The sequence below is a fragment of the Ornithorhynchus anatinus genome, chromosome 6, assembly GCF_004115215.2.
Source record: "Ornithorhynchus anatinus isolate Pmale09 chromosome 6, mOrnAna1.pri.v4, whole genome shotgun sequence".
Classification (NCBI taxonomy): Eukaryota; Metazoa; Chordata; class Mammalia; order Monotremata; family Ornithorhynchidae; genus Ornithorhynchus; species Ornithorhynchus anatinus.
This window is the reverse complement of record NC_041733.1, coordinates 86,927-226,254: the sequence shown is the minus strand read 5'-3', so window position 1 is coordinate 226,254 and position 139,328 is coordinate 86,927. Positions and strand designations below refer to the sequence as shown.

Here is a 139,328-nt window from a genome sequence, read left to right as displayed (position 1 = left end):
GAGAATGAAGGAAAGGCAACCGTTCAAGCACTTTAACATTTAAGGCACTCGGTTACCTTGCCTTACCTTACCTCGCTGTTCTCCTATTACAACCCAGCCCACGCACTTGCTCCTCTAATGCCAACCTACTCACTGTACCTCGATCTCATTTATCTACCTCCAACCTCTCTCCCACATCCTGCTTCTGCCTGGAACATCCTCCCTCTTCACATTGAACATTACCCTCTCCACTTTCAAAGCCTTACTGAAGGCATTGTTTCTCCAAGAGGCCTTCCCTGACTAAGCCCTTATTTCCTCTTTTCCCATTCCCCTCTGTGTCACTCTGATTTGCTCCCTCTATTCAGCCCTCCCTCAGCCCTCGAGCCCTTATGTACATACCCCTAATTTATTTACATCAATGTCGGTCTCCCCCTCTAGACCGAGATCTCTGCCGGTCTCACCTTCACAATATGGCCAAGATGCATCCTTTCCTCTCCATCCAAACTGCTACCGTGCTGGTACAGTATCCCGGCTGGATTATTGTGTCCGCCTCCTCTCTGATCTCCCTTCCTCCTGTCTCTTCCCCACTCCAGTCTATTCTTCACTCCGCTGCCCGGATCATCTTCCCGCAGAAACGTTCTGGGCATGTCACTCCCCTCCTCAAAAACCTCCAGTGGTTGCCTATCCACCTTTGCCCGGAACAAAAACTCCTCACTCTTGGCTTCAAAGCTCTCCATCACCTTGGCTCCTCCCACCTCACCTCCTTTCTACTTCTACTGCCCACTCCATACACTCTGCTCCTCTGCCGCTCACCTCCTCACGGTCTCCTGTTCGCGCCTGTCCCACCGTCGACCCCTGGCCCATGTCCTACAGTGCTCTGCACATAGTAACCACTCAATAAATACTGTTGAATGAATGAATGAATATTGACCCCCCATTTTACAGATGAAGGACTGAAACATAGAAAAGTTAAGTGGCTTGCCCTAGGTCACCCAGAAGGCCAGCAGTGGAGCTGGGGCTAGAACCCAGGTCTCTTTACTCTCAGTCCTGTGTTTTTGGGGGGTTTTTTATGGTATTCGTTAAGCTCTTACTATGTGTCAAGCACTTTTTTAAGTGCTGGTGTAGATACAGTTAATCAGTTGGGACACAGTCTGTATCCCATGTGGGGCTCACAGTCCAAGTGGGAGGGAGTATGATTTATCCCCCACTTTCCTGAGTCACAGAGAAGTTGAGTGACTTGCCCAACGTCACACAGCAAGCAATGGCGGAGCTGGGATGAGAACCCAGGTCCTCTGACTAACAGGCCCGTGGTCTTTCCACTAGGCCCCGCTGCTTCTGTTTAGTGGGCTGAGGTCTATCCAGTCGTCCAGTGTGAGCCTTGAAAGAAATTCCAGAAGCAAGCGGAGAGCCGGCGGCCACATCTCCCACACGAGGCAACCGACGGCCCATAGAGTGGGCTGAGGCCACAAGGACCCCTCTGTGCCCAGCACGGCTTCTAAAGAAAAGGTTTTTCATCCTGTTCTTTCTGCTTCTTTCCTCTCCACCCCCGCGGTTTCTGTCGGTTCTGCAGGCTTTTTTTTATGGTATTTGTTAAGCACTTATTATGTGCCCGGCATTGTTCTAAGGGCTGCGGTAGATACAAGCTAATCGGGTTGGACAAGGTCCTTGTCCCACATGGGGCTCACGGTTTTAAACCCCATTTTACAGATGCGGTAACTGATTCACAGAGAAGTAAAGTCACTTACCCAAGGTCACACAGCAGACAAGCGGCAGTCCTTCTGACTCCCAGACCCATGCTCTATCTACTAGGCCATACTGCTTTCCATGGCTTTTGGGGCATTAATAGTCTGCTTGTACCGAGAAAGCTGGCAGACCCTGCGTATTCTATCTGACCCGTTGGCGGATGGGAAGTTTATTTCTCCGGAAAATCTTTCTCAGCTTTCTTCCAGGAGGGTCGAGAAGGAGTGTTTTCTAAGCAGGACCCTTCTATTCTCTCCCTCTCTCCCTCTTTCCCTTCATTGCTTTCTTCACCAGGCTTTAGTGAGACCTGACAAATAATAAGTATGGTATTTGTAAGTGCTTAATCTGTGCCAAGCACTGTTCCAAGCACTGGTGCGGATACAAGATAATAAGGTTGGATACAGTCCCTGTCTCATATATGGGGCTCACAGTCTTAATAGAAGAGAGAACAGGTATTTCATCTCCATGTTACAGATGAGGAATTTACGCACAGAGAAGTTGTTACTTGCCCAAGGTCACCCAGCAGGCAAGTGTCAAAGACAGGATTAGAACCCATGACCCACCTGATTAGCTTGAATCTACCCCAGCCCTTAGTATAGTGCCTGGCACATGGGAAGCATGGAAAGCATAGCGTTTTAAAAAATATCAGGGAAGGCCTCCTGGAGGAGGGGGCAGGTTGGTGAGGAGCAGAAAGGTAGGAGGATTTATCAGGGAAGCTCTCATGAGTGGTGAGGCAGTGTTTTGGGAAGGTTTGGAAGTGGGGAGGGATACAGCAGACAAGTGGTGGAGTTAGGATTGGAGCCCTTCTAGACTGTGAGCCCGTTGTTGGGTAGGGATTGTCTCTTTCTGTTGCTCAATTATTGTAGTTTCTAAGTGCTTAGTCCAGTGCTCTGCACAAAGTAAGCACTCAATAAATATGATTGAATGAATGAAGTTCTGTGAGGCTGGGAGGGGAAAAGAACAAAGGGAGCAAGTCAGGGCGATGCAGAAGGGAGCGGGAGAAGAGGAAAGGGGGACTTTGTCTGGGAAGGCCGGGAGGAGTTGTGCCTTCAATAAGGCTTTGAAGCAGCGTGGCTCAGTGGAAAGAGCCCGGGTTTGGGAGTCAGAGATCATGGGTTCTAATTCCGCTCCACCAGATGTCAGCTGTGACTTTGGGAAAGTCACTTCACTTCTCTGTGCCTCGGTTCCCTCATCCGTAAAATGGGGATTAAGACTGTGAGCCTCACTTGGGACAACCTGGTTACCTCGTATCCCTCCCAGCGCTTAGAACAGTACTTGGCACATAGTAAGCGCTTAATAAATACCATTATTATTATATTATTATTATTAAAGGAGGGAAGAGTTGTTGTCTGTCGGATTTGAGGAGGGAGGGCGTTCCAGGACAGAGGCAGGATGTGGGTTAGGCGTTGACGGCGAGATAGGCGAGATTGAGGCACGGTGAGGTTCATTCATTCATTCTTTCATTCAATAGTATTTATTGAGCGCTTTCTATGTGCAGAGCACTATATTAAGCGCTTGGAATGTACAATGAGGTTAGCATTAGAGGAGTGAAGTGTGTGAGCTGCATTGTAGGAGACTAACGAGATGAGGTAGAAAGCGGGAAGGTGGTGGAGTGCTCATCTGTAAAATGGGGATTAACTGTGAGCCTCACATGGGACAACCTCATTCCCCTCTATCTACCCCAGCGCTAAGAACAGTGCTCTGCACATAGTAAGTGCTTAACAAATACCAACATTATCATTATTATTATTATTATTTAAAGCCAAGGGTGAGGAATTGCGGAGGTGGATGGGCAACCATTGGAGCTTTTTGAGGAGCGGGGTGACTTGTCCTGAATGTTTTTGTAGATACGTGATCTGAGCGGCTGAGTGAAGTATGGACCGGAGTGGGGAGAGACAGGAGGCCGGGAGGTCCACAAGGAGGTTGATGCAGTAGTCCAGGCAGGATAGGATGAGTCATTGGATCAACACTGTAGGCGCTTGGATGGAGAGGAAAGGGTGGATTTTACCAATGCTGTGATGGTGGGACCGACATCCAGCCCGATTTGCTTGTCTCTACCCCAGCAATTAATACCGTTTCTGGCACATAATTAGCACTTCACAAATACCCGTTATTCTTAGGGCCGAGTTTGTGGGGGACCTTAGCAGGCTCACCCTGTCCGGGTGTGATTCGGGCACCCCCAGAGCTGGTTTGGGGATAATAATCGTGATTAGAAGTCGTGTGGCTCAGTGGCAAGAGCCCGGGCTTAGGAGTCAGAGGTCATGGGCTCTAATCCCAACTCCGTCGCCTGTCAGCTGACTTTGGGCAAGTCACTTCGCTTCTCTGGGCCTCAGTTACCTCATCTGCAAAATGGGGATTAAGACTGTGAGCCCCACGTGGGACATCGTGATCACCTTGTATCCCCCAGAACAGTGCTTGGCATATAGTAAGCGCTTAACAAATGCCATCCTTATTATTATATTATTATTATTATTATTACCAATATAATAATGATAGTATTTGTTAAGCGCTTACTATGTGCAAAGCACTGTTCAAGATACAAAGTGCTCAGGTTGTCTCACGTGGGGCTCACAGACCTCATCCCCATTTTACAGATGAGGTAACTGAGGCACAGAGAAGTAAAGTGACTTGCCCAAAGTCACACAGCTGACAAGCGGCTAAAGGGGGATTTGAACCCATGACCTCTGACTCCCAAGCCCGTGCTCTTTCCACTGAGTCACACTGCTTCCCTATTATTATTATTACCTCAGCGATTAGAACAGTGCTCGACACATAGTAAGCGCTTAATAAATACCAACATTATCATTATTATCAATTGTGGCATTCGTTAAGCGCTTACTATGTGCCAAGCACTGTTCTAAGCACTGGGGGGGATACAAGGTGATCACGTTGTCCCAAGTAGGACAACGTGATCTTAATTCCCATTTTACAGATGAGGCCACCAAGGCACAGAGAAGCGAAGTGACTTGCTCAGCGTCACACAGTAGAAGAGACTGGGGCGTTTATGGGCGGTACTTCATCCCCAGTCCACCCCGGTAGCCCTACTGAGGGCTCACCTCCTCCGAGAGGCCTTCCCCGACTGAGCTTCTCCTTTTCCCTCTGCTCCCTCCCCCTTCCCTTCACCTCCCCTCAGCACTCTGCTCCTTTGGATAGATGTTTATTACCCTATTAATTTTGTTAATGAGGTGTCCGTCCCCTTGATTCTTCTCACCCTTCCCCATTCAGCAAGAGCCCGGGCTTGGGAGTCAGAGGTCGTGGGTTCTAATCCCTGCTCCGTTTGCCAGCTGGGTGACTTTGGGCGAGTCACTTCACTGGGCCTCAGTAACCTCATCTGTAAAATGGGGATGAAGACTGTGAGCCCCCCGTGGGACATCCTGATCACCCTGTATCCCCCCCCAGCGCTTAGAACAGTGCTTTGCACGGAGTAAGCGCTTAACAAACACCAATATTATTTTTCACACCTATCCCGTCGACCCCTGGCCCACGTCCTCCGGCTGTCCTGGACTCCCCTCCCTCCTCACCTCCGCCCAACTGACTCTCTTCCCCTCTTCAAAGCCCTACTGAGAGCTCACCTCCTCCAGGAGGCCTTCCCAGACCGAGCTTCCCCTTTTCCCTCTGCTCCCTCTCTAGCCCCCCTTCCCCTCCCCTCAGCTAAGCCCCCTCTCCCTCTGCCCCTCCCCCCTCCCTCCCCTCAGCACTGTGCTCATTTGCATATATTTTTATTCCCCTCTTTATTTTGTTAATGAGGTGTACATCCCCTTGATTCCATTTACTGCTATCGTTTTTGTCCGTCTGTCTCCCCCGAATTAGACTGTAAACCCGTCAATGGCTAGGGATTGTCTCTGCTGTATCTGTTGCCGAATTGTCCATTTCCAGCGCTTAGTACAGTGCTCTGCATATAGTAAGCGCTCAATAGGTACTACTGAATGAATATTTATCGCGATGATGTTGTCTTGTTTTTTGTCCGTCTGTCTCCCCCGATTAGACTGTGAGCCCGTCAAGGGGCAGGGATTGTCTGTGTTGCCGAATTGTCCATTCCAAGCGCTTGGTCCAGTGCTCTGCACCTAGGAAGCGCTCAATAAATACTATCGAGTCAAGCGGACGCGATAGCAGTGCGCCGCCAGGTCAGGTCACGGCCCACTGGCTCCCAGCTACCGCGCAGGCGCCGTTGGGGTTCCCTAGTCTTAGCGGGGCTCGTTCCGCGCAGGCGCCGTTGGAGTTCCCTAGTCTCAGCGGGGCTCGTCCCGCGCAGGCGCCGTTGGAGTTCCCTCGCCCCAGTGGGGCTCGTCCCGCGCAGGCGCCGCTGCAGTTCCCTAGTCTCAGTGGCGCTCGTCCCGCGCAGGCGCCGGAGGGGTGGGGGTCCCCTTGCTCCAGTGGGGCTCGTCCCGCGCAGGCGCCGCTGGGGTCCCCTAGTCTCCGTAGGGCTCGTCCCGCGCAGGCGCCGGAGGGGTGGGGGACCCCTTGCTCCAGTGGGGCTCGTCCCGCGCAGGCGCCGCTGCCTCCCCCTCGTTCCAGGGGGCTCGTCCCGCGCAGGCGCCGCTGCCTCCCCCCTCGTTCCAGGGGGCTCGTCCCGCGCAGGCGCCGCTGCAGTTCCCTAGTCTCAGTGGCGCTCGTCCCGCGCAGGCGCCGAGGGTGTTTCCCCGCCTCAGCGGGGCGGGGCGGGCCGGGCCTCGTGTGGGGCGGAGCCGCCGCCGCCATCGCCATCGCCATCATGCTGGCCCCGCCCCCGGCCCGGCCCCCGGACCCGCCCCCGGACCCGTCCCTCCCCCCGCCGAGCTGAGGCGGCGGTGGCGGCGCCACAACAGCGTCCGCTCGGGGCGCGGGGCCTGTCCGGGCCTCAGGGCGGCCGCACCGACCGGCGGCTTCCGGGACGGCGGCGGCGGTGGCGGCAACGGGCGGCCAGTCCGGCCCCGGCCCCGGCCCCGGCCCCGGCCCGACCCCCGGCGGCGGCGGCGGCTCCCCTTGGGCCCCGGGAGCGCGGGCGGGAAGAAGCGGCGGCGGCGGCGGCGGCCCGGGCGCCAGAGGTGAGCGAAACCGGCTCTTCCTTCCTCCTCCTCCTCCTTCTCCTCGCCGCCCGGCAGCTGTTTCTGGGCCTGCGGTCCATGTGCCCGCCCCCCTCGCCCCCCCGACCCCCCGATCCCCGCCCCTCGGTCCGGCGGGGAGGGTCGCGGGCCCCCCGTCTCGGGCCCCCCGTCTCGGGCCCCCCGTCTCGGGCCCCCCGTCTCGGGCCCCCCGTCTCGGGCCCCCCGCCTCGGGCCCCCCCGCCTCGGGCCGGTGCCCAACTCACCGGCCCCGCTCCTTTGTCCGGCGGGGAGGAGGACCGGCTCCCCCAGCCCTGTCCGGCGGGGAGGTGACCTGTCCTCCCGCCCCTGTCCGGTGCACAAGTGACCGGGCCCCTCTCCTTTGTCCGGCGGGGAGGTGACCGGGCCCCCTGCTCTGTCCGGTGCACAAGTGACCGGGCCCCCAGTTCTGTCCGGGAGGGAAGTGAGCGAGTCCCCCGCCTCGGTCCGGCGGGGAGGTCGCCGGGTCCGGCGGGGAGGTGACCGGGCCCCCCATCTCTGTCCGGCGCACAAGTGCAGCGTGGCTCAGCGGGAAGAGCCCGGGCTTTGGAGTCAGAGGTCATGAGTTCGAATCCCAGCTCGGCCACTTGTCAGCTGGGTGACCGTGGGCCAGTCACTTCACTTCCTCTGGGCCGCAGTTCCCTCATCTGTCAAATGGGGATGAAGACTCTGAGCCCCACGTGGGACAACCTGATTCCCCTGTGTCTACCCCAGCGCTTAGAACAGTGCTCTGCACATAGGAAGCGCTTAACAAATACCAACATTATCAAGTGACCGGCCCCCCCGCCTCCGTCCAGCCGGGAGGTGACCGGGCCCCGCACTCCAAATCTCCGTCCGGCGGGGAGGGGACCGGGACCCCAGCTCTGTCCAGCGCAGAAGTGACCGGCCGCCCCCCCCCGCCCCGCCTCTGTCCAGCCGGGAGGTGACCGGGCCCCGCACTCCAAATCTCCGTCCGGCGCAGAAGCGACCGGGTCCCCCAGCTCTGTCCGGCGGGGAGGTCACCGGGCCTCGGCCACCGCAGGAGGAGAGGAAGGAGGGCCGGTGCCGAAGGCGGAGGGCGTCGGAGGGAGGACGTCGGAGGACCCACGCTTTCCTCCTCGCTGCCCCGAGCTGGGCGGCCGGGCCCTCCGGGGTCCTGGGGCTCGGGGGGACCACCCCCACCACCGCGGCTCTTCCCCGGGCCGGCCTGTCCCCGACCGTGAGCCCCGCATCCCGCCCCCCGCACCCGCCAGGAGCTTCTCTGGCCCGGCCGCCCCCCGTGCCCGCCGCCCTGCCCGCTGCCCTGCCTGCCAGCCCCCTTGCCTTCAGAAGCGGCGTGCCTCGGTGGCCAGGGCCCGGGCTTAGGAGTCAGAGGTCATGGGTTCTAATCCTCACCCCGCCACCTGTCAGCTGGGTGACTTGGGACAGGTCACTGCCACTTAGCTGTGTGACTGGGGGCAAGTCACTTCACTTCTCTCTGCCTCAATTACCACATCTGTCAAATGGGGATGAAGACTGTGAGCCTCACAGTGGACAGTCTGATGACCCTGTATCTACTCCAGCGCTTCGAACAGTGCTCGGCACATTGTAAAGCGCCTAACAAATACCAACATTATTATTGCTCTAGCGCTTAGAACAGTGCTCGGCACATAATAAGCGCTTAACAAATACCAACATTATCACTATTATTATTATTCTCTGGGCCTCAGCGACCTCATCTGTAAAATGGGGATGAAAACTGTGATCCTCACGGGGGACAGTCTGATGACCCTGTATGTCCCCCAGCACTTAGAACAGTGCTCGGCACATAGCGCTTAACAAATACCAATATTCTTATTATTATTCTCTGGGCCTCAGCGATCTCATCTGTAAAATGGGGATGAACACCGTGAGCCTCACGGGGGACAGTCTGATGACCCTGTATCTCCCCCAGTGCTTAGAACAGTGCTCGGCACATAGTAAGCGCTTAACAAATATCAACATTATTATTATTCTCTGGGCCTCAGCGACCTCATCTGTAAAATGGGGCTCCGGCCTGGCACTTCGCAACGGGTCGTTTCGGCCAGCACCGGGAGAGAGAAGGGCCCGAGGATTTCCAGAGCCCCGTCCGACCTGCCCCCTTTCCCCTACGGTCTGGCTGGAGGAAGTTTGTGGCCAAGTGTGCCTGGTGCCAGAGGGAGAACCGTGTAAAATTCCTAATTGTGGAGCTGAATGTGTTATTAAAGGCAACCTTGAAGCTTTTTTTATGCATGCGGGGTGTGAAGAGGTATTCCGCTGCTGCACTGTGGCCTGTTTTCTTTTCTGAACTTGTAACACTTTTAATTACAATTTTATTTTGCCTTTGAGGGGCTGTAATTTTAACTCTTTATAGAATCCAAGGTGAAATAATGGAAACCAAGAGGAACGGGAGTTCCTAGCACACCTCAGTGTTTCTTCCTTTTGTTGGTTCTCCAACCCCTGCCCAAATCCCCTCCAGTCACTTCCTTAGAACCCTGTCGGTTAGACTTTTACGTTCATTCATTCATTCATTCATTCAATTGTATTTATTGAGCGCTTACTCTGTGCAGAGCCCTGTTCTAAGCGCTGAGAAAGTGCAGTTCAGCAACAGATAGAGACAATCCCTACCCAACAACAGGCTCACGTTCTCAGGTATGGTGATTTTTTTCCACCACAATGGCAATCTCTCGAAGCCGTCCTGATGTCCGTACCTCTCCCTGAAGTTTATTTTAATTGTCTGGCTTCCCTGCTAGATTGCAGGCTCCTTGAGGGCCAGGATCATGTCAACCAATTCTATTGTACTGTTCCAAGTGCTTAGTACGGTGGTCTGCGCACAACTGCACAGTTAGTAACTTCGATCGACTGATGGATTGATGCCGGAGCCTGAGCTCGGGCACGGAGGAATGCGGAAAGAGCCTTAGACCAACTCTTCCCTCGGGAGTTGAGAGCTGGTATGCCTCAGTCTGGCTGTGAGCCAGCCAACAGTGGGTTCACCGGATGCCCGATGAACCGTTACCGCCTCTCGTGAGCCGTTTCCTGCCCCGCTGAATCCATCTGCCCCGTCGGTGAGGCACAGGGCAGCCGCCCAGAGCCTGCAGGTGCCCAGGCGTGATTGGGGCCGACCGCTCCTGCGTCTCTCGCCACTGGCCTCCTGCTCACGCTCTCCCCGTTGACAACCGACAGGCCACAGCTCTCCCCAAGTTCAGAGCCCTTCTGAAATCCCAACTCTTCCAGGAGACCTTCCCGGATGTCACCACTCCTCTCCCCTCCCTATATTCTTCCTCCCACCCCCGCCATTCCAATCCTTCCATTTCACCTGACCACTCGAATGCTCCCATGCCCGCTCCCTTTCCAGTAGCAAATGGCTCAGGTGAAGAAGGGGGAAGGGTGGAAGTCGTGGCCGGCTGGTGGTTCAGGTGATAGAGCAGAGGTGACTGGCGGGTGGCTCGGGTGATGGAGAGGAAGATGGCAAGGGTTGTTTCTGGCAGCTGGTTCAGGTGATGGAGAGGAAGATGGCAAGGGTTGTTTCTGGCAGCTGGTTCAGGTGATGGAAAGAAGGATTGGCAGAAGTTATTTCTGGCAGGTGCCTCAGGTTATGGAGAGGAGGAATGGCAGAAGTTCTTTCTGGCAGGTGGCTCAGGTGATGGAGAAGAGGATTGATGGAGATTGTGACTGACATGTGGCTCGTGACGGAGAGGGGAAGGGGCGGAAGTTCAATCAGTCATCTTTATTGAGCGCTTACGGTGTGCAGAGCACTGTACTAAGCGCTCGAGCGAGTAGAGTATAATAATAAACAAACACATTCCCTGCCCACAACAACCTTACAGTCTGGATGGGGAGACAGACGTTATAATGATAATGGTACTTGTTAAGGGCTTACTATGTGCCGAGCATTGTTCTAAGCACTGGGATAGATTCATTCGATCCTATTTAATAAGTGCTTAATGTGTGCCGAGCACTGAACTAAGTGCTTGGGAAAGTACAATACAACTATGAACAGTGACATTCCCTGTCCACAACAAACTCACAGTCTAGAGCGGGAGACGGACATTAATATAAATAAATAAAATGACAGTTTTGTACATATGGACAGAAAGAAGTACATAAGTCACAGGGAAGATACAAGTTAATCAGGTTGGACGCAATCCCTGTCCCACATAGGGCTCACATTCTTAATCCCCATTTTACAGATGAGGTGACCGAGGCTCCGAGAAGTTGTGACTTGTTCACACAGCAGACGTGGGTGGAGGCGGGATTAGAACCCAGGACCTTCTGACTCCCGAACCCGTGCTCTGTCCACTAAGCCATGCCGCTTCGCCATGTTAATATAAATGAATATTTTATAGGTATGTACATAAGTGCTATGAGGCCGGGAGGGAGAATGAATAAAGGGAGCGAGTCGGTCGTGCCTCGCTGGTGGCTCAGGTGACAGAGCGGAGAAGTGTCAGAGGTTGTGACTGGCAGGTGGTTCAAGTGACGAGGAAAGGGCAGCTGGTTCAGGTGATGGAAAGGGCGGGATGGTACCCACCTGGTCGGAGGGAGCCGCTGGGCTTGGCCTGGTGAGCGAGTGGCTGTTGGCAGCGTACCCGAAAAGGTGACTTGGGCTCTGCTACGGAATCGCCAACCTAGTTAACGATTGCGCTGCCCCTTCGGTCAGTCAGTCAGTTCTATTTATCGAGTGCTTACTGTGTGCAAAGCACTGTCCTAAACTCTTGACAGGGGACAGTATAACAGTATACCAGATATATTCCCCGCCCACAGTGAGCTTACGGTCTGGAGAGGGAGAAGGATATTAATATAAACAAAATTACAGATATGTACATAAGTACGTGCTGAGGGGCTGGGAGGTAGCATGAATCAAGGGTGCAAGTCAAGGTGATGCAGAAAGGAGTGGGAGAAGAGGGAAGGAAGGCTTGGATTGAAGGAGATATGCCTTCATTAAGGCTTTGAAGGATGGGAGAGTAATTGCCTGTCAGATATGAGGAGGGAGGATGTTCCAGGCCAGAGAGAGGACGTGGGCGAGGGGTTGGTGATGAGATCGACAAGATTGAGATGCAGTGAGAAGGTTGGCATTAGAGGAGCAGAGGGTGTGGGCTGGGTTGTAGTAGGAGAGTAGCAAGGTGAGATAGAGGGAGCAAGGTGATTGAGTACTTTGAAGGTGATGGTGAGGAGTTTCTCTTTGCAGAGGTGGGTGGACAATCGCTAGAGTTTCTTGATGAGTGGGGGAACGTGGCCTGAACATTTTTGTAGAAAAATGATCCGGGCAGCAGAGTGAAGTGTGAAATGGAGTGGGCAGTGACGGGAGGCTGGGAGGTCAGTGCGCAGGCTGGTAGTCAAGGCAGGATAGGATAAATGCCTGGATTAACGTAGTAGTAGTTGGGACAGAGAGGAGAGGGCAGAGTTTAGTGATGTTGTGAAGGTCGAGCTGACGGTATTTAGTGACGAATCGAGTATGTGGCTTGAATGAGAGAGAGAGGAGGTAAGGATAATGCCAAGGTTATGGGCTTGGGAGACAGGGAGGATGGTGGTGCCGTCTACAGTGATGGGGAAGTCAGGGGGCGGACAGGGTTTGGGCGGGAATATAAGGAGCTCTGTTTTAGTCATTCATTCATTCAATAGTATTTATTGAGCGCTTACTATGTGCAGAGCACTGTACTAAGCGCTTGGAATGTACAATTGGGCAACAGAGACAATCCCTGCTCATTGACGGGCTTACAGTCTAATCGGGGGAGACAGACAGACAAAAACAATAGCAATAAATAGAATCAAGCGGATGTCCATCTCATTAACAAAATAAATAGGGTAATAAAAATATATACAAATGAGCAGATGAGCCCAGTGCTGAGGGGAGGGGAAGGGAGAGGGGGAGGAGCAGAGGGAAAGGTGGGGGAAAGGGGGCTTAGCTGAGGGGAAGTGAAGGTGGGGGCAGAGAGGCAGCAGAGGGAAAAGGGGAAGCTCAGTCTGGGAAGTCACATTAAGGGACATGCGCTGCCCCATGTAAGCTAGTCTGCCCTCCACCGGCCCCCAACTCCTGGAAATGCCCAGTGAGGTGATTCTAATCCTGGCTCCTCCACTTGTCCGCTTTGTGGCCTTGGGCAAGTCACTTCATTTGTCTGTGTCTCAGTTCCCTCATCTGTAAACTGGGGATTATCATCATGAGCCCCATGGAGGACAGGGACTGCGTCCAACCCAATTTGCTTGTATCCAGCCCAGCGTTTACTTCAGTGCCTGGCACATTATAAGCGCTTTACAAATGCCACAAGTATTATTATTATTATTGTAATTTAAAGAGAATCAGGGGACCTGGGTTCCTACCCCGTCTCCACGACTTGCCTGCAGTTTGATCCTGGGCAAGCCACTCAAATTTTCTGTGCCTCACTTTCCTCATCTGCAAAATGGGGTTTAATTACTTATTCTTCCTCCCCTTTAGATCACGAGCCCCATGTGGGACAGGGACGGTGTCCACTCCGATTATCTCGTATGTACCCAAGTGCTCAGTACAGTGCAGAGTACATAGTAAGCACTTACCGTATATCACAGGATCCGCCCTGACGCGTGTCAGATCCGGTGGCCGCCGAGTGGCCCCTGGCCGGCTGGCTCACCATCTCAGAGCTGCGATAGCCTCGAGGACGGCCCGCCGTAGGACAGGCACAACCGGGAGACACATTTTAGATTTTGGACTTTGGAGGTGAGCCTCGGGGGCTGCAGTGAGGGCGGTCCGCTCATGGGGTTTGCTCCGGAGCAGAAAGGGTTTCCCTACGGGAGATGCGCCTTCCCGTGTCCAGCAAATGTCTGCCCCTCCTCTGGCCTCCGTGCTCCGTCCCTCTCCCCAGTTTCCCTTGGTCTGTCTGGATCGGTGTGAACCGGATCGGCACCTCCTGGACCATTGCGCTGGGGTGGACCGGTGTGGCCTGGACCATTGTGCCCCCCAGTGTGTGGCAGAGAGAAGAGGGACTGATCGATCAGCCAGTCGGTGGTGTTTTTTGAACACTTACTATGCGCGGAGCCCTGTACTAAGCACTTGGAAGGCAAAGTGACGCCTTGGCTACTGGGGTGGCACTGGAGGTGAGCGGCTGGAGCGTGGGTTTTTCCCGACATCCCTCTTGTCCCTTTCCTGGGGGAGGGGAGGCGGGCGGGCAGGTGAGCTGGGGACTTTGTCCAAGCGAATTCCATTGACCTTTCTTGGCCCAAAGGATGAGCTAAATGTGTTTCCAGTTTATCGTGACAGTGGTGGGGGGTGACCGTGCGGCAAGGTCTTGCGGGCAGACGATTGCCGGCCCATTCCGAAGCCTGCAGTGGTTTCTTCGGCTCCCTGCCACGGTCCAGAGGACCACGGAGGGCCTGCCATGGCTTATTTTGAAAAAGAACCAGCTTGTGGTTTCTCCACCAGCCTTCTCCGCCCCCGGAACCCCCCAAGCCTCATGCTTTTGTTTCCTGCCAGGACCGGCTGGGTGGCGTTGTTCTCAGAGTCGCCGAGCTTAGAGGGGCCAGTTCTGGATCCCTTCCCCCATGTCTGGTTTCTCCTCTCCCCACCGTTGGAACGGTGCATCCCTCGTGTCGCACCACTGTGGTTCTGAGAGGCAGGGGCAGAGAGGGGTTCGTCAGAAAGGCCCCTTCCTCAGCCCAGCCATTTCCTCCAGCCTCTAGGACAGCCCCCATCTGGGTTTCCTGCCAGCACCGCAACCTCAACGTATCCAAAACTGAAGTCTTCATCTTCTTTACCAGATCCTCTCCTCCCCCTGACTTTCCCATCACCGTTGACAACCCCACCACCACCCTCCCCATGTCACAATCTGACGACTTTGGCATTATCCTCAACTCATCCCTCTCCCCTTCAACCGGTTCACAAATTCTGTCGGTTTTGTCTTCACAATATATCTGGAATCTGCCCCTGCCTTTCCAGCGAAACAGCCAGTTGTCCAAGCACCCGTCATAACCTGGCTCAACTCCCGCGGCAGCCTCCTCACTAACCTGCCCGCCTCCAGCCTCTCCCCCTCCATACTTTATTCCGCCGCCCGAATCATTTTTCTAAACCATCGTTCTGCGCGTATCTCTTCCCGCCAGCACCTCTTTCCGGTCAAGCGATGGATGATATTTATCGAGCGCTTACTGTATGCAGAGCACTGTATTAAACACTTGGGGGAGTACAATATAACAGGGTTGATCCCTCCATTTCCTGCCCACAGTGGATTTACAGTCCGGAGGAGAAGACAGACATTAATAGAAATAGCCTCAAACCACCCAAGAAATCTCAAACTCAGAAGTTTCCCGCAAAAGGAAGGAAGACTGATCAGGAGCCGGGAGCGGAACTGTTGGGTGGAAGGGCTCTCGCCGTGCCCTGATGACAGAAACCTCCCAGAGGCCCCCCAGGCTGGATCCCGTGCTGGGACTTGCTACTTCCATGTGGAGGCAGAGCGGAAGATGGGAAGGAAGTCAGGGGATGTGGGGAGTGGGGAAGCCGGAGAGAGCAGGCAAAGCCCCGCCTTCTCTTGGCTTTGGAAACCGCCCAACCGGCTGGCTGGCTGGTCTTGTCATCCTCCCAGAGGCTCGAATCTGCCGAGGGATTCTGGGAGAAGTAGTCATCCCGGATTTAGGGGCTGTCGCTCTCAAGAGGGGAGGGCAGCAGTGTCAGCGAACGTCCTGGCCGGCCCACCATCCCTTTCACTTCCGTTTCTCCTCTGCAGCCAGGCCCCACTGCCGGGAATCCGTCTTCTTCTCTAGGGGCCCTCTCCTCCCTCCTCTCGGCCACCCCCCCTTCAGAAAGCTCTCTGCCAAGAAGGGCAGGAGTAGAGAAGCCGGGCACGAGCCCCCGGACCTCCTTCGGGTGGCAGGAGGAGAAGCGGCACCCCAGTGACCGGGCCCCCCTCCCCTTGGGAAGGCCGACCTCCGCCCACTCCCTCCGGTTTAAACTCCGCGGTGTCGGCCCCGCGAGGTCCATTACAGCGACCTGACAGAGAAGGGAAGTCTGCCGGCTTCGTTAGTCGCCCCAGCGGACGGGACCTGAGTATGAAGGGATTGTTTGCCAGGGTCCTCTGCCTCTGAGAGTGCGGTCGAAGTTCTCCATGCCCGGGCTGTGGCTGCTCCCCACAAGACGATGCAGGGCGGGGTGAGGATCTCCAGGAGCGCACCCCTTCTCCCCTCCCCGCTATCCGTAACCTCCAGTGTTGCAACTTGCGGGTCAAGAGGTTTCACAAACCTCTTGTGGTGTGGGGCTGCTGCTGTGTGCCCCCTCTCCGTGCCCCAGTGCCCCCCAGAGAGAGGGCAGAAGAGGAAGAAACGGAGCTGATGTAAACAGAAGGCCTGGCAAGAGCTCTGCGGGGGCTGAGCCACTGGGGGGTGGGGGGAGAGAGGGTACCCCCAGCCTGGGAAGATGAGACCTCGCTCGGAGGGTGAGGTGGTCATGTGGCGTGGGCACGCCGGCCTCCTCGGGAATGGCTGCCGCCCCTTGGCTCCGTCGCTCCTCGTGCCGTCTCCACCTTTGTGCCCGCTGAGATCTCTCTGCTGTTCCCTTCTCCGGGCTTGCAACTCAGGCCCAGGGGGCAAAGTCAGGGCCTCTGGTAGGGTTCCCGGGGAAGGTTCTGTGGCAGGCATGCTCTGAGCTCTGGCCTCAGCGCTCAACTGGTCTGCAGTTGGGTTCACCGGGGAAGGCTTTGTAGCGGGCGTGCTCTGGGCTCAGTATTCCCCCGGCCTGGGGGGGGGTTCCCAGGGAAGGCTTTGTGACAGGTGGGCTCTGGGCTCTGGGCTGGGCCGTGCCCACCGCCCCCCAGCCCCATGGCTCTGATCTGGACAGGGAAGCTGCGGCCTGGCACCTCGGGAGGAGAGGAGGAAGCACAGGAGGCGAAGGCAGACCCGCTTCTGCTGCTGCTGCTGCTGTTCCTCCCAGCTCCTCCCCTGCCTCCTGGCAGTGGCTGGCCACGGCAGGGAACCTGGGGAGCTCCTTAATAATAATGATAACTGTGGTATTTAAACGCTTACTATGTGCTAGCAATTGTAGTAAGTGCTGGGGTAGATAGTAGGTAATTGGGTTGGATACAGTCTCTGTCCCACATGGGGCTCACAGTCTTAATCCCCGTTTTACAGATGAGGTATCCGAGGCACAGAGAAGTGACGGGATGGGTCAAGGTCATAAAAGAGACAAGTGGCAGAACTGGGATTAGAACCCAGATCCTTCTGATTCCCCGGCCCTGAGGTGTAGCCCTGTGGATAGAGCAAGGGCCTGGGAGTCAGAAAGACCTGGTTTCTAATCCCAACTCCGTCACTTGTCTGCTGCGTGACCTTGGGCAAGCCACTTTACTTTTGGGCCTCAGATGCCTCATCTGAAAAATAGGGATTAAGATGGTGAGCCCCATGTAGGACAGGGATGGCGTCCTACCTGATTAGTTTGTATTGACCCCACGGTTTAATTCAGTGCTGTCACATAGTGAGCACTTAGCAAGTAGAGCAGCAATGTGGCTTAGTGGAAAGAGCACGGGTTTGGGAGTCAGAGGTCATAGGTTCTAATCCTGGTTCTGCCACTTGTCAGCTGTGTGATTTTGGGCAAGTCACTTCACTTCTCTGTGCCTCACTTACCTCATTTATAAAATGGGGATTAAGACTGTGAGCCCCACGTGGGATAATCTGATATCCTTATATCTTCCTCAGTATTAGAACAGTGCTTGGCACATAGTAAGCGCCTAACAAATACCATCATTATTATTCTTCTTATTATTATTCTTATATACCATCGGGAAAAAAAATGACAGACCACATCCAGGTGTCTGGGCTGCAGTTTTTAACGGGCAGACACATGGGCGCAGCCACAGCCACGGACGCTGACAGATCGGGCCACTTGGCTGGGACGGATGGATGGATGGACGGACTGGCTCGGTGACATTTGGCCCTTTTCCCCTCCGGCAGGGGCCGACCAACCCCGAGGGGATGGATCACCCGGTGCACAGAGGGGAGCTGATGTCTGCGGTTCTCCACGACCGGGACCGGTAAGTTCCCGCCGCGCTTCATCATTGCGGTCCGTGCCACCTCCCCCGGCCCCGGGGGCAGCCCTTCGCAGGGCAAGAGGGGTCGGCGGCCGCCCGGGACAGGGGCCGACCCTGTTGTCCCAAGACTGAATGGGGTCACTCCGGGGACGGGAGTGCCCCGAGAGCCTGCTGTGAGAGCACATTCATTCATTCAGTGGTATTAAAGGCTTACTGTGTGCAGAGCACTGTCCTCGGCCCAGCGGCCACACCCACTCCCGGTGGCTCTAGGCGGGTGGGTTGGGGACGGGAGGGACGATCACGGGGCGGGGCAGGCCGAGCCCCCGGCCTTACGGCCCCCCGAGGAAGCCGAGGAAGAGTGTCACTAAGCGATCCTCGGTGGCTCCGACGGCCCCGCGCCGTGGGTCTCCGCCGGCTGTGCCCTTGCTACCGGGCAGGGCTCGGGGAGCGGCGAACTCTTGAGGCCATCTAGTCCCGCCCGTTTGGACAGGGCCGGGGGAGGCCGTCTCGGCCGCCGCCGCCTCTGCTCCCGGGGAACCGGAGATGCAAGCCGAATGGAAGATGGGAAGCCCCATCCTTTGGCCGCCGGAATCAAGTGGGCCTGCTGGGCGCTCCCGAGGGAGAGGGAGTGGAGGAACCTGGCTGCAGCGAGCGGTACACTGAGGGTTTCTGGTGTTACACACCCCAACCCTAGTCCCTAGCTTCACTTCTCTATCCTGTGCACCTGCTACTCCCCAACCTGCCATCTCTGCTCCTCCCAAGCCGGCCTTCTAGCCTCCCCCACCCTCCGCTTCTGACTCTTCCGCCCCCGTCCCCTCGCTCACACCGTTCTCCCGGCCCATCCGGGGCCAGACCCCAGCTCTCCCCACACTCGGCTGCCTCCAGCCGGCCTCCCACTCTTCTTCTCCAGCCAGCCTTCCCAGATGAGTCTCTCCTCCCCGCCAGGTTAGACCCCTAGCTGTCCCTCGGCACTCGGGAGGTTTGCTGAATGCTGGGGGACTTGAGGCCTATCCTCCTTTTCTCCTTCTGCCTTGTCTTTAATCAATTTCAATGTCTGTCTCCATTGCTAGAGTGGAAGGTCCTTGAGGGCAGGGATTATGCTCCACGGGCTCTCCCACACCCACTGGAGACTGTCGATGGGTTGATAAATAAATGTTGGTATTTGTTAAGCGCTTACTATGTGCAGAGCCCTGTTCTAAGCGCTGGGGTAAACACAGGGGAATCAGGTTGTCCCACGTGGGGCTCACGGCCTTAATCATTAATCTGTTTCTGTTACCTTGTCTGTAAGGTGGGGATTGAGACTGTGAGCCCTGATGGGGACATGGACTGTGTCCGACCTGATTACCTTGTAGCTACCTCAGCACTTAGAATAGTGCCGGGCACATAATAAGTTCTTAACAAATACCATTTTTTTTAAAAAAAGACTAGGGGTGAGGACAGAGTAGCCATCAGAGCAGGTGGGGAAGGAGCCAGCAGGGATGTGGGAAGGGTGGATGGGTCTGTCAACAGTCCACCCATCTGCCCAGCTACCCAGAGTTATTTGGTGGGGCTTTCTGAACTTCATTCGTTCAGTGGTATTTATTGAGCGCTTAGTGTATGTGGAGCAGCATACTAAACTCTTGGGAGAGTAGAGTACAACAATAAACAGACACATTCCCTGCCCACAGCAGCCTATAGTGTATAAGCTGGGGCTGTTTCTATTTCATTCATTCATTCATTCAGTTCATTCATTCATTCAGTAGTATTTATTGAGCGCTTACTATGTGCAGAGCACTGTACTAAGCGCTTGGAATGTACAATTCGGCAACAGATAGAGACAATCCCTGCCCATTGACGGGCTTACAGTCTAATCGGGGGAGACAGACGGACAAAAACAAGACAATTTAATAGCAATAAATAGAATCAAGGGGATGTACTCCTCATTAACAAAATTAATAAGGTAATAAAAATATATCCAAATGAGCACAGTGCTGAGGGGAGGGGAAGGGAGAGGGGGAAATCAGGTTGTCCCACATGAGGCTTACAGTCTTCATCCCCATTTTACAGATGAGGGAACTGAGTGAGGCACAGAGAAGTGAAGTGACTGGCCCAAAGACACACAGCTGACAAGTGGCGAAGCCGGGATTAGAACCCATGACCTCTGACTCCTAAGCCCGTGCTCTTTCCACTGAGCCATGTTGCTTCAGTGCTGCTTCAGTAGTATTTATTGAGCGCTTACATTGTGCAGAGCACTGTACTAAGCGCTTGAAATGTACAATTGGGCAACAGATAGAGACAGTCCCTGCCCAATGACGGGCTCACCGTCTAATCGGGGGAGAGAGACAGCAGAGCCAAACAGAATGAAAGAAAAACAAGACAACATTATCACGATAAATAGAATCAAGGGGATGTATTTTATTACCAAATAAATAGGGTAATAAATAATATATGCAAATGAGCACAGTGCTGAGGGGAAGGGGGAGGAGCAAGGGTGGGGAGGGGGAGCAGAGGGAAAGGGAGTCAGGCCACACAGCTTGCCACCTTTTAGCAGATTCTTTTCTGACTGGCCACCGTTTCCACGCAGGAAACTCTGAAGCCCCCAGTCCACCCAGGCTCACGTTTAGACATGTCAGAGGATCCGGGTGGCGGGGGTCATTTTGGTCTGAGAGGCCGGGTAGGGCAGGGCAGGGCTTCCGGCGGCATCGACTGACCAGAATAACAATAATAATAATAATAATAACGTTGGCATTTGTTAAGCGCTTACTATGTGCAGAGCACTGTTCTAAGCGCTGGAGTAGATACAGGGTAATCAGGTTGTCCCACATGAGGCTCACAGTTAATCACCATTTTACAGATGAGGTAACTGAGGCACCGAGAAGTGAAGTGACTTGCCCACAGTCACACGGCTGACAAGTGGCAGAGCCGGGATTTGAACCCATGACCTCGGACTTCAAAGCCCGGGCTCTTTCCACTAAGCCACGCTGCTTCAACCGGGGTAGGTGGGGGGAAGTGGCTCTGGGTAGATTTCTGAGCTCACCGCGTGCTGATGGGTTTGCTCCGAGGAGTGGCTAGCATATAAAGCCCTGAGAGTCTGTCTTGCAGGTTGAGTTGGATTTGGGGGAGCCCAGGGTCTGGACATTCCCTCTCGGAGGTGTGGCAGTGATTGTGCCCCTGAAGGACGGCCTGCCTGGGGTGGTGGTAGGGTCCCTATGCTGGGTGAGGGCCCTCTCGCTCACCCACGCCCTCGTGGACAAGCACACGTCCCCAACTCTCTCCTCTCTGGGTGTTTTACTGTGTCCACGGGGCGGTCGTGACCGTCCCCGGCATACACAGGAAGCTTCAGGACCGCAGACCTCCTCGCGGATGGCCTTTGAGTGGCCCCGTAGCTGGTGATTCATTTGAAGTTCAGGTCGACATGGTTCTTGGGGTTAAGCGTGAGTCACATGGAGGTCATTCGGTGTTAAACGACTGTTTCCTGCCCCCGGCCCGGCTCGGTGTCCGGGGTCATCCAGGCCGTGTGAGACCCGGGGTGTTCAAGACATATCGAACTTGACGTATTGAACACATTGGGGGCCCCCAATGGGCATTCTGTGTAAACAGAAGTATCATCTCCGTCGTCCCAAGGATTCATATGCAGGGTGTGTGCAGGGCCCTGGGCGAACGTAAATGTGGATGTGGATCGGTATTTGTCGGAATTTTTTTGTAGCGGGGAAGCGTGCAGAGCCCGGGCTGTACATTTTAACGTTTGTAGCTAGGTATTTGTCATTTGTGCCCATGTTTCTCTGGCTCCCCCATTCCATCTTCTCCCACTTGACTGCACCGTGTGTTCCCTCCCAGCTGTGCCTGTTGTTTTCAGTGACTTCCCGCTCTCCCCCTTCTACTGTTTTTTTTCTCCCACCTGCCCCAGCAGGAGGCGAGGGAGTAAAGTGGGTGGTTGGGGAGCGGGGAGGCGCGAGACGGCAATCGGCTGACCCTTGAGGACCCCCTCACCTCAGGAACCGTGGGATCCAAGATGGTCCCCCCCGACCCAAAGGCCAGAGGCTGGTTGGTTGATGAGCTGCGATAGGAGCCTTTGTGAGCACTTCTTCTCAGATCCAATTTTCAATCAGTGAGATTCATTGAGCACCTACTGAGTGTAGAGCATTGTACTGAGCATTTGGGAAAGTACAATAGAGTGAGTTGGTAGGCACGATCCCTGCCTGCGAAAAGCTCACAGAATACAGGGGCCTCAGTCTATGTTCCCTGCTGTAGCCTAGCGTGCTCACTTTTTCACTCCTCTAACACCGGATTGCTTCCTGTGGCCCAATCTCGTCTATCGTGCCACTGACCCTTGTGCCACCTGGAACTCCCTGCCCCTCTGTATTATTATTTATCATTATTGTATTTGTTGAGCGCTTACTATATGCCTGGCATCGTACTAAACGCTAGGCGGATAGAAGCAAATCGGGTTGGACGCAGTCCCCGTCTCGCAGTCTTGGGGCCCATTTCACCGATGAGGTAACAGAGGCAACGAGAAGTGAAGTGACTTGCCCAAGGTCACAAAGCAGACAAGTGGCAGAACTGGGATTAGAACCCATGACCTTCTGACTGCTAGGCCCATGCTCTCTCCGCTACGCCAAGGCATTTGTTTAGCGCTCATATATGCCAGACCAACACTTTTCCCACCTTCAAAGCCTTGGTGAGGTCACGTCTCCTCCTCGCCTGTTCCCTGACTCCCCTCCCCCTTCTGCTTTATCAATGGACTAAGCAACATTTCTGAGTGACCAGTCTATGCGTCCTTGACCTTTGGACATTTGTTAGTGACCCCACCCTCAGCCCCACACTCATGCACATATATGTAAATTATATGTCCATCTGTCTCCCTCTCTAGACTGTAAGCTCGTTTTGGGCAGGGGAACGTGTATACTAACTCTGTTGTAATCTCCCAAGCGCTGAGTACAGTGCTCTGTGCGCAGTAAGTGCTCAGTTAATTTGATTGATTAATGTATTTGTTAGGAACAGGTCTATATATATGGGGAAGACATTACCCACCCCTGTGTTTGCATATTGAATCCTGGAGGTAGGTGTGCAGTGTCTGAAATTGCAGTGTCTGAAACACAAATTTCTTATTTAACCAGGTGATACTGGTTTTGGGGTGGAGGTGTCCCTCCCGTAAAGCTTTGCCAGGATGTTTGTGTGTCTCTTTGTAGGAGCAAGGCCTGATTTAACTGTATTGTATCTATCCGAGGGCTTAACACATAGATGTTTAACAAACAATACAATTATTATTACTAGTATCACTAAGAAAACAATAAGGTGTTAAGCCTGATTTACGGGCTTTTGGCAATAATGGTTGCTAGCCAAAGAAGTGTTCTGTTGAGTTTGTTTAGGATAGGCTGTATCTGACCCCGCCGCCAGCCTTCAATATCATCTGGGCTCCTCCATTCCCCTCCTTGAACTTCAGTGAATAGTGGAGGTCAGTGCTGGGACCCTACCTGGGAGGCCGGAGGGTGGTAGCGGGTCCGCCCGCAGTGGACAGAACGTTGTTGTTGATGATGATGGAGGCCATATGGGGCAGAGGGTGTAGGCCGGGGGGCCCTGGGGTGGAGAGGACACTGGTGTGGGGAGGGGGGCAGGAGGTGGAGGTGCCCTGGGGTGGACAGGTCGTCGTTCATTTCTTCAATAGTATTTATTGAATGCTTACTCTGTGCAGAGCACTGTGATGGTGGTGGCCATAGGGGGCAGAGGGTGTAGGGCAGGGTGCCCTGGGGTGGACAGGACACTGGTGTGGGGGATCGGGGCAGGAGGTGGGGTGCCCTGGGGTAGACAGGACAATGGTGGGAGGGATTGGGGCAGGAGGTGGGGGTGCCCTGGGGTGGACAGGTCGTCGTCGATGATGATGGAGGTCAGAGGGTGTGGGGCAGGGTGCCCGGGGCTGGACAGGACACTGGTGTGGGGGATTGGGGCAGGAGGTGGGGTACCCTGGGGTGGACAGGTCATTGTGGATGATGATGGAGGCCATAGGGGCCAGAGGGTGTAGGGCGGGGAGCCCTGGGGTGGACAGGACACTGGTGTGGGGAATTGGGGCAGGAGATGGGGTGCCCTGGGGTGGACAGGTCATTGTTGATGATGATGGAGGCCATAGGGGCAAAGGGTGTAGGGCGGGGTGCACTGGGGTGGACAGGACACTGGTGTGGAGGATTGGGGCAGGAAGTGGGGAACTCGGGGGTGGACAGGTCATTGTTGATGATGATGGAGGCCACAGGGGGCTGGGGCTGGAAGCCGAGGAGCCCTGGGATGGACAGGACACTGGTGTGAGGGACTGGGGCAGGGGTGGGGTACCCTGGGGTGGACAGGTGGTCGTTGATGATGATGGGGGCCATAAGGGGCAGAGGGTATAGGGTAGGGTCCCCTGGGGTGGACAGGACACTGGTGTGGGGGGATAGGGGCAGGAGGTGGGGTCCCCTGGGGTGGACAGGACACTGGTGTGGGGAGTTGGGGCAGGAGGTGGGGTGCCCTGGGGTGGACAGGACACTGGTGTGGGGAGTTGGGGCAGGAGGTGGGGTGCCCTGGGGTGGACAGGACACTGGTGTGGGGAGTTGGGGCAGGAGGTGGGGTGCCCTGGGGTGGACAGGTGGTCATTGATGATGATGGAGACCATAAGGGCTGAGGGTGGAAGGCGGGGTGCCCCGGGGTGGACAGGACAGGGTATAATGATGGGGGTGGGGGTTCGTGTGGTCCCCGGACGGGACTTGGTGTGATGTGGGTGGGGGGGAGGGGGAGCCGAATAAAGGCCAGCCTCGTCGGGGCCAGCGCCGGCCGCCCAGCGTTTCGCACGCATGCCTCCGGCCACCCTGGGAAGCCGGCTCGGACCAGCCCCCCGCGCCGCCCCCCGCACCACCCCACCGCACCGCACCGCGCAGCCCCCGCGCAGCGCGCCCAGCCCCGCCGCTGTCCGCTGCAGCGCGGCTTCCCAGAGCGTGGCCGGCAGGGTCCCGCAGCGCCGCCACACCGGGCCCGTCCGGGGGGTCCGGCCCCCGCCCCCGGCCCCCGCCCCCCGCCCCTCCGGACGGCCATGGGCCTGTGCGGTCCTGGGCGGGGGGGCCCGGCCAGCCCTCCGAGCATGCGGGAGGCTGCGGGGCTCCGCTGACGAGGCTCCGCGGGTCCGGGGGTCCCGGGGGGGCTATGCTCAGCTTCCTGGCCCGCCTGCAGTGCTGCGGCCCCCGGGAGGAGGACGGCTCCGACGACGGCAAGGCCATTCTCTGCAGGTACCGAGCGCCGGGGCGGGGGGCGGGGGGTCCCCCTCCCCCGCACCCCTGCATTGTGCGCGCCCGCCCGCCCGCAGAACTGCATCGTCTGTGTGTGCTCACCCGCCTCCCTCCCCGCTAAACGGCCGTGCAGGCCCCCACGCTCCCCGCAACCCTCCCCTCTATTGTCTTGCTTCCCGTCCCTTCTGCAGAGCTGCATTGTGTGCACCTGCCCCCGCCCACCGCCCGCAAAGCTGCATTGTGTGCACCGCATTCAGTGTGTGCGGACCCAGCTGACCCACCGCTGCTCCAGTCCCCCGTCCCCCCCCCCCAGGGACCCGCCCGGGACCGGCCGGGGACCGGGAGTTGGGGTTGGGGTTGGGAGCCGCCCCGCTCCCTCCCCCCGGGCGCGGGGGTCGGGGTCCGGGCTATGGACTGGCCGCCGGCCGTGGCCGCGGCGTGGACGAGGACCAGGACGAGGACATGCCACTGAAGTGGAAAGCGGGGGCTGCCGCCGCCTGGAAGCTACCCGCCCCGCCGGGGCTTAAAGCCTCCAGGTCGCCGCTCTGCCCCGTCTACATGTGAGTGCCGCCGGGGAGGGGGGACCCGGGGTGGCCGAGACCCCCGCCCCAAGAAAGCAGGGCGATAGTCCCGGCCGGGACGGGGGAGGGATGCGGCGGCCCGTGGAGGCCCTTGGAGCCCACCCGGGCGTATTCCTGTCAAGTCTCGCAGGTGAGAGGGTGGGGGGCGATGGAGGGGAGGGGCCGTGTTGTGGGCTTAAGCCCCAAAGCACCCCCTCTTCGGCCGACCCCCTAGGGGAGCGTTTGTTGTTCAGGGGCCGCGGGCCCCCCCGCCCCCGGGTTGCTCCCGAAGGGGTTTGTTTCCTCACCCTGCTTGCTGGTGGACCCACTTGCTGGGCCTGCGTGCCTGGGTGGGGAAAGGCGATTTTTTTCCAGCTGTAGGAAGAATTGTGTCTGAACTCTGATCTTTCGAAAACTTAAAATTTAAAAATGAAGATCCCCCGTCTTGAAATTTTGCCTTAATGAAGCTCCCGGATGCGGGACAGGGTGTCCCCAACCACACTGTAGGGGTGCCCAGGAACGCTGAGTGCCGGATGCCACCCATTGCCCCACAGCACTACAGAGCTTCCTTTTCACTCTATTATTTTTTGTGTATTTGTAGAGCATTCTCTCTATTTCTTTCTCTCTCTCTCTCACCTTCTCCCCCCTCCCGTGTGTGAGAGAGAGAGAGAATAAGACAGGTGAATAGGTATTGGCTCTGTTTACTTTGTGACCTGAAATGGAATTGGGTAAATCTTGCCGGACTTGGTTTTTCACTTTCTGCAGAAAGAATGCAGGCCGCCAGATGGGTCTGGGGGCTCCGGGAAGACTCCCGGACCCTGATCCTAGGCCCTGTCATCATCCCGGCCGATCCTGGAGGGGCTGGGATAGGCAGACGGCCTTCGTGCCTTGTTTTACTGTTGAACTCGTCAGTGGTATTTACCGAGTGCTTACTATGTACTAAGTGATTGGGGGAGTATAGTATAAGGGAGTTGGTGGACCTGCTCCCTGTGCATGGTAAACTTAAAGCCTAGAGAGAGGCAGATACTCATCATCGGTGGTATTTGTTGAGCACTTACTATGTGCAGAGCACTGTATTGAATGCTTGGGAAAGCACCAACAGCCTTAGGAGACGTGTCACCTGTTCACACAGAGCTTACAATCTAATGATGAGCTTACAGTCTAGTGATATTAATATCAATAAATTTTGGATATGGACGGATACGCTGTGGGGCCGAGGGCAGGGTGAATAAAGGTTGCAAGTCCACGTACGAGATTGACAGAAAAAAGTTACCCGGCCCATCCCAGGGCTGTGTAACCCTGACTAACCAGGCCCATCCCAGGGCTGGGTAACCCTGACTAACCAGGCCCATCCCAGGGCCGGGTAACCCTCACTACCTGTCCCAGGAGCAGAGTAACGGGGTAACCCTGAATAAACCATGCCACCATACTTAGTGCAGTGTGCTCAGCGCACACTGGGCACTCAATAAATAAACCGTTGGTGGAGCTCCCCTCTGGACTGTAAGCTCGTTATAGGCAGGGAGTGTGTGTCTGCTAATTTTGTTGCATTGTACTCTCCCATGCACTTAGTATCGTGATCACCGCAGAGTAAAGCGCTCGATAAATACCATTGATTGATTAGCGTTTCTTCAGAAAGGTGAGCCTTTTCCTTATCCACCTGTGAAAGGCCCAGTCAGGGTTACCGTGGCCATGGGAAGGGCATGGTTAATGAGGGTTATCCTGTTACTCTGACCCTGGGAGGGCTACGGGAAGTGAGGGTTACCCGGCCCTGGGTCGGGCACGGTTAGTTGCGGTTTCCCTGGCCCTGGGCTGGACATGGCTAGTCAGGAAGGAGTCCCCCCTGCGGATGCTGGGCTGAGCCGGGGACCGTTGCCCGGCTCGAAACCGGGTCCCAGTTTTGACCAAAAATGAGGCGGAGCCGTGAGGCCCTCGGATGTGGGCCCTATCGAGTCAGGTTCCCCTGCTCTGGGGTCGTCCGCTGGGGCTGCGGATGCCCGCCGCCACCCTCCTTCCACCATCAGGGATTTGAAACCGTTTCCCTGCACCACCCAGGCCCCTCAACCATGCCCCTGGAGTCAGCCCCACAAAGGGGGTGAGGGTGGCAGAGTCAGAACCAGTGGTAAAGGCCGAGTTGACCAGGAGAGGTTAGGACCACGTGCCTAGGGCCTGTGGGGCGAGGGGCACCTGCACCCCGAGGACCCTGGGCCCCTCCTGGCTCTCGGGAGCCGAGAAAGTCCAAGCCCGGCTCCCGTGCTCGTGGCTCCCCTGGCTTGCCATCCTTGGACAGCGGGGTCCGGGGGACCCGGGGCCCTGCCACGGTAGAGGTCAGTGGGCAGCATTGGGAGGGAGTGCCAAGCGCCAGAAACAGGTGGTCTTGACAGCCCTGGCTGTCCTTTGGCTCTGATCCTCGTCCCCCCGGGCCCTGTTATCTCATCCCTGTCAACTGCTTCCCATCTTCCCTAAGGCATTCAGTCAGGCCTCCCACTCCTATCTCACCTCACTGCTCTCCTACTACAGCCCAGCTCATACGCGTCACCCCTCCAATGCCAGCCTACTCACTGTACCTCAGTCTCTCCTCTCTCGCCCACATCCTCCCTCTGGGCCGGAATTCCCCATAATTCGGAACCAACAGACCACCGCTATCCTCACCTTCAAAGCCTCATTAAATTCCCTTCTCCTCCCAGAGCCTTCCCTGACGTAGCCTTCATTTTCTCTACTCCCTGTCCCTTCTGTGTTGCCTATGCACTCGGATCTATACCCTTTAAGCACTTGATAGTCACCCCACCCTCTGCCCCAGAGCACTTAGGTACCGATCCATAATCTCAGGAGTTTGTTTGGTACGGAGGTGGATGGGCAGTCGTTAGAGGTTATTGAGGACCCGGGAGACATGCACGAAACATTTCTGTAGAAAAAACAATCCGGGCAACAGAGTGAAGTACGGACTGAAGTCGGAAGAGACAGAAAGGGGAATTCAGTGAGGAGGCCGATGCGGTGATCAAGGCGGGATAGGATAAGGGCTTGGATCGGTCTGGTAAGCAATTGGGATGCTTGGATGGGTGGGCTTGCTGTAAAGGGAGAAGCGACGGGATTTTGTGACAGTCAGTCGATCAGTGGTGTTTATTGAGTGCTTACTGTGTCCAGAGCAGAGAGGAAAGGTAGGAGGGGACGAGGTGATCGAGTGCTTTCAAGTCAAGGGTAAGGATTTTCTGGTGGATGTAGAGGTGGATGGGCAACCAGTGGAAGTCCTTGAGGAGTGGAGAAACACAGACTGAATGTTTTTGTAGAAAAATGATCCGGGCATCTGGTTGAAGTATAGACTGCTTGATTAGACTGATCGATTCCCCCTAGGCACTTGGATATTCACCCCTCCCCAAGTCCCCAGCGCTTATATGCATATCAGTCCGGAATTGGCCACCTGTCTCTTTTGTCAGTAAGCTCCTTGTGGTCAGAAATGGTGTCTACGTACGCATATGTATTGTACTCTCCCAAGTGCTTTGCAAAGTGTTCTGCGCACAGTAAGTGCTCAATAAATGCCATTGATTGAAATGATCCCACCGAGGGACTCCGGTGCTGTTGTTGGTGTTATTCACTCATAAAAAAATGTGGTCCCTGAGGTGAGAATGCGGTCCCCCAAGGTGTGAGTGTGGTCCCTGAGGTGCAAGTGAGTGTGGTCTTGGGTAAGGTGGAGGCGAGGTCTGCTTCTGGGGTCTTCAGTCACAGCCATGGCCGGGAGCTGTGGCTGTCAACCCGTCAAACTCTGAGGCTTTGTTCACGTATCTGTGGGCGAGGATGTGCATGCGTGTGCATGCAGACATTGGGGGGGGGGGAAGCCGGGGGGAGGAGAGGGAGTGCCCATGCATGCGTGTGTGTGTGTGTGTGTGTGTGTGTGTGAGAGAACAAAGCCTTTTGCTTTAGAATCTGAGGTTTCGCATTGCATTTCTCATTTCTTCATTCATTCAACAGTATTTATTGAACACTTACTATGTGCAGAGCACTGTGCCAAGCGCTTGGAATGTACAGTTCGGCAACAGAAACAATCCCTGCCCAATAACGGGCTCACAGTCTTAAAGTGGGGGAGACAGACAGCAAAGCAAAACAGATCAAAACAAAGCTAGACAACATCATCAGGATAAATAGGATCATGGAGATATACGTCTCATTTACAAAATAAATAGGGGAATAAATAATACATACAAATAAGCACAGTGCTGAGGGGAGGGGATGGAGGAAGAGCAGAGGGCGGGCGGGGGGAGGGGAGGAGGAGCAGAGGGAAAGGGGAGCTCAGTCTGGGAAGGCCTCCTGGAGGAGGTGAGCTCTCAGTAGGACTTTGAAGCGGGGAAGAGAGTTTGTTCGGTGGACGTGAGGAGGGAGGGCGTTCCAGGAGAGCAGTAGGACGTGGGCCAGAGGTCGGCGGCGGGACAGGCGCGAACGGGGGACCCTGAGGAGTTGAGCTGCAGAGGAGTGGAGTGTACGGGATGGGCAGTAGAAAGAGAGAAGGGAGGTGAGGTAGGAGGGGGCAAGGGGATGGAGAGCTTTGAAGCCAAGAGTGAGGAGTTTTTGTTTCATGCGAAGGTTGATGGACAACCGCTGGAGGTTTTTGAGGAGGGGAGTGACATGCCCGGAGCGTTTCTTAACTACTTGACATAGGGACCTCGTTGCTAGGAGCCTTATCAGAAAGCTGGCCCCTTCCTTCTCTGACCGCCATCTTCAACCATCACTCCCCAGTGGCTTTTTCCCCACTGCTTTCAAACACTCCCCGTTCTAAAAATACCCTCCCTTGACCCTTTGGCTCCCTCCAGTTATCGCCCTATCTCCCACCTACCAGTCCTCTCCAGACTACTTGAACCAGTTTTCTACATCTGCTGCCTCTACTTCCTCTCCAGTTTTTTGTCTTTGTCAAGTTTTTTCCTTGAACCACTCCAATCTGGCTTCTGCCCCCTTCACTCCACAGAAAATGCCCTCTCAAAAGTCACCATTAATCTCCTTATTGCCAAATCCAACGGGTTCTACACCGTACTCTCCCAAGTGCTTAGTACGGTGCTCTTCGCACAGTAAGCACTCGATAAGTACGATCGAATGAATCCTAATCCTCCTCGACCTCTCAGCTGCCTTTGACACTGTGGAAACATTATCCAGCTTTGGCTTCGCTGACCCTGTCCTCTCCCAGTTCCCCTGTCTGTCTTGTCTGCTCATTCTCAGTCTCTTTTGTGGGCTCTCCCTCTGCCTTCCTCTCCCTCACTACGGGAGTCCCTCAAAACTCGATTCAGGGCCCCCTTCTATTCTCCATCTCCACCCACTCCCTTGAAGAACTCATTTGCTCCCATGGCTGCAACTACCATCCCTAAGTGGATGATTCCCAAACCTCCCCCACGTCTCTCCTGCTCTGCAATCTCACATTTCCTCCTGCCTTCAGGACATCTCTACTTGGCTGTCCCGGCTACACCTCAAACTTAACCCATCCAAAACAGAACTTCTCATAGTCACAGTTAACCCTGTCCCATTCCCCCCCCTCCGCCCCCGACTTTCCCATCACTGTGGACAGCACCACCATCCTCCCCGTAACCTTGCCATTCTCCTCGACTTATCTCTCCCTTTCGACCCATATCTGTCGCCAAATCTTGTCAGTTCAACCTTCACAACACTGCTAAAACCCATCCTTTCCTTTCCATCCAGCTGTTACCACATTAATCCAAGCACTTATCCTATTCTGCTGTGATTACTGCGTCAGCCTCTTCGCTGACCTCCCTGCCTCCTGTCTCTCCCCACTCCACTGCAGATTTCACTCTGCTGCCCAGATCATTTTTTACGAAACTGTTCAGTTCCACGTTTCCCCACTCCTCAAGAACTTCCAATTAGTTGCCCATCAACCTCTGCATCAAACAGAAACTCCTTAACATCGGCTTTAAGACACGCAATCATCTTGTCCACTCTTGCCTCACCAATCTACTCTCCTACTACAACCCAGCCCTCATACTTTGCTCCTCTAATGCCAATCTACTCATTGTACTTAAAACTCGTCTGCCTTGATGATAATAATAATAGTGATTTTGCTAAGTGCTATGTGCCAGGCACTGTACTAAGCACTGGGGTAGACACAAGGTAATTGAGTTAGACATAATCTCTGTCCCACATTGTGCTCACAGTCTTAATCCCCATTTTATAGATGAGGTAACTGAGGCACAGAGAAGTAAAGTGACATGCCCAAGGTCACATAGCAGACGTGTGACGGAGCCAAGATCAGATCCCAGGTCCTCCTGACTCCCAGACCCGTGCTTTATCCCCAAGACCACGCTGCTTCTCGTGCTACTGACCCCTCACCCACATCCTGCCAGTGGCCTGGAACGCCCTCCTTCTTCATATCTGTCGGACATTCACTCTCCCCACCTTCAAAGCCTCATGAAAAGCACATCTCCTCCAAGAGGCCTCCCCTGACTAAGCCTTCATTTCATCTTTTCCCACTCCTTTCTGCATCACCCTTGTACTTGGATCGCATCCTTTATTCACCCCATCCTCAGTCCCGCAGCACTTTTCCGTATCTGTAATCTGTTTATTTCTATTAATGTCTGTCTCCTCTAAGCTGTATGCTCGTTGTGGGCAGGAAGTGTCTACCAATTCCGTTATGTCATTCTCTCCCAAGAGCTTAGTACAGTGCCCTGCACACACTAAACGTTCAATTGAATAGTGACTGATTAAAACCTACTGGACGTTCACATCTTCTGACTTTTCTTTTTCTCTTTACCTTAAAGACCAGGAGAATTGTGCAAACTGGGCAAGCGGTTTTTGTCACCTGAACTGTGAATGCCTCTTGCTCTGACTCTTGCCTGCGTTCTGCCCGGGCCTGAGGCCTTTCTGGGAGCGGGCGGGACCCTCTGGGGGCTGCAGGACCACGGCGTTGGGCTCCGGGAGGGTGCGCTTCTCACGCCCTGCCCCCCGGAGGGCCCAGCCCCTCAGGGAGCAGCTCAGGCTCAGCAGGGGTTGTCGGGGAATCATCCATGGCGGGGATCTGGGGCGGCAGTGGCAGTGGCTGCGTTGGCAATGGGACAGGCCTGGGGTGTCGGGAGATGGACATCATCACTGGGGGACACGTGGGACGTTGCGGGGAGGCCCGGAGCATCAGGGGATCGTTGTCGTTGGGTGAGGCTTGGGGTGTCATTCGGCCGGTGGTCGTCGTCTGGGGAGGCCTCGGCGAAGGGGCCTGGCAGTGAGCAGAGCCCGTGGCGTTCGCTCAGCTTGCGGAGCAGGAGAGCAGGAGCACGTGGCAGCCAAGGAGACCCTCGCGCCGCAACCCCGGGGCTCACGCCCGGGCCCGGCCCCCACATCCGCAAGACGGGCCTCTCCCGTGGGGCAGGCGGCGCCTCCTGACGCTACTGGCGGCAGATGGGCAGGCACCGAGGCGCCGTGTCCTCCTCACTCCTGCCCTGCCCCAGGCCGACGGTTTCACGCGACCCAAGCGACCCCAGCCTGATAGAGACGGGAGTTTCATGGAGATGCGGACCACCGCTCACAGCTGAGACCTGACCCCGGGGCCCTTCACCCGCCTTCCTCCCTCCGGAGGTCAGCAGCTGGTCCACGTAGCTTCCTCGTGCCACCGGGAACCTCTCGAGAGAGTGGCAGAGAGAAATCCCATAACCGAGGCCACCGCACCGCGTGGACGGGCCTGTTGCGAAGCCTTGGAGACTGAGAGCCTGAGCGAAGGGATCCAAATTCTCAGAGCCTTACAGTGGCATCCCAGCCTCCATCCGCAAAGAGATGGAGGGGGAGGGGAGGGGAGGGACGGGGAAGGCCAGAGTCCACACATGCGCACGGACCCTCAGTTTACTTGAGCGTCGCCTGGCCGACCAGGGTAGTCATGCTGACTAATGACTCGGCCTTTGTAATCAAAGGGGTGACTAACCCGTCTCGTTTATCCGCAATTTTTCTCAGATCTCTGGTGGAAGAGGACGACCCTCACATGAAAGTGTCCCTCCCTGGTGGCGAAATGGGAGTGTCTGCCCACCTGCAGTCTTCCAAGACAGGAACCACACGCTTTTTCACCAGCAATACCCATAGTTCTGTGGTCTTACAGGTAACGGAGCCCGTCTCTCAGATGAGTTGGCTGGGTGCCCCCTAGGTGGATGGGGAAGATGGTCCATCCACCAACCTAACTTTGGCGGTTGTCCAAATTGCCACATGCCCTTACTGAATGTTTATCCCGTCTCCATCTGGGAACTTGGTTTATCGCCAAAGTCTAGGTTCTTCCTGGTCGCTTCCTTTCTCTCTTGCTCTCCGTCTCGCCGTCTGTGTGTGTGTGTGTAAGAGAGAGTGAGAGAGAGATACGCAGTGCAGGCAGAGTGAAATATTCATTTTTTCAGTCAATTTATTGACCACTTATGGTATTTAAGCACTCCCTATGTGCCAGGCACTGTACTAAGTGGTGGAGTAGATAGAAGCTAATCAGGTTGGACCCAATCGATGTCCCATATAGGACTCACAGTCTCAGTCCCCATTTTACAGATGAAGTGACCGAGGCACAGAGATTTTTGCCCAGGGTCACACCGTATCAGAGAGATGGTGGAACTGGGATGAGAACCCAGGTCCTCTGACTCCCAGGCCCATGTCCTTTCCAGTAGGCCCCGCTGCATTAGTGTTTCTGGTGGGCCCCAATGGGGTGCTGGGGAATGTATCTTTGGGCCAGTTCCATAGACTGCTGGGACCAGCATTCCAGCTCCGGGACCAACAGACCCGTTCTCAGAACAGACTGTTGAGGCCTGAGCTGGCAGGCTGCCTGATGCTGAGCAGAGGCGGAGAGGGAGAGGGGTAGCCAGGGGCACCGGGGAAATCCCACCTCGGGGGCTTTCCCGAGCCCGGCTCTACTCGGCCTCATTCGGGGGAAAGGTCGGGGTGGAGGGGAGCCGGTGGCGAGAGGCAGGATTCCTTCGTGATTCCTCCAAGGCAGCAGCGTCCAGGGACTGTGGTAGGCAGTGCCTTTCATGTCGACGCCTCCTAGGCCCAGCCGCGGACCTCTTACCTGGTGGTGCCGGCTGCAGGCGTGGGGCGAGAGGCCCAGTGGCCGTTGATGAGGGTCCTTCAATCAGTGGTATTTATTGAGCGCCTACGGTGTGCAGAGCACTGGACTAAGCACTTGGGAGAGTCCAGTAAAACAGAGTTGGTAGACAGGTGCTCAGCCCACAGGAGCTGACAGCCTAGAGGTCTCCTTCCTTCAGGGTTTCCGAGCCATTTGGGGTTCGGATCAGCCTCCGGGGTGACGGAAGCCCTCGAGGCCTTTTCCCAGAAGAGTGTTTCTTGACATATGGGTTTCTCTCATTGGCTCCCGTGACCGACCCAAAGGAACTCTGCCGGTCATTCGCGGGCCAGAACTTCTCGGGGCCTCGAGACTGACCCCGTGCGGCCCCCGGCTCGGTTCCCCTGTTTACTTGTTTGGATGTGTATATGTCTGTAATTCTATTTATTTATATCGATGCCTGTTTACTTGTTTTGCTATCTGTCTTCCCCTTTCTAAACTGTAAGCCCGGTGTGGACAGGGATTGTCTCTCTTCATTGCTGAATTGTACTTTCCAAGCGCTTAGTACGGTGCTCTGCACACAGTAAGCACTCGATAAATACGATGGAATGAATTGAATGAATGAGAGTTGCCGGGCCCTTCGGACGTGTGTCCCGCAGGCCCCCGGGCCCCTGCGGACTCTGCGGTTGCCTCGTTCGCAGGGCTTTGACCAGCTGCGGATGGAAGGGCTGCTCTGCGACGTGACCCTGGTCCCGGGGGACGGGGACGAGGTGTTTCCCGTCCACAGGGCGATGATGGCGTCGGCCAGCGATTACTTCAAAGCCATGTTCACAGGTGGGTGTCGCCGCTCCGTCTTCCGGGGTGTCAGTCTGCCCGCCGGGCGGCCGAGGCGGTGGCGGGTCTTGCCGTCGTGAGGCCGAGCCGGTCCGTGGCGGCGAACGTCCAGCTCTGTGTTTCTGCGGACCACCCGGCCTCAACGAGCGGGAATTTGCCGTGATGGTTCACCCGGGCCACCCCCCATCGCCCTGCCCGCCCCGGCCTGCCTTGCGTGGCTCTTCTAGTGCCTCGGTGCACGCCCGGTCTTCACCTTGGCAGCAGTGGCACTGCCACTGAGTATGTTGGCTTCCACTTCTTTGCATGTGCCAAGGAGGAATGCTGTCAGCTTTGATGAAAAGAAGGCTGCCCTGCCTTAGCTCAGTGTTTCTTCTTAGGTGGAATGAAAGAGCAAGACTTGATGTGCATTAAACTCCATGGTGTGAACAGGATCGGCCTGAAGAAGATTATCGATTTCATCTACACTGCCAAGCTTTCTCTAAGCATGGACAACCTTCAGGACACTCTGGAAGCTGCCAGCTTTTTGCAGATTTTACCCGTTTTGGATTTCTGTAAAGTTTTTCTTATATCCGGGGTAAGAGATGGTTCCATTTCATCCCAACTGCACTGGTCCCGTCCTGACATTCCAATAATCTGACTGAGCGACCCAGCCGCCCAGCCGCCCTGCCCTCTTGCCTCGGATGTCGTCTTGCCCTGGCCACCTTCCTGCCCTGCCCTCCTGCCTTGGCCGCCCTCCTGCCCCGGTATCCCAGCCCGCCTTCCCGCCCCTGCCGCCTGGCCTGCCTTCCTGCTGTGGCCACCCTGCTTGCCCTCCCGCCCTAGCCTCCTGCCTCGCCTACCCTCCTGCCCTGGCTGCCTGCCCCAGCCCACCCTCCTGCTCCGGCCCCGCTCTTCCACCTCTGCCCGGCTGCTCTCCTGCTCTCCTGCCTCCGGGTCAGACGGGAGTGTGAATGTCCTGAATAATAGCTGAATAGATGCTCTTGGTGAAGACGCCCCTGCCTGTTCTGTTATTTTTTCCCCATCTCATTCTCTTTGGGGTTGGGAAGTTGTCCCTGACTTGCAACGGGAAGCTTCCTGATGCAGTCTGAGCCTGTGGCCTCTGATTGTGCCCTGTGTGATCCCAGAGGGGACGCAGTCGCACCCCGCGCACGCCACCCCCACCTCCCCCGGCCCAGTTCCCTCGGCCCTCTGTTGACCTGTGCTATTTGTCAGACGCTTACTAAATGCTAAGCACTGGACCAGATACAGGACCATCAGAACGGATCCAATCCCTGTTCCGCTGGGACTGACGGTCTAAGGGAGGGAGGACAGGTATCTGCTCCCCATTTTGCAGATGAGGAGACCGAAGCCCAGAGAAGTGAAGTGACTTGCCCCAGGTCACACAACAGGCAAGCGACGGGGCCGGGATCAGAACCCAGGTCTCGTGACTCCTCATCCCTGTCTGCACCCTGTCCCCTCGGCCCTTCTTCCTTCCCTTCCTCCCTTGTCAAGGATAGGAGGCCCTGATACCGTCAGCTGCTCGTTGCGGGACGGATTTTCCAACCCGAGAGCTATTGAGTTGTGGTGCTCCCGTCCTAGAGGTGCCCACGTCCTCGGAGGGGTCGTGTGAGTCCTTCGCTTTGGGCACTGGGGCCCTCTGGCTTCCTGGGAGTTGTCCTTCACCATGTCATCTAGGGGGCGGGAGAACCACTGGGGCACGAGATGTGGGGCTGAAAGTCGCCGGCAGCAGAGGGTGGGGGCTGAGGGGGGCGGGAAACCTGAGGCGGGAAGCGTGAGACCCCCTTCCCTCCTTTATCCCCCCGCCCCTCAGCTGCACAGTGCTCAACTAGGGAGAAGTAGCTTCTTTCCACCCGTCGCTCGTTCTGGTCCGAGCCGGGGCCGCATGCCCGACCTGGCCCGGCCACCGGTGCCTCAGCCCCGCGGGCACGGGGAGGGAGGTGTGGGGGCCGGCGGGCACGGGGAGGGAGGCGGGGGGGCGTGGACACGGGGAGGCCCAAGGGCCCACGCAGCCGTCGGCGGGCTGACGGCTCTCCCCGCCCCCGTGCGCGCCGCAGGTCTCTCTGGAAAACTGCGTGGAGGTGGGGCGGATCGCCAACACCTACAACCTGACGGAGGTGGACAAGTACGTGAACGGCTTCATCCTGAAGAACTTCCCCGCCCTGCTGAGCAGCGGCGCCTTCCTGCAGCTGCCCTTGGAGCGCCTGGCCTTCGTGCTGGCCAGCAACAGCCTGAAGCACTGCCCGGAGCTGGAGCTGTTCAAGGCGGCCTGCCGCTGGCTGCGCGCCGAGGACCCGCGCCTGGAGCACCCCCGCATGGAGCACGCCGCCAAGCTCATGCTCAACATCCGCTTCCCGCTCATGCTGCCGCAGGACCTCATCAACCACGTGCAGACGGTGGACTTCATGCGCACGGACAACGCCTGCGTCAACCTGCTGCTGGAGGCCAGCAACTACCAGATGATGCCCTACATGCAGCCGGTCATGCAGTCGGACCGCACCGCCATCCGCTCGGACAGCACCCACCTGGTCACCCTGGGCGGGGTCCTGCGGCAGCAGCTGGTGGTCAGCAAGGAGCTGCGGCTCTACGACGAGAAGGCCCGTCGCTGGAAGTCGCTGGCCGCCATGGACGCCCCCCGCTACCAGCACGGCATCGCCGTCATCGGGAACTTCCTCTACGTGGTGGGCGGCCAGAGCAACTACGACACTAAGGGCAAGACGGCCGTGGACACGGTCTTCCGCTTCGACCCGCGCTACGACAAGTGGATGCAGGTGGCCTCGCTCAACGAGAAGCGCACCTTCTTCCACCTGAGTGCCCTGCAGGGCCACCTGTACGCCGTGGGCGGTCGCAATGCCGCCGGCGAGCTGGGTGAGTCGGCCCCGGGGCCTCCGCGGGCGGTCCCCGGCCGGTTCTCCCGGGGACCTCGCGGACCCCGGGCACGGACAGTGGCGCTCGGCCCGCCTCCCCCGGGGTCTCCGGGGCGCAGGGAGGAGCCAGATGCCGGCGGTCCTCCCGGACGGCTGCCCTCGTGGCTAGGGATGCGTTGTCCCCACACCCCTGACTCTCCCCCGGGGATCCAGTTCGCGCCAGCCGACACCCCCGACTCCCCTCTCGGTGATAATAACAATAATAATGATGATAATGTTGGTATTTGTTAAGCGCTTACTATGAGCAGAGCACCGTTCTAAGCGCTGGGATAGATACAGGGTAATCAGGTTGTCCCACGTGAGGCTCACGGTCTTCATCCCCATTTTACAGATGAGGGAACTGAGGCACAGAGAAGTTAAGTGACTTGCCCACGGTCACACAGCTGACAAGTGGCAGAGCCGGGATTCGAACCCATGACCTCTGACTCCCAAGCCCGGGCTCTTTCCACTGAGCCACGCAGCTTCCCACGATCAGGCATCCCGTGATCAGGCCTGGGCCGTCGGACACCCCCGATTCTCCCCTCTCCTTCCCTAACCCTCCCCAAGGTGAGCGACCACGGACCATCCGACATTGCAGACACTCCCCTCTCCATCCCCGATTCTCCCCACGATGACCCAGCACGGACCATCCGGTTGGTCACTCACTCGCTGATATTTGAGAGCTTACTGGGTGCAGAGCACTGTACCGAGAGCTCGGGAGAGGACAACGTAAGCGGCGACAGATCGGTTCCCCGCCCGCAGCGAGCTCACGGTCCAGAGGGGAGACACCCCGGTTCTCCTCTCTCCATCCGCAACTCTCCCCCGAGCGGCCCAGTCAAACGTTGATGTTTATTACGTGCCTAGTCGGTGCAGAGCACTGTACTCAGTGCTTGGGAGAGCACAATAGAGTGAATGGACACAATCCCCGCCCACCAGGAACCCTCAGCCTAGTGGAGGAGCTATCTATTCGTTCATTCAGTTGAATTTATTGAGCGTGTACCGTGTGTAAAGCACCGTACTAAGCACTTGGGAGAATACGGTATAACGATAAACCGACTCGTTCCCTGCCTGCAACGAGCCTACGGTCTAGAGGGGGAGGCAGGCGTTAATTGAAATAAATTAGAGCTACGTATGTAAGTGCCGTTGGGCCGGGAGGGGCGACACCTAAAGGGAGCAAGTCAAGGTGACGCAGAAGGGAGTGGGAGAAGAGGCGAGGAGGATTTAATCAGGGCAGGCCTCTTGGAGGAGGCAGACCTTGGAATCAGTAACAGGTAGGGGGGAAGTAACGTAGTTTAGCGATCTCCCCAGAACTGCTACCGGAGCTCAGTGATGCAGAAGGGCAGAGGAGGCATTAGGTAGGGTGATGAGAGACGAATCGAGGAAAGCTTTCTGGCGGAGATATGATTTTAGTAGGGCTTTGTCTGGGGGGAGAGGGCTGGACCGGTGGGAAAGTCCGCCAGGAATGGGAGACCCGATCCGTGCCCTCAAGGGGCTGACAGCCCAGCTGGGTTGGGGGACACTCACCCAGCAAGATGAATCAGTGCAAATCAGGAGAGGAGTGTCGCCCTCCTCCTCCTCCCCCCGCTCTCCAGATGCCCCACCCCCAATCTGCCCAGCCCAGGGGCATCTGCCTCTCGGCAGCGACGCCGGAGGAGTCTTGGCGGTTTCAGCTGGGGTGGTGGTCACCCTCTTGGACGGGGTCGTCGTGGCTATGGAGGGGTTTACCCTGCCTCTCCGCCGTCCTTTCCCCGTCCCGGGTACATCGGGGGCCTTGGCTTGGGCCGGCTCCCGGGAGCCGGGGAACGAAGTCCGGCCACCGTGGGTGCCCAGGTCGGTGGCCCAATCAGCGACCCATCCAGTAGCGTGGGCAGTGGCTCGGTCGTGGCACGGCGGGCGCCGCGGCCGGGGGCGTAACGGCGGTCGCTACCGGTGCCGTTAGGCTTCCCGGCCCTCCCGTCTCCCCGCCCTCCCCACATCCCTCGGGCTCCCGTCCAGCCCTCAGGCAGTCTGCGTTGCGGGCCACCGGACCCCGGGGGAGCACGGGAGGGGCTAGGGAGGGCGGTTGGCGAGAGCCGCCGCCGACCTTTTTCGTTTCCTTCCGTACAGCCACCGTGGAGTGCTACAATCCCAGGATGAATGAGTGGAGTTACGTGGCCAAGATGAATGAGCCCCATTACGGCCACGCGGGGACCGTGTACGGGGGACTCATGTACATCTCAGGTGAGTCGGGCCCACGCCAAAGCGAGCGGTGCCCGAGTCCCGGGGGACGGCGGGGGAGACCGTGCCCGGGGGCGTCGTATACGTGTCAGGTGAGGGGATCTCGTCCGGGGGCCGAGGAGGCGGGTCGTCCCCGTCCGCACCCATCTCTGGCGCGATCCCGCCTGCCTGCCGACCCCCTGCTCCGGCACATCCCTGCCCATAGGCTGTCTCCCGCCTCGAGCGCATCCCCGCCCCCATCCTGACCCACCTTCATCTGGCACGTCCCCACCCACGCCCTGACTCCAACCTCTGGGGCGTCCCCGCCCACTCTCTGACCCCCGCTCCTACGCGGCCTCCACGCTCCTCTGGCGCGGCCCCATCCTCAGGCCGGCCTCCCGCGCGTCTCTGCAGGGGGCATCACCCACGACACGTTCCAGAAGGAGCTGATGAGTTTCGACCCGGACACGGACCGCTGGGCGCAGAAGGCCCCGATGACGACGGTGCGGGGGCTGCACTGCATGTGCACGGTGGGGGACCGGCTCTACGTCATCGGCGGCAACCACTTCCGCGGCACCAGCGACTACGACGACGTGCTCAGCTGCGAGTACTACTCGCCCGCCCTGGACCAGTGGACGCCCATCGCGGCCATGCTGCGCGGGCAGAGCGACGTCGGCGTGGCCGTCTTCGAGAGCAAGATCTACGTGGTCGGGGGCTACTCGTGGAACAACCGCTGCATGGTGGAGATCGTGCAGAAGTACGACCCGGAGAAGGACGAGTGGCACAAGGTGTTCGACCTGCCCGAGTCGCTGGGCGGCATCCGCGCCTGCACGCTGACCGTCTTCCCGCCGGACGACCTGGCCGCCTCGCCCTCGCGGGAGTCTCCGCTCGCGGCTCCGTGATGGGGGGGGCCCCCGCCGCCCCGGCCGCGTCGTCGCCGCCTCCCCCGGGGGGCCCGCGGGCCGACCTCGGCCCGCCGGGGGAGAGGGGAGAGGCTCCGGGGTCGGCGGCGGGGGCCGGCCTGGGCCCGCGCTCGACCCGCGTGGCGGCGGCGGGACGGGAGGGCCCCGTGAGGGAACGCGGTAGTGAGCCGGGCGTTTCCGTGCCGTGTGAGGGCTGCCCACGGGGCAGTTGGGACGTCGTCGTACCAGTGAGGAGCGCGGGGGTGGGTGGCGGGCCCGGGGCCGGATCGCCCCGGGTCGCAACCCCTCACGGATGTTTCTTCCTCTCACCGTTGACTGTGGGGCCGCACGGAGGGAGGGAGGAAGGGAGGGTGTCCGGTGGCAGATCCAGCATGAACTCTGAGTTGAGCTCCCCCTTGGCCCCTTCCCTCCCACCTCCGTCCCTTCCTCCCAGCCCAGCGCGTGGAGCACCACCCCATCGGTTCAGGCCACCGGGTGCCCCCCACCGAGGGCGGGCGGGGGAAACGACCCCCTTTTTACAACAGGGAAGCGGGCGGAGCCAGGTGCCCGGACCCCCGGCTCCCGTCGCCCACCCCGAGGTTTTCGTGCGGGGTCGCCTCAGATGGACGTGGGATTTCCTGGGGTTTTTAAATCAAGAGGCAGCTGGCACGGCCGGGGTCCTCAGGGATGGATAGGCTGGCACCGGGCCCCCCCCCCAGCCCCCCCCCCGCCCTCCTTCCCCCGGATCGGGGTGGGAAGGAAGGAAGGAAGGGCCAGCGATGTCCCGAGAGGTCCTTGGCCGCGCCCTCCTCCCGAGGTGGAATCATTTCCTTCTCTCCCGGGCCCGTGGAGATGACTCGGGGAACCCGCGCCCCTCTCCCTCGCCGGGGGTCTCGGCCCGGTGGCGGCCGGGCGACGCCGGCGGAGCCGGGGGCTGGGCGCTCAGAACTCAGGCGACCAGGTGTGATCTCTTTTGTTCAATAAAACTTTCACCTGCACTGTGGTCTCAGGCCTCCCCTCGGCCCCTGGGCCTTCCCACCAGGGTACGTGAGCCAGCACAGGCTTAGGGCGAGTGTGTGAGAGAGAGTGTATGTGTGTGTGCATGCGTGCGTGAACAGGAGGGTGTGCAAGTGTGTGTATTGGGTGCAGGGGAGCCACCCTGCCCGGTGCCTTGGCCTTAGCTGTCGGGGAGCCGTCCTTTCATTCATTCAATAGTATTTATTGAGCGCTTACTATGTGCAGAGCACTGTACTAAGCGTTTGGGATGAACAAGTCGGCAACAGATAGAGACAGTCCCTGCCGTTTGACGGGCTTACGGTCTAATCGGGGGAGACGGACAGACGAGAACAATGGCACTAAACAGCGTCAAGGGGAAGAACATCTCGTAAAAACCGATGGCAACTAAATAGAATCGAGGCGATGTACAATTCATTAACAAAATAAATAGGGTAACGAAAATATATACAGTCGAGCGGACGAGTACAGTGCTGTGGGGAGGGGAAGGGAGAGGTGGAAAAGCAGAGGAAAAAGGGGAAAAAGAGGGTTAAGCTGCGGAGAGGTAAAGGGGGGATGGCAGAGGGAGTAGAGGGAGAAGAGGAGCTCAGTCTGGGAAGGCCTCTTGGAGGAGGTGAGTTTTAAGTAGGGTTTTGAAGAGGGAAAGAGAATCAGTTTGGCGGAGGTGAGGAGGGAGGGCGTTCCGGGACCGCGGGAGGACGTGACCCAGGGGTCGACGGCGGGATAGGCGAGACCGAGGGACGGTGAGGAGGTGGGCGGCGGAGGAGCGGAGCGTGCGGGGTGGGCGGTGGAAAGAGAGAAGGGAGGAGAGGTAGGAAGGGGCAAGGTGATGGAGAGCCTTGAAGCCTAGAGTGAGGAGTTTTCGTTTGGAGCGGAGGTCGATAGGCAACCACTGGAGTTGTTTAAGAAGGGGAGTGACAGGCCCAGATCGTTTCTGCGGGAAGATGAGCCGGGCAGCGGAGTGAAGAATAGACCGGAGCGGGGCGAGAGAGGAGGAAGGGAGGTCAGAGAGAAGGCCGACACAGTAGTCTAGCCGGGATATAACGAGAGCCCGTAATAGTAAGGTAGCCGTCTGGGTGGAGAGGAAAGGGCGGATCTTGGCGATATCGTAGAGGTGAAACCGGCAGGTCTTGGTAACGGATAGGATGTGTGGGGTGAACGAGAGGGACGAGTCGAGGATGACACCGAGATTGCGGGCCTGCGGGGCGGGAAGGATGGTCGTGCCATCCACGGTGATAGGGAAGTCTGGGAGCGGACCGGGTTCGGGAGGGAAGATGAGGAGCTCGGTCTCGCTCATGTCGAGTTTTAGGTGGCGGGCCGACATCCAGGTGGAGACGTCCCGGAGGCGGGAGGAGATGCGAGCCTGAAGGGAGGGGGAGAGGACAGGGGCGGAGATGTAGATCTGCGTGTCATCTGCGTAGAGATGGTAGTCAAAGCCGTGAGAGCGGATGAGTTCACCGAGGGAGTGAGTGTAAATGGAGAACAGAAGAGGGCCAAGAACTGACCCTTGAGGAACTCCAACAGTTAAAGGAGTTCCTTTAACTAGTCCTGCCCGAGGCTAGTTCAGCAGGCCGGGGGTCGCCGTCTTTCGAGCCGTCCCCCCCGACCCTGGTTTCACATTCCGGGTGGCGTTTTCCTCCTGAACGGTTCCGGGGACTGGCAGTGGCACGGGCCCCTCGGGGGCACCCTGGGGTGGCGGCAGTGACTGGGGGTGAGAGGAAGGCAGAATCGGGCCCCCGCCCGGGCCGGGCGGCAGGCAGGCCCAGCCCCGGCCGGCCGCTCGGCCCCACGGTAGGGACTACCCTCCTCCTTCCCCCTGGGGATGCTCGCCCTGTGGGCGGGGTTCACCGCAACTCTGGTCCGCCCAAGGGCACTGTCTGCACCGAGAAGGGAGGGGCGCGGGGGCACGCCACCCCCTTCGGCGAGCAGCCGAGATGTGGCGGGGCGGCGCTGCGGCGGGGAGGGGAGCGGGCAGGGACGTGGTCGTGGGGCCGAAGGGCAGACATAGCCTTCCTCCTCCGCCCCGACGGATGGGCACGGCCCTCTGGGTCGGCATCGGCGGCGGGTCTGACCCCTACCTCGCAGCAGCGAAAACTTTACATTTCTAGATGGAGCCAACGCCAGGCGGCTGCCGTCCGTCTGTCCCGCTGGCTCTCCCCCTTCCCTTCCCTTCCCGTTTCGATACAGAGCAGGACGGGAGCGGGGGCCGGCGGCGGCGGGGCCTTCGGTGCCGACCCGCGGCCCCCCGGGGGGGCAGGAGGGGCATTCCCGGCGGGGCACGTTGCCAGCGCCTCACCTACATCGGAGCCTCGCTCGGCCACCTCGGATGCGGAGCGTCTTTTGTCCGCGAAGATCCATCGGGCCTGAGAGGATCCTGGAGAGACCAGAGGCGTTATCATCGCGGTGTTTGTTCAGCGCTTACTATGTGCCAGGCACTGTACTGAACGCCGGGGTGGAAGCTAGTCCGGAAGGACCGCCTGGAGGGAGTGCGGGTCAGGATTACTTTATGGAATTGTGAAGGAGGGGAGGGAGGGAGTCTGGCAGAGGAGCAGGAAGGGGGAAGAATTGGCTGCGCCCCAGCCGCACCGTGTTGGGTGAATAATAATAACGTTGGTATTCGCTAAGCGCTTACGTGCAGAGCACTGTCGTAAGCGCTGGGTGAAGCAGTGGTGTCCGTCAAGGGTAAGGGGAGGACCGGCGTCTCTCTCACGTGGCCAGGAGTCGGAGACCCGGTCGGATGGGCGGACGGGCTTCTCCGTTCCTCGGCGGCCCGGGGTGTGGATTCGGGCCAGGACGAAGCAGCGTCGGTCCGTGCTCTCCCATGGTGGTGCCGTCGGCCCCTCCTCTTCCTCAGCACCCGGGGTTTGAGGGGAGAAGCCATAAGCCACCCTTCCCCCGGCTTGGGGAATGAGGGGCAAGTGGACTGCGGCTGGACTGGTTTGTGGTGGGGCCCGTGGCCCTTTGAGCTCGCGGCAGGCGCTGTCACGGGGCTACCCACCAGCTGGAAATTCCTTTCAGCATTTAGCAGGGATTTTTGCTTTCCTGACAGAGCTTAACAAATACTCTGGGCCAGGCACTGTACCAAGTGCAGGGGTCGAGAGAAGATAATCGGGTTGGGCACGGTCCATGTCCCACCCGGGGGTCCCCAGTCTTATGCCCCATTTTATAGATGAGGAAACTTGAGGCACGGGGAAGTGAAGTGACTCGCACAAGGTCACCCGGCAGACGAGAGATGGCACTGGGATCAGCATCCAGATTTCCAGGTCAGCGCTCTATCCTCTAGGCCACGCTTCTGCCGAGAATCAGACCGTGAGCCCGTCACTGGGCAGGGATTGTCTCTCTCTGTTGCCGAATCGTGCATTCCAAGCGCTTAGTACAGTGCTCTGCACATAGGAAGCGCTCAATAAATACGATCGAATGAATGAGAAGCGGCGTGGCTCAGTGGAAGGGACACGGGCTTGGGAAGCAGAAGCCGTGGGTTCTAATCCCGGCTCTGCCACTTAGCAGCTGTGACTTGGGGCAAACCACCTCACTTCTCTGGGCCTCGGTTACTTCACCTGGAAAATGGGGATGAAGACTGTGAGCCCCCCGTGGACAACCTAATTACCGTGGATCGACCCAGCACCAAGAAGAGCGCTTGGCACATAGTAAGCGCTTAACAGATAGCAAATTATTATTACTCTCCAGGGCTGAAACTGTTTCCGTGTCCTTGGGAGGTGCCAGCGATGGCAGTGGTGGCCCCCCTCCCCTTAGGGCAGCGTGGCTCAGTGGAAAGAGCATGGGCTTTGGAGTCAGAGATCATGGGTTCAAATCCCGGCTCTGCCACTTGTCAGCTGTGTGACTGAGGGCAAGTCACTTGTCTTCTCCGTGCCTCAGTGACCTCATCTGTAAAATGGGGATGAAGACTGTGAGCCCCACGTGGGACAACCTGATTTCCCCTGTGTCTACCCCAGGTGCTTAACAAGTACCAACATCATTATTATTATTATGATTAGAGCCAGTGTAGGGGGGCTCCGCCGGCCTCCCGGGATGCAGGGCCTGCCTGGGCACAGCCCCCCGGGCTGCCCCACGCCCTCCAACACCTGCTGTCTGGAAGAGAACGGAAGAGGCTCTAATTAGAGAAGCAGCGTGGCTCAGTGGAAAGAGCCCGGGCTTGGGAGTCAGAGGTCATGGGTTTGAATCCGGACTCTGCCAGCTGTCAGGTGTGTGACTGGGGGCAAGTCACTTCACCTCTCTGGGCCTCAGTGACCTCATCTGTAAAATGGGGATTAAGACCGTGAGCCTCACGTGGGACAATCTGATGACCCTGTATCTCCCCCAGCGCTTAGAACAGTGCTCGGCCCATAGTAAGCGCTTAAAAATACCCACATTATTATTATAAAAACCGGCCTCGGCCCCCAGGGCGGCTCAAAGTAAGCGCCTGCTTAACAAATACCATTCATTCAATAGTATTTAATGAATTAATGTTGGTATTTGTTAAGCGCTTACTATGTGCAGAACACTGGTCTAAGCGCTGGCGTAGATCGAGGGTCATCAGGTTGTCCCACATGAGGCTCACGGTCTTAATCCCCATTTTACAGATGAGGTCACTGAGGCCCAGAGAAGTGACGCGACTTGCCCACAGTCACACAGCTGCCAGGCGGCGGAGCAGGGATTCCAACCCATGACCTCTGACACCCAAGCCCGGGCTCCTTCCGCTGAGCCACGATGATTCGTTGAGCGCTTACTATGTGCAGAGCACTGTACTAAGCGCTTGGAATGGACAAATCGGTAACAGATGGAGACAGTCCCTGCCCTTGGACGGGCTTACGGTCTAATCGGGGGAGACGGACAGACAAGAATAATAGCAATAAATATTATTAAATACGAATGAATGAATGCCCGTCTTGGCCCCGCCCTTTTCTCGCAGGATAATAATGATAGTGATGGCATCTGTTAGGCGCTTACTAACCGTGCTAAGCGCTGGAGGGGGGGAAGGGATGCGAGATGATCAACTTGTCCCACGTGGGGCTCACAGTCTTCATCCCTATTTTCCAGATGAGGGAACTGAGGCACAGAGAAGTAGAGCGACTTGCCCAATGTCTCACAACTGAAAAGTGACGGGGGCGGGATTCGAACTCATGCCCTCTGACTCCCCAGCCCGGGCTCTTTCCACTGAGCCACGCTGCTTCTGCACAGGGCCCCGAGGAGGGGACGGAGGGAAAGAGAAGAGAGAAGGAGAGAGAAGAGGACAGAGGAGGAGGGGGAGAAGCCCCGGGCTGAGGACGGAGAGTTAATATTGGTATTTGTTAAGCGCTTACTACGTGCACAGCACTGTTCTAAGCGCTGGGGTAGATAATAAAAATGATGTTGGTATTTGTTAAGCGCTTACTACGTGCAGAACACTGTTCTGAGCGCTGGGGTAGATAATAATAATAATGATACTGTTGGTATTTGTTAAGCGCTTACTACGTGCAGAGCACTGTTCTGAGCGCTGGGGTAGATTATAATCATAATGTTGGTATTTGTTAAGCGCTTACTATGTGCAGACCACTGTTCTGAGCGCTGGAGTAGATAATAATAATAATATTGTTGGTATTTGTTAAGCGCTTATTATGTGCATGGCACTGTTCTAAGCGCTGGGGTAGATAATAATAGTACTGTTGGTATTTGTTAAGCGCTTACTATGTGCAGACCACTGTTCTAAGCGCTGGGGGAGAGACAGGGTCATCAGGTGGTCCCACGGGAGGCTCCCAGCCTTCATCCCCATTTGACAGGTGAGGGAACTGAGGCCCAGGGAAGTGAAGGGACTTGCCCACAGTCCCACAGCTGACGAGTGGCAGAGGTGGAATTCGAACCCATGACCTCTGACTCCCAAGCCCGGGCTCTTTCCCCTGAGCCGCCCGTCGTCAAACGGGTCCGACCTAGGGGCGGGGCAGACGCGCCCCCTCGCGGCAACTTTAGGAAAGTCAGCGACGATGCTTCCCCCTCTCCTCTTCTGTCCCCTGTCCTCTCTGTCCTCTTCTGTCCCCGTCCTCTCTGTCCTCTTCTGTCCTCTGTCCTCTCTCTGTTCTCTTCTGTCCCCTGTCCTCTCTGTCCTCTTCTGTCCCCTGTCCTCTCTGTCCTCTTCTGTCCCCTGTCCTCTCTGTCCTCTTCTGTCCTCTGTCCTCTCCTGTCCCCTGTCCTCTCTGTTCTCTTCTGTCCCCTGTCCTCTCTGTCCTCTTCTGTCCTCTCTGTCCTCTTCTGTCCTCTCTGTTCTCTTCTGTCCCCTGTCCTCTTTGTCCTCTTCTGTCCTCTGTCCCCTGTCCTCTCTATTCTCTTCTGTCCCCTGTCCTCTTCTGTCCTCTTCTGTCCCCTGTCCTCTCTCTGTCCTCTTCTGTCCCCTGTCCTCTCTCTGTCCTCTTCTGTCCCCTGTCCTCTCTGTCCTCTTCTGTCCCCTGTCCTCTCTGTCCTCCTCTCTCTCCTTCTCTCCTCTCTTTCTCTTTCCCTCCATCCCCTCCCCGGGGCCCTGTGTACAAGCAGCTTGTCTTAGTGGAAAGAGCCCGGGCTGGGGAGTCAGAGGTCATGGGTTCTAATCCCGCTCCGCCACTTGTCTGCTGGGTGACCTTGGGCAAGTGACTTCACTTCTCTGGGCCTCAGTTACCTCATCTGTAAAATGGGGGATGAAGACTGCGAGCCTCACGGGGGACAACTGATGACCTTGTATGTACCCCAGCGCTTAGAACGGTGCCGCATACTTTCCGTGGCTCAGTGGAAAGAGCCCGAGCTTGGGAGTCAGAGGTCATGGGTTCGCATCCCAGCTCCGCCACTTGTCAGCTGTGTGACTGTGGGCAGGTCACTTCACTTCGCTGGGCCTAAGTTCCCTCATCTGTAAAATGGGGATTAAGACTGTGAGCCCCTCGTGGGACAACCCGATTCCCCTGTGTCTACCCCAGCGCTTAGAACAGTGCTCTGCACATAGTAAGCGCTTAACAAATGCCAACATTATTATTATTATTATTATTATTATTAACTAACAGAGCTCCATCCGAGCTTTCACAAGCAGATTCCTCGTCGCCCGCCGCTTGCCCGGGGTCCCTGCGATCGGGAATATCTTGCAGTGGACTCTCCCAAGCTCTTAGTACAGTGCTCTGTATGTAATAAATCAGCGCTCCATAAATGCCATTGACGGACATTTCTGACACTTGGTAAGCGCGGATGGTAGGGAACGTCTCCCCCGCCCCCACCCCTTGCGCTGCGAAAGGAATGGGGGAGACCCAAGAATACCCAAATAGCTGCTGTTCCTTGATGGTGGCGGTGATTCCGGCGCTTAGTACCGTGCCTGGCACAGAGTAAGCACTTAACCAATACCACAAGTATTAGTAATAGGCATAATAAAGTCAATCGAGCCTCTATACACGATATACAGAACACTACACCAAGACTGGGGAGAATCAGAAGCCATCTCTGGTCCCCAAGGGTCTCACAGTCTAAGAATAAGATAATCGTGGTATTTGTTAAGCACTTACTATAGGCCAAGGACTGTTCTAAGCGCCGGGAGAGAAACAAGAGAATCAAGTCCCACTTGGAGCTCACAGTCCATGTAGGAGGGAGAGCAGGGATTGAATCCCCATCTTGCAGAAGAGGGAACTGAGGCCCGGAGAAGTTAAGTGAGTCGTCGAAGGTCACAAACCAGAGAAGTGGCAGAGCGCTTATAAACGGAGCGGAGAGAGGGGCTTGGCAAAAGACACATAAGAAAAGTTGAGACTTTAGAGCACTCAATCACCTCGCCCCCTCCTACCTTACCTCACTGCTTTCCTACTACAGCCCTGCCCGCACACTTCGCCCCTCTCATGCCAGCCTGCTCGTCGTACCTCGATCTTGTTTATCCGACGGCCGGTCTCTCACCCACATCCTGCCCCTGGCCTGGAGCGCCCTCCGTCTTCATATCCCTATTCCCTACCTTCAAAGACTTAGTCAAAGCACATCTCCTTCAACAGGCCTTCCCCGACTAGGCCTTCATTTCCTCTTTCCCACTCCCTTTCGCGATGCCGTAGCGCATGGATTTGCACCCTCCATTCACTCCTGCCTCAATCCTACAGCGCTTATGTCCGTATTCTTTATTTATAGTAATGTCCGTGATCCCCTCTACACTGTAATGGCTTAGTGGAAAGAGCCTGGGCTTGGGAGTCAGAGGTCATGAGTTCATTCATTCATTCATTCAATAGTATTTATTGAGCGCTTACTATGTGCAGAGCACTGTACTAAGCGCTTGGGATGAGCAAGTCGGCAACAGAGAGAGACGGTCCCTGCCGTTTGACGGGCTTACGGTCTAATCGGGGGAGACGGACAGACGAGAACAATGGCGATAAATAGAGTTCGAATCCCAGCTCTCCCACTCGTCAGCTGGGTGACTGTGGGCAGGTCACTTCACTTCTCTGGGCCTCAGTTACCTCATCCGTCAAATGGGGATTAACTGTGAGCCTCACGTGGGACAACCTGATGACCCTGCATCTACCCCGGCGCTTAGAATAGTGCTCTGCACATAGTAAGCGCTTAACAAATACCAACATTATTATAAGCATGTTGTGGGAAGGAAGTATGTCTTTCAACTCTGTTATATTGTCCACTCCCAAGCACTTACTATGCGCAGAACACTCTATTAAGTGCTCAGTAAATATGATTGATCGAGTGATTGATCGAAACAGTGAAATGATAAAAATACCATCAAGGGTCAGGATCTGGATAACTACAATCGGAGTGACTCTCCGTTCCATGCAGGCCTCCTGCTGCCAGGTTGGCAGCTCTCCTCCTGGCACAGGGAGGGAGGGGGGGCCCCAGGGTGGCACCATGGAATGATACGACAAACTGAAGGGATGAACTTACGAGCAAGGAGGGAAGGGGAAGTGATTTAAAGATCCAGGGAGATACAGTCTCAAACTGGGAGACAGCAGTAATGATAGTAATAATAATAATAATAAAAGCAGCATGGCTTAGTTGAAAGAGCCCTGGCTTGGGAGTCAGAGGTCACGGGGTCGAATCCCAGCTCCGCCACTTGTCAGCTGTGTGACTCTGGGCAAGTCACGTCACTTCTCTGGGCCTCAGTGACCTCATCTGTAAAAAGGGGATTAAAACTGTGAGCCCCACGTGGGACAACCTGATGGCCTTGCATTCCCCCCCAAGCGCTTAGAACAGTGCTTTGCACATAGTAAGCGCTTAACAAATACCATCATCATTTATTGTTATTATTGTTAAGCGCTGGATAATCGGGGTGGACACAGTCCCTGTCCCACAGAGGGGGTCACAGTCTTAATCCCCATTTTACAGGGGAAATAACTTAGGCCCAGAGAAGTGACGTGACATGCCCAAGGTCACACAGCAGACAGGTGGCAGAGCCGGAATTAGAAGCGTGACCTTCCGACTCCCAGGCCTGGTTCATTCATTCGATCGCATTTATTGAGCGCTTACGCAAGGGAGAGAGTCAGGGCTGTCGGATGGTCCGATCTGGGTCGCTGGGGGAGAGTCAGGGATGGAGAAGGGAGAGAGGGAGGTGTTGAATAGTTACTGGGGCAAAGTCAGGGATAGAGAGGCTTAGGGTTAAGTCCACCTGTCCTCCTTCCTTTTTGAAGATGACGCTACCGCCGGGGATGGTCGGGGGCGGCGGGAGGGCGTTTGTGGCTGAGGACCCACAGTTCTGGCCGCACCGTGAACGAACCCGGGCCGTCCCCGCTACGCTGTCCGTGTCTGATCTTTTGTAGCGCCTCCGACTGTCTTCTCTCTCATCTCCTTATCTCTAGCTCCTTGTGAAGTTTCTGCTCTCCGGGAAGAGGGAGCGGGTCCCGTCTGGGTCACCGAGCACCGGGATGGTCTGTCCGCACCAGCTATTTCATTACGTGTATCTTCACGTACATTCCTCGGTGGGCCTCCCCCAGTAAAACGAACGGGGAACGCGTCCCGTTTCTCTCTTGTTCTGCCCAAGTGCACCCAGGCAATTTAACTACGAGCAGCCTGGCCTAGTTAATAATAATAATAATAATGTTGGTATTTGTTAAGCGCTTACTATGTGCCGAGCACTGTTCTAAGCGCTGGGGTAGACATAGGGGAATCAGGTTGTCCCACGTGGGGCTCACAGTCTTAATCCCCATTTTACAGATGAGGGAACTGAGGCACAGAGACTTGCCCACAGTCACACAACCGACAAGTGGCAGAGCTGGGATTCGAACTCATGAGCCCTGACTCCAAAGCCCGTGCTCTTTCCACTGAGCCACTGGAGTTGTCTGGCTCCCCCTTTTAGACCGTGAGCCCGTCGTTGGGCAGGGATTGTCTCTATCTGTTGCCGAATCGTACATTCCAAGCGCTTAGTACAGTGTTCTGCACACAGTAAGCGCTCAATAAATATGAATGAATGACTTGGAGAGGACAGGATGACTTGGAGAGGAATGAATGACTTGAAAGCGAAGCTGAGGTTGGATAATGTGTCCCAGGGACTCTCCCTGAAGTGACCCAGCATGGACCATCCGCTCTATCTGACTCCCCTCTCTATCTGCAGATAATTCCAGCTGCAGAGTCCCTCTCAATCAATGAATAGTATTTATTATTATTATTATTAATAACAGCAATTATAATTACAGTATTGTTAAGCACTTCGTGCCAAGCCCAGTACCAACCACTGTAGTAAGTACAGGATAATCAAATCAGAAGCAATCCCTGCCCCAGGTGGGTCTAAGAGGGAGGGAGAACAGTCGTTTTACAGATAATAATAATACTAATGATGATGGTACTTGTTAAGCGCTTACTCTGTGCAGAGCACTGTTCTAAGCGCTGGGGTAGATCCAGGGTCATCAGGTGGTCCCAGGTGAGGCTCACAGTCTTCATCCCCATTTTACAGATGAGGTCACTGAGGCACGGAGAAGGGAAGTGACTTGCCCACAGTCACACAGCTGAGACGTGGCAGAGGCCGGATTCGAACCCATGACCTCTGACTCCCAAGCCCGGGCTCTTTCCACTGAGATGAGGACACTGAGGCACAGAGAAGTTGAGTGAAGTGTTGTTGGGCTGGCAGGGCCGGGAAGATGTTTTGTTTTGTTCTGTTCGGTTTTGCTTTGCTGTTCGTCTCCCCGGTTTAGACCGCGAGCCGGTCATTGGGCAGGGATGGTCTCTCTCTGTTGCCGAATTGTCCGTTCCAAGCGCTTAGTCCAGTGCCCTGCACATAGTAAGCGCTCAACAAATATGAGTGAATGAACATATGTGAATCAGAGGTCCTGGGTTCTAATAATAATAATAATGTTGGCATTTGTTAAGGGCTTACTATGTGCAGAGCACTGTTCTAAGCGCTGGGGTAGATACGGGGTCATTCATTCGGTAGTATTTATTGAGCGCTTACTATGTGCAGAGCACTGTACTAAGCGCTTGGAATGAACAAGTCGGCAACGGATAGAGACAGTCCCTGCCGTTTGACGGGCTTACGGTCTACTCGTCATCAGGTTGTCTCACGTGAGGCTCACAGTTAATCCCCATTTGACAGATGAGGTAACTGAGGCCCAGGGAAGTGAAGTGACTTGCCCACAGTCACACAGCTGACAAGAGGCAGAGCAGGAATTCGAACCCATGATCTCTGACTCACGAGCCCAGGCTCTTGCCACTGAGCCACGCTGCTTCCCAGGTCTGCTGCTTGCCAGCTGTCTGACCTTGGGTAAGTCACTTCACTTTTCTGTGCCCCAATTCCCTCCTCTGTAAAATGGGGATGAAGACTGTAAGCCCCACATGGGACTACTGATGACCTTGTACGTACCCCAGCGCTTAGTACAGTGCTCGATCCATAGTAAGCACTTAAATACCAACATTATTATTATTATTTTTATGAGGGCTTGGGAGTCAGAGGTCATGGGGTCTAATCCCAGCTCTGCCACTTGTCTGCTCTGTGACCTTGGGCAAGTCACTTCACTTCTCTGGGCCTCAGTTACCTCATCTGTACAAATGGGGGTGAAGACTGTGAGCCCCCACATGGGGACAACCTGATGACCTTGCATGTATCCCAGCGCTTAGTACAGTGCTCGGCCCATAGTAAGCACTTAACGAATACCAACATTATTATTACGGTGACAAATGAATATCCCTGCTCCATTATAGACAGTGAGCCCGTCATTGGGCAGGGATGGTCTCAGGGTGGCTTAGTGGAAAGAGCCTGGGCTTGGGAGTCAGAGGTCATGGGTTCTAATCCTGCTTCTGCCACTTGTCTGCCGTAGGACTTGGGGCAAGTCACTTCACTTCTCTGGACCTCAGTCCCCTCATCTGTAAAATGGGGATGAAGACTGTGAGCCCTATGTGGGACACCCTGGTTTCCGTGTATCTCCCCCAGCGCTTAGAACAGTGCTTTGTACAGAGTAAGCACTTAACAAATGCCATCATTATTATTATCATTATTATCGGTGGCCGAATTGTACATTCCAAGTGCTTAGTCCAGTGCTCTGCACAGAGTAAGTGCTCAAAAAATATGATTGAAGACTACTACTAATAGTAATGTTGGTATTTGTTAAGCGCTTACTCTGTGCAGAGCACTGTTCTAAGCGCTGGGGGAGATCCAGGGTCATCAGGTTGTCCCACGTGAGGCTCCCGGGCCTCATCCCCATTTTCCAGATGAGGTCACTGAGGCCCAGAGAAGTGAAGTGACTGGTCCACAGTCACACAGCTGACAAGTGGGGGAGCTGGGATTTGAACCCATGACTTCTGACTCCCAAGCTCGGGCTCTTTCCACTGAGCCACGCTGCTTCCCTATGAATGAACAAACTGTGGTATTTGTTAAGCGCTTACTATGTGCAAAGCAGTGTTCTAAGCGCTGGGGGATACGAGGTGATGAGGTTGTCCCACGTGGGGCTCACCGTTTTTTAATCCCCATTTGACAGATGAGGTCACTGAGGCCCAGAGAAGTCAAGTGACGTCCACAGTCACATAGTTGACAAGTGTGGCTCAGTGGAAAGAGGCCGGGCTGGGGAGCCAGAGGTCATGGGTTCGAATCCCGGCTCCCCCACTTGTCAGCTGTGTGACTGTGGGCAAGTCACTTCACTTTGCTGGGCCTAAATTCCCTCATCTGTAAAATGGGGATTAAGACTGTGAGCCCCATGTAGGACAACCCGATTCCCCTGTGTCTACCCCAGTGCTTAGAACAGTGCTCTGTGCATAGTAAGCGCTTAATAATAATAATGTTGGTCAATGTGATGCCCCTGTATCTACCCCAGCGCTTTGAACAGTGCTCTGTACATAGTAAGCGCTTATTATTATTATTAATAATAATAATGTTGGTCAACCTGATGACATTATATCTACCCCAGCGCTTAGAACAGTGCTCGGCACATAGCAAGCTCTCAACAATAATAATAATAATGTTGGTATTTGTTAAGCGCTTACTATGTGCCGAGCACTGTTCTAAGCGCTGGGATAGACACAGGGGAATTGGGTTGTCCTCCATGAGGCTCACAGTTAATCCCCATTTTCCAGATGAGGGAACTGAGGCCCAGAGAGGTTAAGTGACTCGCCCACAGTCCCACAGCTGACAAGTAGCAGAGCCGGGATTCGAACCCATGACCTCTGACTCCAAAGCCCGTGCTCTTTCCACTGAGCCACGCTGCTTCTCATAAAATAATGTTGGTATTTGTTAAGAGCTTATTATGCGCAGCGCACTGTTCTAAGCACTGGGGTAGATACAGGGTCATCAGGTTGTCCCACGGGAGGCTCACATACTTTTAATCCCCATTTTCCAGAGGAGGGAACTGAGGCCCAGAGAAGTGAAGTGACTTGCCCACAGTCACCCAGCTGACAAGTGGTGGATCTGGGATTCGAACTCATGACCTCTGACTCCCCAGCCCGGGCTCTTTCCCCTGAGCCCCGCTGAATGAATGGAGAGGAAGGAATGGGGAAGGCTTCCCGGAGGAGGGGGGCGGTGGGGGAGCGGGGGGCCCCGCTCCCTCCCGCTCGGGTGGCCGCGCCAGCGCGCGCGCCCGGAAGCGAGGCTCCCCGCCCCCCCCCCGGAGTGGGTGCCTCAGCAGCGCACGCGCGGCGCCCCGCTTCCCCCCTTCAGTGCCTCCGCAGCGCGCATGCGTGGCGCCTGGCACCTCCCCCTCGGTCCCGCTTCCCCCCCCCCACTTTTCAGTGCCTCCGCAGCGCGCACGCGCGGCGCCTCGCCCTCGGCCCCGCTCCCCCGCCCCCCCCGCCCCTTCGGGGCCTCCGCAGCGCGCACGCGCGGCGCCTCGCACCTCCCCCTCGGTCCCGCTTCCCCCCCCCCACTTTTCAGTGCCTCCGCAGCGCGCACGCGCGGCGCCTCGCCCTCGGCCCCGCTCCCCCGCCCCTTGGGGGCCTCCGCAGCGCGCACGCGCGGCGCCTCGCACCTCCCCCTCGGCCCCGCTCCCCCGCCCCTTGGGGGCCTCCGCAGCGCGCACGCGTGGCGCCTCGCGCCTCCCCCTCGGCCCCGCTCCCCCGCCCCTCCCGCTCCCCCGCCCCTCCCGCTCCCCCGCCCCTCCCGCTCCCCCGCCCCCCCGCCCCTTCGGCGCCTCGCACCTCCCCCTCGGCCCCGCTCCCCCACCCCTTGGGTGCCTCCGCAGCGCGCACGCGCGCCGCCTCGCGCCTCTCCCTCAGCCCCGCTCCCCCGCCCCCCCCCCCCCCATCGGGGCCTCCCCCTCGGTCCCGCTCCCCCCGCCCTTTCAGCGCCTCCGCAGCGCGCACGCGTGGCGCCGCTCCCCCCCCCCTTCAGTGCCCCCGCAGCGCGCACGCGTGCCGCCTCGCTCCTCCCCCTGGGCCCCGCTCCCCCCGCCCCTCGGTCCCGGTCTCGCGAGGTTTGGTGGGTGTCAGGGGTGGCGCGGGCGGTCCCCGCCCCTCCCCCTCGGCCTCCCCGTCGGCCGCCGCCTCAGCGGAGGGCGCGGCGGCCCCGCGGCCTGGCGGGGCGGGGCGGGGCGGGGCGGTCGCTCGGTCGCTCGGGGGCCCCGCTTCTCCTCAGCCGCCGCCGCCGCCGAGGCCCCGGACGCCCCATGGCGTCGGACAGCGACACGGAGGAGTTCTACGACGCCCCAGAGGACGTGCACCTCGCCGCCGGACCCTTCCCCGACCGGTGACCGAACTCCTCCCCCCCCCCCCCCTTCCCTAGCGGTTGTCGAGCGCTCCCTGACCGTCGTCACCACGATGTTGCCCTTTCTCCAGCGCTTACTAGGCGCCAAGCGCTCTTCTAAGCGCTGGGAGGGATCCAGGGCCCTCCGGGGGGGGGGGGGCTCCCAGTCTGCCGCCCCATTTCCCAGAGGAGATCACTGAGGCCCCGAGTGCAGTGACTGGCCCACGGTCACCCAGCGGACAAGCGGCGGAGCCGGGATTAGAACCCATAATGATCAGGATGGTATCGAAGCGCTTACTAGGTGCCGAGCACTGTTGTAAACGCCGGGGGAGATGCCGGGTGATGAGGTGGTCCCCCGGCGGGCTCGCAGTCTGCACCCCCATTTTACAGACGAGGTCACTGAGGCCCAGAGAAGCCGAGTGACTGGCCCCGAGTCACACAGCCGACAAGCGGCGGAGCCGGGATTGGAACCCGTAATAATAATCATCATAATAATGATGGTCTTGAAGCGCTTACTAGGTGCCGAGCACTGTTCTAAGCGCTGGGGGGGGGATCCAGGGTCGTCAGGGGGTCCCCCGGGGGGCTCCCAGTCTGCACCCCCATTTGACAGAGGAGATCACTGAGGCCCAAAGTCACCCAGCGGACAAGCGGCGGAGCCGGGATTAGAACCCATAATAAGGATGGTATCGAAGCGCTTACTAGGTGCCGAGCACTGTTGTAAGCGCCGGGGGAGATGCCGGGTGATGAGGTGGTCCCCCGGCGGGCTCGCAGTCTGCACCCCCATTTTACAGACGAGGTCACTGAGGCCCAGAGAAGCCGAGTGACTGGCCCCGGGTCACACAGCCGACAAGCGGCGGAGCCGGGATTGGAACCCGTAATAATAATCATCATAATAATGATGGTCTTGAAGCGCTTACTAGGTGCCGAGCACTGTTCTAAGCGCTGGGGGGGGGATCCAGGGTCGTCAGGGGGTCCCCCGGGGGGCTCCCAGTCTGCACCCCCATTTGACAGAGGAGATCACTGAGGCCCAAAGTCACCCAGCGGACAAGCGGCGGAGCCGGGATTAGAACCCATAATAAGGATGGTATCGAAGCGCTTACTAGGTGCCGAGCACTGTTGTAAGCGCCGGGGGGAGATACCAGGTGATGAGGTGGTCCCCCGGGGGGCTCGCAGTCTGCACCCCCATTTTACAGACGAGGTCACTGAGGCCCAGAGAAGCCGAGTGACTGGCCCCCGAGTCACACAGCCGACAAGCGGCGGAGCCGGGATTGGAACCCATAGTAATCATCATAATAATGATGGTATTTGCTAAGCGCTTACTACGTGCCGCGCACTGTTCTCAGCGCTGGGAGAGGTACAAGGTGATGAGGTGGTCCCCCGGGGGACTCCCAGACTTCACCCCCATTTTATAGACGAGGTCACTGAGGCCCAGAGAAGTGCAGCGACTTGCCCACAGTGACACCGCTGACAAGGAGTGGACCCGGGACTACAACCCATAGTAATAATAATGATGATGGTATTTGTTAAGCGCTTATTATGTGCCAAGCACTGGGGGAGATACAAGGTGATGAGGTGGTCCCCCGTGGGGCTCCCAGACTTCACCCCCATTTTCCAGGTGAGATAACCGAGGCCCAGAGAAGTGCAGTGACTCGCCCAGAGTCACCCAGCGGACAAGTGGCGGAGCCGGGATTGGAACCCATAATAATCATCATAATGATGGCATTTGCTAAGCGCTTACTATGTGCCAAGCACTGTTCTAAGCGCTGGGGGAATACAAGTCGATGAGGTGGTCCCCTGGGGGGCTCCCGGCCCTCACCCCCATTTGACAGATGAGGTCACAGAGGTGCAGAGAAGTGCGGTGACTCGCCCAAAGTCACCCAGCTGACAAGCGGCAGAGCGGGGATTAGAACCCACGACCTCAGGCTCCCCAGCCCCGACTTTCCACTGAGCCACGCGGCTTCTCTTCGACTCTGTGCAGAGCACTGGACTAAGCGCTTGGAATATACAGTTGGGCAACAGGGAGAGTCAATCCCTGCCCTCCTCAGCATCCTGCCCCAGAGAAGCAGCGTGGCTCAGTGGAAAGAGCCCGGGCTTGGGAGTCCGAGGTCATGGGTTCTAATCCCGGCTCAGCCGCTTGTCAGCAGGGGGACTTTGGCCGAGTCACTTAGCTTCCCTGGGCCTCCGTTCCCTCCTCTGGAAAATGGGGATGAAGACAGTGAGCTCCACGGGGGACCACCTGATCACCTTGTATCCTCCCCGGCGCTTAGAACAGTGCTTGGCACATAGTAAGCGCTTAACAAATGCCATCACTATTATTGTTCCCCATTCTGCTTGCCCTCTCCCTTCCCCTCCACCTTCGTAGCCTCCTCCCCTCTCACATCGCATCTCACGTGGTCGAATTCCACTTTCCAAGCGCTTAGTCCAGTGCTCTGCACGCAGTAAGCGCTCAATAAATACCATTGGATGAATCCTGGAGAGGCAGCGTGCAGCGTGGCTCAGTGGAAAGAGGCCGGGCTTGGGAGTCAGAGGTGATGGGTTCGAATCCCGGCTCTGCCACTCGTCAGCTGTGGGACCGTGGGCAAGTCACTTCACTTCTCTGGGCCTGCCACCTCATCTGTAAAAGGGGGATTAACTCTGAGCCTCACGTGGGACAACCTGATGACCCTGGATCTACCCCAGCGCTTAGAACAGTGCTCTGCACATAGTAAGCGCTCAAGGACCAACATTATTATTATTAGTAGTAATCCTCCTCGCTCTCCTCATCGCCCTCCTCGCCCTCCTCTTCCACCTCCTCCCCGACCTCCTCTTTCTCCTCGGCCTCAGCCTCTCTTCTTGCTCGTTCTCCTTCTTGTCCTCCTCTTCCTCCTCCTCTTCCTCCCCCGCCCGGTGTCCGGTCACCGGACCCCGCCGAACCCAGGCCCCGGAGCTTCCCCTTTGTCCGGCCGACTCTGCCCCTGGGGGAGTCGATGGGTGCGTGGGGCTCGTGGGTGGGGATGTGGGGTTTGCCCCGGAGCCCTCCACCCTGAGATTTAGTCGGGGAGGAGGAAGGGGCTTGAAGGTCTGACATCCCGCCTTCTCAGCGCTCTCCACCAGCCGCCACCTGCCTCTCCCCTTCACCTGGACGAAGGGCCGAGGGGACGGGAAGCGGGGAGTCGAGGGAGCTCGATGATATTGAGGCCAGATTACTTGTTTTATTAATAATAATGGTGTTTGTTAAGTGCTTACTATATGCAAAGCACTGTTCTAAGCGCTGGGAGGGATACAAAGTGATCAGGTTGTCCCACGTGGGGCTCACAGTCTTCATCCCCCTTTTCCAGAGGAGGGAACTGAGGCCCGGAGAAGTGAAGTGACCTGCCCAAGGTCACCCAGCTGACCGGGGGAGAGCCGGGATTAGAACCCATTGTCGTCTGTCTCCCCCGTTTAGACGGTGAGCCCGTCGTTGGGCAGGGATGGTCTCTCTCTGTCGCCCAATTGTCCATTCCAAGCGCTTAGTCCAGTGCTCAGCACATAGTCAGCGCTCAATAAGTACGAGTGAATGAATGACTCTCAGCCTTCCACCCACTGGGCTAGACGGTCTCAGGGAGGACACCTGTGAGGATGGATGGCATCCTTAGTACAGTGCTAAGCGCTTAGTACAGTGCTCTGCCGGCAGACGATACTGATGGCAGTGATGCCTGCCTACTTGTTTTGTTGTCTGTCTCCCCCTTCTAGCTTGTTGTTGGGTAGGGATTGTCTCTATCTGTTGCCGAATTGTACTTCCCAAGCGCCTAGTACAGTGCCGTGCACACAATAAGCGCTCAGTAAATACGATTGAATGAATGAATGATGCTGGAGGCCGAAGTGAAACGGCTCATCCCAACCCTTGAGGGCGGAGGCCTCGGGGCGGGGCCGGACCTTGGAGCGGGGTGGGGGTCAGTCACCGTTGCCGCAAACTTGCCCACGGCTGCCACGCAAGAGGCCCCGGGGCCGTGATGCTGGCCGGGCTGCCCACCTGCCTTCCCTTTCCAAGAAAACGAACGGCCCTTAGTCCCGTTAAGCGCTTCACCGGATTCGCCGCCGTGCTGGCCACTGAGCGAATTAGAGGCTTGGCTCATCCCTTCCCGGAAGGTCGATGGTCTGAAGGCCGCGGCCGAGAGGACGCAGAATTGAAATTGATCCGGTCGTAAAGTGGGGCAGAGGGAACGGGGATTTGCTCTTCCCCAAATCCCCCAGGGGACAAGGGGCGTTCAGCGGAGTTCCAAGGCAACAGGTTCAAAACCGGCCAAGGGCAGCGTGCCTTCAGCGAGCAAGCAGAATTCCTTCCCGCAGAAAGTTGCATCAGCAGGCTCAGGAGGGACTCGGGGAAATCACGGGCGCGGGGCCCATGCCGGATATTGGAGGGAAGAGCTAGGAACGTCGGGGCGATCGGGAAAGCCTCGAACGACAGATCCTCCGTCGGCCCGTTTTCCGGGGCCCGGTCAGAGGGAGAAGGTAGGGAATCGGCCTGAGCCGTGAGGCCGGTTGTCCGGGCGGGTGTCCGCCAGCAGCTGCGGTGCCCTTGCACGTAGTAAGTCATCAATCGATACCATTGATGAGGATGATGCTGCTTCCGCTGCAGCCAGTGCCTCCGTCAGAGCGCCGGCACGGACGAAAAGACCGGCGGCAGCTCCCGCCTGTCGGCCAGTCGATCCGAGCACCGTACTGACCACTTGGGAGGGGACAGATAACAGAGTTGGTAGATACGTTCCCTGCCCACCACGAGCTTACGGTCCTAGAGGGGGAGACTGACATTAATAGAAATCAATAAATTATAGACGTGTACATAACCGCTCTGGGGCCGGGGCTGAGGGGGTGAATAAAGGGAGCAAATCAGGGCGATGCCAAAGGGAGTGGGAGAAAAGGAAATGAGGGCTTAGTCGGAGAAAGCGCCTTGGAGGAGATGTGTCTTCGATAAAGCTTTTAAGGTAGGGAGAGTAACTGGCGGAATATGAAGAGGGAGGGTGTTCCCTGGCAGAGCTAGGACGTGGGCGAGAGGACAGCGGTGAGCAAGACGAGATCCCGCTGTCGGTGGCGGTCCTGATGTTGTGCCACACGTGCAGGTTTGGAAGAGGTTTCGGTACGAATGCCACCGGGGAGCCTGTTAGAACTGGAAGGAGGTGGGCACGCCAGCACCGGGAGCCACTCACTACCCATTCCGTGCTCAACGCTTGCAAAATTCGACGGGGAGTGAGTGCGGGGAAGAGTGCCTGAGCAGAGGGCCGCGCTTTCTCTGGACACAGGGGTCTTTCACAGGCCGGAATTGTGATCGTGATTGTGATCGTCTCGGGCTCGCTGTGTACCAAGTGCTGTATTAAGCACTGGGGGAGAGATACCAGGGAGCCAGATAGGGTGCGCGGGCCCTGGCCCACACAGGGCTCACCGCCGAAGAGGATAAACAGGCATTGCACCCCCATTTTACAGATGGGACTGAAGCACAGAGAAGTTAAATGACTTGTACAGGGCCCCACAGCAGACAGGTGAGGCCTTGGGCATGCAGCGGAGTTCTAATCCCAGTCTTCGGTTCTAATGGGAGCTCAGCCACTGACCTGCTGTGTGCTCTTGGGCAGGTCACTTAACTTCCCTGGGCCTCAGTTCCCCGATCTGCAGAATGGGGTTTCAGTGCCTGTTCTCCCTCTTACTTGGACTGTGAACCACATGGGGGGCCTGATGATCTTCAAAACCGCAGCATTTACTACAGTGCTCGGCATATAGTAAGCATTTCACAAATATTATGATTATTATTGGTACTTTGGGCGGGGCTGGGATTAGAACTCAGGTCCTCGGACTTCGATGCCCAGACTCTTGCCATGAGGCCACGCTGCTTCCCGACCAGTCCAACGGTGGAGAGGAGGATGCCAAAGGAAAGGTCCGTAATTAAGTTGAATCAGAGTTGGGCAAGACATGAAAATTGAGCACCCCCCAACATTTCTTAACGTGGGGTGTAGCAAGAACAGCGGCAGGTGCTAGAACCGAAAGACTTTTCAGAAAGCAGTTGCGAGGCGGCCCGGCAGATTTCGAGGAGAGGAGGAACTGCGGGAGGGAAGCCGTGTGTCGAAATGGGGGTCACCTGGGGGGAAGCTTGAACTCTAGACTTGAAAAGGTAACTTAAGGGATCCTGAGAGAGGAACTGTAGAGAAGCAGCGTGGCGCAGTGGAAAGAGCACGGGCTTTGGAGTCAGGGCTCATGAGTTCGAATCCCAGCTCTGCCACTTGTCATCTGTGTGACTGTGGGCAAGTCACTTCACTTCTCTGTGCCTCAGTTCCCTCATCTGTAAAATGGGGATTAAGACTGTGAGCCCCACGTGGGACAACCTGATTCCCCTGTGTTTACCCCAGCGCTTAGAACAGTGCTCTGCACATAGTAAGCGCTTAACAAATACCAACATTATTATTATTATTATTAGAAGAAAAATGACCAGGAACAAGTGGATTGTGGGGGCGAGGGGGCCGGGAACAACCAGGGGCACGGGGACGGCCAGCGGTGCTGACGAGAAGCGACTAAGTAAACAGCGCAAGGTCCGGGTCGCCTCTGCATCGACTCCGAACCTGGTGGCGTACCCCTTAACCACTTTGATACTCACCTCAGCCCCACGAGACGTGTGTAAATCCTCTGCTGTTTCTACCGTCTTCATTTTAATGTCTTTCTTCCCCGTAGACCGTAAGCTCCTCATGAGCAGGGCTGCCGTCTACCGACTCTGGTGCTGTACTTTCCGAAGAACTTGTTGTGAGCAGGGAATGTGTCTCTTTATTGTTATATCGTATGCTCCCAAACGCTTAGTGCACTGCTTTGCACACAGTAAGCACTCAAGAAATACGATTGAATGAATGAAGACTTATTAGAGTGCTCTGCACACAGTAAGCACTCAAATACCATTGATTGATATCAATAGAAGTGCTCTGGGTGGGTGTGAGTAATCATAAAAATTGTAGTGTTTAAGTGCTTCTTATGTGCCAAACTCTGTACTAAGCTCTAGGGTAGGTACGAGTTAATCGGGTCCCACATGGGCCTCAAAGTCTAAATAAGGGGAATTTTGATAGGGAATTTTGTAGAGGAGGAAGCTGACGCACAGAGAAGTTTAATGACTTACCCAAGGTGAAGCAGCAGGTAAAGGCCGAAGCCTGAATTGGAACCCAGGTCCTCTGATTCCCGTGCCCTTTCCGCTAGGCCATGCTGCTTCTCGCGAGTGTGTAGTTGGTACGCAAATGCAGAAGATGCAGTTGTGTGGGCTCTCTCCTGTAGGGAAGGATTGGGAAAGCCTTCCTGGAGACGTTGGAGAGAGCTGTGATCTGTCGGCTAGGAAGGGGGAGGTAGTTTCAGAGTGGGAGGGAGCGAGGGGTCGGGAGCCAGCGAGGTGAGAAGGAGGCACAGTGAATGGCACCGGGAGACAGTGGGCAAGAGGAATGGAAACCCCTTGTCTGATGCCGAGGTCACGGGACAGGCGGTAGCTGCCAGCTGGGGTTGGGGTGGGAAATGGGGCGCGGTTGGGTTAAGGGAACGACGGTGGGAGAAGGCGAAGGTGTCCAGAAAAAGGCGACAGGGAAGACCAACGCGTAATAGTTGCAGAGAATTGCTTCACTGCAGTCACCCTGTAGAGTGAAGGTGTTTTTAAAATTTTGACATACCAATTGGTGGTAATGGAAGCACTAAATCTAGCATGTGCCCACTAACCTCCAAAGTCAAACCCCCCCATTACCACGGCGACGGTTGCATCTTAATTCAAACCTCGCATTTATGGGATGGCTGCAACGTCCCCGGGCCCTTGAGGGTGGAGTCCTTTGGGGTGGAGTCCCGGGGAAGATGGGTGGGGTGGCGGTCAGCCCTGGGGCAGCGACTCTGACCGGGGTCCCCCGGCCTTTCCTGCTTGTCGCTCACTCGGCTCTTCTGCTCCCCGTGCCCTTCAACCGACTGACCGACGGATCGATCGGGTAGCGTTGCTCCAGTGCCTTCTGTGTGCGGAGCGCAGTGTCGGGGGCTTGGGAGGGTGCGGTAGAGCAGCATTGGAAGAAACCATCCCGGCCCTCGAGGAGCTTGTGGTCTCTGCCCTTCCTCTGGGTTGGTGAGCCCACGATAATAACTGTGGTGTTTTAAATGCCAGCGCTGCGCTAAGCGTGGGGTAGATTACGGGATAATCCTCCTCGACCTGTCAGCTGCCTTCTGCGCTGTGGACCGTCCCTGGAAACATCATCCAATCTTGGGCTCAGCGACGCTCTCCTCTCCCGGTTCTCCTCTTATCTCTCTGGCCGTTCATTCTCGTTCTCCTTCGCGGGCTCCTCCCCTCCCTCCCACTCCCTAACTGTGGGGTTCCCTCAAGGTTCAGTTCTGGGTCCCCTTCTATTCTCCAGCTACGCCCACTCCCTTGGAGAACTCATTCACTCCCATGACTTTAACTACCCCCCTCTATGCAGATGATACCCAAATCTCCATCTCCATCCTCAGTCTCTACCCTCTCTGCAGTCTTGCATTTCTCCTTGCCCTGAAGACGTCTCTATTTGGCTGTCCTCCCGTCACCTCAAGCTTAACGTGTCCAAAAGAGAGCTCCTTATCTTCCCACCCAAACCCTGCCCTCCCTGACTTTCCCGTCACCTAAGATGGCGCCGCCATCCATCTCACAAGCCCGTAACCTCGGCATTATCCTTGACTCCTCCCTCTCATTCAACCCACGTATTCATCACAAAATCCTATCATTCCCGCCTTCACAACGTCGCTAAAATCATCCCTTTCCTCTCCGTCCAAACTGCTACCACGTTAATCCAACCACTCATCCTATCCCACTCATCCTATCCCTCCTGGATTACTGTATCAGCCTCCTTGCTGACCTCCCAGCCTCCTGTCTCTCCCCACTCCAATCCATACTTCAGTCTGCTGCACGGATCATTTTCCTACAAAAATGAACTGGACGTGTCACCCCACTCCTCGAAACGCTCCAGTGGTTGCCCGTCCGCCTCCACATGGAACAAAAACCCCTCCCCATTGGCTTTAAAGCACATGCCCCCTCCCACCTCACCTTGCTACTCTCCTTCAACAACTCAGCCCACATACTTTGCTCCTCTAGTGCTGACCTTCTCACTGTGCCTCGATCTCCCCTGCCTTGCCCCTGACGTCCTGCCTCTGGCCCGGAGTGCCCTCCCTCCCTCATATCCGATAGACAATTACTCTCCCCTCCTTCAGAGCCTTATTGAAGGCACATCTCCTCCAAGAGGCCTTCCCTGACTGCCCCCATTCCTCTTTTCTCACTCCCTTCTGCATCGCCCTGACTTGCTCCCTTTATTCTTCACCCCTCTCAGCCCTTATGTACATATCTGCAATTTATATAAATATCTGTCTCCCCGCCCCCCATCTAGACCGTAAGCTCATTGTGAGCAGGGAATCTGTTTATTGTGGTATCGTACTCTCCCAGTTGCTTAGTACAGTGCTTTATGTGCCATCCATCGTTCTAAGTCCTGGGGTATAAACAAGTTAATCAGGTTGGACACCGTCCCTGTCCCACATGGGACTCACACTCTAAAGGGGAGGGAGTAGGATTTAATCACCATTTTACAGATGAGGTAACTGAGGCCCAGAGAAGTGAAGTGACTTGCTCAAAGTCAAACAGCAGCCATATGGCAGAGCCAGGATTAAAACCCATATCCTCTCACTCCCAAGCCAGGCTCTTTCCACGAGGCCACACTGCTTCTCTGGTATTATTACAGTAAAGCCAGGAGGACAGATGTTGGCCCAGCAAGAGATGAAAAGATCATAGTATCGCTCTGCGGTCGGTCAGTATACTAATGATGCGATGGTTTATTCTTACCCCGGTTCTCTGCTCTGTAGGGCTGGTGAACCTCTTCACGTCCTCCTTAGCCCTCATGTGTATGTAGGTTCTGGTTGTAAGTATTTTTAAGCTTGTCTTCCCGTTAGAGTGGAAGTCCCATGGGCAGGGATCGGGGTCACTTGGTTATTCCGAACTTCCCAAGCGTCCAGTACATTGCACCCCCAATCAATCAGTCAGTCAGAGCAGCGTGGCTCAGTGGAAAGAGCACGGGCTTTGGAGTCAGAGGTCATGGGTTCAAATCCCTGCTCGGCCATTTGTCAGGTGTGTGACTTTGGGCAAGTCACTTAACTTCTCAGTGCCTCAGTTCCCTCATCTGTAAAATGGGGATTAAGCCTGTGAGCCCCACGTGGGACAACCTGATTCCCTTGTGTCTCCCCCAGCGCTTAGAACAGTGCTCGGCACATAGTAAGCGCTTAACAAATACCAACATGATGATTTATTGAGCACTTACAGTGTGCTGAGCAGCATTTACCAAGTGGGCGCTGATTAAATACCTCTGTTACCGCTGCTGTGTCCCAGGGCCGTGTGCCCTGCCGTTGGGGAGCACGTGACTCCGGGTATGCCACAACCTGTGACCGCGGCCGGGCGCGGGAACGCCACCCCTGAATGCGGGCGTGGTGTCCCAAGGCTGCGTTGTCCTCAAGACTTTATTCAATCGTATTTATTGAGCGCTTACTGTGTGCAGAGCACTGTACTAAGTGCTTGGAATGTACAATTCGGCAACAGAGAGAGACAATCCCTGCCCAACGACGGGCTCACAGTCTAAAAGGGAGAGAAAGACAGCAAAACAAAACAAGTAGGCATCAATACCATCAAGATAAATAGAATCGTAGATCTATACACATCATTAATACAATAGACTAATAAATAATATATACAAATACGCACAGTGCTCTGGGGAGGGGAAGGGAGTAGAACGGAGGGAGGGAGTAGGGGGAATGGGGAGAGGAGGAGGAGCAGAGGGAAAGGGAGGGCTCAGTCTGGGAATGAATGCCTGATGGATCAATCACTTCATCAATGGCATTTACTGAGCAGTGTGCAGAGCGGCTGAGAGCAGAGCAGAGGAAAGCAAAGGACACATTCCCTGCCTTCGGCAAGGAGACGCTGTAATAATGTTGGTATTTGTTAAGCGCTTACTATGTGCCGAGCGCTGTTCTAAGCGCTGGGGTAGACACAAGAGAATCAGGTTGTCCCACATGGGGCTCACAGTCTTAATCCCCATTTTACAGATGAGGGAACTGAGGCACCGAGAAGTTAAGTGACTTGCCCAAAGTCACACAGCTGACAAGTGGCCGAGCCGGGATTCGAACCCATGACCTCTGACTCCAAAGCCCGTGCTCTTTCCACTGAGCCACGCTGCTTCTACACGCTGCTGTAGCCGGGTAGAGGGCTGATAGCAAGTGATCTGCAGTTAAGAGGAACAGGATGGACACACCCGGAGTCGAGGGGGCCCTCTGGGTTAGGCGACCTGGCCCGCCTTGGCCCCCGGGGAGATGGGGCTTAGGCGGGGAAGGCCTCCTGGAGGTGGTGGGATTGCAGGAGGCTTTGAGGCTGGGGAGAGCCTTGTGTCCGCGGGGGATTTCAGGTGGAAAGGAAGTTCCGGGCAGGGGGGACTCTGTGAGCAACAGGTAGGAGAGGGATGAGATCTCATTTCCTCTTTTTCCCACTCTCTTCTGCATCGCCCTGACTGGTTCCCTTTTTCACCACTTCCCTCTCTGCACGGCACTTACATACGTGACCGTATTTTATTGATTTAAATGAATGTCTCTATCCCCCTCTAGACTGTAAGTTTGTCGTGGACTGGGACTGTGAGTGTCATTCTCCCCAAAGTGCTTGGTAATAATGATAATAACAGTGGTATTTGTTAAGCGCTTACTCATGTGTCAGGCCCTATACTAAGCGCTGGGGTGAATACAGGTAAATCAGGTTGGACCCAATCCCTGTCCCACGGGAAGCTCACGGTCTCATTCCTCATTGTACAGATGAGGTAACTGAGGCACAGAGAAGTGAAGTGACTTTTCCAAGGTCACAGTGCAGACAAACGGTGGAGCCGTGATTAGAACCCATGACCTGATGACTCCCAGGCCCACACTGTATCCACAGTAAGCGCTCAATAAATGTGATTGATTGACCGATGGATGAGCCGGAAGGAAGCGACACTGAGCAGGTTCCCTTGTGGGGAGGGTGGAGTAGCCGGTGAAGAGGGCAACCAGTTCAGCCCTCTTCAGCGTGGCTCACTGGAAAGAGCACGGGCTTTGGAGTCAGAGGTCATGGGTTCGAACCCCGGCTCTGCCACTTGCCAGCTGTGTGACTTTGGGCAAGTCACTTAACTTCTCGGTGCCTCAGTTCCCTCATCTGTAAAATGGGGATTAAGACTGTGAGCCCCACGTGGGACAACCTGATTCCCCTGTGTCTACCCCAGCGCTTAGAACAGTGCTTGGCACATAGTAAGCGCTTAACAAATACCAACATTATTATTATTATTATTCAGGAATGGTCAAAAGAAAGGCGTTCAGCACAGCACAGGGGCTTCGTAGTCAGGTTGACCCCAAATCCTGTCTGTCCTGGAAGGGAGGAATTGGAGGATTTTAGGACCCAGGGGAAGGCCCTCAGGCCTCCCCCCCACATTCATTCATTCATTCATTCATTCGTATTTATTGAGCCCTTACTTTGTGCAGAGCACTGAACTAAGCGCTTGGAAAGTACAATTTAACAATAGACCATTCAGGAGGTCGGACGCCTCTGGCCCCCACGTGGCCTCAGTGTCACCAGCCCGTGTTCTCTTATGGACTCGGCCTGCGGCCGCCCCGCCGGGTGCTCGCTCAGTGTCCGGTGATGTCTCCAGCGCCTGACTCACGGCCTTGGCCTCGGACCGCACTCTGAGCACGTACACATGCGCGCACACACACACTCTGTTTCCCTCTTCAGGCTTGCTTCGTTCAGGCTGGGACTGGGCACGTGGGATGCTTCGTTGGGAACATTTTTCCAAAGACTGAAGTCAGCTTTGTCTTCCCCGAGAAAAAGACACATTCCTGACTTCCAAGTGGAAAAACGCCGTCTCCGTTATCCCTCTTTAGGAACTCGATTGGATTTCGAGAAGCGGCGTGGCTCAGTGGAAAGAGCCCGGGCTTGGGAGTCCGAGGTCAGGGGTTCGAATTCCGGATCTGCCACTTGTCAGCTGTGTGACTGTGGGCAAGTCACTTCACTTCTCTGTGCCTCAGTTACCTCATCTGCAAAATGGGGATTAACTGTGAGCCTCATATGGGACAACCTGATTACCCTATATCTACCCCAGTGCGTAGAACAGTGCTCTGCACATAGTAAGCGCTTAACAAATACCAACATTATTATTATTTCTAAAGAAAAATGAGATGTCTAGGCAGAGAGTGAGGTTTTCCATGGTGTAAGTGACCCTGCTGAGTGCTTTGTTGAATTCGTCGAATGAGAGAAAAACTGGTGGGTTGCGAGATAGTTCCGTGGCATTCATCCACACCTGAGGGATCGGGCATCTGCTTCAGGTATTTCTACCGCTTGACTTCCTAGAGGAGAAGAGGGTCCCTTAGATGACCCCTATAATCGTGACTCAGCTGGGGTGGCGGATTCCCGGTTCTTTATTGGCAGCAGGGATTTGGCCATTCTCCCGGTCAGTGTTGGCAGGGATCCAGAGGCGGGCACCGCAGAGCCAGGCTGGAGCGGGTGGGTTGAGGAGAGGGGCACTGACCGGAGAGATAACCAACCGTTGGTCAGGGACAGAGAGCCGACTAACCCCAGCAGACCACCCCTGGTGGCGCCTGGACTAGGCACGTCGGCTCTGGACCAAGCGATCGATGGATGTCCGAGGCAGGCAGACGGTGGCTCACTTTGGGTGGCCCTACTGCCTTCCACCCCTGTGCCCGTGCAGCTGCCTGCTGCTGCTGCTGCTGCTGAGGCTCCTGGGGCTCCCGAAGGGAATTCTCTGCCCAAACTCTCCCACACCCGCTTCCCAGTCGGGCACGTGGCTGCCGGATTCCCAAGCAGTTGAGTCAGCTTCGTTCAGGCGATCCGACACACAGCAAACCCCCGGACCTAAGGCAGCCGTGGCAGGGGAGGGCAGGAGGTCATGGGATGCAGAGAGGCGGAGACCAGCACCTTCTCTAAGGCAGGTCTGGGAAAATTCATCCATCTGAAACCTCGGAATCTGGAGGACCTAGTTTCAGAGGGCCTGGTGTTTTTTTTTAAATTTTTGTTTATGGTATTTGAAAAGCACAGATGAGGCACAGACATGGAGAGACTTGCCCAAGGTCACCCAGCAGATAAGTGGCAGAGTCAGGATTAGAACCCAGGTCTTTCTGACCAGGCCTGGGCTCTATCCTTAAGGCCACACCGTTTCTGCTTCCTTGCTGTCTAAGAACACGGTTCCCTTAGGTCCAGGGCGCAAAGAGGTTGAAGCCAGATTTTCTCTTGATCCCAAACCTTAAGACGTGGTGTGTGTATTCGCTCAGGGATCCCACCACTTCGAAGGGGATTCAGCCTTTGGAGTGTGTATTCAGAGCAGTCTTTTACATCACCTGCCTACCTGCCTCTTGTCAGCCTTTTCAGCATTTGGGGCTCCAGCTGCGGGGCAGCCATCGGCCCTGGGAGTTTTCTCTCAAGAAGAGTGTCTGCAAGGATTTCTGTAGTTGGATGCGTGTGCAGATGTGAAAATTTGATACTTTCCTCACCTACACTAATAGTTTACTTTGGTGATTATAAGGAAATTGCTTATGAACGGAATAAATGATGGTTTTCCGGAACACCTCGTTCTAGAACCACCCAGACAAGCCAGCGTCCCGGATTAAGGCGGGCAGGAGCCGGTGCCGGGGTTGGAGCGGGAGAGTCACCCAGCCGTGGTGCCCTCCGCTCCTCCTCATCAGCGGTGTTTGCCGAGCTCTGTCTGCTGAGAGCAGAACTCAGAAGTTAGGGAGAACAGCAAAACAACAGTGTGGCTTCCATCCCCACTGGCCAGAAATGTCCGGGCTCAGAGCGGCCAACCAACTCAAGAAAATGTAGCTTCATCGCCGGGAAGGCCTTAGGAGGGAACTCTGCTAGGCTGCAGGCTTGAGGGGAAAAATCCTGAGTAAAAGTCACTGACTGGAAACTTGTAGGTGGTTATCAATAACAATAATCATAATAATAATGATGGTATTTGTTAAGCGTTTACTATGTGCCAAGCACTGTTCTGAGCCCTGGGGTAGATACAAGATAATGAGATTATCCCATGTGGGGCTCACAGCCTGCGCCCCCATTTTACAGATGAGGGAACTGAGGCACGGAGAAGTGAAGTGACTTGCCCAAGGTCACACAGATGATCAGTGGCGGAGCCGGGATTAGGGCCCATGACCTCTGACTCCCAAGCCCGGGCTCTTTCCACTGAGCCGCGCCGTTAATGAGCACGCTGCCTGAGTCCCAGATTCAGCATGTATCCCTTAGCCAAAGAAACGGGTGACTGACCGTACGTGGTTGAGGAGGGGACGAGCCGTCCTGGGCTTCAGTCGAATGGAAACTCCTCTTCCGGGGAGGGCGGGGTGGGGCCGGGGGCGGCTGCAAAAGGGACATCAGACAGACCAGAAGGCGCTGGAAGAGTGTCTTCGTCATCTTTCCTCCTAAGCCATTTCCTCCTACCACCCCCTCCACCGCGCCCCTCCACCCCCCAACTTTCTTTTTTGAAAATGCCCTCGCCCTCCCCGTCCTAGAAGTCTGGAACCTCGACGTCGCCCTGGACTTTGCCATCATTCAACTCTCACTTTCTTTCTAATTAACCTGTTTCTACACCAGCGCTTAGAACAGTGCTCGATACGTCATAATAATGGTGGCATTTGTTAAGCGCTTACTATGGGCCAAGCACTGTACTAAGCGCTGGTGGAGATACAAGGTTATCAGGTTATCCCAAGTGGCGGAGCCGGAATTAGAACCCACGGACCGCTGGCTCCCAAGCCCGGGCTCTTTCCACTAAGCCATGCTGCAGATGCCATATTCCGCTGAGTGGCGTGGCTCAGGAGAAAGAGCACGGGCTTAGGAGTCAGAGGTCATGGGTTCTAATCCTGACTCCGCCGCCTGTCAGCTGTGTGACTTTGGGCGAGTCACTTAACTTCTCTGTGCCTCAGTGACCTCATCTGTAAAATGGGGATTAAGACTGTGAGCCCCACGTGGGACAACCTGATGACCCGGTATCTACCCCAGCGCCTAGAACGGTGCTCGGCACATAGTAAGCGCTTAACGAATACCAACATTATTATTATTATTATATTCATCATTCAGTCTCCAGCCACATCCCACCGGTTCTACCTACACCCCCTCGCCTGGATCTGCCCCTTCCTCTCCACCCAAGCCCTTTGCCCCCTAGTCCTAGCTCTGGGTTGGCGACGGCTAGACCTTAGCCTCCTCCCCAGCGTCCGTCCTCCAAGTTTTCCTACCCCCTGCTGCCGCCCAGATCATCTTCCCGAAGCATCGCTTGACTTTTCCCAGCCCGCCCCACTTCTGTCCTCTCTTCCAAACCCTCGCCCGGTTCCCCCCCGGTCCCTCCGCAACAAGCAAACCTCTTTGCTTTAGACTTCCAGGTTCTCCACCGAATCGCCCCACCATACCTATCTGCATTCAGTGAATCAATCAGTCGTATTTATTGAGTGTTTATTGTGTGCAGAGCATTTGAGAGAGGGCAGTTGAACAATATCACAAACCCATTCCCTGCCCACAGCGAGCTTACATTCTTTCTAGAGCAACCGGCTAGCTGTCCCTCTCTCACACTGGGTCCCTGGACCGGCACTCCCTCCCTCTCCCGCCCCCCAATATCTAACAGACCCCAGCTCTCCTCACGTTCAAATCCCTATCAAGTCCCCCCTCCTCCCGCAAGCTTTCCCTGATTCATTTCCTGGAACGCTGAACCGTATCATCTCTTCAGCCAAGTCTAGCATCTTGGAATTTGTTTACACCCTTTTTAGCCCTCAGGAGCTTTATTAATTTCTTTTGACCACTCTAGTTGTAAATATTTTTGTGTCTCTCTCCCCTGTTAGAGTATATGTTGCTTGTGGGCAGAGAATGTCACTTCTCTGTGTCGGTTAGGGCCCTGGCCCAGCTCCCCAGAGCCAGACAGCATAGCCTGGGGTGGTGGAAAGGGGCAGGCCTTCCTGGCGTCCCAGCTGGTGCCTGAGGCCGCCCAGCCCAGCCTGGGGGAAGGGCCAGGAGATGGCTGCAGCCTCAGAGCTGGAACTGCACTTCTCTGAGTCCCCAGGTCGGGGTGGGGAGGGGCTGCCCTCAAGGTTTTATGCTGTGGGTTTAGGCATCTCCTTTCCCACCTCAACGTGGATCTTATTCTGTATGCCACCGACCTTCTCTGTGCCTCATTTACCTCATCTGTAAAATGGGGATTAAGATTGTGAGCCCCGGATGGGACAGGGAATGTGTCTGACCCGATTAGCTTTATCTACCCCAGTACTTAGAACAGTGCTTCGCACATAGTAAGCACTTAACAAAGACCAGTAATTATTTTATTTTTCTTCCCCTCAGGTCTCCAGCCGAGGTGGAGGTGTGCTCGTTGAAGGTAAGTGACTGGGTTTCTCTCCGTGCTTCCTACATTGCCCCCTCTGAGTCCAGTAACTGGGTCCGATGGGATCCTTTGATTACTCGGAATTGAGTCCCTGCTCTCCTCCTCGCCTCCTACGGTCATCGTTTTCCCGCAACTTCAAACTTAGTAGATCTCAAGCCAGACTCCTCCCCACACAAAGTCACTCCCACTTGTAACTCTCCATCTGTCTCCGTCGATAACCTCCACCATCTTCCCTGTCCCAGAAGTCCACAACCCGGTCTTTTCCTAGAATTTCACCATCATATTTATTGAGAGCTTACAATATCCACTCTACTAAGCGCTAGGGAGAGTACAGTGCAGTGAAGTTGGCAGACACGTTCCCTGCCTACAATGAGCTTCCATTCTAGAGAGGTGAACTTATAGACACATTCATCCTACTGCCGTCAAATCAGTCCCGACGGTTCTCTCTCCCTCGGCAACATTTTACCCCTCTCCGCCCAAATAGCCCCCACTCAGCTCCAAGCCCTGCTGACCATATTGCAACTCCTTCCCCTTGTCCCCATCTCCAGCCTCTCCCCGACCAGTCTCCACAGCACAGTACCACCGCCACTTGGATCATCTTCCCGAAGCCCCGCTCGGCCCAAATCTGTCCCCGTGTCCCTCTCCCTCAAACAAAAAGTCATCACCATCGACTTCAAGGTTGTCTGCCAGCTCCTCATCTCCACCTCTTTACCGCTTTACTCTCTTCAACCGCTATCCATCAGACATATTTATTTATTGTACAGATGACAAAACTGAATCACCCAAAATTAAGTGTTAAGTCACACAGTTATTGAAGGTACATCTCCTCCGAGAGGCTTTCCCTGACTAAACCCTCCTTTCCTTTTCTCCCGCTCCCTTCTGCGTTGCCCTGACTTGCTCATTTTATTCATCACCCTTCCCAGCCCCATAGCATTTATATGCATACCTGTAATTTATATTAATGTCTATCTCCCCCACTTTGCCTCAGTTAACTCATCTGTAAAGTGCGGATTGAGACTGTCAGCCACACATGGGATAGAGACTGCATCTAACTCGATTTGCTTGTATCCACCCCAGCTCTTAGTACAGTGCCTGGCTCGTAATAAGCGCTTAACAAATGCCAACGTCATCATCATCACTTGGTATTTAAGCGCTTACTGTGCACTAGGTAGATCCAAGATAATCAGGTGGGTCACAGTCCCTGACCCACATGGGGCTCACAGTCCAAGTAACGTGGCTCAGTGGAAAGAGCATGGGCTTTGGAGTCAGGGCTCATGAGTTCGAATCCCAGCTCTGCCACTTGTCGGCTGTGTGACTGTGGGCAAGTCACTTAACTTCTCTGTGCCTCAGTTCCCTCATCTGTAAAATGGGGATTAAGACTGTGAGCCCCACGTGGGACAACCTTTCATTCATTCATTCATTCAATAGTATTTATTGAGCGCTTACTATGTGCAGAGCACTGTACTAAGCGCTTGGGATGAACAAGTCGGCAACAGATAGAGACGGTCCCTGCCGTTTGACGGGCTTACGGTCTAATCGGGGGAGAGAAGAGAGAGAAAGAAGAGAAAGAGAGAAAAAGAAAGGAAAAAAGGAAGAGTGTACAGATCAAATGGATGTACCTGATTCCCCTATGTCTACCCCAGCGCTTAGAACAGTGCTTGGCACATAGTAAGCGCTTAACAAATACCAACATTATTATTAGTCTGTTTTTGTCCTTATCTCCAAGTGTTATTTTATTCCAGATAGAAGTCTGAAACTCGAGCAGACCTGTCAGAATGTAGAACTGTTGGGAACGCGTCTTTCTCGGGGTGCCCCCTGGCAGGTGGTGGTGGCTCTTTGACCATCCCGAACCTTCCGTGGTCACTGGTGGCTCCCCGTCCCCCCCAAGCCATAGAAGTGCTCGGTTAATGCGCCGGCTTCATGAGGGACCTTTTGTGACCGTCTCTGATTCCTCTTCAGAGTAAAAAGTTGATGCCTCACCTTTGTCTTCCAGGAACCCGAGGGGCTTACGTGCGTCGGAGGCGATGCCCTGATTGCAGAGCTGAAGCCAGACGATTCTACCAAGGTTGGTGCCAGCCTGTCTACTTTACAGGTCTCTCCAGGTCCTGTAATCGGTGGGTGGGCATCTTTGGGGACCTAGAGTGGGAAAGAGTGGCCTTCCTCTTCCCCCTCCCAGCTGAACCTTGGGAGCTGAGTCTGCCCCAACCAGGGCTGGGGCCCCCGGTGGGCTTAGGGGCGTCGTGGCGTGGTTAGCGGTGGTGGTCTGGGCCCACTTCATGGCTGACCTCAGGGGAAACCTGGCTAGCTGGGACCTGGCCTTGGCATGGGTGTGGAGTAGGAGCAGAGGTGTCCGGGAGACTCTGGACAGAGGAGTAGGCCGCCCTGCCATCGGCATCCTCAGTTCACCCCAGCTCCTGGCCTCACGATCGACTGCCCGGTCACCTGGTCCTGGGCTGGGAGGAGCGTGGGGTCCCCCCTGACGGATTCGGAGCAAAGGCGGGGTGCCGGGGAAGCAGAGGTGAAGGCTGGAAGGGGACCAGGGAGGTGAGGGTCTGAACATTCATCTGTAAAATGTGCGTCCCCAAACGGACCCATCCCTGGCCTCGGCCCGACATCCCTCTCCCTTTCCCACCCTGACCAGATGAGAATAACTGGATCCAGGCGACGGGGAGGGTGGAGGCCGGGCTGCCGAGTACCCCGATCGCCGGTTATGCCCTCGACTACCGCTTCGCTGCTGGCCCCCGCGAGCCACGGCTAGGATTCTGTGGGAGCCTGCTCTTAGTCCTGGGAAGCGGCTAGGGAGAGGGGCTGATTTTTGCACTCTCTCTCTCTGTCTCTCGACTCCTGCTCTCCCCCATCCAGATCATCGCCAGTATTATCGAAGAAAGCCAGAAGGGCAGACTGGATGAACAGCCATTGGACCTGAAGGTGAGCGGGCTGTCCGAGGGGCTGGCGGCGCCAAGCACCTTGCCGGCCACCACAGACCTCTTGAACGACATTCCCGGGCTCTTCGCCGCGGAGCCGGTAGATCGAGGTTACGTCGAAGAGCCTCCGCTGGGTCAGAACTCACATGAGGAAACTGACGTCAAAACTGGAAAAACTCCTCTTCCCTCCGAAGACCCCGCTGAGAAGCAAGTGGGAGACAGCGATCGAGCCCCGGAAATCACCAGCCTGCACGATGACGCTGGAGCTACGGAGCCTGCGGCGGTCCCGGGGGTGGGCACGGGTGACGGGGCCGGCGGGCCCGGGCGGACGGACCTCTCAGAGCGGGCGGCCCCCGGCTGCCCGGCTCCCGGAGAGGGGATCTCGCCCGCTGAAGGGCCGGGTCCCGCCAAACCCCGCCGTCACCAGTCCGTGGAACCGGACATAGTGGCCAGCACCAAGAAGCCGGTTCCGGCTCGACCGCCCCCTCCCACCAACGCCCCGCCTCCCCGGCCCCCCCCACCTGTACGGCCGGCTCCACCCCCTCGGAAAAAGAAAAGCGAGTTGGATTTCGAAGCCCTTAAAGCACCCGCTCTGGAAGGCGAGTTCCCAGTTCATAACGTTCTGGGGTCCCGGCCCCCGTTTCTGTCCCCGGGAGGGAGAACGATGGGAGTTCTGGGTCCGGGGTGGGGGCTGCTCGCCCGCTCCAGGGGGTCTCGGTGTGGGGTTCCGACGAAGGTGACAGCGGCGGGAGCAGTGATGGTCTGTGTTTTGCTCCCCTCTGCCGATCCGACAGTTCCGAGAGAAGCGTTTCCGCCTGGAGGCCTCTTACCGTCAGCTATGGCCTCAGAAGGTGGCCCCAGAGACTCGGCCCCGTCTCTGGACCTGGCCAGCGCGACCAGTGGAGACAAAGTAGTGACGGCCCAGGTAGGCGGCCACGGAGGGGCTGGGAGAGGGAAGGGGCTGACCGTGCCGGGAGCCCCTGGCCCATCGGGGGTGTCGAGGCTTCTTCCGTAGCGGGGTCCCGCCCGAGTCGGCAGTCTGGCCTCACTCCTGGGGTGTTCAGTGGCAGGTGCGGGAGGGTCGAGGGCAGCCTTGAGAAATGTTGCCGGGAGGAAGGGCACTTGGGTTGGTGAGTCCAGCCCTGGGTTAGGAACCTGGGAAAGCCAAACCTAGAAGGAAAGGAGAGTTTGGTTTTCATGTCTTTTTTCTGCCAGGTGATCCTTTGGATTCTCTTACAGCAGGGCCCTTCACCTTGAGTTCTCTGGTACCGACCCCTTCTGGTGCAGGCCTGGGGAGCCCCAGCTCCGGTTTGACCAGTTTAATTGCAGTGGCTGGCCGTCCTCTAGACTGTAAGCTCTCTGTGGGCGGGGAATGAGTCTTCCGATTCTCTTAGGCTGTACTCTCTCAAGTACAGTGCTCTGCACACAGTAAGCACTCAGTAAATACGATTGATTGATGGGTCTGGTGTGACCCTTGTCCCTGTTCTTCCTTTCTCGCTCAGTTCTACACTGACTGTAGGATGCCGGGTGAAGAGGGAAAGGGGGAAGGAGGCGGCCATCGGTGATTGTTCCCCTGGGTTGGGATTGGGAAGGTCGAGGCTCCCAAGAGAGAGAGAAATGGCCCACCTGGCCCTTGGGCTCCTGGCCTCCAGCGGCACAGGCAGTGGCCCTGCAGAGGGACCTCTGCTCCCGCCCGTCTTCCCCAGTGGCTGCTCTCGACACCTTTGGGCACTCTAGGGGGAAGGGGGCTGAGAGCCGATGGCCCCCCCGCATCCTTCGGCCTGGAGGAAGCAGCACAGCTGGGTTTCCTGGTCGACCCGGCCCTGTCCCTGTCCTGCCCGGGTGTGGCCAAATGGGAACAGGAACGGCGACTAGGCCCGGGTTCTGTGTCGTGAAGCCCAACCGAATCTCGTGCACCGAGTGGAGTATTGGTTATCTGGGAGAGCTCCGGGACCAGTAAGGGAGAAGCCGTGAAACCACCGAGCTGCTCAAGGGGACCTTGGGCAGGGCTCGGGGCGGTTGGGGGGCACGAGGTGGCGACAGTGAATTGGAAGAAGGGGGAGGAACTGAATTTGCCGAGAAACTCTCGTTGCAGGAGAATGGACGAGTGCCCGACGCCCAGACGTTAGCAAGTGATCTGCTCGGCCCTCAGAGACCCAGGTCCAACTCCGGACGAGAGCTCACGGATGAGGTACAGCCGTTCCCGGGGCGCCCTGCGAGGGAATTGCCAACACCTGCGTAAAAAATGGGTTACGCCGGCTTCCCATTCAAATTGGACACTGTTGCTCTCCTCTTCTACTCAAGAAGGGTCTTCTTCCCCCGCTCCTCCTTCCCCCAACCCAACCCGGCTGCGTGTGCAATGAGACCCCTCCGGTCAGTGCTCCTAAGGGGACGAATCCACCTCTAGAGAGGAGGACAGATGGGGCGGAGGGAGGCGGCACTATCTAAGCACTTGGATCTATACCCTCTGTGCACCTGATAGTCACCCTACCCTCAGTTGCACGGCGCTTAACTTGCATATCCGTAACTTGCTGGTATTAACGTCTGCCCGTCTAGACTGTAAGCTCGTCGCGGACAGGAACCGTGTCTACCAACTCCGTTGCGTTCTCAATAAATACCACTGATTGATTGGTCGGGGGGACGGGCGGGCTAGGGAATAGGAAAGGCCGGGTCTCAGTGGCAGGTCTGTGCTGGAGCTGCTGAGTGGGTGGAAGCACCGGTGCCAAGCTGTGTGTGGTTTTGTGTTAGGTGGGAGAGGGGTTGGGTCTTCTGTGGGAGAGGAGGCGGCCATGGGGACGCTGCCTCTGGGAGCCCGGATCCGGTGCCACAGAGAGATTGGGGGGCTGGCATGGCCTCCTGGAGACTGGCGTGGACTGGGTATGGGCTTTTCTAGAGGCCACAGTAGTGGTCGTAGCCTTTATCGAGTGGCCCCATCAGTGTGGTGCACCAGAGAGCACAGATCATCAAAGCGACACGTCCCCGCTCCACAAGGAGCTTCGGCTGTCACTGGGGAGCCAAACTTAAATACATTTAGAGCCAAAATAAATACGTGAGCGGACGTTTACATGTGAGCGCCAAGAAGGGTGTGAACTTTGTAAGTGCCGGAGTTGGACCAAGTTGTGTGATACGGCCTCGGGGAAAGCTTGTTGGGAAAGGTGGACTTCTGGAGAGGGAGAGGAGGAGTCTGAGCGTGGGGAGAGTTGTGGTAGGTCTGATGAGGAAAGGAAGGGAGTTTTCCAAGTTTTCCAGGCTAGGGGAAATGGCATGAGAAGGGATAGAGAGTCGAGGGTGAAAGACGGCTCGGGAGAAGTGGAGCTAGCGGGTTGGGGTCTAGCAGGTGAACAGAGCAGAGAAGTGCGGCAGGGCAAGGTGGCCCTCCCTGAGCGGAGGGGATTGGGTTCAGGCGGGGAGCAACAGGGACTATTGGAAAGAGTGCGGGCCTCAGAGAGGACTTGGGTTCTCATCCCGGCTCTGCCACTTGGCTTCTGGGTGACCTTAGGCAAGCCACTTGACTTTGCTGTACCTCAGTTTCCTCAACTGCAAAATGGGGATTCAGTCCCTGTTTTCCCTCCGATTTAGATTGTGAACTCCATGTGGGCAGGGACTGTGATTAGCCCGTGTGTACCCCAGGGCTTAGAACAGTGTTTGGCACGTAGTAACCTCTGAACAAGTTCCATAATAATTATTAGTAAATCATTCTGGGTCCCGGGTAGAGCGGGGAGCAGTTGTCGACCCACCGAAGGGTCAGCCCGAACCCGGAGACGGGGACGTTGGTGGCGAAAGGCGGCCGGTTTTTCGTCCTCCTAGGAAATCTTGGCCAGTGTGATGATCAAGAACCTGGACACCGGAGAGGAGATCCCCCTGAGCCTGGCCGAGGAGAAGCTGCCCACAGGCATCAACCCCCTGACCCTGCACATCATGAGGAGGACCAAGGAGTACATCAGGTGCGCTTCCCAGCCCCGCCCCAACCTGCTGCACTCGCCCGTCACCCCAGGGATTTCCACCCTAGAAGAGCGGCATTGGCACACGCCAGGCTCCGGTGGATCCCGGCTGGGGTTTTCCACGCGGGGCAGCCGTGGCACACGAGACTAGGTCCCTGGGGGATGCACAGTAGAAGTAAAAGATATTTCTTGGATTTTAAGACTTTCTCCTACTTGCCTCTCAGCCTCAGTGGGATTACAGGATAAGGGAGGAGACCAGAGGCATCTGCGTGTGAGGATGGATAGACACAGACATGAGTAGATGATGGAGTCAATAACCAAGAGCCCACAGGGGGATGAGGGGATGATGATGACCCAGCTGAGATGAGTGTGTAGGGGAGACCCCAGGGCGGAGGAAGAGAGAAGTCAGGAAAGTCGTCTTTGGAGGGGAGTGTGCAAGGAGGGAAGGGTTGTGGTTTGGCAGAGCTGGTAGGGGAAGCCGTTGGCGGCAGGCAGGGTGACGAGAGCGATGGCTTTGGCGTCGAGAGAGCCGGGAAAGGGCCTGGAAGCTGTGATGAGAAGAGGATTTCTGAAGCGCTCCCCCTGGGCCAACCACTGTGCCAGGAAAGATTGACGATCCTCGGATCGGTCGCGGGCAGTGGGCGGGAGTCTTGGTTCTGCAGGATGAGCGGCGGCGGCGAGACCTTTGAGAGGGGATCGCAGTGTTGCATCCCGGTGAGTATTTCAGGAGCACACGTGCCGCCGCCGTTCGTGGGATCGGCTCGCGAGCGGAAAGACACGAGATGGGGAGCTCGGGAAGGGGTCCGTTGGTGTTCCCCAGCCCTCTGTGGGGCGGAGACCGTGTCCAACCCGATTATCTTGTACCTACCCCAGTGCTTAGTACCGTGCTCGGCACGTAGTAAGCGCTTAACAAGTGCCATTAAAAAATAATCGGTAGGCTCTATTAATCTATTATTATTATTAATAGATTAATTAGGATTAATCTATCAGTAGGCCTCTTGTCCACAGAATCCAGGCTCCTAAAAGGCATAAGACAGTTGAGGCCATAGTCGAGGTAGGGAATTGGCCTGCCTCAGACTTCTTCAGCCTTCCGTGACCTTGAAGGTTTGTTTCCCTGGAGGTGGTGAAGAACTAGTGCGGGGGGACATGACTTTTCGGGCCTGGCTGTCCGTGATGCAGATGGAGCCCGGCTGCTGGTTGTCCGTGATTCCGATGGAGGCCGGCTGCTGGCTCTCTGCGATTCTGGTGGAGGCCGGCTGCTGTCTATCCGTGATTTCAGAGGAGGCCGGTCGCTGGCCCTCCTCGGTTGCAGTGGGGGCCGGCTGCCGGCTCTCTTTGGTTCCGTTGGTGGGCCTCACCTCCTCCAGGAGGCCTTCCCAGACTGAGCCCTCCCTTTCCCTCTGCTCCTCCTCCCCTCCCCATTACCCCCACTCCCTCCCTCTCCTCTACCCCCTTCCCCTCCCCATAGCACTTGTGTATATCTGTACATATTTCTCTATTTTATTAATGATGTGTATATGTCTAAGATTCTATATATGTGTTTTGATGGTACTGATGCCTGTCTACTTGTTTTGTTTTGTCTGTCTCCCTCTTCTAGACTGTAAGCCCGTTGTTGGGTAGGGATTGTCTCTATCTGTGGCCGAATTGTACTTTCCGAGCGCTTAGTACAGTGCTCTGCACACAGTAAGCGCTCGATAAATGCGATTGAAGGGATGATTGAATGGTGGCCAGCGCAGATGGGGGCAGGGGTTTAAGAGCAGCACGAAGCAGCGTGGCTCAATGGAAAGAGCATGGGCTGGGGAGTCAGAGGTCATGGGTTCAAATCCCGGGCTCAGCAGCTTGTCAGCTGTGTGACTTTGGGCAAGTCACTTAACTTCTCTGGGCCTCAGTGACCTCCTCTGTAAAATGGGGATGAAGACTGTGAGCCCCACGTGGGACAACCTGATCGCCTTATATCCACCCCAGCGCTTAGAACAGTGCTTTGCACATAGTAAGCGCTTAACAAATACCATCGTTATTCTTAATAACAAATACCATCGTTATTATTATTAAGAGAGGGTCTGGAGCTCTGTTTACGGGCTGGACCCGAGACCATCCTTTCTCGCCCTGCAGTAATGATGCAGCTCAATCAGACGATGAAGAAAAACTCCAGTCGCAGCAGACGGACACAGATGGTGGAAGGTTGAAACAGAAAACGTGAGTTCTTGGGGACCCGCTTGGGGACCTGCCGTGGAAGTGCTAGTCACAAGTCCCCCCCCCACCCGCACCCCCTCAGTTCCTTGCTTGCGTGGTGAAAGCAGTGTGGCCTAGGGGAAAGGGCTCGGGTCTGGGAGTCTAGGACCTTGGTTCTAAGCCAACTTCGCCACTTGCCTGCTGTGTGACATTGGGCAAGTCTCTCCAATTTTCTGGGCCTCAATTTCCTCATCTGTAAAATGAGAGTTAAGTCGTACGCCCGCTACTTAGATTGTGAGCCCCTTGTGGGACAGGGACTGTGCCTCACCTGAATCCCAACTCTGCCCCTTGTCAGCTGTGTGACTGTGGGCAAGTCACTTCACTTCTCTGTGCCTCAGTTCCCTCATCTGTAAAATGGATGAAGACCGTGAACTTCACGTGGGACAACCTCATTCCCTGTGTCTACCCCAGTGCTTAGAACAGTGCTTTGCACGTAGTAAGCACTTAACAAATACCAACTTTTTTTAATGTCGGTACCTCAGCTCTTAGAACAGTGCTTGGCATGTAGTAAGCACTTAAAGATGATAATAACAACAATAATAATAAATTAGGTTTTGAGCAAAGACGGGATCCAGATTGACCTCCCACTAGCCCCTTCTTCTAGGTCGGTGCTCCTACAGGCGTGAATCATTTTGGGTTGGAGAGAGGCAGGGAGGCAAGAAAATCTGCAGCCACTGTCCTGCTTGGCGGGGGATGACAGGGGAGTCCTCGAGCCCAAACTTTTCCTGGGGGCGGGGAGATGCCCCGTTGGTCGATATGTGATGATTTTCTTTCCCATCAGAGCCAGCCCTTGAAGCAGCCATCGTATATGGGCCCGTCCTGAAGTGGTGGCATGTTCAGGCCAAGGGAAGCTCATCAGCTCACGCGGGCCTTCCTGCTAGACTCGTGGGCTGCTAGGGGAGACCACGGGCGAATCGGGTAGCCAGTCTGACTAAGAGGGCTTCCCTGACTAAGCCCTCATTTCCTCTTCTCCCACTTCCTTCTGCATCACCCTTGCATTAGGATATGCACACTTTATTCACCCCTCTCTCAGCACCCCAGAGCACTTATGTACATATATGTGTATATGTATACATGCATTTTATATATGGTACATATATATATTACAATTTGTATCCCCCTCCAGACTGTAAGATCCTTGTGGGCCAGGAATGTGCCTACCAACATTATACTTTCCCAAATGCTTAGTACAGTGCTCTGCACACTGTGAGCACTCAATAAATAGGATTGACTTCCTGCAAGGACACGGTCCCCACGTCAAAGGTGGCATGGGAGGAGATGGTCATACACGCCCTTGTAACGTTACTCATTGGGGAGATGCAGCTATGCTCCCTGTCCCTACCACGGCCTGATCTCTGCCCCAGACACCGTTATCGATGGAACAATCAGTAGTGTTGATTAGGTTGGACGCAGTCCCTGTACCACGTGAGATGGTCTACCATGTACAGAGCACTATGCTGAGCGCTAGGGAGACGACAGAGTTGGTAGACACATTCCCAGCCTTCGAGGACTAAACAGACTAACTTTTCGGAGTTTAACGACGTATGAGTGGGAAGCGTTCTGCTAGTGACAGCCAGAAGAATGATAGAGGAATTTTTCCAAGTGTCCATCATGAAGGCGTCTTCAAACCTTCTGTCCCCGAAATCCCCCGGTTCCCATGGAATGTCAGTGAATCGTGCAGTGGGAATTGCCAATAGCACGGGGACCTTCGGGAACACGACCCCCTGAGAAAGCGGAAATGACTCAAATTTTATTTTCTAAGGACTCAATTGAAAAAATTTCTGGGAAAATCGGTGAAGAGAGCAAAGCATCTTGCCGAGGAATACGGGGAGCGGGCTGTAAATAAAGTTAAGAGTGTGAGAGATGAAGGTAAGGAAAATGCTTGACCATTTGACCATTTTGGCAGTTTTCCAGATGATAAAGTGATCTTGGGTCATCAATATGAGAATTGGATAATTTTCAATGGAAGAAGAAGTAGGCCACTGGTTTCCAGCCCTGTTTTACTCTTCCTTCCGGAAGATATCTCACCGAGTGGACAGTGGGGAGGGAGAGGGGAGATGAGAAGTGGCCGGGAGCAGGAGGGAGGGAAGGAGGGAGGTGGAGCCGTAGGCCCAGCCCCACCCAGACTCCCTCCATAAACCAAAGAAAAGCCAGCAATCTCCTCCCCCCCGAATCTCACCTCGGCCACTCATAGCTTCCAAGAAGTGGGGGCTGCGGCTCACCCCCGAGCTAGAGCTGCAGGTGTTCGAACGACCTGGGTTTTAAGATGAAACTAATGGTTTGGCAGATCTGTCTGGGGTGAAATTTTCGTCATGATTTCAAACTAGAATTGAATTTTCCGACTTCCACTTCCAGTCCTTGGTGGTAAAATGGCTTCTGCTCCCAGATTCTTTCCATTATTTTTATCCTCTGTATCTTCCTGTGGCTTTCTGTTGAGCGGAAGATGTTTTGTTTTTTGTTTTTTACCCCGAGCTACAGCACAGAGGGGTTGCTGCGTCCCGCAGTGGGGGAGGAGCGCGGTCCATCACGTTCTGTCTTCTGCCCCCAGTGTTCCATACCGACCAGGACGACCCTTCCTCAAGCGACGACGAAGGGATGCCCTACACCAGGCCGGTTAAATTCAAAGCGGCCCATGGCTTTAAGGGGCCGTATGACTTCGAGCAGGTCAAAGTGGTCCAAGATCTCAGCGGGGAGCACATGGTAAGCACAGTTGTCCGGGTCTGTGGATTCAGTCGAAGCTTGCATGCCATTGCCCGGGCAGGTAGAAGCAGCCTCCCTCTCGCCTCTAAGAGCATGAGCAATTCCAGACCAGCTCTGGTGGTGACTTTTCCAGCCCAGATTTCTGACTGTGGCGGTGGCCTCAAAGGGCCCTTGCCCCACCTGGGGATGCAGAGGGAAGGACGGTTCCCGCCCCCCGACAGCCAGCATCTCTGACTTATCCTCTTACGTCCAATCCTTCGTGAAGCAATTTAAGTGTGTGCCCAGCTTTCTGCCAACTCTGATTTTTTCCTCTGGCTGTTCGTCACGAACGTATTATCTAGGAATGATGCCAGACCCTTCGCCCCAAGTTTGGATAATCTCCCGGGGAAGAGACCTGGAAAACACACTGTAGAAGTAGTAAAAGAGAGTATCCCTAGTGTGGGTTTGCATTTTGCTGGAAAAGGCTCACCTCACTGGTGGGTTTAAGACAGGAGAGGCCCAGTGCCAGACCTCAGGCCCTCCAGTCCACTGTGGGACACAGTCCGGCCAGGCCTCCCCGTTGGCCTGGAGACGTGTCCGTGTCCACGTACGTGGGAGGGGAGGGGAGGCACCGGTGGGGATTGACCGCGGCAAAGACCTTGGGATTTGAACACAGGTCCGTCGCCGTGCTCTTGCGTGGCCCCAAACCCCATGGAGGGAAGCTGCTGGTCGTCCCTCTCCTCTGACTCTGGCCAGGCGCAGGGCCAGCGTCTCAATCAGGCACCCATTCTTTAGGGACCTGTCCCGGGCCTGGGAAATGAACTGCCTCCCTTTCCCGGAAACCGGTCCTTCAGGCGGGGGCCAGGCTGGCGGACAGAGACCCTTCCCTCGAGAGTTTGAGCTTCTTGGATTTTGACAGGGAGCCGTGTGGACCATGAAGTTTTCTCACTGCGGCCGACTGCTTGCTTCGGCCGGGCAAGACAACGTAGTGAGGATCTGGGTTTTAAAAAACGCTTTCGACTATTTCAACAACATGCGCTTGAAGTACAACACGGAAGGTGAGTTTCCCCGCCTTTCATCGGAAGGCGAATGAGTGAGCCCTTTTTCTCCCCAGATGGTTTCACTCCCTTGAGTATGAAGCACCTTCTTGATGGTCTCCCTCTCCTCTCCTCCTCCTTTTAGGACGTGTGTCCCCTTCACCTTCTCAGGAAAGTCTGAATTCTTCCAAATCGGACACAGACGCAGGGGTAGGTTGTTTGGCGTTGTGCCGCCGTTTTGAGTTGACTAGTGCTGGGCGGGACAGGCTTGGCCTCCCGGGCAGTGGGGCCTCCGAACTCCAGCTGAGGTGCTATGAAATGCAGTTAGCAGGGCCCCGATGGCAGGAACAGGAGCGCCGGCGCCACTGGGTACAAGGTGTAAAGGGCAGGAGGGAAACAGATGTGGAGTGGAGGGGGAGGAGTGTGACACGCTAGAGAACTTCCCAGTGGGTCATCCGTGCCCCCCCGCACCGTACCTTTCACTGGGCACGAGTTTACGTCATTGACCTCCCAGCCAGCATTGGTGCCTTTGGCCATGTTTCTCTAGGTTCAGAAACTTGTGGACCGTAAGCCTTCCTCACCCTGCAGTCCGCAAGCTCCTTATGGGCAGGGAACGTGTCTGCCGACTCTTGTAGTGTATTCTCCTAAGCAGTCAGTACTGTGCTCTGCACACTATAAATACCAATCGATGGATCATTTATAGTGTCTGTTAAGCACTCCCTGTGTGACCTGAGCTGAGGTAAAGACCAGGTCGTCAAGTCCAACATGGTCCCGGTCCCTGCCTGGGCCTCCCGGACCAAACGAAAGGCAGGCAAGGCGAATGCTCCGAATCACTTGTGAACAACAGTGAAAACACTCAGCGATTCCAGTTTGCCACTTGACGGTAGCTGAAACATGAACATTTCTGAAAGTTTGGCAGTTGTGGGGCCGCCTGGCAACGAAACCAAGAGTTTTTATGGTGGTTAGATTGTCAGGAAGCCTTTTCAGCGTGCAAAACCTGGACCACAGTGCGGGGTTGTGTCCACGAATCTCAGCTCAGCCTCAGCCCCTGGGTCTTGAGAGTGGTGGGGACGGAAGCGTAGGCCGGTATGTCCATCATCCAGTCAAGTGGAACAGGTCAAAAATGCAGCCCTGGGATGGCTCCACGCGGAAGTCTGGCCTAGCCGGTCATTCCCTGGCAGGGTGACCTTCCCCTCTCCCTCCACTCTCTTCTCTCCCTGGGATGCGCCCGCCATCCACCATGGAGAGTGGACCTGAGCCCTGGACCACCTTTGGGGAGGAAGGGCTCTCGATGGGCAGGTGGGCTCCGGCCCAATCCCCCCGCCATTGACTTCTCCAGCAAGGGACCAATGAACTCTCCCCCCAGCCCGGCTGCCACGGACCTGAAGCCCCAGGCCACGTCCATTTTCTGAACTGAAAATTGTGTCCTGTCCCCCGTCCAGTCACGTGCTTTGCCTGTCCAGGCCCTCTGGAGTCCTGCAGGAGTGTCTGGCTGCCCAGCTTTCTGTGGGGAGGAAGAAAGGCTTCCCGTCAACAGTAATGCGGCAGCAATCACTTCTGCCCCCAGGGTTTCCCTTCCCAGAAAGACAGACCTCTCCGTGCTGCTCTCGGGCCAAGACGGGCCCCGGGCCTATCCGGGAGGGAGGGTAGGGGCTGGGACTGGGGGTGCCGGGGATCGGGCCGCGTGCCGGGAGGGGCAGGGGAGGGGAGGGCTCTGAAAGCGGGGGCCGGGCAGGGGTGTGGTGGAATCTGCCAGCCCTGCACTTGCCGAGTTCCTGGGAAAAGGCGAGAGTCCCAGGTTCTGAAACAGGGTTAGCGTTTCGTCCTCCCAAGGCGAACCCGAACACGCATTCCCCTGGCTGGAGAAGGGGCTCAGCCTCAGATACGTTCCTCAGGGGAACCTCTCTCCATCGGCCAACTCGAAGGCAGTTGCTGAGATGCTGATGTGAATCGCTTCACATATCTCTGAGTGTCGGGTGATGTCCTTCGGGGACATCCAGTCCATTGGAAGATCGATCGGTCATATTGATTGAGCGCTAACATGTGTAGAGCACCGTACTGAGCACTTGGGAGGGTAAAATACATCAGAATTAGCAGATACGTTCCCTGCCCATAACGAGTTTACTAGACGAAAAGCCACGTGTTTCTCGTCCGCCGCTTCCGGTTCAGCGGAGCGGAGTTGGATTGGCCGCCGGCCCTCCCACCCCCACCCCCTTTTCTGATTTAGCGCTCTGTCGGTTCACCCCGTCCAGGTCTGCAGTGGAGGTGATGAAGACCCCGATGATAAAAACGCACCGTTTCGTCAGCGGCCGTTCTGCAAATACAAAGGTCACACGGCGGATCTCCTCGATCTTTCGTGGTCCAAAGTAAGGGTTGCCTGCCCCGGCGGTGCCGGCTCCTCGGGGTGGAAGAACCCTCTGGGTTCTGTGGCCTTATCTACCTAAGCCCTGTCATTGCAGCGTGACAGGGTTTGTCCATTGGCATTCGGGGAGCCAAATGGCTTATCGGGTAAGGGGACTTGGCCCCAACCCTGAACTCTCGGGGTTGGGGAAAAGACGGGGGATTCTTCCGACGAGGAACCGGCCCAAAAAACTGAAAGCCTGATGTCCCGGAGATGTCCGATAGCTGAAGCTCAAACCCTTTTTTGTTTGTTTTTGGTCTCAGTGTCCTCCCACGCATCAAAAGCTTATATTAAAGTCGGCCAAAGGTTCGGCACTTCCCCGTGTTGTGGAGGGGAGACGTTTTCTGTAGCGTTTAAGTCCTGTCATTTTCTCCCCAGAACTACTTCTTGCTTTCTTCTTCCATGGACAAAACGGTCAGACTCTGGCACATTTCCAGAAGAGAGTGCCTCTGCTGTTTCCAGCACATAGACTTTGTCACCGCCATTGCTTTTCATCCACGAGTGAGTTTCTCTTTGGCCTTTCTTCTCTGCTCTTCGGTGCACTCCTTAATCAGGAAAACAATCGGTAGTATTTATTGAGCACTTCCTGGGTGCGGAGCACTGTACTAAATGCCTGGGAAGAGTACAGTTCAACAGAATTGATAGACGTGTTCTCTGCCCACAGTGAGCTTACAATCCAGAGGGAGCTTACTGTCTAGAGTCTAACCCTTCCTGAGCCTGGACTTGAGCTCGTGGAAAAAGTTCTGGCGCCAAGTTCTGTCCCTCTCTCCCTGCCTCCTCCCCGATGCCTCCCCCATCTCAACTCCTTCCCTCCTTCCATTCCCCCTTGCCTACTCTGCCCGTCTTTGTGTGCCTCTCTTATCTCTTTGGAAGAGAAGCACTTAGTACAGTGCTGTGCACCAGCGTGGCTCAGTGGAAAGAGCCCGGGCTTGGGAGTCAGAGATCATGGGTTCAAATCCCAGCCCTGCCACTTGTCAGCTGTGTGACTGTGGGCAAGTCACTTCACTTCTCTGGGCCTCAGTTCCCTCATCTATAAAATGGGGATTAACTGTGAACCTCACGTGGGACAACCTGATGACCCTGTATCTCCCCCAGCGCTTAGAACAGTGCTCTGCACATAGTAAGCGCTTAACGAATACCAACATTATTATTAACAGTTGCTCAGCCATTAGCACAAGCGCTGATTGGCTTATTGGGAGCTTCCGGTGGGAGAAGCCATGCGGCAAGCGTGGTTAGTCTTTTCTCATTCTCTCTCTGTCTTTTTCTCTTCCCCTTTTTCATTCACTCAATCGTAATTATTGAGTGCTTACTGTGTGCAGAGCCCTGTACTAACCATTTGGAAAGTACAGTTCAGCAATAAAGAGAGATGATCCCTGCCCACAACGGGCTTACAGTCTAGAAGGGGGAAGATGGACATCAAAATAAGTAAACAGACATCAATAGCATCATTATAAATAAATAGAATTATAGATATATACACATCAAAATAAGTAAACAGACGTTAATATAAATAGAATTATAGGTATGTACTTATATACACAAGTGCTGTGGGGGGTGGGGGTAGAGCAAAGGGAGCGAATCGGAGCTATGAGGAGGGGAGTGGGAGCTGAGAAGAGGGGGGCTTAGTCTGGGAAGGCCTCTTGGAGGAGGTGAGCCTTCAGTAGGGCTTTGAAGGGGAGGAAGTGTGATTGTTTGGCAGATTTGAGGAGGGAGGGCATTCCAGGCCAGAGTTAGGACGTGGCCCCGGGGTCGACGGTGGGACAGGCGAGAAACGAGACTCCACGGGAAGGTTGGCGGCACCAGAGGACCGGAGTGTGCGGACTGAGATGTGCAAGGAGAGAAGGGAGGTGAGCTAGGAGAGGGCCAGGTGATGGAGAGCTTTGAAGCCAACCGTGAGGAGTTTTTGCCTTCCCCGCCCTCCCCCCTAGGACGACAGGTACTTCCTGAGCGGCTCGCTGGATGGGAAGCTGCGACTCTGGAACATCCCCGACAAGAAAGTGGCGCTGTGGAACGAGGTGGATGGGCAGACCAAGCTGATCACGGCGGCCAACTTCTGCCAGAACGGCAAGTACGCCGTCATCGGCACCTACGACGGCAGGTGCATCTTCTACGACACCGAGGTACGGTTTCCCGCGTGCCTGGGCCCCGGGCCCCCGGCCCCGATCCCCCGGCCCCGATCCCCCGGCGTCGGCGGCCCCGTGTTCTTCCCGGCTGCGAGCCTGACGGCCTCCCTCCCCTCTGTTTCTGACTTCAGCACCTGAAGTACCACACGCAGATCCACGTGCGCTCCACCAGGGGACGGAACAGGGTCGGGAGGAAAATTACCGGCATCGAGCCGCTGCCCGGAGAAAACAAGGTACCGTGCTGCTCCCGGGCCCGGGACCCGGACCCGGTGTCGGTTGTCAGCTCTTTGTTGGAACTTCAGCTCCCCAAGGGGAGGACTGGGTCTCTTGGGTCCTCGTTTGTCCCCCCGGGCCCAGCACAGTGCTCTGCCTACGGAGGGGTCTCTGTCACAGCTCTGAGCACAGTAGGTTTGGGGTGTGGCACCCGGCACACTACTTGGACTGTGAGGCCCATGTGGGACGGGACTGTGTCCGACTTAATTCACCAGAACTTACCCCAGCGCTTAGAGCAGGATTTGACACATAGTAAGCACATAACAGATACCATAAAAAAAAAAAAAGGGCTGTTGACGACTGCGACGGTTGGTGTAACAAAATCATATTTGGGGTTTTGCTCTGATGCTTACTCGGTACCAAGCAGTGTACTAAGCGGTGAGGAAGATGCAAGATCGTCAGGTTGGACATAGGCCCTATCCTACCTGGACTTCACAGTGTAGATAGGAGGGAGAAGTATTTACGCCCCCGTTTTACAGCCGAGGAAGCGGACACACAGAACAGTGAAGCGACTTGCCTGAGCTCACACAGCAGGCGGAGCTGGGGTTAGAAACCAGGTCTTCCGACTCCTAGTCCTGGGCTCTTGCCACCGGGGCATGCTGCCGATCTTATTAGAAGTCACTTTGAGTGCCATCGGTTGTCACTTTTGAAGAGGGATAAAAGTGTCTGTGTCGTAGGAAGGGCCCGGACGCCACCGATGACCCATTTGGAACTCTCCGGCCTGATGCTTGACATACCTTCCCCTAAACTACCGGTCTCATCCCCCTTCCTCTTGCCGGTCCCTTGAGCCACTGGCCTCGTGGTACAGACTCCAAGGGTGTCTTCACAGCTGCCTCTGCAGCCCCCAGTGCCCGGGGAGCCTACCAATAGCCAAACCTTCTGGTCCTCGCTGGGCACCCGCTTCCACCCTTACTTCCAGGTCAGCCTCCGGCTCAGAGTGGGTGGGCATCTGTCCACCGCCTGCTTCCCCATCTCATGACCCCTTCCCCACTGGAAGCCATCCCTCCCTCCATCACGTAGGCCACCCAGGGCATCCCCGGAAGGAGGAGGGGCTGGGTCTCCTCAGGAACAAGAACACGGGGTGGATGTGAGGTCGGGGCAGCCCACCCCCTGGGCCATGCTAAGCACTTGGGCTGTCCACCTCCTCCCACACTTTTGAACATATATTACCCACCCCACTACTCAAGGACTTAGTAATGTTCATATCCCCTTTCTTTCCTCTTCCAGTCGATAATTTATTTCAGTGTCTGTCTCCCCGATGGACTGTAATAATAACGTTGGTATTTGTTGAGCCCTTACTATGTGCCGAGCACTGTTCTAAGCACTGGCGTAGATACAGGGTAATCAGGTTGTCCCACGTGAGGCTCACTTTCTTAATCCCTATTTTACAGGTGAGGTCACTTAGGCACTGAGAAGTTAAGCGACTTGCCCAAAGTCACACAGCTGACAGGTAGCAGAGCCGGGATTAGAACCCATGACCTCTAACTTCTAAGTGCTCTTGCCACTGAGCCACGCTGCTTCTTCAAGATTGTAAGCTCATTGTGGGCGCAGAATATGTCTACCAACTCCATCGTATTGTGCTCTCCTAAGCATTTAGTACGATTCATTCATTCTGTCGTATTTATTGAACGCTTACTGTGTGCAGAGCACTGTACCGAGTGCTTGGAATGTACAATTTGGCAACAGATAGAGACAATCCCTGCCCAACAACGGGCTCACAGTCTAAAAGGGGGAGCCAGCAAAACAAAACAAGTAGTCAGGCATCAATACCATGAAAATAGTTAAGTAGAATCATAGATTCTATAGATTACGATACTCTGCGATCAATAAGCCCTCAATAAATACCATTGATTGATTGATTGTTGGATCAGTAGAAGAAGAGAAGCAGCGTGGCTCAGTGGAAAGAGCCCGGGCTTGGGAGTCAGAGGTCATGGGTTCGAATTCCGGCTCTGCCACTTGTCAGCTGTGTGACTGTGGGCAAGTCACTTCACTTCTCGGGGCCTCAGTTCCCTCATCCGGAAAATGGGGATTAACTGTGAGCCTCATGTGGGACAACCTGCTTACCCTGTATCTACCCCAGCGCTTAGAACAGTGCTCTGCACATAGTAAGCACTTAACAAATACCAACATTAGTATTATTATTAATCATTTCCACATCACATAAAATGGTTCCCGATATCGCTTTAGGCTGCTGATTAAGACCCGGCATTGTAGGTTTTGAAAACATTTGACTGCCAATACTCTTCCCCATTTAGTATGTTTTAGTATTCACGGGCAATAGCGATATTCCCATTTGTTGAGCTCCCACTTGGTGCTGTGCCTATACTGGCGGGGCTCTTGGGAAGTACAGACCAACAGAGTGACACAGTTCCGGCCCACAAAGAGCTTATTCTCTAACGAGCGAGTCTGGCAGCTGGAATAGTCCAAATAAATGACTTGAGTGTTTGGTTTCCCGGAGGGCCGAGGATGGGTTTGGATAAGCATGAGAAGCAGCGTGGCTCAGTGGAAAGAGCCTGGGCTTCGGAGTCAGAGGTCATGAGTTCGACTCCCGGCTCTGCCACTTGTCAGCTGTGTGACTGTGGGCGAGTCACTTCACTTCTCTGTGCCTCAGTTCCCTCATCCGTAAAATGGGGATTAAAAGTGTGTGAGCCCCACGTGGGACAACGTGATGACCCTGTATCTCCCCCAGCGCTTAGAACGGTGCTCGGCACCTAGGGAGCGCTTAATAAATACCAACATTAGTATTATTATAAGGCTTTCGGTGCTAGAGATGCCTGAAGGGGTAGTGTGTGGCCTCAGAGTGCTGAGAAATTGATCGGGGAAGACTTGTTGGCGGAGGTGGGTTTGACGAGGACTTCGTCGTGACGGAGGAGGGCGATCCAAGCCAGGGGAGCGGCGTGAGCGAGGGGATGGAGGTGGGGGCATCTGGACGGTGAGGTTCCTCTGGAAGGTTGGTTGGGGAGGAGGCGGCACGGAGAGGTACGGTGGGGTGAGAGCTCCTGACAGCCTTGAAGCCCATAGTGGGGAGTTTTTCACATGTTGCGGAGGGACTCGGGGAGCCTATTTTGAGGGCAGATGTGGGCAGAGCGATGTCTTCGGGAAGATGATGTGTGCAGCAGCTCAGAGTCTAGATTGGGAGTAGGAGGAGCGCCTGGAGGCCGGGGGGTGTTTCCTCCTCTGCTTCCTGATCTCTCGTTCCTCGTGAAGCTTTTGCTTGAATAGAGATGCCCCCGTCTTGGTAGCGGGGCACTGTCCTCGGCACTTGACTCCCAGCTTTTGGCTGGGATCAGTCAGTGGTATTTATTGAGCACTTACCGTGTTTAGAGCACTCTACCAAGTGCTTGGGAGAGTACCGGGCAGCAGGGTTGGTAGACACAGTCTCTGTCCAAAAGGAGCGTACTGTCTAGAGGGGGAGACCGACTTGAATGGAAATGAATAAATGATGAATCTACTATAAGTGCTCTGGGGCCGAGTGCACGACGACTATCAAGTGCTTAACGGATGCAGCATTACTTGGGGCTTGATTTCACCGTGTCTGAAAGACACTTCCTCTGCCCTCCCTGCTTTAGATTCCCAATCGCGGCTCTCCGCACGGCAGCCGTTTGGGTCTCTCCTCCTCCTCCTGCTGTTGCTGCTTCTCCTCCCATGTCCCCCCCAGCCTAGCTGAGATGAGGGGAGCGGAGCCGCGTTGCTAGGGCACTGACGATCTTGCCGGATTTCATTGTTCATGGTCTTACTTGGCTGTCTGATGCTGAGTCTGGCCCATGAGTGACATCCGTGGAACTGCTTCAGGAGAGCTGGGTGTGGTCCAGGCCCCGTGGCCAGAGGGAAGTTTGGACGGACAGTCCGTCTCCGAGGACCTTCCGTTGGTTTTGCACCCCGAGACCACCCCGAACGCTAGCTCCCAGAGGCCGTGCCGGCCTTTACGATTTGGTTGTCTACTCCGTGTGTGCTGTTGCCACGTTGGTCAGCGGACTGCCTTGGTAACAGAATTGCGCGACGGCACTTCGCTCTGGTTGTGTGTACGACTTCCAGCGCCGGCTCACACAGCACCACGACTGCCTTGAGATTTTCCATCAGCCGGGGAAGCCCGGCCGATTCGCTGAAACAGTGTAAAATTCAGAGAGCTTGGATCAGGATGGATCCGGGATGGTGGGTGTTTAGGTGGAGAGGAAGAGTTGGATCTGGGAGGGTGTGCGGGAAGAACTGGCGGGATTTGGCAGGAAACTGAATATGAGAGGGGAAGGACAGCGGGAAGTTGAGATGACACCCACAGCACCTTTGTAACAATAGTAATAATAGTAATGTTGGTATTTGTTAAGCACTTACTATGTGCAGAGCACTGTTCTAAGCACTGGGGTAGATACAGGGTGATCAGGTTGTCCCACGCGAGGCTCACAGTCTTCATCCCAATTTTACAGATGAGGTAACTGAGGCACAGAGAAGTGAAGTGACTTGCCCACAGTCACACAGCTGACAAATGGCAGAGCCGGAATTCGAACCCATGACCTCTGACTCCCAAGCCCGGGCTTTTTCCACTGATCCACACTGCCTCTCAAGCGCTTACTATGTACAGAGCACTGTTCTAAGCAGTGGGGTAGATACAAGGTAATCAGGTTGTCCCACATGAGGCTCACAGTCTTCACCCCCATTTTACAGATGAGGTCATTGAGGCCCAGAGACGTTAAGCGACTTGCCATTCCGTAATTTTATTTTTTGATTTATGTTAATGCCAGTCTCCCACTCCAGGCTGGAAGTTCCTTGTGGGCGGGGAATGTGTTATGTTGTAATAATAATAATAATAGTATTTGTTAAGCACTTACTATGTGCCAAGCACTGTTTTAAGCGTTGGGTTATATACAAGGTGTAATCAGATTGGCCCATGTGGGGATCACAGACTTAATGCCCGTTTTACAGATGAGGTAACTGAGTCACAGAGAAGTCAAGTGATTTGTCCAAAGTCACACAGCTGATAAGCGGCGGAGCCGGGATTAGAAACGGGGTTCTTTCCACTAAGTCACGCTGCTGTTGTATTCTCCCAAGCTCTTAATATTGTGCTCTGCACGCAGTAAGTGCTCACTAAATTGTACTGATTGATGGATGACACTGAGGTTATGAGTTTCTGGGCCAGGGAGACTGGTGGTGTTACCTCCAGGGATAGGAGCGGGGAGGAGGAGGAGGAGTAACTGTTTTATAGGGGGGAAGAGGAGTTGTGTATTTTTGGCAGGTGGCAACCTAACTAGAGAAGCAGCGGGGCTCAGTGGAAATAGCACGGGCTTGGGAGTCAGAGGTCATGAGTTCAAATCCCGCCTCTACCACTTGTCAGCTGTGTGACTGTGGGCAAGTCACTTCACTTCTCTGTGCCTCAGTTACCTCATCTGTAAAATGGGGATTAACTGTGAGCCTCACGTGGGACAACCTGTTTACCCTCTATCTACCCCAGCGCTTACAACAGTGCTCTGCACATAGTAAGCGCTGAACAAATACCAACATTATTAGTGATGTCGGTCGTCTTAGTTAAAAAATGATCCTAGGAAAGGTTGATCGGGGCAAAGGTGAGATTAGATTTGTGTGAGCTCTTTGAGGGCAGGGACCGTGTGTACTCACTTTTGTACTCTCTTGACCGCCGAGTTCAGTGCCTTACGTGTCGTAGGTGCTTAATAAATGCTCTCCCTCCTACTTAGTTTGGGACCCCTCATGTGGGACAGGGATATTAATATGTATCATCCCCAGGGCTCAGAACAGTTCTGGACACATAGTAAGGGCTTAACTCATACCATTATAATAATAATATTGATTAGTGTGTTTTCTTTCTCTCCTTACGAATAAAGAAAATGGTTGTACAAGTGATTACAGTTTCCCACCTTTGCTTGGACTTTTTACACAAGAGTTAAACACACGCTTACACTGGATGTCCACAGATTGTTTATGTATACCTATACAGATTGTATATATTTATATAAAGATATATCTAGATGGATATATCTTTATATATCCATCTATATATGGCCTAATGGATAGAGCATGGGCCTGGGAGTCAGAAGAACCTGGGCGCTGATCCCAGCTTCACCACTTGCTGCTGTGTGAGCTTGGGCAAGTCACTGTGTCCCACACCCTCTAGACTGTAGGCTTGTGGTTGGCAGGGAATGTGTCTGTTGTTGTATTGTACTCTCCCAAGCGCTTAGCACAGAGCAAGCATTCAATAAATACGATTGAATGAATGAACTGCTTTGGGTCTCAAGTTCTCTCGTCTGTAAAATAGGGATAAGACTTGTGACCCCCATGTGAGACATGGACCGTGTCCAATTTGATTAGTTTGTATCTCCTCCACTGGTCAGTACAGGTCCTGACCACATAGCGATTAACAAATCACCATTAAAAAGAAAAACGAGTGGCCCTCTCGGGGCCGGCTCTGGGGATTTCGAGCATCGTAGCGGTGCAGAGGCGGGCGATGTGGGTCATGGAGGTGTCCCTGGGCCACGGGGAGCGTCTATAGAAGCAGCTGGGGAAATAGCCGAGCCAAGGGTTGTTTGGAGTCCGCTCTCCCGGGCTTGAGGCGAGCGGATGGATGGGCCTTGGTGTCCACTTTAAGCGGAGTGAGGTCTGGCACGTTCTCGATGGCAAAGGAAGAGGGCGGTCTCCTCCCCTGCCCGGGCCTATACCCCGAGGTGGAGAGTTTTTCCAGTGACTTTTGTCCTGACTTGAAAGAAGTCTCAGTCTGCTTAAAACGTCCTCTTGCTTGTAGATCCTGGTGACGTCCAACGACTCCCGCATCCGACTGTACGACCTGAGAGACCTGTCGCTGTCCATGAAATACAAAGGCTACGTCAACAGCAGCAGCCAGATCAAAGCCAGCTTCAGGTGGGGCTGGGGGTGCCTCCCCGCCAGGTCCCAGCAGGGCTTAACCCGCCTCCTCCTTCCTCCTGGGTCCCTCCTCCTCCTCGTCGTCCTCCTCCTCCTCTCCCTGCTCCTCTACCTCCTCCTACTCCTCTTCCAACATCTGGCTCCCTCCTCCTCCCTCTCCCTCTGCTGCCTCCCCCAACCCCCATGCCTCAACCACAGGGGCCAGGAAGAGAAAGTGCCCCCTTCAAGACTGCCCTCCCCCCACCCCGACAGCTCAGGTACGAGCCGGTTGAGGCTGGGGAGGTGACTCTAGCAGGGCCAGGCCTTCGAGCAAAGAGCGGCCTGCGGCTGGGGCCTGTCAGAGGGCCCGCTTCGCTGCCGTCCACCATTCGTCCAGTCATCGGTGGTTTCAGAGCACACCTCCTGGGTGTGGGGGACCGGGCTGGGGGCGGCACGAGAAGAGCGTGTGGGTAGGCGAGCTGTGGAGGCGCAAGCCTGGAGCTAGATCAGCACGCAGGGAGACGAACCTCGGTGGATTCGAGTCTGGAAAGAGAGCTGGGCGAGAAGAGCGGGCGGGAAGGCTGACCTTGGGGACGTGTGCCTGGCCTCACCGAGCTTGATGCCGGGAGGACAGAAGAAGCATCGAACATTTGGTGATTTGATTGCCATCTCTCCCCGAAACAATTTGGTCCGGGCCAAGGCCCCCAGCACTTCATGCCCGACGGGGTCACGGAGTGCCAGGTGTCCTCAGCCACATCTCTCCAACCCACCCTACTGGAAGTTAATGGAGGGCAGGGATCGGGCCTCCACCTGGCCTAAGGGTCCCCCGAGCACTTAGCACGATGCTGTATTTTTGAGCGTCTGGGGCCGTAGCAACTCCCCATCCGTGGCCCAGTCTCCAGGGCCACCCCCGCAGGTGACCCGCAGACTCGGTCTCTGATCCGGGTCGGTCGGGTATATTCCAGCCACGATTTCACGTTCCTGGTCAGCGGCTCGGAGGATAAATATGTTTACATCTGGAGCACGTACCACGACCTGAGCAAGTTCACTTCGGTGCGGAGAGACCGGAACGACTTCTGGGAAGGGATCAAAGGTAAGGCGTGCCGTCGGGCCGGCGAGGGCCAGCAGTCGGTCACGGCGATCTTGGTCGATGGCTCTACGGGCTCCGGGTTGCAGCTTGGGAATTGGGAGCCGCCCACGGGCGGACGGGGGAGTGGGCAGCTGCCCCGGAGGCTGACGGAGTTGACATATGGAGAGTTGACATATGGAGCCCTTCTAGGCCGTGCTCGCCTGGGAGAGAAGGCCTGATCCCGCGAGCGCAGGCTCCCCGTGGGTCTGTGATTCCTGTGGGTCCATCGGTGCTCCCCACGGGTGCACTCTCCCCGGCGTCCCTGTTGTCTCCCGGGTCAGCCGCACGGGTGGGAGGTTATAACGAGACTGGTCCTAGTGCTGGGACAGCGATCAATTGATGGGTGCAAATGAGGCGGCTCTTCTGAAATGGACTTTGTTTCCGTCACCGCCATCTCCAGCGCACAATGCCGTGGTGACTTCAGCCATCTTCGCTCCAAACCCAAGCTTGATGGTGTCCTTGGAAATGCAGCCCGAGAAGCAGGATACTGACGAGCAAGGGGAGGATTCAGCAGAGCCAGAGCCAATACCTTCTGGTAAATGCTGGGACCGGTGGGGGGCCGACAATTTTGTGACCTTGAACAAGTCACTTAAAAAAAGGGTAGTAAACACATTATGTTTCGGGCACTGTACTAAGCAGTGCGATAGGTAAAAGCTAATCGGGTTGGACCCAGTCCATGTCCTTGTTTTAGCGCGCCCCTCCCCCCTTCCCCTCTGCTCCCCCTCCCCACCCTCTGCTCCTCATTCATCCATTAATTCATTCAATAGTATTCATTGAGCGCTTACTATGTGCAGAGCACTGTACTAAGCACTTGGAATGTAGACTTCGGCAACAGAGACAATCCCTGCCTATTGACGGGCTAACAGTCTAATCCTTCCCCCCCACCCAACTCCTGCCCTCAGCACTGTCCTCATTTGTATATATTATTTATTACTCTATTCTGTTAATGAGATGTACATCCCCTTGATTCTATTTATCATGATAATGTTGTCTTGTTTTATTCTGTTTTGCTCTGCTGTCTGTCTCCCCCGATTAGACTGTGAGGCCATCATTGAGCAGAGATTGTCTCTATCTGTTGCCGAATTGTACATTCCAAGCGCTTAGTACAGTGCTCTGCACATAGTAAGCGCTCAATAAATACTATTGAATGAATTCCCCCTGCAGACTTGGGAAAAGAGTCTTCAGTGTCTCCTCGTGGCCAGAGTGTTAGACAGCTTTTCTTGGCACCCACTTATAATGTCCTGAAGGGAGGCTTTCTTTTGTGCAGCTCGGGTTGAAGTTTGGGAGATGGACAGAATAATAATAATAATGGTATTTGTTAAGTGCTTACTATGTGCAAAGCACTGTTCTAAGCGCTGGGGGGATACAAGGTGATCAGGTGGTCCCACAGTCTTGATCCCCGTTTTACAGATGAGGTAACTGAGGCACCGAAAAGTTAAGTGACTTGCTCAAAGTCACACAGCTGACAAGTGGCGGAGCCAGAATTAGAACCCGTGACCTCTGACTCCCAAGCCCGGGCTCTTTCCAGTGAGCCACGCTGCTTCTCGAAGTGCCCGGCAGACGGGACTCAGCCACTGTGCTTGGGCCGGGAGCCTGGGGAGGGGCTGGACCGGCTCCCCCGTGCCGGCCGGCTACTCTGCGGGGGGGTGGAGGGGACCAGATCCTGGGGTTGATGACCTGACCGCAGGATGCACATTTCCCCTCCCCTGCCCTACTGTGTCCAGCCCCCAGCCAGGAGGGACCCAGCGGTGAGCTGTAGGCGCTGCCCAGAGAGGCTACGGGAGGTCTAGAGGAGCGGGGAGAGGGCTCAGCCTCTCCCAACTCCCCCAGAGCTTCCGGCCGGCGGGGATCCAGGAGGAGGGTCCGTGGAGGGGCACGGGTGGTGACGGCTGGCCCACCGTGGCGGGTCCCAGGCTTCCCTGTGACCCCTGGTTTTCCCCCAGGTGCCCTGAAGACGGACCACACGGAAGTCCTCTTGTCAGCTGACTTCACCGGGGCCATCAAGGTCTTCGTCAATCGCAAGAAAACCACGTCGTGAGGACGGACCGCGGCCTCCCCCCCCCAGCCCCGGGGCGCGCCGCCGCCGCGGGCACGGGCCGACCCAAGAGTGCGGGAGCGTTGCTGGCGGCGCGGGTCCGCCGGGCCGACCCCCGGGGGGCCGGAGGGAGGTCACGGGACTGGGGACCCCCGGCCGGTCAGGATGTGTCCTGGTGCCGTTACCCAGGCCCCGCCGTCCCATGCTGGGTTTGTGTTGTACGTCTGTCCGTCCGACTGTCTGTCTGTTCGCGCTTGCCGTTGTGAACCTGCACGCAGAGGTGTTTCTCTATTAACCAGTCCCGTGCCCGGGGCTCCACACACGCACACCACCCCTTGCCGTGCTCTCCCACGGGCGGGTTGGGAAACCGCAGCTGGGTAACGGCCCTGGGCCGCCGGGCCCCGGGGATGCGGGTTTCTGCTTCCCTGCTCGCCGAGCTCCATCTTCTGTTGCCTCGAAGCTCTTCGGCAGGCCTCGGGTGGGGTCGGTTTCTCTTCGGGGAAAGCCTGCCGTTAGCCACGGGGAACGTTTTTATCCATCGTGCAATTTGCGGACTGATTTTTTTTCGTCCCGGTCGTTGTGGATTTTAGATTCTTTTCTGTGTCCGTGCGGCAGGGGCAGGGGGAGGCCGACGGGGGTCGGTGTGGGTGCGGGTGCGCGTACAGCCACACGCCCACAGAGTTTTGTTCGTCCGTTGGAGCACAGCGTCTCTTAAGTGAAGAATTCTCTTTCATTCCTTGTCCGTGGGCTCGGGCTCGGCTCCCCCTCAGACCCTACCCTGCATTAGCAATGATTCTTATTTTCTAGAACAATGTACAAAGAAGTTTACATATTTTTTTTAAGGCGTTGTAGTCGAAAACCAACGTAGCCGTCGTGGTGTGAGCCGTTGAATTTGACCGTCTCTGTAAATACCGACCTCCCGTACCGATGACGTCGCGCCTGGGCCCGCCCGCCCGCCCACCCACGGGCCGCTACCGACGGTCGGGAAACGTTTCTGAAAATAACAGTGCGTCCTTACCAGACGTTGTGCCGAATGGCCTTCTTCTTCCTCCTCCCCCTCCGGCTGCCGCTCGAGACCCGGCGGCCCGGCCGGCACCGAGCCCCGGCGGCCCGCCCCGGTGGCCGGCCGCCTCGCTGGGTCTCCCGGGACGGTCGGCTACTGGGAGGAGAGGGAGCCGAGCGGCTGGGAGCGCGGCAGGGGACGGAGGGGCAGGGCGGCCAAGGTGGGAGAGGGCGGCAGGGATCGTCGGTGGTGGGAGGGAGGGCCCGGAGGCCGAGGGGGTTACGGGGTTGGAGTGGTGGGGGTGGCGGCAGGGAAGCGGGTTTGGGCTTGTGCCAGTCTGCTGTTTCTACGTCGGATGATACAGTGGAGGCAAGAGGGGCAGTGACGTGGGTCGTGCCTTCCCCGCCCGGCAACTTTATTTCTCCGCCTTTACTGATCACCGGTCTCGTTGCCCATCCCAGCTGTTTCAGATATTTAACTCCCCCACCACACCCCCTGCCTCCCCGCTCCCTCCCACCTCTTTCCCCTAATGACCTGGTCCTATACTTTGAGAAAATCGAAGCTGTCAAGCGTGATCTCCCCGAGACTTCCTTTACTTTACGTCCTTCCCTCTCTCCTGCCCCTCTTTAAGATTCTCCCATCTTTCCCAGGACTATCTTAAGATCCCTTCAGAATCCACCCCTTTCACCTGTGCCTCCGGCCCCATCCCTCCACACCTGATTAGTGTGTGTGCTCCCTAACTTCTTCCCTTCCCCGACTGCCGCCTTCAACCGATGGCTTCTTCCCCACTGCTTTCAAACAAACTCAGGTCTCCCCTATCCAAAAATATCCCTCCCTTGACCCCACAGCTCCAGTTATCACTTCCTCCTGCCATTCTTCTCCAAACACCTTGAGCAAATTGTCTACACCTGCTGCCTTCAATTCCCTCCTTGACCCCTTCCAATCCGACTTTCACCCCCTTCGCTCAAACAATCACGGGTATTTATTGAGCGCTTACTTTGTTCACAGCACTGTATTAAGCGCTTGGAAAAGTACAGTACAACAGAGTTGGTAGACACCATCCCTTGCCCACGAGGAGCTTACAGTCTACGGTCCACAGAAACTACCCTCTCAAAGGTCACCGACGATCTCCTCCTCGCCAAATCCCCAGGGGTCGCGGCAGAGCGAGTTTCCGGGCCACCGGCCTGCAGTTCGCCCAGCTCCGTCCCGGCGGTGACGGCAGAGGCCGTCCGGAGGCGGCCGAGCCGACCCTGTCCTCGTCGGCCCGGGCCTGGGAAACCACTGGAGGCCCCTGCCCCACCCGGCCTCAGCCCCGACCCCAGCCACGGGCGAGAAAAGGCAGTAGGTTTGATGTTGATCAGTAGGAGAAGCAACGTGGCTCAGTGGAAAGAGCATGGGCTTTGGAGTCGGAGGTCATGGGTTCGAATCCCAGCTCTGCCACTTGTCAGCTGTGTGACTGTGGGCAAGTCACTTAACTGCTCTGTGCCTCAGTGACCTCATCTGTAAAATGGGGATTAAGACTGTGAGCCCCACATGGGACAACCTGATTCCCCTGTGTCTACCCCAGCGCTTAGAACAGTGCTCTGCACATAGTAAGCGCTTAACAAATACCAACATTATGTTGAACTTTGCCCTACAGAGAGAGCAGGTTCCGGGGCCGACCTGAAGAAAGGGTTTGTGGGCAGCGCCTGGCACTGCCCTTCTGTCCTCTGACTGTCCTGTCCATCTTCCCTCCGTGGTTTTGTTGGGAACATTTGTCCAACGCTCAGAGCCGGGAGCCCGGGATGGGCGGGTGGGGCCCAACTGGACACAGGGGCGTAGTGTCCACGGCGCAGCCCTGAGAGGGGATCTGGCCGGAGCCACCGCACTGGATGCCCACCGTCCCAGGGCCCCGGGTCAACCGGAAGGCAATGCATGAGCCTGGAGTTGGACCTCTGGGCCGTGTGGACTTCCTTGGGAGGCCCGGTGGGGCCGGGGAGCCGGGGGAGCCCATAGCAGGAGCGGCGTGGCAGTGAGCCGGGGGTGGGGGTGGGCCCGTCTGGGGTGGGGGCCGCAGGGAGTCATCCACGTGAGGGGGTCACTGAGCCAGGCGAGGTGTCCCCGGAGCGTCTTGGGTTTCAATCTGTGTTAGATGGGCTCAGGGAAGCCACGACGCCCCCCAGGCCACGCTGGCTCTGTAGACCCAAAGCCCCCAGGCTCCAGCCTCCCGTTCCTTTCCCAGGACGGCCTGTGGGTATGGGGCCCACGCTGGGTCCTCACAGATTATTGTCCCCATGCCCAGGACGGCCCCCAGCGGGTCCAATATAAACTGGTTTCCACCACTCCATCCATCATCAGTAGGGACTCTACTGGGCCTCCGCTGCGGGCATGAAAATGGGAATAGAGGTAGGTACAGTTTTTAATAAGCACCCACGGGGTGCCACACACTGTGTAAGTGCTTGGGAAGTCCTAAACGAAGTAACTCATTCCCTGTCCTCAAGGAGTTTATGATCTAATGGGAAATTACAAAAAAGTTTGTAGAGAGCAAAATAAGTCATTGAATGTACAATTAAATAAAGGTCTAAAACACACAGGGACTGAAGATGAGTGTGAGCAAAGACAAATGCTAGAGATGGTTTTGGGGTTTAATGTGTCTTAGAAGTAGAGAAACAATGTGGTCTAGTGGAGAGAGCACAGGCCTGGAAGTTAGAAGGACATGGGTTCTAATCCCAGCTCCACCACTTGTCTGCTGTGTGACCTTGGGCAAGTCACTTCTCTGTGCCTCACTTTGCTCATCGGTAAAATGAGAATAAAGACTGGGCCCCGTATGGGACGTGGACTATGTCCAACCTAATCAACTGTGTCTACCCTAGCACTTTAGTTTGGTGTCTGGCACGTAGTAAGTGCTTTAACAAGTACCATTTTAAAAAAAAAAAAGATGCTGAGAGTTGATCAGGGAAGGCCTATTGAAAGAGGTAGGTTTTTTTGGAGGACTTTGAAAATGGGGAGGGCTGGTGGGGGGGTTGGTCTGTCTGATTGGAGGCGGGGGAAGGAGCTCAATACTGAGAGATGGGAATGGATTGCCAAGTCCACTTAAAAAGTTGGCTTGGAAGGACCAAAGAGACAAGAGTCGGGATTTGTGGAAGCCCAAGAGGGTTTTGAGGATATTCCTCGACTAAGCTCTCAAGTCCTCTTCTCACACTCCCTTCTGTTTCACCCTAGCACTTGGATTTGCACCCTTTATTCACCAGCCCTACAGCACTTGAGTACATATCCATAATTTAATATATTTATATTAATGTCCGTCTCCCCCTCCAGATTCTAAGCTCGTTGTGGACAAGGAATGTGTCTATCAAGTCTGTTACGTTGTACTCTCCCGAGCGCTAAGAACAGGGCTCTGCATTCAGTAAGCACTAAACTAGATTTTATCGATGTCGTGTGGTCGAACCAACAGAATTCGGTGGCAGATGCGCAATGTGGGTTGAATGAGAGAGGTGAGTCAAAGATAAGCCAAGGTTATGGACTTGTGAGATTCTCTACAGGGATGGGAAAATCAAGGGGAAGACAGGAGGTTTGGATGGAAGATGAGTTCAGTTTGGGGCAAGTTTGGAGAATGGGGAGATGTGAGCGGAATCCAGGCAATGATCCAGACAACAGAGTGAAGATTGAGCTGGAGAGGGGAGAGGCAGTCATCAATTTGGTATGTTATTGCTGAACTGATTTCTGGTTCCCGTCTTATGTCTTAACTAGAAACAGAAAAGGGAGAGTCAGGTGTGCTGGTTGGTCTGTGCTGGGTCACCGGAGAGGAGTTAGGGATGGAGAGGGGAGAGTCAGAGAGGTCAGGTGATTCACGATGGGTCACTGGGGGAGAATAGGGGGTCAGGTGGTCTGCGCTCAGTCGCCGGGGGAGAGTCAAGACGGTCAGACGGTCCATGCCGAGCCACTGGAAGAGAGGGGTGTTGGATGGTTCATCTCTAACCATGATGGTGGACGTCCAGGTGGGCAACCAGCGCGTGACTCCTCCACTGTCGGGTCAGTCCTGGGCCAGACGGGCAGTGGGGCTGCACCGGGGGCATCGATCCGCGTCTTATATATCTCTGCTGGGTTCGTGAATCAATCATCGGTAGTGTTTGCTGAGGGCTTACTCTGCAGGCCACTGTAGCAAGAGTGGGAAGAGCGCAATAGAGTCAGTAGACATGATCCCTCCCCTCGAAGAGCTTACAGACAAGTGGGGGAGATAGGCATTAAAAGAATTTTCAGGGAGAAGGAAGCATCTGCGAATAAGGATCCGTACACTGGTGTTTCAGTGGCTGGGGAGACAGCAAGGCCCCGAGTGCTTAGGTAACGCTCAAGTGCTCAAGTGCCAGTTGCTTTTTCCATCGCTGTAGATGGCACCACCATCCTTCCTGTCTCACCAGCCCAGTATCCTTGGCATTATCCTTGACTCTTATCTTTCATTCAATCCGTTACTAAATCTTGTTGGTTCAACCTTCACAACATCGCTAAAATCCACCCTCTTCTCTCCATCGGGCTATCACGTTAATCCAGGCACTTATCCTTTCCCGCCTTGAATACTGTATCAGCCTCCTTGCCGTCCTCCCTGCCTCCTGTCTCTCCCCACTCGGGGCTATACTTCACTCTGGTGCCCAGATCTTTTTTCTACAAAAACGTTCGGGCCGTGTTTTCCCCCTCCTGGAGAACCTCCGAGTGGTCGCCCATCCACTTGGCATCAAAAAGAAACTCCTTACCGTCGGTTTTAAAGTACTCAATCACCTCACCCCCTGCTACCTCACCTTGCTGCTCTCCTACTACACCCCCAGCCCACACACTTCATTCCTCTCCTGCCAACCTCACCGTGCCGTGATCTCAATCTATCCTGCTTCCAATCTCTAGCCCACATCCTGTCTCTGGCCTGGAAAGTCCTCCCTCTTCATATATGACAGACAATTACTCTTCCCCATTTGAAAACCTTACTGAAGACACATCTCCTCCAAGAAGCCTTCCCCCAACTAAGCCCTCCTTACCTCTTTTTTTAGAAAAAATCATTTTTTAGAAAAATGATCTGGGCATCTGTCACCCGTCGCTGGGGGCAGGTTCTTTCGGAATCGGCGCGGCGAGAGAGAGAGAGAGGCCGGGGATGGAAAACCTGAGTTTTGTATAGAATTTATTCCGCGGGGTAAATTGAATCAATTATTTAGACGCGACAAATCGGCCTTCCCTTCTGGGAGAAATATGGTGATAAAGCTTCCCTAACGGGAGGAATACACCGGTATGTTACTTGCGTGTGCCCGGACACCCGAGCCCATTTATGATTTACTCACAACGTGGTGAGGTGGCTGGCTCCCACCAGGTGCTCCCTCACCCAGGAGGAATCCACCTTTACGTTAAATACGCTTATGCGTTAAATACTAATGAGTTACAGACACTTATGCATTAAACCCAGTTATGCGTTACCCACTTATGGTTACTCACACTTGATGAGGCGGCTAGCTCCCACCATATTCACGTCTCACTGGGGAGGCACCCACTTAGACAACAAATCCACTTATGTGCTACTCGCACTCGGTGAGGCGGCTAGCTCCCACCGTATTCACGTCCCACTCTGGAGGCCCCCACTTAGACATCAAATCCATTTCAATGTTACATACCCATGGTGAAGCGTCTGGCTTCCAACCCCACGAGCGCTCAGCAGGACAGGACACTCACCCATCCCACAGCTCCTCACTTGGTGCAAGCGGAGCGGCCTTCTCACGCTCTGGACGGAGGCGACCTGCAGCCGGCTGCCGCAAGTTCCGTTCCTCTGCACAGGTTAGAGGCGGCAGGTATTGGTCACCCGTGCCCTTAGGCCGTTCCAGCTTCCGGCCTCAGTTTATCCAACCTCTGCCCTCCTCCCTCCATTCCTAATTTGATTGGCATGGGGGTGAGGGACACCTTCTGTATTCCCAGCTTGGAATGTCAATCGGGCAGTTTTGGTTATGGGGGTGGCATTCCACCCTCACTTCCGAGTTCCGCCTGCGGGCTCAGAAGGTCACGGGATAGCATTTGACCTTGAGATGGTCGGTACCCCAGGGTCACCTGGGGACACCATCAGACTGAAGAATGACCTGGAGAGGGGAGAGGCTGAAGTTAGGGAGGTTCGCGAGCAGGCTGATGCAGTTCTTGGTACAGGATAAGATGAGTGTTTGGTCCAGCATGGTGGCAGTTCAGGCAGAGCGGAAAGAGAAGATGCTGGAGATGTTATGGAGATAGTATTGACAGGGTTTGTTGCTTGATTATGTGGCTCGAAGGAGAAAAATGAGTAGAGGATGATGCTAAAGTCGCAGGCCTGTGAGTCAGGGAGGACTGTGGTGTTATCGTCTACGGTGATGATTAAGTCGGGGGCAGGAGAGGGTTCGTGAGGGAAGATGAGGAGTTTGGACATATTGAGTTTGAGATGATGGCAGGACATCTAACTAGAGATGTCATGAAGGCAGGAGAAAATGCGAGACTGCAGAGAAGGAGAGAGGTCGGAGCTGGATGTCCTGTCATCACCTCAAGCTCAATATGTCCAAACTCCTCATCTTCCCTCCCAAGCCCTCTCCTCCCCACGACTTGATCATCAATGTAGTCGACAACAGAGATTTGGAAGTCAGCCCTGTAGAGGCATGATAGTATTTATTGAGATGTTACTGAAAAAAAATGGTGGTATTTGTTAAGCGCTTACTATGTGCAAGGCACTGTTCTAAGCGCTGGTGGATATAAGGAGATCAGGTTGTCCCACGTGGGACAACCTGAATGCAAACTGTTGTACTGATCCCTGGGAAAGAATCCATGAGAGAGTATTAGACACAGTCCTTGGCCCTCCAGGGGCTCACAGACTAATACCTTAAAAAAGTGATATTTATTGAGCGTTTGCTGCATGTAGATCGTGATACTGAGTACTTGGACAAGTAAACGGTAGAGTAGGTGCACATGATCCCTGCCCTCAAGGAGTTTACAATCTTGCAGGGTTCATCTTCACCTCCATTTTCCATCTTCATCCACTCTCTTGGAGAGGTCATGTTGTCAAAGACAGGTTTGTGGCTGAGTTCTCCAAGAGAGTGAGTGATGGAGAATCAAAGAGGACCCAGGACTGAGCCTTGAGGAACTTCCACAGTTAGACGATGGGAGGCAGAGGAGTCCATGAAAGACACTGAGAATGAGCTGACAGAGGGATAGGAGAAGAACCACGAAAGGACGGTGTCGGTGAAGCTGAGGTTGGATAATGGTTTCAAGTAAAGGGGGTGGTTGACAGTGTCAAAGCAGCTGAGGGGTCGAGCTGGGTTAGGATGGTGTAGAGACCATTACATTTGGTGAGGAAGAGTCACTGGTGTCTTTGGAGAGAACAGGTTCAGTGGAGTGTATGGGGCGGAAGCCAGATTGTTGGGGTTGAGGAGAGCAAGGGGAGAAAGCTGGTATTAACTCATTCAAGGATTTTGCACAGGTCGGTGGTCGGACAGGCCCCTCTGGCTCTGCAGCTTCCCCTTTCCCCAATGAGCCGGCTGCCCACCTTCCCGTCCCTCCTGAACCAGTCTACTCCCTGCGCCCCTCTCACACCCTCATCTCCCTCCCAGGTGCCTCTCTGGACGTGATGCAGCATTGCTCGCATCTCCAGGGCCTGGTGTTCGGCAGGAACTTTGTGTGTCTGTGACCTGCAGGGGGAGGGACCCCGGAGGAGTGGGGACAAGGGAAGCAATGGGGCCCCGGGGAGCTGGGCCTCACCCCAAGGCTCCGAGCAAAATAGGAGCCATAAAGCCAAGGCACGGTGGGCAGAAAGGGCAGAGCAAGGGGAGCAGGAGGAGGAGAAAATCCAGTAGCCAGGAATGAGCAGTGTTCTGGGCACGGCAGGGAAACACCACAATCTTTCAGAGTGTCGAGGTGAGTGAGGAACTGGAGCAGCAGCTCGCGGGCTGCCCAGGAGGCATAAGCCAACCTCCAGGCTGGCTCCCGGGAAACCTGCCTGCCCACCCACCTGCCCCAGGACCCGGCAGCAGGTCAGATTCTACAGCCTGGAACCACCAGATGCATGGGCAGTTTCAAAGCAGGACCATGGGGACAGTCAAGGGAGGTCGCAACAGCTTCTAGGAAAGGGCAGACTGGAAGAGTCAGGACTCTGTGGTCTGGGTGGGTGTAAACTGAGAGGGAACGGAGCTGGAGTTTGTAGACCAGGGAAGGGGTGGGCAGGACCAACATGGAATCGCTGTTGCCCAAATCCCACACTACACAGGGAGGGAAGAATCAGAAGTAAAAGATGGATCGGAAGAAGTCACTGGGGGAGAGTCAGGAATGGAAAGGGGAGGGCCAGTGGTGTTGGACGGTCTGCTCTTGGTCACTGGGGGAGAGTCGGGGTAAAGTATGGTCCATGCTGAGTCTTTTTTAATGGTATTTGTTAAGCACTTAATTTGTGTTAGGTGCTCTTCTAAACGATGAGGTAGATACAAGTGAATCAGGTTGGACACAGCCCCGTCCCAAGTAGATACGAGTGAATCAGGTTGGACACAACCCTGTCCCACATGGGGCTCATAGTCTTAATCCCCATTTTACAGATGAGGTAACTGAGGCACTGAGAAGCCAAGTGACCCTGCCAAGATGACACAGCAGACAAGTGGTGGAGCTGGGACTAGAAGCCAGGTCCTTTCGACTCCCAGGTCTGTGCTCTATTCTCTGGATCACTAGGGGAAAGTCGGAGTGATGGATATGCCATGCTGGGTCACAAGGGAAGAGTCAGGGATGGTGAAGGGAAAGTCAGGGGTGAAGGATAGTCCGTGCTAGGTCACTGGGGGTGAGTCGGGAATGGAGAGGGGAAAGTCAGGAGAAATAATAATAGTAATTGTGATATTCGTTCAGCACTTACTATGTGCCAGGCACTGAACTAAGCGCTGGGATGGATGCAAGTAAATTGGGTTAGACACAGCCCCTGTCCCGCATGGGACTCTCTGTCTTAATCCCCATTTAACAGATGAGGTAACGGAAGTGCGGAGAAGTGAAGTGACTTTCCCAAGGCCACACAGCAGACAAATTGCAGAGCCAGGATTAGAACCCACAAGCTTCTGACTCCTAAGCTTGTGCTTTATGTACTATACCATGCTGCTTTCCTCCAGACCATCCAGGGGCTGTTCTGGGTCACCGGGGGAAGAGACAGGAGTGTTGGATGATCTGTGCCGGCACCCATGGGTGCATGTGCAGCAGTGGAGTTAGTTTCTGATCAAACTCCAGGCATCAAGACCTCTGGCTCCTTTTGCCAGTCTGCCGATCCCGGAACGATCGGTCAACAGTATTTATTGAGAACTTTGAGAGTAGGGAGATGTGGATTGAATGGGTTTTTTAGAGAAACGTCCCGGGCAGCAGAGCGAAGTAAGAACTTCACTCTTCTGCTGTAGACAGTAAGCTCGTGGGCAGGGAATGTGTCTAACGACTCCATTGCATTGGACTCTCCCAAATGTTTAGTGCATTGCTCTGCACAATAAATGCCCAATTCGTCGATTGACTGGAGGGAGGGAAGACGGGAGGTAGGGACATGAGCGAGGAGGCTGATGCATTAGTCAACGGAGGGTAGGATAAATGCTTTGGTCAGCATCGTAGCAGTTTGGATGGAGAGGTATTGGGGGATTTTGGAGATGATGTGAAGGTAGAACCGACAGGTTTGGGTAACAGATTGAGCTAAAAGGCTGAATGAGAGTGATGAATCAAGGATAATGCCTCGTGAGACAGGAGGGGTTTGGTGTTTTCTCCAGTGATGAGAAAGACGGGGGAAGAGTTTGAGTGGGAAGATGAGGAATTCTGTTTTGGACAAGATAAGTTTGAGGTGAGGGTAGGATATGCAAATAGAGATATTCCTGAAGGCAGGAGGAAAGGTGAAACTTCAGAGGAGAGAGGTCAGGCAGGACTGGAGAGGTAGTTGGGGTGTCGTCTTGGAGAAGCAGCGTGGCTAAGTGGCAAGAGCCCGGGCTTGGGAGTCAGAAGATGTGAGTTCTAATCCCGGCTCTGCCACTTGTCTGCTGTGTGACCCTGGGTAAATCACTTAACGTCTCTATGTCTCAGTTACCTCATCTGTAAAATGAGGATTAGGACTGTGAGCCCCACGGGGGACAACCTGATAACCTCGTGTCTACCCCAGTGCTCAGAGCGGTGCTTGGCACATGGGAAGCGCTTAACAAATGCCATCATTATTATTATTATTATCCTCCAAGTCGAGTGGCAGTTGAAGCTGTGGGAGCAAATGAGCTCTCCGATAGATTGAGTGTAAATGGAGAATAGAAGGAGACCCAGAACTGAGCTCTGAGGGACTTCAACAGTTACGGGGTGTGAGGCAGAGGAGGAGCCGGCGAAAGAGACCGAGAATGAGCAGCCAGAGAGATGGGAGGGCAACCAGGAAAGGATAGCATCAGTGAACCCAGGGTCGGACAGTGTTCCCGGGAGAAGGGGGTGGTCGGCTGTATTGGAGGCAACTGAGAGGTGGAGGAGGTTTAGGATGGAGTAGAGACCGTTGGATTTGGCACGAAGGAGATCACTGGTGACCTTTGAAAGAGTAGTTCCCATGGAGTGGAAGGGGCAGAAGCCAGATTAGAGGGGGTCAAGGAGAGACGTGGAGGAGAGGAAGTGGAGGCAGTGTGTGAAGACAATTCACTCAAGGAACTTGGAGCGATGGTAGGAAGGAGATGGGGTGGTGACTGGGGGAAGTTGTCGAGGTCAAGGGAGGGTTTTTTTTAGGATAGGCGAGACATGAGCATGTTCAAAAGAAGTGGGGAAGAAGCCACCGGAGAGTGAACCGTTGAAGATGGCAGTCAGATAAGGAGAAACGGAAGGGGATGGTGTTTTGTGTTGTAGGAGGAGGAGGTCATATCCGGGGCAGTGGTCCCCTCCTGGGAAGCAGGGGATCCAGAGACCCCGGGTTACGGGGAGACAGGGGTAGGTGTTGCTGTGACTTCCCCAGCTGTGCAGTTTATCCCCAGATTCCTGTAGCCTCCTCCACAACCTCTCTGCCCTGAGATGGAGGCGGATGGGCTGCCTTTCTCCGGCCTGACCGCTCCGGCCCGCAACTGGGGGTACCCGCAAGGAAATTCAGGTGAGTGCCCCACCCTGGACAGGACCATCCCCTGGCCACCACCCCTGTCCCGGCCATGGCTAACCCTCGACCATCTACCCTATCTTGGACACAGTCAGCCTCTGGCTAAAACCTCCCATCCCAGGGACCTGCCCACTTTCGCCCTGGATGCCACCCTCCTCCGACCAACCCCAGGCGTGGAGAGCCCCAGCCTAATTCCCCCATGTTGGACGCGGTCAGCCCTCCACACCCCTAGCCCTGGGCTCCGCCATCCCTTGCCCCTTCCCTCCGACCGCTGATCCAGCCACCCACCCAGGAAATGACTTGTTCCTAACTCACCCCTCTTGGATACGATCAGCCCCTGCATGCCCTGTGCCCTGGGCAGTGCCTGGGTCGGGAGCAGCAGCCATAGGGGAGGGATGGGCTGTACCACGGTCTTCCCGAAATGGTTCCATCAACCGAGGGGCTGGGGAGGGGTAAGGAGGGTCAGGGGACTAGAGGGGGCCCCGAGGGGAACACGACTTCCAAGGGGAGCAGAGCTTGACCAGCGATCATCTGTGTCCTGCTGCCCACAGTCCGGAGGAGCTCAGCGGGGAGACCGGGGTCCAAGACATGGAGTCCCCACCGGCCTCTGTCCGGCCAGTCAGTCAGCCGGTCAGTCGGTGACAGTGACCGAGTGCTTACTGTATGCAGAGCACTGACTCAGTGTTTGGGAGAGTGCAATAGAAATCAAGGAGCTTACACTTTAAAGGGGAAACAGTTTAAAATATGTTCCAGAAAGGAGGAAGAGAAGCCGAGAAGGATGGATTTGTGAAATAGTGTTCACATAGAACGGAAGTCACTTTGTTCTCAAGTGCCTCATGTGGTTTTGTGTGCCGTGGGGGTAGTTGGAAAGACGTGACCTGGGGCCAAGAAAAACCAGTCTAGAAAGTGCAAGGTTTTGGGAGAGCCGAGGGAGCCGAGGTTTGGCAGGGGAGGGCGATCCAAGCTGGCAGACTAGCAGGTGTGAGGGGATGAACGAGGGAGAGATGAGAAACAGGCACTATGAGAGGGTTGGCTCGGAAGCAATTAGTCACAGTTATCGAGCACTTACTCTGTGCGGAGCACTGTACTAAGTGCTTGGGAGAATACAGTGCCACGGAATTAGCAGGCATGTTCCCGGCCCATGAAAGGTTTGAGCTGGGGTATAGTGAGTGAGGATAGCTCGAGGAGAGACGGAGAGCCTTAGGGTCAGTGGTCGGGAGTTTCTGCCCGGTGAGAAGTGGAAAGGGCAGCCGCCGGAGATGTTAGACAGTGGGGAATGGGCACAGAGCGGCACTCTCAGACAGCGATCCGGGGGCAGAGTGAAGTACGGGAGGCGGGTCGGATGTGAAGAGTGTCCGGGCCAGCCGAGGGGCCCTTCGGGTCGAGGGGAAGGGGTGGATTCCGGACCCGCGGGACTGGGGGAACGCACAGGATTTGGCGATGGTCTCAGTGTGAGAGTTGAAAGACCGAGAGGATGACTCCAAGGTTTCCGGTTCAGACGGGAAGGTGGTGTGTTCACCTGCGATGGGGGAGGAGGAGTTGGAGGTTTGGGAGGGAAGATGAGGAGAAGGGTTTTGGACACGTCGAGCTCAAGGTGCCGGCGGGGCCTGCGGGTAGAGCCGTCGCGGAGGCGGGAGGGGAGAGAGACCGCGGAAGAGGAGAAGGGCGTGGGGGGCGATCCTATAACTGCTCCCCCAGCTCGATGGGGGCGGGGCGACCCTTCCTCCACGCCACGGGCCTTCCCCCCACAGCCCCGCAGCCTGGTCCCGCGAACGGCACGGAGCCGACGGCCGAGTTCAGCCTTCTGGGCCTGATGGGCGGCCCCGACCGCCACCCGCTGCTCTTCCTGCTCTTCCTGGGCCTCTACCTGCTCAACGTCCTGGGCAACGGGGCCATGGCGCTGCTGGTGTGGGGGCGGGGGCGGCGGGCCGACCCCCGCCTGGGCGCCCCCATGTATTTCTTCCTCAGCCACCTGAGCGTCGTGGACCTGCTCTTCGCCTCGGTCACCGTGCCCCAGCTCCTGGCCGACCTGCTGACCGCCGGGCCCCGGGCCGTGCTCCCGCGGGCTTGCTTCACCCAGATGTACTTCTTCGTGGCGCTGGGCATCACCGAGAGCTACCTGCTGGCCGGCATGGCCTACGACCGGGCCGTGGCCGTGGGCCGGCCGCTGCTCTACGGGGCCGTGATGACCCGGCGCCGCTGCGGCCTGCTGGTGGGTGGCGCCTGGGTCGTGGCCCACCTCCACGCGCTGCTGCACACGAGGCTCATTGCCGGCCTGGCCTACCCCAGGCCCGCCCGCCTGCGCCACTTCTTCTGCGACATGACGGTCCTGCTGAGCCTGGCCACGTCGGACACCTCGCTCTGCGAGGCCGTGGTGCTGTCGGAGGGCCCGGCCGTGGTGTCGGCGCCCCTGGTCTGCGTGGGCCTCTCCTACGGACGCATCCTGACGGCGGTGGTGCGGGCGCGCCACCCCGGGGGCCCCCGCCGCGCCCTCTCCACCTGCGGGGCCCACCTGACCGTGGTGGCACTCTTCTTCGGCTCGGTGCTCTCTGTGTACTTTCGGCCGCCCGCCCGCTTCGCCCCCCGCTACGACCGCGTGGCCGGCGTGGTGTACGCCGTGGTCACCCCCACCCTCAACCCCTACATCTACAGTCTCCGCAACCGCGAGGTCAAGGGGGCCCTGCGGCGGGCGCTGGCAAGGAAGACGGGGCCCGCAGGGACCTGAGGTGGTGGGGGGGGCTGGGGGAGGCGGCCCACGGGCGGGGGGACCGGGCTGGAGGGGCGTCATCCGGGGGATGAAGTCTCAGGCGAAGGGTGCGGCCGCGAAGGGGCCGACCCCGAGGCTCGGGCCCAGGTGCCGGGGGTATGGGGCACTGAGGGGCGGAGGTGGGATCCCCAGCGTCCCCATCCGGTGAGACTTTGTGTTCTAGTGGCTCTGTCTGGATCGGCTGACCCTTGGGGGGGGGTGGGGTGGGATGGGACCCCAAAGTCCAGCTGGTTCTCTTTCAGCCCAGAAGTACCAACCTCAGTCACCTCCACGCCACTGTCCACTCCATCCCCCCCCATCCTCTCTCCTTCATGTCCATTCACTTCCATCCTCTCCTCTTCACTCTCACCCACCCCCATCCTCCCCCACCCTCTTCTCCCATCCATCTCTCCTAGCCACCCCGCCACCTCCATACTACTGTCCACTCCCATCCTCTCCACCCAATCTGGCCTTCTCCACCTCCCAACCCCCCACCGTCCATCCAGGCAAACGGGAATAGGGTCAGGAGAGAAGAATGCGTTCGGTGGTGGGGGTGGCATGGAGATCTTCGGGGCCGCGGAGGAAAGCCGAGAGACTCCAGCTCCCAGCTCTGGGGCTGCGGAAGGAGCCCCTGAAGGAGCCCCCAAAGAAGCCCCGCGAGAGGTGGATGATCCAGATGCATGAGCGCCCGGAGATTTGTGTAACTCGGTTCCCGACTTGGGGAAAAAAACAGTCATTCAGAGTTCCTTTCTGGTTTTTTTTCCCCTCTCTCTTTTGACTTTAAGTGTTTAACATTGCTAATTGACAGGCGATTGTTTGATAATAATGGAGATGAAATATTTTCCCAGTATTAAAATAAAATATTTAATGCCAGAAAAAAAAAGTTTTAGCTGCTTTGGAAGTACAGAGTGGGATGGTCTGTGTGTCTGTGCTGGGGACCCCCAGGTAATGACAATAAGACCTGTGGTATTCATTAAGTACTTACGACGTGCCAGGCACTGTACTAAACGCTGGGGTGCATACAAGCAAGGTAGATAGTGGTCTGCGCTCGGCGGGGCTGGCCGGTCGGCAGTCATAGTCCCTTGAGGATAGACTCCGACCGCCTGAGCGTAGGACTGGAGCCACGAGTGCCCCTGACGAGTGCCACCTGGGCGTTTCAGGGCCTGCAGCTCGGCGCTCCCGGGTCTGTGGATTCCTGCACGGTCTCGGGGGGCTGATGGGCCATGGTTTCCTTGCATGGTCTTGAGGTCGTGGGCTGGGAGGAGGGCCTGCCCGACTGTGGGAGGTTGATACGTAGAGACGTTCACAAGCTCAGCTCAAGTCTGGGCGGGGACTCTCCTAGCTGCCGCAGGAGGTAGCAAGCTTCGGGGTGGCCCGGGTTGGGGACGGGGAGGGAGTTTGGCAATGGAAAAGTCCTCTGCTGATCAGCCCACATGGTGGCATGGTGGAACAACTGCACCCACGACCGTGAAGAGAGCAGGTGCTGGGATTATGCCGAATGCAGGGCGCTGTACCAGCTTCTTGAGGGTTCGTCATCCATTGGGAGGGACAAGTAGATGCAGACACCCTATGTGAATTAATCAATGGTACTTATTAAGCACGTCTTGTGTGCAGTGCACACAATAAGCACTAGGCACTAGGAAGAGTACAGTATAATAGAATTGGTAGACGTGATCCCTGCCCTTAAGGGGTTTACAATCTAGTGTACTGAAATATGAAATATATGTAATATGATCCAGAAGAGGGACATAGTCCAATAAATAGAGCAATAGTGTACCGATCAATATGAGTGCTGAGGTGGTCGGTGGGATGACACGGCCAGGAAGGTGGGGGTCAATCAGAGAAGGCCCTCTGGATGTGGTGATTGGATCAGGGGAGACTTTATATGGAATGGACCACCCAACACCCCTGACTTTCCCGTCCCCCTCTCCGGCTTTCCCCCAGTGACCCGGCACAAACCATCCTGCACCCTTGACTCTCACCTTCCCATTCCTCACTTTTCCCCCCAGCAACCCAGCATGGACCACCCAGCACCCATGACTCTTTCTTCCTCATCTCTGATTTTCCCCCAGAGACTCAGTTCAGACCATCCAACACCACTGACTCTCTCTTCCTCATCTCTGATTCTCCTCCAGTGGCCCAGATCAGATCACCCAATCCAGGCAGCTGTTGGCTCCGGCTGGTCAGAGCATCCCCGATGGGTCATCTCGGAGGGCCAGGAGTCCTGTGGCTCGTCACTAGGATGTAACATGTACAGAAGAGGCACCTTCCGTCCCAGACTTCTCGAGTCACCTCCCAATTAGAAGATTCCCTTCCACAGCTTCTGGGCCGGGGTCGGGAGGGAGGCCGTGGGGGAGACCGGCATGCCCAAAAATCTCCTTGCCTGCTGTTCCTCCCCAAGCACCATCAGACCCAGCACACGAATACCCACACACACACACACACACACACGCCTGCCCCACCCCTGCTCCTGCCTCGTCCTCAGAGAGTTCCCCTTCCCACTTCACAACTGGCTAATGAGTGCCACCTTCACTGGGCTCAGCGCCAACTTCCTGGGCCTAATTGGGTCTCAGGAGGTCCTGCCCCGGGAGGCCCACTCAGATAGATCCTCCTCCGTTCCTGCCGGGCCTGTGAGGGAAGGGCCGAGAAGAGGGGGCTGAGCCTGGAAGGATGCACGGGAAGATAAAGCACTGAGGTGCGTCCGGGTCCAGTCCCGGTCCAGGACTGAGGTGAGGACAGGGGCAGCGTGTTGGCAGGGAAGTATCTGATGGGACGATCCCCATTCCATTGTGGACAAAAGGCACTAAGGTGGCTGATAATGGTGGACAAAGATGATGGAAAGAATGAGATATGATAGCGGTGGGCAAAGGTGATGAGAAGAGTGAGATGGTCTACTGGTGGACAGTGGCAATGGAATGGGTGAGATGTGCTTGTGCTGGACGATAACGATGGGATGGGTGAGATGTGCTTCTGGCGGACAGTGACAGTGGAATGGGTGAGATGTGCTTGTGGTGGACCATAACGATGGGATGGGTGAGAAGTGCTACTGGGGGACAGTGACAATGGAATGGGTGAGATGTGCTTGTGGTGGACGATAACGATGGGATGGGTGAGAAGTGATAATGGTGGGCCAATATGATGGGAAGAATGAGACGTGATGGTGGACAGAGATAGTGGGAAGGGTAAGGTGTGCTACTGGTAGACAATGATGACGGAACGGGTGACGTGATAGTGGTAGGCAATGATGGTGGAAGGAATGAGATGTGAGAATGGCAGACAGTCGTGACGTGGCGATGGATGGGCAACAGTTGGAGGTTGGCGACAAGTGAGGAGACGTTATGCAGTCTGGGCAGCAAAACGAAGAATGGACCGAAGAGGAGAGAAGCCCTCTGGAGACAGAGAGGTCAGAGAGCAAGCTGACGAACTAGTCGAAACGGGATACGGCAAGTGACTGGACCAGCGTAGTGGCAGTTTAGATGGAGTGGAAAGGGTGGATCCCGGAGCTTTGTGGAGATATGAACGTCAGGGTTTGGTGACTGAATGGATGTGCGGCTGAAAGGAGAGATGTGTTGAGGATTCAGCCAAGGTACTGGGCTTGTGAGGCAGGGAGAATGATCGTGTTGTCCACGGTGATGGGAAAGTCAATCAATCAATCCCATTTATTGAACACTTATTGGGTGCAGAGCACTATACTGAGAGTTTGGGAGAATATAATATGAGAGAGAAACTCCCCGCGCACAACGAGCTTACGGTCTAGAGGGGGAGACCGATTAATATAAATAAATACATTAGGGATATTTACATAAGTGCTGTGGGGCTGAGGGCAGGAGGTCGGGGGGGAGGAGAGGATTTGTGTGGGAAGATTGAGGAATTTTGTTTTGGCTATGTTAAGAGGTAGGCGGGACGCCTAAGATGAGATGTCTTGAAGGCAGAAGGAAATAAGAGACTGGAGAGCGGGAGAGAGGTCGGGGGCTGGAGAAGTAGATTTGGGAATCATCTGCATAGACAAGGGAGCTGAGATCGTGGGAGCGGATGAACTCTCCAAGGTAGTGAGGGTGGCTGGAAAATTGAAGGGGACGCGGAACTGAACTTCGAGGGAAGACCCCACCTCTCCACACATACACACACACACTCTTAGGGGGTGGGAGGCAGGGGAGGGACTGGCACTGAAACGGAGAAGGAACGGCCAGAGAGTTAGAAGAAAGTTAGAAGAACCGGGAGAGGAAAAGAACCAGGAGAGAAACCGGGGCTAGATAACGTGTCCAGGAGAAAGGGGTGATTCACGGTACTAAAGGCAGCTAAGAGGTCGAGGAGGATTAGGACGATAGGGTCCGTTGGATTTGGAGAGGAGAGGTCATCGGCGACTTGGGAGAGAGCAGTTTCAGTCGACTGGAGGGAGCGGAGGCCGGATGGCAGAGGGTCGAAGAGGAGAGTCTGAGGGGAGGAATTCGAAGTTGGACGGAGGTTAGAGCAGGCCGGAGGTCAGTCAGGACTTAGAGGCCGGCCGGAGAACATCGCTCTTTATTCCGATGGCGAGGAGGGAGACATCCGATCCCCCCCCGCCCCGAGGTCTGGGGCCGCACCGAGAGGGCAGCGGACACCCCGGCCCACACCGAGATGGAGGCAGGTCTTAGGAGGTCAGTAAAAAAATCTCTCTTGTAGAGACATTAGTATCTGTCTCCCTTTCCAGACTGTAAGCTCGTTGTAGGCAGAGAGTGAATTTCTTTATTGTTATACGGTACTCTCCCAAGCGCCCCGAAGAGCTTTGCACACACGGTAAGTGCTAAATAAATACGATTGAATGAATGAAAGGGTAGATTCCTCTTGGCCGAGTGGGAGAACTGCAGGGCCCCGACCTGGGAGAACGAAGCGTTTTGTTTGTCTTTTTTCCCAGGACAACTGAGGAGGGGGTTCCTGTCCCGGCTGGGCCAGGCAGGGCGATGTGACCCGGCCGGGAGGGACCGTGACGGCCCCGTCGCCGCCCCGTCGTCGCGTCGCTGGCCTCGGTGCTGAAGGCGCCGGCGGGATTCCGGCCAGGGCAGACCCGACGATTGGGCGGGCACCTTTCATTCATTCATTCAATAGTATTTATTGAGCGCTTACCATGTGCAGAGCACTGGACTAAGCGCCTGGAATGAACAAGTCGGCAACAGATAGAGACGGTCCCTGCCGTTTGACCAGGCCCCCCTTCCCCCCCGACGCTGTTCGCTGCTGTTTGTCCGAAGCTGCTGCCCTTCAGCCCCACTGGGGACCCCTCGCCCCGGAGGGCGATAGGATTTGGGGAGCGGCCATTTCCTAATCCCCTCGCGCTCCGTCCACCCCTTTCCCGGTCCGTGAAGCGCAGCCCCTCTCCCTCTCGGCCCGCGACCGTCCGGCAGACAGTCTTGACCCCCGCCGGGCTGGCCTCGCCGGCGGGCCGCTCCATTCCCCGACCCTCCCGGCGGCCCTGCTCTGCCCCGGCCCCTGCGTCCATCTGTCCGTCCCGGACGGCCAGCGCTAGGTCTCCGAGGGTCGGGGCCCAGGGCTCTCGGCTGGTTCTCCAGCTGGGGTTCCTCTCCCGACCCGACGGTCCCTGAGATGGGACCGGCAACTCTCCCGGTGTGGGCTCCGGAGTTTCAGGACACCCGTCTCTGAACCCCCGAGAGATCAGCAGTCGGGAGATGGGCCGGGCGAATGTTCTCCGGTGCGCCCGGAGAAGAGGCTCACCGGTCACCGCCCCTCCCGCAGGTGTCACGGATCCCCGGATGGACGCCGGGAATGACACCGTGGTGACCGAGTTCATCCTCCTGGGTCTGTCCAGCCGGCCGGAGTTGCAGCCGTTCATCTTCGTGCTGATCCTCACCATGTACCTGGTCAACCTGGCGGGAAACTCCCTGATGGTCGCCGTGGCCTGGACCGACCCCAAGCTGCAGACGCCCATGTACTTCCTGCTGAGCCAGCTGTCGCTGCTGGACATGGGTTTCGCCTCCATCACCGTCCCGCAGCTCCTCGTCCACACCTTCTCCCGCCACCGGACCATCCCCTTCAACAGGTGCATCGCCCAGTTCTTCTTCTTCGTGACGGCGGGCAACATGGAGGGCTACCTGCTGGCCGCCATGGCTTACGACCGCTTCGTGGCCATCTGCCGCCCGCTGCATTACACGTCCGTCCTGACCCGAGGCCTCTGTGTGCGCCTGGTGGTGGGGCCCTGGGGCCTGAACGTCCTGCACGCCCTGCTGCACACCCTCCTCGTCCTGCGACTCTCCTTCTGCAGCCGCCGCATCCCGCACTTCTTCTGCGACGTCCCGGCCCTGCTGCAGCTCTCCTGCACCCACCCCTACCTCAACGAGTTGGTGGTCCTGACCCTGGGCGCTACGGTGACCCTCTCTCCCTTCCTCTTCATCCTGGCCTCCTACGGCCGCATCGGGGCGGCGGTGCTGCGGTTGCGCTCGGCCGCGGGGCTGCGCAAGGCGGCGTCCACCTGCGGCTCGCACGTGGTGGTGGTGTCGTTGTTCTTCGGCACGGTCATCCGCCTGTACTTCACGCCCATCAGCGCCCACCACCTGGACCGCGACCGGCACGTGGCGGTGTTCTACACCGTGGTGACGCCCATGCTCAACCCGCTCGTCTACAGCTTGAGGAACCGCGAGGTCAAAGGGGCCGTCCGCCGGCTCGCCGCCGGACGCTAGGCCCTGAGGGGGACGGGGGTGGCCCGCGGGAGTCCCCCACGGGAGCCCCTCACCGCTCCGGCTCACTGGCGGCCAGGGAACGGAGGGCCCGGATTTAGCCGCCGCGCCGGTTGTCGGCCCGCCGGCTCTTCCGAACCTTGGAGAAGCGGCCTGGCCTAGCGGAAAGGGCGCGGGCCTGGCAGTCACGGGACCCGGGTTCTTCGCCGCCTGTCTGCTCCGTGGCCCCGGGTAAGTCGCTAAGCTTCTCCGGGCTTCAGTTACCTCATCTGTCAAAAGGGGATTCAGACTGGGAGCCCGGTCTGGGACGGGGCGGTTTCCGACCCAAGTATCTCGCGTCTACCCCAGCGCTTAGGACGGTGACTGGCACAGAGCAAGCACTCGATCGCTTTGCCCTCTCCTACCTCTCCTCGCTACTCTCCGACCACAACACAGACCGGACACTTCACTCCTCTACTGCCGACGGATTCGCTCTACCTCGATCTCATCCGTCTCTCCGCCGACCTCTCGCCCACGTCCTGCCTCTGGCCTGGAACGCCCTCCCTCTTCGTATCTGACCGACAGTTACTCTCCCCACCTTCAAATTCTTACTGAAGGCTCGTCTCCTCCAAGAGACCTTGCCTGACTAAGCCCTCATTTCTTCTCCTCCCACTCCCTTCTGAGTAGCCCTCGCACTTGGATTTGCTCTGCTTTTTCACCCCTCCCTCAGGCCTACAGGACTGATGGTCATATCCGAAATTTACTTGCATAGATGTCTGTCTCCTCCTCTAGACTGTAAGCGCACTGAAGGCAGGGAATGTGTCTTTTACACTGTTATACTGTACTCTTACAAACACTTGATACAGGGCTCTGCACTCGGTAAGCCCTCAGTAAATGTGACTGACCGATTGATTCATGGTAAGCTTTTTACAAATACCATTAAAAAAAAAAGACAAAGGAGGCCGTTGCTCCTCTTTGTCCCCACAGTGTATGGTACAGTATCCCATAGACCAAGCTGGATGGGCGGGAGGGGTATGGTTTTCTTCCTTCCCTGCTGGCTGGGCTGGGTGTTCTTTCACCATCGACAGTCACCTCTTTAAAATCTGTACATCTGTAAAATGGGGATTAAGACTGTGAGCCCGATGTGGAAGAGGGGCTGTGTCCGCCCCGATTCTCTTTCATTCAATCATTCTATCGTATTTATTGAGCGCTCACTATGTGCAGAGCACTGTACTAAGTGCTTGGAATGGACAATTCGGCAACAGATAGAGACAATCCCTGCCCAGTGACGGGCTCACAGTCTAATCGGGGGAGACAGCAGAGCAAAACAGAACAAAACAAAAACAAGACAACATTGTCTTGTCAGACAATGTCAGACAACATTATCTGTCTGCTGTGTGACCTTGGGCAAGTCACTTAACTCCTCTGTGCCTCACTTACCTCGTCTGTAAAAATGGGGATTAAAAAATGTGAGCCCCACGTGGGACAATCTGATTACCCTGTATCTACCCCCAGCGCTTAGAACAGTGCTCTGCACATAGTAAGCGTTTAACAAATACCATAATTATTATAAGTAGAATCAAGGGGCTGTACACCTCATTAACAAAATAAATAGGGTAATAAATAATATATACAAATGAGCACAGTGCTGAGGAGAGGGGAAGGGGGAGGGGGAGGAGCAGAGGATGGGGTGGGGAGGGGAGGGGAAGCAGAGGGAAAGGAGGTTCAGCTGAGTGGAGGGGAAGGGGGAGGAGCACAGGGTGGAGGGGGAGCAGAGGGAAAAGGAGGGAACTCAGTCTGGGAAGGCCTCTTGGAGGAGATGAGCTCTCAACAGGGCTCTGAAGAGGGGAAGAGAGTGAGTTTGGCGGAGGTGAGGAGGGAGGGCGTTCCGGGACAGCGGTAGGACGTGGGCCGAGGGTCGACGGCAGGGTAGGCGTGAACGAGGGACGGTGAGGAGGTGCGTGGCAGAGGAGCGGAGTGTGTGGGATGGACAGTAGAAAGAGAGAAGGGTGGTGAGGTAGTAGGGGGCAAGGTGATGGAGAGCTCTCGAGAACAGGAAGCCTGGAGCTTCCCCCCGCTCAGGCAACAAAGCTCAAGCTGCTCCCCTGCAGAACTGGGGGACATGGACTCTCTTGCATCCACCCCGGTGCTCAGGAAGGGCCGGAGTTCCAGATGGGGCCGGGCAAGGGGCCGAGGGCCCGGGCGGGGCCGGCCGGATGGTAGAGCAGGAGCATTTCTCTGGGCCGGGCCCCCCCGAGGGGCCAAGGACTGCAGGGGGAAGGTACCCTGGGTCCCGACTGCCGCAGGGTCCTCGTTAGAGGCGAAGACGAAGCAGGATAATTGTCCCGTGGAGACCTGCCCCACGGGGGCTGGGCCCGGAATAGGCCCCTTGCTCGCTGCCGGGGCCGGGCTTCTCCTTGAGGAGCCCTAGCTGCCGATTTGCATTGACAGGCAGCTTTCCTCCTTTCGATGGAGAAGTGGAGTGACCCGGTGGGAAGGGCACAGGCCTGAGGAGCGGGAGACCTGGGTTCCAATCCCAGCTCTGCCTCTGGGCTGCTGTGTGAATTTGGACAAATCACTTCTCTATTCTGTCCCTCAGTTTCTTCACCTGTAAAAGTGGGGATAAAGATACCTGTTCTCCCTCTCCCTTAGACTGTGAATCCTCTTGTGGGGCAGAGACTGTGTCCAATCTGATTATCCCGTATCTATCCCAGCGCTTTGTACAGTGCTTGGCGCGTAGTAAGCCCTTCACCAATACCATCTCTATCAATGAAGTGGCTGCGATGGTAGGCCAGGAAAGGAGAAGTTGAAGATCAATTTGTCTATTTTCTGCTGTAAGTCTAAGTTTGTGGGGTTAAATCTGTCGGAATGTATTTTCTTGCATTCTTTTAAGATATGTTCCTAATAAAATCTTGTCTGTCTATCCTGCCTGTGGGAGGGGCTCAATAATCATTCGTTACTAAGGCCTACAGGAGGGAGGGGCAGAGCCCTCTGTGGCCTCAGTAATGGAATCTCCTGGGTGGTCGGGGACGGTGGGGGGAGATCCTTATAAACGCCGCATGGCCGCGATTGATCCTGATTTACGAGTATATAACGAAGCAGCCCCGAATTCAGCTCTGGATTCTAGCATTTGGGTGGAGAGGAAGGGGTGGAGCTGGGACTCTCCCACTCCCCTGCTCCCGAGGCTCCCATCGACCCCTGGTCCAGCCCAGGATGGACTCAACGAGCAGCGCAGTGAGACTTTGGGCCCGTCAGCCCGGGGGCCGCTGCACTGACCTCTCTGACACTCGGTCCGAGCTGTGAAGAGCCTGAAACCCTGTAGTAATAGTAACCAGTCAATCGGATTTATTGAGCACTTTTTATATTAAGCACCTGGGAGGGTATGATATAAAAATTTGGTAATGTTCCCTGCCCACAGTGAACTTACAGTCTAGAAGCTAGTCATTTATTAAGTGCTTACTGTGTGCAGAGCACGGTGCTAAGCATTGGGAAAGATTATCCAGATGGGAACTAGAAACAGTCCCCATCCGTATACTATCCCAGCATTCAGTGCATCACTTAGAGCAGCAGCACGGCGTTGTGGATAGAGCATGAACCTGGGAATCAGAGGTCATGGGTTTTGATTCTGCCTCCGCCACTTGTCTGTGGTGTGGCACTGGGCAAGTCACTTTGCTTCTCTCTGCCTCAGTTGCCACATCTGTAAAATGGGGAATAAGACTGCTAGTCCCACATGGGATAAGGACTGTGTCCAACCCGATTTGCTTGTTTCCACCCCAGTGTACACAGTAATCGCTTCACAAATACCATACTTATTATTATTATTATCACTTTGCATATAGAAAGCATGCTACTACAACTTCTGCTTCTATTACCACCACCACGATTTGGAAAAACTGGTGGGATCCGGCAGCAGGTTGAAGGTGAGAAGTGAAGGAGAGCCAGGACTCAGGGGTGACACCGAGTCCAGGAAGGAGGTGGAGTTATTGGCTGAGATGGCGAAGTAATGGAAGAGATGTAGCAGTGAAGTGACTGGTCGGTTTTAAACACGGTAAGTTGACGGTCCCAATGGGGCGTCGAGCGGAGGGGTCTCTGAGGTCAGAGTAGAGTCGAGATCGCCACTCGGGTGAGGACGTGGCCAGAGAGGAAGGTTGATTAATCCTCTCTCAGGTGGTAACTGGAGCCATGAGCAGATGAGCGCCCCCAAAAAGCGGGAGATAGAACAAGAAGCCTGGGGGACCCGGGACCGAGCCTTGTCGGCCCCTGACGGTTAAGGATGAGAGGCAGAAGAGGAGCCGGCGGAAGAGACTCCTAGGTGCGGTCTCAGAGGTGGGAGAAGAATCAGGTTAGGATCCCGTTGGCAAATCTGAAAGTGTTTTAAGCAGGGGTTGGGGTTGGGGGTCGGGGAGGGCAGGGCAGGGCATCAAAGCAGCCGAGAAGGGGAGCAGGATTAGAGAGATGGAACCCGTTGGACTCGGCCACAAGGAGGCCCGGCGGTCACCTGGAGGCTGATCTCAAGGCAGTGGAAGGCTTGAAAGCCTGATGAGGGTATCCCAAGAAGAGAGTCGATGTGATGGAGAGGTGATGGGGGCAGGGAGTGAAAACGACCCATTCCAGGAGTTGGAATGGGAGCGGGGAGATCTGGGCCTGGGACCCCAAGTTCCCTGGTCTTCAGACACCCACTTTATCCCATTTGGGCCGTGGTCTTGTAGACGCTCGTCCGAGTTCCTAGAAAGGGACATTTTCTCAAAAAAATTCAGTCCACGTTTCCCCACTCTTCAAGAATCTCCAGGGGTTGTTCGGTCACCTCCGCATCAAAGAGAAACTCCTCTCCATCAGCTTTATAACATTCAGTCAGCTTGTGCCCTCTTTCCTTACATCACTGATCTACTATGGCCCTGCCCACTCATTTCTCTCCTCTAGCGGCAGCTGGCACGCTGTGCCCCATCTCATCTATCTCGCCACCGATCCCTTTCCCACATCCTCCCTCTCGCCTGGAACGCCCTCCCCATCTACATGCACCAGACCCTCACTCTCACCACCTTCTAAGTACTATTAAGATCACATCTCCTCCAAGAGGCCTTCCCTGATTAAACCCTCCTTCCCCCAACTCCCTCTCTTTTCTGTGTCATCTAAACACTTGGATCAGTACCCTCCGGGCATTCGGTATTCACCCCTCCCTCAGCCCTACAGCACTTATGTCCTTCTCTGTAATGTATGTATTTCTATTAATGTCTGTCTCCCCGTCTAGACCGTAAGTCAATGTGGGCAGCGAATGTTTCTACCAACTCTGATATACTGTGCTCTCCCAAGCACCTAGTTCAGTGCTCGGCACAGAGTAAGTGCTCAGTAAATGAGAAGCAGCATGGCGTAGTGGATAGAGAGCAGGCCTGGGGATCAGAAGGTCGTGGGCTCTAATCCTGGCTCCGCCACCTGCCTGCTGTATGACCCGGGGCAAATCACTTCACTTCTCTATGCTTCAGTTACCTCATCTGTAAAATGGGGATTGAGACTGTGAGCCCCACGTGAAACAGGGACTGTGTGTCCAACCTGATTTGCTTGTATCCACCCCAGCGCTCAGTACAGTGTCTGGCACATAGTAAGCTCTTAACAAATGCCATTATTATTATTATTGATTGATAGAAACTGAGGTTTGACACAGCGTTGCTTGGGTCTCCATCCCAGACGGCGATCTCCATCCCGGCCAGCCAGCAGTGCTCTCACGGCTCAGCGGGCGGAGCCTGGGCCTCTGGCTTCTACTCTCGGTGACCACTACTGGGAAGCAGCGTGGCTCACTGGAAAGAGCACGGGCTTTGGAGTCAGAGGTCATGGGTTCGAACCCCGGCTCTACCACTTGTCAGCTGTGTGACTTTGGGCAAGTCACTTAACTTCTCGGTGCCTCAGTTACCTCATCTGTAAAATGGGGATTAAGACTGTGAGCCCCACGTGGGACAACCTGATTCCCCTGTGTCTACCCCAGCGCTTAGAACAGTGCTCGGCACATAGTAAGCGCTTAACAAATACCAACATTATTATTACTGTCAAAGTCCTCTCCCTCCTGTGGCCTGATTCTCCCTTCTCACTCGAGGTCTCTCCTCCGCCCACCCCCTCCCCACCTCCACCCAAGGGCTCTTTGCAGATCTCTCCTTCTCCTCTTGCCCGCTGATCATGCCTGGGGCTTGAGTTCCCTTCACTCACCAATTTCATGCACGGTTTCAGTAAAACGGACCCAACCGGGAGTGGACGCCGGAGGGGAGAGCTTGAGGGATGGACGCTAGGGACAGATGCTGGGGGCTGGAGGAGGAAGCTGGGAGTTGGGTTTGGGGGCTTCTGGTCCAAACCAGCAGGTGGGGACTAGGGCTGTCCATCCAAAGCCAGGAGCAAAGCACCTGTTGACATCATGGAAGCGGGATGCCCAGAGGGTCAATGAACCCTGTGGGGTCACACAGACAATTCCAGCTCCCACCATTGCTGGGAGAGGGGCCTCTGACTCCCAGGGTCGGACCAGAGGTCTACCTGTCCTGAGGATCCTCCCCGAGTCACAGAGTGAGGGGCCTGGGCGTGACAGTCGACGGGGGTGGGGCGTGCAGACCAGTCCTGCTCCAAGCTTGGGAGCTGAAGTAAAGGTTCTTGGACAGTCCACCGCACACAGACCCAGGACCTGGCAGGCAAACTCCCGAAGCCCTGGGGATTTGGCCGCAAAGTGGCGAGGGGACGGGGAAATGATCCCTGGGGTGTCACTAACGAGAGCCTGGGGTTTGGGTTCCTGGGCTCCCCAACCCCATAAATCCTCCCAGCCCGTGCCTCCTCGGTTCCTCCCCCCGAGAGTGAGCGCATCAGCTTCTGAGCTGCAGACCCCAGTCCAGCCCCCGCTCCCAAAAGTCCATCTCATGGTGGGCAAAATGAGGTCACGGGCACCATCCAGTCTCTTGCCATGAATTTTTCACCATCCATGGAGGAGCCAGGACTCTTGGTGACAGCACCCGGGATTGTCCCAGACCAGTCAGGTCAGTGCTGGGGAGGAAGACGGGAGACTCACACATGCAAGAGTGTGCTCTCGCACACACACACACACAAACACACAAAACACACACGCACACACACGTACAAAACAAACACACATTCTCACTTCTCACACCTGCTCCCAAATCCAACACACCACAGCACTCCCCATGGTCAGAGCCTCTTATAATTCTCCCTTCCGAGGAAGTCTGCCCCAAGTAATTCATAACACCCACACTTGGCACTTGTCCACCTTAAGCCTTTCCTCAGCCCTCAGGGACGCATGGATATTTTTATTTATCAATAGATTGTGTGGTCATTTCTGTGAACATTCAATTACATTTTCATCTGCTTTGTCCTAGTATAGTCTGTTGCTTTTGGCTTATACATGTTCTCCCCATGGCTTTGACTCTCTGTAAATAATTTTGGTCTGTCTGCCTGAAAAGATTGTGAGCTTGAGAACTGGGGATGAGAATTCTGACTATTGTAATAATAATAGTTGTGGTATTTGTCAACTGTCCATTACGTGCAGAGCACTGCACTAAGCTCTGGGGTTGAGAGGGTATAAGCGGAATCAGATACCGACCCTGTCCCACATGGGGCTCACAGCCTATAAAGGGGAGTCAACAGGGATTTTATACCCTCCTAAAGATGCAAAAATGGAGGCACAGAGAAGTGGAGTGATTTGCCTAGGGTCAGACAGCAGGAAATGGGGGAACCAAGATTAGAATCCTGAACCTCTGACTCCACAGAATGTGCTCTTTCCATTGGGCCACCTGCTCCCCATCTCCCAAGCCCTGGCACTCTCCCAAGCACTTAGTATTTAGTTGGTGCTCAGTAAATGACACTGATGGATTGACCCATCGCATGTCCCCGTACAGCCTCCCAGCTCCCTCCCAGCTTCCCTCCGGTCTCCCAGGGACAGCACAGCATCTCTTGGGCCGTTCTGCCCCAAAACTTCCTGGGCAGCAGCCAGGACCAGGGAGCCACTCCAGGGACCAAGGGGGCACAGCCCGGGGACTCCGGCCATGCCTGGCCAATGCAGCCCTTGGGGATCCTGTCCAGGGTGGGGCCCCTCCCCTCTGGCAGCCCCCACCCCTGAGGCCCTCTCTGACGGAGGGGGGACGAGTGGCTCTTGGACCTGGGGGTTGGGGGGAGGGGGTGCTGACCGGGCCCAGGTCCTTCCCACGCCCTGTGGTCGGGGCATGTGGAGGCAGAGGGATAATCCGTTCGTGACCGGATGGGGAAAAGGAGAGAAACTGGCGGAGGAGGCAGGAGGCAGGAGAGAGGAGGTGGGATGCTGGAACAGACAGGGTTTCTTCCTCCTTGTAGCAGAAAGATCACGACGGCTAAATCCTGCCCCTCGTTCTCCCAACAGACAGAGTGGGAAGATGGACGGGAGAAACCAGACGGGCGTGTCCGGGTTCATCCTCCTGGGCCTGTCCAGCGATCCGGGGATGCAGCTGCTCCTCTTTGTGGTCTTCCTGGGGCTGTACCTGGTCACGGTGCTGGGGAACCTGCTCATCGTCCTGGCCGTCGGCTCGGACCCGCGCCTCCACTCGCCCATGTACTTCTTCCTGGCCAACCTGTCCCTGGTGGACGTGGGCGCCACCTCAGCCACCATCCCCAGGATGCTGGCCGACCTCTGGACCCGGAGCCCGACCATCTCCTACGCCGGCTGCCTGGCCCAGCTCTACTTCTTCCTTCTGTTCACGGACCTGGAGAATTTCCTTCTCACAGTGATGGCGTACGACCGGTTCGTGGCCATCTGCCGCCCGCTCCACTACTGGACGGTGATGAGCCTCCGGCGCTGCGGCCTGCTGCTGGCCACCTGCTGGGTCACCACGCACCTCTACGCCCTGGCGCACACTGTACTGGTCGACCGGCTGCCCTTCTGCGCGTCCCGTCGGATCGCCCATTTCTACTGCGACCTCAACCCCATCCTGCGGCTGTCCTGTGCCCGTCCCTGGGCCAACCAGGCCGTGCTGCGGTACTGGGGTGGGGTCCTGATCTCCCTGCCCCCCTTGCTCATCCTGGGCTCCTACGCCGGCATCGTGGCCGCCGTCCTGAGGGTCCCCTCGGCCGGGGGGAAGCGCAGGGCCTTCTCCACCTGCGGCTCGCACCTGGCCGTGGTCTCGCTGTTCTACGGGACGGTCATCGCCGTGTACCTCTTTCCTTCGGGACCCGACTCGGCGGAGAAGGCCCGAATCGCCGCCGCGGCGCTGTACACGGCGGTCACCCCGCTGCTCAACCCTTTCATCTACAGCCTGCGCAACAGCGACCTACATCGCGCCCTGCGTTCGCTCGGCCCCCGGAGAACCTCCTCCATCCAGTGATGGAGGGACCCCCACTCAGGGCCCCACCTTGCCCCCTACTCCCTGCCCCCTGGTCTCAGCCCCCTGTCTTTGAGTAGCGCCCCAACTCTATCTCTCAGTGGCTCTGGCCAGGACTTCCTGGGAAAGATTTCGGGTTGTCTGTCTCTCCGTCTGTCTCTCTGCAAGTCATCTGCTCACTCGCAGGGGGTGGGGAGGGTCGGCGGCAGCAGCGGGGAGGTTGGAGAGAGGCCCCGCCTAAGGGCTAAACCCCTGACCCCGACTGCAGCGAGCAGTGTTCCCAGTGACCTCCGCCACTCCGGCCTCATGCCCATCCTCAGCAAGTGTGAACGCGTGTTTCTTCAGTTCAACCGTCTACTGTTCCATTTCTTTGTGAAGATTTTGACGTCGGTCTACCACATTTGAGGGTAAGCGCCCTGAGGGGAAGGAGTGTGACATTTGCTCGTTGTGGACTTGCAAGGACTGCTCTTCAGCACTGTACATTACACCCAGAGGGCCCTCAATAAATACCACTCCTAATTCTTCCCAGGTGGTTGCTCTTTCCTCCTCCTGAGTTGCAATAACCTGCAATACTCACTGTGTTTTGTTCTTGTCTTTCCCACTAGCGATCTCTTGCTCCCTTCCTCTTCCTCTCTCCCTCCATCCGTCCCTCCTCCCTGCTGGGCACTCCCTCCCACTTCAAGTCCGGCAGGCCCCTGCTCTCACCTTCTTCAGAGCCCTGATGAAGTCACAGTTCCTCCAGGAAACCTTCTCCAAGTCAGCGTGGCTCAGTGGAAAGAGCCTGGGCTTCGGAGTCAGAGGTCATGGGTTCGACTCCCAGCTCTGCCACTTGTCTGCTGTGTGACTGTGGGCAAGTCACTTAACTTCTCTGTGCCTCAGTTACCTCATCTGTAAAATGGGGATTAACTGTGAGCCTCATGTGGGACAACCTGATTACCCTGTATCTCCACCAGCGCTTAGAACAGTGCTCTGCACATAGTAAGCGCTTAATAAATACCAACATTATTATCTCTCCTCTCCCCCCAGCTTCCCCTTCAGTGCTTCTGTGCTGCCTAATCATCATTATCATCATCATCATCATCATTATGGTATTTGTTACTTGGTACTATGTGCCAAGCACTGTTCTAAGCACTGGGGTTGAGACAAGTTAATCCGGATTAGACACAGTGCTTGTTCCACATGGGGCTCACAGTCTAAGTCAGAGGGAGGAGGATTGAATCCCCATTTTACAGATGAGGTAACTGAGGCCCAGAGAAGTGAAATGACTTACCTAAAGTCACATGGCAGGCAGAGCCAGGATTAGATCAAGGTCTTCTGACTTCCAGGCCTGTGCTCTTTCCACAAGGCCATGCTGCTTCCCTAAACACTTGGGTCTCCTCACCCTCCCCCAGGAGCACACGTGTGCAGATCCTTCTACGCACTTCCCCCCACAGGTCTTACGTCCCTATCAGTCTTTTATTTATTTATATTCATGTCTGTCTCCCCCTCTAGACTGTAAGATCCTTGTGGACAGAGAACGTGTCTGTTTTGTTGCTATATTGTAGTCTCCCGAGCACTCAATGCTCTGTACATAATAAATGTGATTGGCCGACTGACTAATTTATACCAGTGTCTGTCTCCCGGGTTAGAGTGTCAGTCCCTGGAGGGCAGGGATTGTGGCTACTAACTATGGTACTATCCCAAACGTTTAGTCCAGTGTCTTGCCTGCAGTAGGAGCTCCCGAAATAAGACTGATTTATGGATTGGTGTTCCCTCTATTCCTTTTTCCCCGGACTTGGATGACCCGTGTGGCGTTCTCCCCCTGCTGCTGCTGGTGACTGTGGTTGTGCTTGTGGTGAGGATGTGTGGACGCCCGGAGCTACTGTGTCCAAGGCCATGGGCCGCACTCCACATCCCCACCGACCGTCTGCACCGGGGGCCGCTGGGCCCGGGGACCCCCTCACAGAGTGTGACAGGCTCAGCACAAGCCAAAAGCGCTCTACTGAACAAACAACTTCATTCAGCAAGTGTCCTGCCTCAACCCCCAGTGACCGAACTCTAACCTCCAGACCTTAAATGAGCCCTATATGAGTAGGATATTGGTTATTGGAATGTCGCTGATTACACCGTGTGCTCGTACCGTGTGCTAAGTACCCCAGTGCTTAGACCAGTGCTTGACATATAGTAAGCGCTTAACAAACCATCATCATCATCACTATTATTTCTAAAAAGCTCCACTGGAATCAATCAATCCATCCATCAGTAGTATTTACAAGGAAAGCGGCATGGCATGGTGATTAGAGCATGGGCTTGGGAGTTAGAAGGTCATGGGTTCTAATCCCAGCCCTGCCACTTGTCTACTGCATGGCCTTGGGCAAGTCACTTCTCTTTGTCTCAGTTACCTCATCTGTAAAATGAGGATTCAAACGGTGAGCACTGTGCGGGACAGGGGCCATATCCAACCCATTCATTCATTCAATAGTATTTATTGAGCGCTTACTATGTGCAGAGCACTGTACCAAGCGCTTGGAATGAACAAGTCGGCAACAGATAGAGACAGTCCCTGCTGTTTGACGGGCTTACAGTCTAATCGGGGGAGACGGACAGACAAGAACAATGGCACTAAACAGCGTCGAGGGGAAGAACATCTCGTAAAAACAATGGCAACTAAATAGAATCAAGGCGATGTACAATTCATTAACAAAATAAATAGGGTAATGGAAATATATACAGTTGAGCGGACGAGTACAGTGCTGTGGGGATGGGAAGGGAGAGGTGGAGGAGCAGAGAGAAAGGGGGAAAAGAGGGCTTAGCTGCGGAGAGGTAAAGGGGGGGTGGCAGAGGGAGTAGAGGGAGAAGAGGAGCTCAGTCTGGGACGGCCTCTTGGAGGAGGTGAGTTTTAAGTAGGGTTTTGAAGAGGGGAAGAGAATCAGTTTGGCGGAGGTGAGGAGGGAGGGCGTTCCAGGACCGCGGGAGGACGCGGCCCGGGGGTCGACGGCGGGATGGGCGAGACCGAGGGACGGTGAGGAGGTGGGCGGCGGAGGAGTGGAGCGTGCGGGGTGGGTGGTAGAAAGAGAGAAGGGAGGAGAGGTAGGAAGGGGCGAGGTGATGTAGAGCCTCGAAGCCTAGAGTGAGGAGTTTTTGTTTGGAGCGGAGGTTGATAGGCAACCACTGGAGTTGTTTAAGAAGGGGAGTGACATGCCCAGATGGTTTCTGCAGGAAGATGAGCCGGGCAGCGGAGCGAAGAATAGACCGGAGCGGGGCGAGAGAGGAGGAAGGGAGGTCAGAGAGAAGGCCGACACAGTAGTCTAGCCGGGATATAACGAGAGCCCGTAGCAGTAAGGTAGTCGTTTGGGTGGAGAGGAAAGGGCGGATCTTGGCGATATTGTAGAGGTGAAACTGGCAGGTCTCGGTAACGGATAGGATGCGTGGGGTGAACGAGAGAGACGAGTCAAGGACCGGGTTTGGGAGGGAAGATGAGGAGCTCAGTCTTGCTCATGTTGAGTTTTAGGTGGCGGGCCGACATCCAGGTGGAGACGTCCCGGAGGCGGGAGGAGATGCGAGCCCGAAGGGAGGGGGAGAGGATGGGGCGGAGATGTAGATCTGCGTGTCATCTGCGTAGAGATGGTAGTCAAAGCCGTGAGAGCGAATGAGTTCACCGAGGGAGTGAGTGTAAATGGAGAACCGATTTACTTGTATCCATCCCAGCGCTTAGTACGGTGCCTGGTTCATAGTAAGTGCTTAACAAATGCCATAATTATTATTCTTATTATTATTACTGTGCCCAGAGAGCTAGACTCAACACTTGGGAGAGTATGGTACAATAGAATAGGTAGGCACAGTCCCAGCCCTCAAGGAATTCTTTTGTTTTGTTCTGTTTTATGTGCCAGGCACTATTCTAAGCACTAAGATAGATACAAGGTAATCAGGTTGGACGCAGTCCATGACCCACGTCCTACATGGGGCTCACGGTCTTAATCCCCATTTTATTGATGAGGCAACGGAGACAAGGAAAAGTGAAGTAATTTGCCCGAGGTCACACCACAGACGATTGGCAAAGCCGGGATTAGAACCCAGGTCCTTCTGATTCCAAGGCCAGGGCTCTATCCACAAGGCCACACTACTTCTCAGTTTACAATCCAGCAGGGGAGATTAACACTAAGATAAATTTTGAGGGGAAGCCATAGTTTAAAGAGATGTACGTGAGTGCTCTGCGGGGTGAGGGGATGGTGGGGGGTGGGGTGGAGTCCTTCCCAGAATACCAGATGGATGAAGACCCTGATTACCAACCCATAAAGCAGAGCATCGGCACATCCAGCCGGCGGGCGGGACCCTCAGTATGGGAGAGGTTTTGGAGAGATGGGAGAAGCTCTGGGGAGCTGTGAGAGAACTATAGTAGAAATGGGTCTAAAACTCGTGGTGAAAATCACCCCGACACTGAGGGCGGTGTCAGGGCAGGGCGGCGGCCACAGCAGGGTGGTCACAGACTAGAGTCCTCTCCATCCAAACTGCTACCAAGCACTTATCTTCTCCCGCCTTGATTACTTTATCAGCTTCCTAGATGACCTCTCTGCCTCCTGTCTCTCCTCACTCCAATCCATATTTCACTCTGCTGCCCGGATCATTTTTCTACAGAAACGTTCAGTCCATGTTTTCCCACTCTTCAAAAACCTTTAGTGGTTGCCCATCTACCTCCGGATCAAACAGAAACTCCTATCATCTTCAAAGTACTCAATTACCTTGCCCCCACCTACCTCACCTAACTACTCTTCTACTTCAACCCCGCCCACACACCGTGCTCCTCTAATGCCAACCTTCTCACTATCTATCTTGCTACCTACCCCTCGCCTACATCCTCCCTCTGGCCTGGAGCACCCTACCTCCTCATATCTGACAGAAAATTACTCACCCATCCTTCAAAGCCTTATTGAAGGCACATCTCCTTCAAGAGGCCTTTCCTGACCAAGCCCTCCTTTCTTCTTCTCTCATTCCCTTCTGTGTCGCCTTGCCTTGCTCCCTTTATCCATCCCCTCTCTTAGCCCCAGTTGCTAACTCCAAGTCTTCCATATCCCAGAGGCTCCTACAGAGGTAAGAATCACCTTGGATTCCTCTCTTCTATTTCCATTCTCACACTGAGCCCGTCTCTTAATCCTGCTGATTTTTCCTCCCTCCAATTTCCCGGATTGTTCCCATTCTCTCCATTCTTAAGTTCCCCACCCTGGCTCAAGTTCTCATCATCTCCCAAAGAAATAACTGCATCAGCCCCCTCACTGGCCTCCCTGTCTCCAACCTCTGCCTTCTTCTGTTTATACGATCCTCTGCCGCCCAGATCATCCATCATTCAGTGGTATTTACTGAGCCCTCATGGTTTGCAGAACAGCATGTACTTGGGTGATGCCTGTCTACTTGCTTTGCTTTGTTTTCTTGTCTGTCTCCCTCCTTCTAGACAATGAGTCTGTTATTGGGTAGAGATTTTCTCTATTTATTGCCGAATTGAACTTTCCAAGTGCTTAGTACAGTGCTCTGCACACAATAAGCACTCAATAAATAAAGCTCAGCAGCCACCCCTCCACTCTTTCAGTGGTTACCGTTTCTCTCTGCGTGAAGTGGCGATCCCTGGTCACAGGCTTCGAGGCTCCTTCCTCCGGCCTCTCCTTACATATATGTTCTCTTCACCCACTGTTTCCCACTTTACACTCATTTCATTACCAGGTACGCTTTTTGCTGTATTTCACTCTCAACTCTCCTGCGTCCTACCCCTTGCTCACACTCTTCCCTCTTCCTGGAACTCCTGCCCCCTCCAAATCGTCCAGTCCTGAAAGCCTTCCGATAGCCTTCCTCCTCCAGAAAACCCTTCCAACTCACTTTCGTGACTATAAGTGATGTCATCCCAACTGTCACCCTTGGCACTCGCCCTAATCACCCCGGACACTGTGGCCTCAAACTTGTCAGTGGGGCAGAAACTGGAGCTATTCCCTAGGCCTTTCCTTGTCCCCAGGCCAGTTGGGGAAAGGGGAGAAGGCAGGCTAGGGGCATGGAGGCAGGGAATCTCCTGATTCAAAGCCTTCTGAAGGCCCATCTCCTCCAAGAGTTCTTCCCAGACAAAGCCCCACGTTTCCTCATCTCCCACTCCCTT

At 55.8% G+C, this 139,328-nt stretch overlaps 5 protein-coding genes across 8 annotated transcripts; all 5 read left to right on the top strand.

Moving 5' to 3' along the window:
* Nucleotides 1-6,712: 6,712 nt before the first annotated feature.
* KLHL13 (kelch like family member 13) lies at nt 6,713-41,403 on the top strand. Of its 4 annotated transcripts, none has more exons than XM_029067454.2 (8): nt 6,713-6,743; nt 17,652-17,731; nt 33,438-33,579; nt 35,217-35,349; nt 35,727-35,923; nt 37,404-38,214; nt 40,359-40,472; nt 40,863-41,402. In XM_029067454.2, exons 2-8 carry the CDS (start codon nt 17,673-17,675, stop codon nt 41,348-41,350), a joined length of 1,944 nt encoding a protein of 647 aa, XP_028923287.1. In that variant the 5' UTR covers nt 6,713-6,743; nt 17,652-17,672; the 3' UTR covers nt 41,351-41,402. The 4 variants fall into 4 exon arrangements, with proteins under 4 accessions (XP_028923287.1, XP_039768299.1, XP_028923286.1 ...); XM_039912365.1 differs by lacking the exon at nt 6,713-6,743 and adding an exon at nt 15,534-15,861; XM_029067453.2 differs by lacking the exons at nt 6,713-6,743; nt 17,652-17,731 and adding an exon at nt 24,856-24,954.
* A 15,887-nt stretch (nt 41,404-57,290) lies between these two features.
* WDR44 (WD repeat domain 44) lies at nt 57,291-103,445 on the top strand. The gene is made up of 20 exons (XM_029067531.2): nt 57,291-57,419; nt 74,767-74,800; nt 76,800-76,871; nt 77,669-78,329; nt 78,525-78,655; nt 79,826-79,921; nt 81,538-81,674; nt 83,784-83,867; nt 85,666-85,772; nt 86,452-86,603; nt 87,502-87,640; nt 87,765-87,829; nt 89,872-89,985; nt 90,399-90,521; nt 91,949-92,140; nt 92,275-92,376; nt 99,162-99,277; nt 100,225-100,352; nt 100,789-100,923; nt 102,332-103,445. Exons 1-20 carry the CDS (start codon nt 57,340-57,342, stop codon nt 102,424-102,426), a joined length of 2,763 nt encoding a protein of 920 aa, XP_028923364.1. The 5' UTR covers nt 57,291-57,339; the 3' UTR covers nt 102,427-103,445.
* Nucleotides 103,446-114,989: 11,544 nt separating this feature from the next.
* On the top strand, nt 114,990-117,216 carry LOC114812913 (olfactory receptor 1K1-like). The gene has a single exon (XM_029067872.2). The coding sequence runs from the start codon at nt 115,966-115,968 to the stop codon at nt 117,214-117,216; it is 1,251 nt and encodes a 416-aa protein (XP_028923705.2). The 5' UTR covers nt 114,990-115,965.
* A 5,681-nt stretch (nt 117,217-122,897) lies between these two features.
* On the top strand, nt 122,898-123,905 carry LOC114812912 (olfactory receptor 1361-like). Its single transcript, XM_029067871.1, has one exon. The coding sequence runs from the start codon at nt 122,898-122,900 to the stop codon at nt 123,903-123,905; it is 1,008 nt and encodes a 335-aa protein (XP_028923704.1).
* Nucleotides 123,906-132,271: 8,366 nt separating this feature from the next.
* Nucleotides 132,272-133,216, top strand: LOC100091765 (olfactory receptor 1N1-like). The gene has a single exon (XM_001520508.3). The coding sequence runs from the start codon at nt 132,272-132,274 to the stop codon at nt 133,214-133,216; it is 945 nt and encodes a 314-aa protein (XP_001520558.3).
* Nucleotides 133,217-139,328: the final 6,112 nt, after the last annotated feature.

Bases quoted from the DNA above. Each gene is read 5' to 3' on its own strand.
- KLHL13 (XM_029067452.2), top strand. From the start codon at position 25,417: ATGCCACTGAAGTGGAAAGCGGGGGCTGCCGCCGCCTGGAAGCTACCC. The intron at 35,924-37,403 runs GTAAGAGATGGT...TGCGCGCCGCAG, and splicing joins AAGTTTTTCTTATATCCGGG to GTCTCTCTGGAAAACTGCGT. The intron at 40,473-40,862 runs GTGAGTCGGGCC...GCGTCTCTGCAG, and splicing joins GGGACTCATGTACATCTCAG to GGGGCATCACCCACGACACG.
- WDR44 (XM_029067531.2), top strand. From the start codon at position 57,340: ATGGCGTCGGACAGCGACACGGAGGAGTTCTACGACGCCCCAGAGGAC. The intron at 78,656-79,825 runs GTAGGCGGCCAC...CTCTCGTTGCAG, and splicing joins ACAAAGTAGTGACGGCCCAG to GAGAATGGACGAGTGCCCGA. The intron at 87,641-87,764 runs GTGAGTTTCCCC...TCCTCCTTTTAG, and splicing joins CTTGAAGTACAACACGGAAG to GACGTGTGTCCCCTTCACCT.
- LOC114812913 (XM_029067872.2), top strand. From the start codon at position 115,966: ATGACTCCAAGGTTTCCGGTTCAGACGGGAAGGTGGTGTGTTCACCTG.
- LOC114812912 (XM_029067871.1), top strand. From the start codon at position 122,898: ATGGGCCGGGCGAATGTTCTCCGGTGCGCCCGGAGAAGAGGCTCACCG.
- LOC100091765 (XM_001520508.3), top strand. From the start codon at position 132,272: ATGGACGGGAGAAACCAGACGGGCGTGTCCGGGTTCATCCTCCTGGGC.